Source organism: Microchirus variegatus, assembly GCF_963457635.1.
Source record: "Microchirus variegatus genome assembly, chromosome: 2".
Classification (NCBI taxonomy): Eukaryota; Metazoa; Chordata; class Actinopteri; order Pleuronectiformes; family Soleidae; genus Microchirus; species Microchirus variegatus.
In genome coordinates this window covers 41,002,994-41,147,172 of record NC_139803.1, presented here as the reverse complement: position 1 = coordinate 41,147,172, position 144,179 = coordinate 41,002,994, and the positions used below count along the sequence as shown (strand labels likewise).

The 144,179-nt window shown below is 41.5% G+C and overlaps 8 protein-coding genes across 8 annotated transcripts; 4 read left to right on the top strand and 4 right to left on the bottom strand.

The window, feature by feature from the left end:
- Window positions 1–7,277: 7,277 nt before the first annotated feature.
- Window positions 7,278–30,676, top strand: rin1b (Ras and Rab interactor 1b; the record flags this gene model as incomplete). Its single annotated transcript, XM_083910700.1, has 11 exons — window positions 7,278–7,421; window positions 13,574–13,688; window positions 13,879–13,951; window positions 16,130–16,221; window positions 17,443–17,603; window positions 17,710–17,991; window positions 19,312–19,870; window positions 24,074–24,382; window positions 24,472–24,603; window positions 25,887–26,056; window positions 30,353–30,676. 11 exons carry the CDS (start codon window positions 7,278–7,280, stop codon window positions 30,674–30,676), a joined length of 2,361 nt encoding a protein of 786 aa, XP_083766826.1.
- On the bottom strand, window positions 8,641–12,681 carry LOC310944860 (E3 SUMO-protein ligase ZBED1-like). The gene is made up of 3 exons (XM_083910703.1): window positions 11,599–12,681; window positions 9,956–10,165; window positions 8,641–9,192 (listed from the first exon to the last, which is right to left on the bottom strand). The coding sequence occupies exons 1-3, from the start codon at window positions 12,666–12,668 to the stop codon at window positions 8,757–8,759; spliced, it is 1,716 nt and encodes a 571-aa protein (XP_083766829.1). The 5' UTR covers window positions 12,669–12,681; the 3' UTR covers window positions 8,641–8,756.
- Window positions 30,677–35,240: 4,564 nt separating the features above from the next.
- On the bottom strand, window positions 35,241–40,736 carry LOC310944913 (actin-related protein 2). The gene is made up of 9 exons (XM_083910763.1): window positions 40,606–40,736; window positions 39,051–39,161; window positions 38,800–38,958; window positions 38,360–38,489; window positions 38,115–38,251; window positions 37,880–38,029; window positions 36,578–36,723; window positions 36,342–36,474; window positions 35,241–35,752 (listed from the first exon to the last, which is right to left on the bottom strand). Exons 1-9 carry the CDS (start codon window positions 40,651–40,653, stop codon window positions 35,582–35,584), a joined length of 1,185 nt encoding a protein of 394 aa, XP_083766889.1. The 5' UTR covers window positions 40,654–40,736; the 3' UTR covers window positions 35,241–35,581.
- A 3,858-nt stretch (window positions 40,737–44,594) lies between these two features.
- On the bottom strand, window positions 44,595–48,007 carry six7 (SIX homeobox 7; the record flags this gene model as incomplete). The annotated part of the gene is made up of 3 exons (XM_083902235.1): window positions 44,595–44,805; window positions 45,718–45,881; window positions 47,600–48,007. 3 exons carry the CDS (start codon window positions 48,005–48,007, stop codon window positions 44,595–44,597), a joined length of 783 nt encoding a protein of 260 aa, XP_083758361.1.
- Window positions 48,008–61,214: 13,207 nt separating this feature from the next.
- On the bottom strand, window positions 61,215–63,440 carry b4gat1 (beta-1,4-glucuronyltransferase 1; the record flags this gene model as incomplete). Its single annotated transcript, XM_083902619.1, has 2 exons — window positions 61,215–61,557; window positions 62,313–63,440. The coding sequence occupies 2 exons, from the start codon at window positions 63,438–63,440 to the stop codon at window positions 61,366–61,368; spliced, it is 1,320 nt and encodes a 439-aa protein (XP_083758745.1). The 3' UTR covers window positions 61,215–61,365.
- Window positions 63,441–66,432: 2,992 nt separating this feature from the next.
- ehbp1l1a (EH domain binding protein 1-like 1a) lies at window positions 66,433–104,698 on the top strand (the record flags this gene model as incomplete). The annotated part of the gene is made up of 29 exons (XM_083907327.1): window positions 66,433–66,462; window positions 72,071–72,336; window positions 78,367–78,424; window positions 78,541–78,636; window positions 78,893–78,946; window positions 79,063–79,241; window positions 79,338–79,474; window positions 80,833–80,901; window positions 81,078–81,323; window positions 81,478–81,648; window positions 83,267–83,479; window positions 84,813–84,956; window positions 85,846–86,055; window positions 86,182–86,241; window positions 86,330–86,429; window positions 91,811–94,665; window positions 94,753–94,810; window positions 94,998–95,204; window positions 95,509–96,006; window positions 96,388–98,481; window positions 98,653–98,812; window positions 99,468–99,634; window positions 99,724–99,772; window positions 100,430–100,985; window positions 101,101–101,135; window positions 102,235–102,446; window positions 102,544–102,617; window positions 102,703–102,820; window positions 104,474–104,698. 29 exons carry the CDS (start codon window positions 66,433–66,435, stop codon window positions 104,565–104,567), a joined length of 9,210 nt encoding a protein of 3,069 aa, XP_083763453.1. The 3' UTR covers window positions 104,568–104,698.
- A 3,217-nt stretch (window positions 104,699–107,915) lies between these two features.
- LOC310942041 (tyrosine-protein kinase receptor TYRO3) lies at window positions 107,916–119,646 on the top strand (the record flags this gene model as incomplete). Its single annotated transcript, XM_083907313.1, has 15 exons — window positions 107,916–108,018; window positions 108,178–108,239; window positions 110,012–110,630; window positions 111,996–112,157; window positions 112,882–113,214; window positions 114,073–114,280; window positions 114,385–114,476; window positions 114,558–114,671; window positions 115,494–115,574; window positions 115,643–115,735; window positions 115,986–116,107; window positions 116,854–116,963; window positions 118,467–118,626; window positions 118,725–118,861; window positions 119,271–119,646. The coding sequence occupies 15 exons, from the start codon at window positions 107,916–107,918 to the stop codon at window positions 119,644–119,646; spliced, it is 2,772 nt and encodes a 923-aa protein (XP_083763439.1).
- A 2,289-nt stretch (window positions 119,647–121,935) lies between these two features.
- On the top strand, window positions 121,936–137,660 carry rab1ba (zRAB1B, member RAS oncogene family a). Its single transcript, XM_083910590.1, has 6 exons — window positions 121,936–122,225; window positions 127,531–127,603; window positions 127,748–127,843; window positions 130,429–130,524; window positions 131,284–131,415; window positions 132,745–137,660. The coding sequence occupies exons 1-6, from the start codon at window positions 122,212–122,214 to the stop codon at window positions 132,937–132,939; spliced, it is 606 nt and encodes a 201-aa protein (XP_083766716.1). The 5' UTR covers window positions 121,936–122,211; the 3' UTR covers window positions 132,940–137,660.
- Window positions 137,661–144,179: the final 6,519 nt, after the last annotated feature.

The following is a 144,179-nucleotide window of genomic DNA, read 5'->3' as shown; positions in this document are numbered from 1 at the left end:
TAAAAAAAACAACAACAGCAAAAATATCCCTTTTTAAGATTTGCAAGAATCTTTACGCCCCCAAAATAGTTTCACCACTGTCAGCTCTTTTCCCCTGACTTTAAAACATAAAGACCTGACTCTGCTGATCCCTGAAGAGGAAAAAACGTGACTTAGGATTTACCAAAAAAAACAAAAAAACCCTCTTCCACTTCCCCGTCTGACAAACTCCCCAACTCTCTCTCTCCTGACACGTCGTGCCTCGACTGTCTCTTTGTCGACTTCTCGCTAAGTGCTCAGCGAGGAGCATCAGCAGCGTCGCAGTCTCTCGCCTTGTCCTGCTGGGTCTCCAGGCTGATGATGATGCTGATGCTGATGATGCTGGAAGGCAACTGCTTGGGGCCCCAAGCCGATAGGGGGCCCCCCGACACTCGGAGCCTTTGGGCTGTTTTTTACTGAAATGTGCAGTGAGCAGCCGCCTCCCCATCCCACTTAAACAACAATGGGCGATTTGCAATGACATCTCAGTTAGGAAACCTCCCTAAAGGGGCCCCACCTCACGTTAACCCAGGGGTGGCAAACTCATTTTCACTGAGGGCCACATCAGCATAATGGTGACCCTCAAAGGGCCAAGGTGTCATACAGAATAAATGTAACTAAATGTAACCAAATATAATAAAACTGCGATCTGGTGGCGGTGCCGTCACTTTGCGGGTAACGCAACCAGAGCCGTTTCTTGCTCTTATGCGGACTATGCGGCTGCATAGGGCCCCGCAGCCACCAGGGGGCCCCCCAAGCTGCAAGTTCAGACTCATATTTTCTTATATTTTTGAGAATAAAAAGTACCTGTCTTTATTTGCATGTATTGCATGCATTCATTATGCATATATTTGCAAAGCATGTAAGTCTTCGTTGGGTAATCAGGTAAAAATCCCATTATAATCCATTATATTTATTTAGAAGTAAGTTTAGTTATTTATTTTTTACTGTTTTTGAATCGTGGGTTAAAACTGTTTTATGTTATGCTACCTTGTTATGCTACCTTGTTATGCCACCTTGTTATGCCACCTTGTTATGCCACCTTGTTATGCTACCTTTTTATCCTACCTTGTTATGCTATCTTGTTATGCCACCTTGTTATGCCACCTTGTTATGCCACCTTGTTATGCTACCTTGTTATGCTACCTTGTTATCCTACCTTGTTATGCTACCTTGTTATGCCACCTTGTTATGCTACCTTGTTATGCTACCTTGTTATGCTACCTTGTTACCTGCTGCATCATCACAGAATATATGAAAAAGTTAGGAATCTCTACCTCGAGTTTGAAAAAAAATAAAATAGGGGCCCCCAAATAGTATCCCGCATAGGGCCCCCCAAACAGCTAGAAACGTCCCTGAACGCAACCGCCATGCATTGTGGGAAATGTAGTTTATGGTCAACAGCAACATAGACCTATTTTAACACAGATTTTTAAGACCAATCGATCACTCGCAGGGCCACATAAAATGACGTAGCGGCCCCCATCTGGGCCCCGGGGCCCTTGAGTTTGACACATGTGCGTTAACCTGTGTGAAGTTATTTTATTGTTCTATATATTTATATTGTTTTATAATGTGTGTTCTTTACAGTGTAATGTATTTTTTTTACTAAGTTTATATAGTTTTTTAAAAGCTATTTACACTATTTTTTTGTTCTTTACATTTATATTTTCACATATAAGGTTTTTCCAAGTGATTTCATTCATTTCGGGAAAAAAAAAATATTTTGAACTCGTACATTTTTCGTTGGTGTCAGATTATTTGTAACATAATGGTGATGAACACTGGTTGGAAGGAAGGAAGGGGCCCCCTGGGAATGTTTGCTTAGGGCCCCTACAGACTCTAGAATCGCCTCTGGTTACTCGTCTCCCTCTGACAGATTTCCTCACCCCAGGTTTAATTTCTTCCGTCCCGACTTCTCTCTCTTTTGTTTTCATCATTTTTATCTTTTATCTAATCTCCTTTGTTTTTCCCTCTCTGTCTTTCTTTCTTTCTCAGGGGGAATTACATAAGTCTCCATGTGCATGTGTGTGTGTGTGTGTGTGTGTGTGTGTGTTATTGCGTTATGTGTGTGGGCAGTGTTGAATTTTTATGTAAGGCGGACCTGGAAATGGCCAGCAAAACACATGGGTCCTGCTCTCTGTTATCTGTTTTTTTCTTCTTCTTCTTCTTTCTATCACTATCTTTTTTGCCGTGGATCTGAAATGGCCGTGACACTCTGCACCCACTCTGTTTATCTTCTTTTCTTTGTGTTTAATCCTCGGCTAATTTGACGAGGACAGTGATGTGTTGTTGTTGTTGTTGTTGTTGATGAAGACAGAGACACCTGAAGTGCATTCACACACCAGCTCTTTCTTAATAGAACAAATTGAAATACTTGGACATTTGGAGGATTGAATTGTTGGAGGATAAAGAAGAATGAGGTCCATGAAGGCACCACACGTGGTTCCTTCCCCCTGAAAAGAGCATATATGAGAATATACAAGAAAAACCCTAATAAAGTGAAAGGAACATTATTTTAAAACATTTCTACCAATCCTACACTCTTAGAAATAAGGGTTCCAAAAGAGTTCTTCTACAAGGGCTGAGGTTCTACCTGGAACCATTTGCTTCTGAAAAACCCTTTTCCCAAAGAAAGGGTTTTTCAAGGGTTCTTGGTAACACCAATGGTTCCAGTAAGAACCATTTTGATCCAGAGAACCCTTTAAAACCTCTTTCCTGAATAAAGGGTTTTAAAAGGGTTCTTGGTGGAACCCTCCAAAAGGGTTCCGGGAGGAACCTTTATACAAAGGTTCTACCTGGAGCCAAAAAGGGTACTCCAATGACGACAAGCCGAAGAACCTTATATGGTTCTACTTGGCACTTTTATTTCTAAGAGTGTAGAAATAAGGATTCCAAAAAGGTTCTTCTACAAGGGCTGAGGTTCTACCTGGAACCATTTGCTTCTGAAAAACCCTTTCCCCAAAGAAAGGGTTTTTCAAGGGTTCTTGGTAACACCAATGGTTCCAATCAGAACCATTTTGATCCAGAGAACCCTTTAAAACCTCTTTCCTGAATAAAGGGTTTTAAAAGGGTTCTTGGTGGAACCCTCCAAAAGGGTTCCGGGAGGAACCTTCATACAAAGGTTCTACCTGGAGCCAAAAAGGGTCCTCCAATGACGACAAGCCGAAGAACCTTATATGGTTCTACTTGGCACTTTTATTTCTAAGAGTGTAGAAATAAGGATTCCAAAAAGGTTCTTCTACAAGGGCTGAGGTTCTACCTGGAACCATTTGCTTCTGAAAAACCCTTTCCCCAAAGAAAGGGTTTTTCAAGGGTTCTTGGTAACACCAATGGTTCCAATCAGAACCATTTTGATCCAGAGAACCCTTTAAAACCTCTTTCCTGAATAAAGGGTTTTAAAAGGGTTCTTGGTGGAACCCTCCAAAAGGGTTCCGGGAGGAACCTTCATACAAAGGTTCTACCTGGAGCCAAAAAGGGTCCTCCAATGACGACAAGCCGAAGAACCTTATATGGTTCTACTTGGCACTTTTATTTCTAAGAGTGTAGAAATAAGGATTCCAAAAAGGTCCTTCTACAAGGGCTGAGGTTCTACCTGGAACCATTTGCTTCTGAAGAAAGGGTTTTTGAAGGGTTCTTGGTAACACTAATGGTTCCAGTAAGAACCATTTTGTTTCTGTTTCGGACATCCGCGGAAGTTACCGAATATATTTCTTTGCCCGGTAAAGGGTTAAAAGTGAACCAAACGCGGGAAGCGGACTATCATGCAGGGCATTGTGGGTACAGCACAACGTATACCATGGGTGCAAAATCGCCAAAAAGCGACGTTCAAACCAAAATGGCCGACTTCCTGTTGGGTTTAGACCACAGGTCATCATTGACTTTTTTGACCGTCCCGACCTGATGAACACTTGTACCAACTTTCGTTCATGTTCGTTAAACTTGGCATCACATGACGTTTTTTGTAGCTCAGTTTTTAGCGACTCCTGGAGTTTACCAACGAGTTTTGGGGGCGTACGAAATCACCCTAAAAAATTTGGAGGATTGGAGGATTCAGAAAATAACTTTTTTTTTTTCCTAAATGAGATATTTCCATGTAGAAAATCAAGGTCCATGAAGGCACCATATATGGTTCCTTCCCCCTGAAAAGAGTATATATGAGAATATTTGGATGTCAGCAGAAGTTACCGAATATAGTTCTTTGCCCGGTCAAGGGTTAAAAGTGAACCAAACGCGAGAAGCGGACTACCATGCAGGGCATTGTGGGTACAACACAACGTATACCATGGGTGAAAAATCGCCAAAAATCGGCGTTCAAACCAAAATGGCCGACTTCCTGTTGGGTTTAGACCACAGGTCATCATTGACTTTTTCGACCGTACCGACCTGATGAACACTTGTACCAACTTTCGTTCATGTTCGTTAAACTTGACCTAATGGAAGTTTTTTTCGGGCTCAGTTTTTAGCCCCTCCCATTTCCCGATTTTGGAGTTTACCAACAAGTAAAAACATGGGAAGAAGAAGCACCTTGTGAGCCCCGGAACCCGAGCTCATTGCCCTGAACTTCCATTTGCTCTGACGATACTAAAGATCACGCGTTTACGTAACAACACATTCATGGATTCTGCAGCTCGTTGTTGTGTTTGTGGGTCGACGCAGGACTCAGTCGATATGTTTTTCCCACAGTTGTTTGACAGAGTCAGCGACAGCTCTGTCCTCGTTATGTAACTCTGAGCCCCAGCATTGATTGACAGCTTCTCCCCCTCCAACACTTGTTACCATCCACTGTTAATGGTTTCACCCACTGACGCACGGATACGACTGGTTCCTCTCAGAGGAGGGGAGACTTATGTAAAAGGTGACAGCAGGTGCTAAAATATATATATTTATATACTTATATATATATATATATATATATACGTAATATATGTATGTAAGTGTGTGTGTGTGAGAAATGCGAATGACAACAATATTCATAATGCGTCCTCTCATAGAAGCAGAACAGGTTGCAGCATCTGATTTCAAATCAGCTTATGGGGTTTTTAATTTCTCATGTTTATATCTTTGTGAGGTCCAAAAAACATTTTGTCTGGATCCCACAACTTTAAAGGTTTTTTTTCAGGGTTAAGACCTGGTTTTAGGGTTAGGTTTAGAATTGGGTTTAGGTTCAGTTTAGGTCACGGGTTAGGGTTCAGCACTTAGTTGTGATGGTTTAAGTTAGGGTAAAGGGGCGGGGAATACATTATGTCAATGATGTGTCCTCACTAAGATAGAAAAACAAGTTTGGAGTTGTGTGTGTGTGTTCGCTTGTTTTTGTTGCCTCTTGAGGACCGTGCAGAAACACCCACCTTATCAGGACGTGTGTGTGTGTGTTTTTGTTGTCTCTTGAGGACCGTGCATAAACAACCATCTTGTCAGGACCATTGTGAACCTGTGTGTGTGTGTGTGTGTGCATACTGTACAAGTGTGTGTGCTTGTTTTTGTTGCCTCTTGAGGACCGTGCATAAACACCCACCTTGTCAGGACCATTGTGAACCTGTGTGTGTGTGTGTGTGTGTGTGTGTGCATACTGTACAAGTGTGTGTGTGCATACTGTACAAGTGTGTGTGTGCATACTGTACAAGTGTGTGTGAGTGCTTGTTTTTGCTGCCTCTTGAGGACCGTGCATAAACACCCACCTTGTCAGGACCATTGTGAACCTGTGTGTGTGTGCATACTCTACAAGTGTGTGTGTGTGCTTGTTTTTGTTGCCTCTTGAGGACCGTGCATAAACACCCACCTTGTCAGGACCATTGTGAACCTGTGTGTGTGTGTGCATACTCTACGTGTGTGTGTGTGTGCTTGTTTTTGTTGCCTTTTGAGGACCGTGCAAAAACACCCACCTTGGAGGACCTGTGGTCCTCATGGAGACCAAAACCTGGTCCTAAAGAGACAGAACTTCATTTGTGAGGAACAGGGTTGTGTTTAGGGTTATGTTAATCTAAATTGCACTTAGTTAAGGTTAGGTTCACTGGTTATGGCTGAGGTTAGTGATAACGCTTTGTTAAAAGAATAGTTGTGTGTGAACCTGTGTGTGTGTGTGTGTGTGTGTGTGTGTGTGTGTGTGTGTGTGTGTGTGTGTGTTCATACTGTACAAGTGTGTGTGTGTCTCCAGCCTGTCAGAGAGAGAGAGAGAGAGAGAGCGGGTGTTTCACTGAGTGGGAATGCCTGGTAGGATGTGGGCATGATAGGCCCCGGGTTTCCATGGCAACCATCTGCTGCTACGTTCGCAAGCGTTCGCCGGCGGCCCACACAGTGTGACATCCAGCAGCAAGCCAATCTGAGCGAGAGAGAGAGAGAGAGAGAGAGAGAGAGAGAGAGAGAGAGAGAGAGAGAGATTGAATGACAACATTACGAGGCCAGAAATAAAGACACAGGCACAGTTCAAACCAAATGACGCCGCTTCAAGTCCATTAAAACCTTTAATTCCTGGACGAAGTGTAAACGTCGACTCGTCACTCGACCGGAAAGGTGAACAGAGCTGCTTTTAAAGCAGGTTTGGTCATAAATAAATAAATAAATAAATAAATAAATAAATATATATATATATATATATCAGGAAAGTTGAGAGATGGCGAACACCCAAAAATAAAAGTTATTATTGCACCTTTCTCTCTCTCTCTCTCTCTCTCTCTCTTTCTCTCTCTCTCTCTCTCTGAGATCCCGTCTAAAAATAAACCATAAAGAACAAAAGGCTTAAAAGCAGCGTTTTATCATTTTTCTTCTTCCCTTGGCACGGCACAAATGTGAGGATGGTGCTAATGCAGTCACAGTCTGATGGGATTGGGTTTTTTATCTCTTATGAGATGTTCATGGTGTGTTGTTTATTCTCATCAACGTGTGTCATGTGTCACACTGACGACTCAACAAATCAATATCAAATCATAACACTGCTGTAGATTAGTCCTATTAATGTGTTGTATATTGATTTTTGCTGTGTTTTTAAATTGTGTTACAATAGAAGATTTTTTATTTTATTACATATTATACTAATGTTATTACTTTTAGAAGTAGTAGGAGTACGTTCCCGAATGGGAATGCTGAGTCAGCATAAGTTAAAAAAGACGAGGGAACAGAGTTCAGGTTATGTAACGGGAAACTAGACTGAGCTTAACTTCATTTTCTAAGTTATGTCTCAGTCGTGGAGTTGGTTAAAAGTAGACGAGTTAAAGGCGCTCTCAGTAACTTTGTGTGTGTGTGTGTGTGTGTGTGTGTTTCAGATGCAGGCGGTGGGCGGTAGCCAGCGAGGGTCTCAGCGTGGCTTCAGCGTCCTGGATCGTCTGCTGCTCACTCATCCCGTGTGGCTGCAGCTGTCGCTCAACCACGACTCGGCGTTCTACATCCTGCTCCGAGAGCCTGTCGGGGTGAGGCCTGATCAATCGATCACGCTCAATAATAATAATAATGCATAATACATATTTGGACACACAGGAAACATCAATTATTGTTGCTCGCTTAAGCTTCTTAAGTGTATATTTTAAGTTTTCGACACAAGATTGTGTCTTAAGATGTAAGAAACTGCTTTTTTTATATATAATTTAAATCAATGATAGGTTTTAATGAGCTCATATCTTGTTTTACAGCACCAGAGGCTAAGAAATAAGACAAATAACCAACACTTAAATACTAACATGAAATCTATAAAGACTATGACAACTTTTTTTTTCAGAGAATGAGATAGTTATTATTTTATGATTACTGTCATTTATATATATATATACATATATATTTATATATTTTATACATATATATATATGTTTATTTACTAATGTTCCCTGTAAGTAATGTTTTAAAATGTATTGATTACTATATTATGTGTTTTATGTCTGAATATGAGTGTTGTATATGTAGATGTGTTTATATATTTATATATATATATATATATACACATATACGTATATGTATGTGTATATATATATATATATGTATATGTATGTGTATATATATATACATATATATATACACACATATAAGTATATGTACATATATATATACACAACTATATGTATGTGTATATATACGTATATATATATATATGTATATGTATATATAAATATAAAAAAATATACTTACATAGATATATATACGTATATGTATATATATAAATATAAAAAAATATATATATACATACATACATAGATATATATACGTATATGTATATAAATATAAAAAAAATACATACATAGATATATATATACGTATATATAAATGAATATATATATTAGTGCTGTCAAACGATTAAAATATTATATATATATATATATATATATATATATATATATATATACATAATCGCGATTAATCGCGTTGATGTCACAGTGAACTCACGATTAATCGCAATCAATCGCACATTTTTATCTTTTCTAAATGTCCCTCGATTTCTTTCTGTACCATTATTTTTCCTCACTTTAATGCTCTTATCAAGATAGAAAAAAGTGGATCGGCGTTCTTTGTGTAAATGTTTTCTTTTATTGAAAACAAACAGGTCAGTACAAAATGACAAATAAGGTGCACATTTCAGGTAAACGAGGACTCGGCAACACAAAGTGAAATGATCAAGCGCAGGTTTTAGGACACGGCCTCAGGTGCCTTTAGACCATGGCTTAAAGGAGTTTGCTGTGAACATAGCAGTCAGGTCTCTTGTTTCAGAATGAATGAACAGTAACGGTTACACTTACCAATAAAAGATAAGCCTACAGCTACTTTGCTTTCAGCCAGCTGCTCAAACACACGTGCCTGTTGACATTTTCGGACGAGAGTGAACCTCGCTTCTTTTGCACGACGTGACCAGACACGGAAAACAACCTCTCTGAAGGCACCGATGTTGCCGGTGCTGCTAGGTACTTGCGTGCCAGCCGGGCCATTTCGCTGTGTGCTCCCTCGTGGGCGGACCACCACTCCTGGGGACACTGACCCATGTCGGCGAGAGGCTCTGCTTTGTAGCGCTCCAAACACTGTTCGACGCCGTCCTCCTCTTCGTCGGTCGAAGACTCGTGTGCGAGCATGAGAGTTGGCTTCTTTGTAGGAGGCTCACGCTTCGCCGGCCTCTCCCTTTCCATGTCCTGGAGCAAGGCGTGGATCAAACCCCACACCTCGGCCCTGTCGGCTTTATTCAGACACTTGAGATCCTTGAACCTTGAAATGAAAAGAAATGCAACTTTAACACAAGTACAGGCGCAGGTAGGGATGGTATCGGGTTTTCCGATACAGACATAATTCTCTATAGTTATATCAGAAATTAACGATCCTTCTGTGTGTGATTCCCTGACTTCTCTGCTAGCTGGCTGCAAAAGTGGAACGCGTTTTCCTGAACCGAGGCGCGTCTCATCAATGATGCACGACTGCGTTCAGGAAATCCATTCCACGGTTTACAGCCAGCTAGCAGGCGAACACGATTGACCAGGAGTTAACCAGGAAGTTCAGCTCCGCAAACCTGCGGCCGAGCCGACGTAATCCCAGCCGTCGCCGTTTTCAAAACGCCTGCTCGCTGAGGAGAACGGTGCCGAAAGCGGCATAAAAACAACGAAAATGGCGAAAAAATAATATTACCGGCCAAAATGCGTGTGTGTGTGTGTCCAGGGGTCTGTAAAGTCGCTGTAAACGTTGTGAAAGTCGTACATATCATACTTGCGCCTGTATAAAGGAGTTTATTAAAGCCCAATAATCAAAATGGTGATAACAATGACGATAATAATATTAAAGCAAACAGAGCATCCATAACGGAATAGTATCGGCAGCTATCTAAAGTCAGGTATAGGACAGGTATGACAACATTGTGACAATACCCCGAGCGCTACAGTGCTAAATACAATGTAAAGAACCTGACAAAACAAGCACACTGAGAGAAATACAAAAGTATAGAAACAGCGTAAGAAAGAATGAAGCGTGGCAATCTGACCTTGGGTCGAGCGCCGCAGCGATTTTCAGCCACGCGAGATCCGTCTTTTCTTTGCGAACCTCCATGTCCGCCGCAAACGTTTGTTTGAACTTGATCAGGTAGGCGGGGTCGTCCTCAATGACCTCCATCACTCGGGACAGATGGCAGAGTGCCGGCAGCACCGCTGAGCAGGACACGTACTTCTCTCCTCCTAGAAGTTCAGACACGTACCTGCAATAATGCAGAGAAGCGCTTCAGTGGGGAACGAGTAAAACCTACTGTCATTCACAAAAAGTTCTCTCTCTCTCACACACACACTCACACACCGATCTTTCCCACATGCACAATCCCCCAATCATTAACATTACAGTTCTGACACAGGTCACAGGTCACATAGAGTGGTCCTGTTGCACATATATGTTAGTTATGGAGGTCTACTTACATACATTAACTTGTTTTTATGGTCAAAAACCTCCTAGTTGCTGTAAACGAGCCGATAGAAATCCTCTTTTCTGACGCTGTTCGTCTGCCGCGATGTTTCAGAGTGAACTCTGACCCCCAGAAGACAGAGTCTTGTGATTGGCCAGTACTATTATTCAGCACATCCGCTCTCAGAAGCACAGCTCCCCCCTCTGGAACGGTGGATGCACTGCTACTCATTATCAAAACATTGTTTTAATAATGTTTAAAAATTGTTTTGTCACGACTCCCCGCCGCAGTCCCTTTGACGACCTTTGACCCGGAGTCAGAAGACACTGTCTTTCGTGAAACACCTCCACAACGGACGTTATTCTTCTTCTGTGGTTCAATGTACGCAACCGGATGTGCCCGGACTAGTGGCCCGAGCAGGAGGATCTGCTGTTCCGGAGAACCGCTGTTGCTGAACTGTTTGTTTCGAAACTTCAGGGCTTCATAAACAAGGTAATGACGCAGATACACACTAAAAAAAACAGCGTTAATAGGAGCATCCGGTTGAGTTCCGCTTTAAGAAGCCCTGAAGTTTCGAAACAAACAGTTCAGCCACTGCTGAGAACGCTGTGTTTTATTGTAATCTCGGGGCTCAGCAAGATCTCTGAAAATCCCGTAATAGTTACGTAAACAGCAGATCGTCCTGCTCCGGGCACTAGTCCGGGCACATCCGGTTGCGTACATTGAACCGCAGAAGAAGAATAACGTCCGTTGTGGAGGTGTTTCACGGGTCAAAGGTCGTCAAAGGGACTGCGGCGGGGAGTCGTGAAGAAGCTATTTTTAAACACTGTTAAAACAATGTTTTGATAATGAGGAGCAGTGCATCCACCGTTCCAGAGGGGGGAGCTGTGCTTCTGAGAGCAGATGTGTTGAATAGTACTGGCCAATCACAAGACTTTGTCTTCTGGGGGTCAGAGTTAACTCTGAAACATCGCGGCTGACGAACAGCGTCTGAAAAGAGGATTTCTATCTGCTCGTTTACAGCAACTAGGATGTTTTTCACCATAAAAACAAGTTAATGTATGTAAGTAGACCTCCATAACTCGCATATATGTGCAACAGGACCACTCTATGTGACCTTTAAACAAAGTAATGACGCAGATACACACCAAAAAAAACAGCGATAATAGGAACTTCCGGTCGAGTTCCGCTTTAACAAACAGACAGACACACGTCACAGATACACCACTAATTACCTGCAGTGCTCCAGCAGAGCCTCGAGCATCTTCAGTTCCTCCAGCTCAGCAGCGGTTGGCATGGCAACGTTGGTTGTGTGCGGGCCCAGCGCAGCTCTCAGAGGCGCAGCGTTGCGCCGAACACGCTTGATCATTTCCAGGGTGCTGTTCCATCTCGTCGGAACCTCCTGCGCGAGTGACTCTTTGTGCTGACGATGCGCCACTTGTTGCTTCTCGAGCTCCGCTTGGTTTGCCGGGCTGTGCCTAAAGTGTCCCACGACTCTCCTGCACTTTGCCAGCGCGCCGTCAAACGGGCTGTCGGTCAGAGAAACCGTGACGGCTCGGTGCACACTGTGCGCAATGCACGGCATCTGCGCAAAGGGGAGCTGCCCGGTCGCGGCGACCACATTGCGCGCACTGTCCGTTGTCAGTGAGACAACTTTGCGTCCGATGTCCCACTCGCCAGCTACTTTCATACAATGCTCTGCAGCAGCGTTGGCCAGGTGCCTCTCTTCTGTCTTCGTAACAGTCAAAGCATACGACTGGAGGTTCCACTGCGCGTCCAAGAAATGCGCCGTGACGCTGAGGTAGTTGTGGTTGCGGAGGGACGTCCAGTAATCACACGTGAGGGCGACTGTTTTCGTCTTCTCCAACTCCCGCTGCACCTTCGCCTTCTCCGCTTCGTGCAGCATTTCAACGTGGCTTGCGATGGTGGCTCTCGAGGGCAACTCGTAGGTCCAGTCGTTGGATGCGATGCGAATGATGTCAGCCAGACCCTCGTCCTCCACAACGTTAACCGGCCTAAACGCAGTGGCCACCCATTTAGCTATGGCTGCGATAAGTTTGTTCTTAGTTTTGGAAGCCATGTTTTTCTGGGGGGATTCGTCCGTTGTCGCATGGCTACGCGGAGGAGGCGGAGAGTTAGCATTAGCCGTATGCTTGGCCGTCAGGTGGTATTTAAGACTCGACGTGCTTCGATGGTAACTTAATTCACGCCCACAAAAGACACAAATGACTTTTGTCTTATCGAGCGAACCGTTTGGCAGCCGTTTAAATGAAAACTTTCCGTTCAAAATCCTTTTACCGTCCATTTTCTCTCGTTCGTTTTCGTTAGCCTCCACTCAGACGGTAACGGGTTGCGGATACATACAGCATGGCTGTTGTTTTGTTTCCGGTCTAGCTAGTAGCTACATCCGGTGTGGGTGTTGTAGTTTTTCTATCGTCACTTGTCGTTTCAATATCATGTGAAAAAACTACAGTTTGCGAGGCCCAAAAAGAGCGTTAATCTCGCGAAAAAAAATGACGCTGTTAAAAGGGGGTTTGCGTTAACGCGTTAATTAGCTGATAGCACTAATATATATATATATGTATACATATATATGTATACTTATTAATAGTAATAATAATGAGAAGAAGAATAGATACAAACAAACAATCACACACATATATACATATACAGTACAGTACACATACAGTACAGTATGTACATATATATATCCATATATATATATATGGATATATATTTATGTATATATACATATATATATATATACATATATATGTATACATGTATATATATGTATATATATATGTATATGTAAACGCACTACACTGTATGTGTACTGTACTGTATATGTATATATGTGTGTGATTGTTTGTATCTATTCTTCTTCTCATTATTATTACTATTAATAATTATTGGGAATAATATGTATTATTATGTTGAAAACCAGTGAATACAAATATTTAATGAACTAGTACTTTGAGTTGTTTTTTTTTACACATTAATATAACGTTTCCGTGTTAAAAGCAGCTTTAACACGTCGCTTTCTTTCATTATCGTTTACGTTAAAAAACACTTGTTTTTCTGCACCATCTGTGTCCGGTTTCCTGTGAAGTCGCTGTTCTTTACTCGACTCACGTTCCTGTTTTTGTTTATTGTTGTTTTATTTTACGTATGTGTGTGTTTTTTTCTTGTCGTCGTTGTCGTACGCAGACGTTTCTGGTGCGCAAATGCAGCTCCAGCCTGAGGAAGGTGCTGTGTTTGAGAGTGACGGTGGACAGAAGTGCCTCCGCTGTTCGGGAGTTCTTCATCTGCGAGGAAGACTCCAGTGAGTACAGATACTGTCGTTATCGGCCTCTGCTAACGCATCGTTTCTCCTGCAGTGCAGTGTTTACGCTGCAGAGGGGGGAAAAAGATGGCTCCTCCAAATTATTTGCAGCTGCCACACAGCCTGTTAAATGTGCAGATGTCTGCTCGCTGCCTCCACAGCTGTCAAACTCTGTCTGTTCTATTACCAGCTTTCGCCTTGGAGACTTCAGCACTCACTTTCCCTGACTTGTGTCGACTGGTGGCCTTCTACTGCATCAGCAGGTGATGTATGATATCAACTGATAAACCAGGGGCCTATGAGTATCTAGTGTGGCCAGTAGGGGGCCGGTCAAGTGAAAAATAATCACATTTTTTGGGGGGAAAAGCAACTATTCAGGAGTGATGGTTTTTGGCAGAATTTCAAAATAAAAGTGTCTGTGTTGTCACAGCTGCCGTGCCGCCATTAGGTGGCGCTATGTCCTTGGGTTAGTTTTATGTGCAGATGTTTTCTGCCCGGGTCTCTTATGTCATCTATGAAGTTTTGAGCCAATCGGTCAATGTATGGCAATGTTACAGGGCACTTCCTGTTTCGCGGCATGACATATTTGGACAAGGAAACATCAATTATTGTTGCTTTTAACAGTTTCTTAAGTGTATATATTGTCAGTGTTCGACACAAAATTGTGTCTTAAGATGTAAGAAACTGCTTTTTTAAAATATAATTTAAATCAGTAATAGCTTTTAATGGGCTCATATTTGGTTTTACAGCACCAGAGGCTAACAAATAAGGCAAATAACCAATAATCTAACTTTTTTTTGGGGAAAAGCAACTGTTCAGGAGTTGTTGTTTTTTTTTGCAGAATTTCAAAATAAAAGTGTCTGTGTCGTCACAGCTGCCGTGTCGCCATTAGGTGGCGCTATGTCCTTGGGTTAGTTTTCATGTGCAGATGTTTTCTGCCCGGGTCTCTTATGTCACCTATGAAGTTTTGAGCCAATCGGTCAATGTATGGCAAAGTTACAGGGCACTTCCTGTTTCGTGGCGAATGGTCCAAATTTGCCGTAATTCCGATGTTTGCCGTGACTGCACCGGTTTGAATCTGCTTTTCATCTTTTATGTGTTTAGTACAAATTGCCACGTTTTTAAAAATATTACGATTAAAGTTCTCCGACGAGTTTATTCATTTAAGAAATTTGCAAATCGCCACCATGGACACCAAATTCAAAATGGCCAACTTCCTGTTGAGTTGAGGCCATGGTCCCAATAGACTTTTCTGTTCCTCTTGGGCTGTGACATGTTTCCACCAAATTTCATGAAATTTGGCGCAACTTAGTTTCAGCTCTCTCCTACTTGGTCTCCCTTTTGGGGGCGCTACTGAGCCATTTTGCATCTGCGTACCAATATTCGTCCTTTTTCACCCACATTTAGTGTCTAAAAAAAGGCAATCTTTTGCAAATGAAAGTCGGGAAAAAGTCGAAAAAAATTATTATTTTTAAAATATTATATTGATAATAATTATATAAAATATGACGCAAACATATCCCGGGCTAACAATAACAACCTGGACACGGGATTTGGTGCACACAAACAGCATAGCAACATGTCCACGGATAAAAATAAAATATTACTATGTACGCTAAAGCTACGCTAACGAGGGGAATGTGAGGTTGCTGAAGTTGGAAAATCCGAGTTCCGACTACAAATGGAACACAACGTAAGGCTCTTTGTGTGTAAATAATAAATAAATGGTCCGCCTTCTCACCAAACAATCTTGTGAGGATGGAGGATGGAGGAGAATGCTAGCAGTAGCAATGGACAGGAAGTTAGCCAAAAGAAAGATGGCATCAGCTTTAATGATAAAGTTACTGTACATTTTGTTACTCATAACATAACCTCTGTCTTCCCAGTCAGAAGTTGAACTAGAACGCCCCCTACAGGTTAGCTTTATAGCTCAGAAAGTCAGCGCAACATCACAACCCCCATTAAATCAGTTATAAACACAGTACTTTTACATTTTTATCTGTAAACACAGGTTGCTACGTGGTTTGTGTGTGCGTAAAATACCAGGTAGAGCGGTTGTTGCTAACAACAGCTAGCCCACGACATGTTTGTGTCTTCTCATATTAATAGAATTCAGCATAAAAACAGTTCTTATCGTCGATGTTAGACTCTCTCTCTCTCTCTCATTTTCTCTCTCTCCGTCAAGATCCTGAAACAGATTTGGCACAAACTTTATTTTTGGCTGCACTTTTTCAGCCATGTGTTCCTTGGCTCGCTCGCTAATCCCTGACAAATGCCTGTGTTTCAGAGACGGGAACACCAGCAAACATGTCTGTGTTGTCTGAAAGAAAAGAAAAGAAAAATGATGTTTATTATCGTATTATAACTGCAATCATTTTAGCAAATATGATGAAGAGATAGCAAAAATATGACGTTTTTTTGTATTTTTGTCGTGTCTGCAGAGATGTGTTGCCTTTTCCACTGGAGCTACCAGAGGCTATTGTTAAAGCCACAACACACAGGCAGCTGGAGGCCATTTCACACATGGGACAAGGTACAGAATAACTTAAGATGGCGTCACTTTGGGCCAAGAGATATGAGATATGATTGTAAAGTTGTTAAGATTTAGGAAAAAAACATGTATAAAAACCATGTGATTTTTTTTAAATGTTAGTTTTGACCAGATTTACAGCAATATTTGTGAATTTTGTGATATTTACTTCTCTTGTGAAAATATAATTTCAATGTTTAATCTGAATAAAAAATCTAAATCTAAATGTTAAATATATAAATATTAAAGGTGCATTATGTAATAAATCTAAAGCAACAAAAGGCAATAAAATCCTCCTAATGTGTCACAGAGACTCAGGAATAATGTTCATATAACAAACTGAACTCACCAACAACAACAGTACAGACAAAATATTTGCATTAAAAAAAAATATTTTGCAGACTGCAAATCATGTTTATGTTTTGAAATCATGTTTTGGCATGTGGCGCCACCTACCGCCGTCTACCAATCATTGCAGTCAGTAGAGTCTCAGCTGCAACTGTTTTTGGCCACATTCTTACATATGGCGCCTTTAAACATAAATATAAATATAAATGTTAAATCTAAATCTAAATGTTTCGTTTGAAACGAAAATTTAGTTTGAAACGAAACATTTAGATTTAGATTTAATGTTGAGCTAATATGCAAATTCACACTGCCGGTAACCGGATGTACCAAAATAAAAGCTTGAGGAGGTCAGGCTGTGTTTATACAATCAAATAACGAGTTAAAACCATCCTAGCGTGGGAAATAAACTTGAACATACTATCGTGATAATAACTACCTAAAATAACAAAAAAACATGTTCAGAAGTGTTTTTCGCTCTGCCCGTTTTGCCAAGTATGCATCGGGTGGTGACTTGAGCGTACTCGCGAAAGCCATGTATCCCAGAATGCATTTCGTCGGAACGTCAACGATGGTTTTCATAACTTTTCTATCTCTATTAACAAAAAAAATACTTCATTTGCAGCGTACTCGTTTCGCTGCTTTCGGCGCCATCTTTTTTATGTTATGTGAAAACACGCAATGCATTCTGGGTAGCCCTTGCTCCCAAGGGGTGGTCTCGGAAAATCTCAATATTGAGGGGACGATACAGCCCTTAAACTTGGCCCTCAACTTAATTTTAAGCAAGGAATTGGAATTCACCCTTGGTCCAAGAGAATGATTCCTTTTCCTGATGAACTCTTTATCTCTTTGTCGACCTGGGGTTTTTTTTTGGACTAGACTTCTGGAGCTCCCCAAGTTCTTCAGACCTCCAAAACGGACCACTGGACCCGTTACCGTCAAGCAGCGTCCAGGCCCAGACAACGGCGCCGCCGAACCGAGGCAGACAAGGCAAAATCTGCTTCATCAACCCGCTCTTCCTGCAGCTAGAGGTTTGCAAGGTTAGTGGAGAAGGTTATGTTGTCACCCGAGGCTGTATATAAGCACTTTGCTTTTTTAAAAGAATTACAAACATTACAAGTCTGTGTGTCTCTTTCTTTTCCTCAGCCGCAACTCACAAACCACAGTGCCTCGAACAAACGGCACCGCTTCAAGCGCAGCATGCGGCTCCGGCTCTCCGAGACCTCCATGAATCTGTCCCTGGAGGGCGTCGGCTCCTTCTCGCCGCCGCCGTCGCTGGAGCAACCCGACGGCTCGGAGAGGCTGCAGAAGGCCGGCACCAACCCGCAGAGGAGAGTCCACACCGGGGCCGGAGTCCTGAGGAGAACCCCCGCCGTGTCGCCGGGTTCTGCGGAGGAAGAGGACATGATGTCCGTCTACGTGCCTGAAGTAATAGGTTTTTGTCTTTCACATCAATAACGGAGACATATTTTTTGATCACAACACTTTTGTCAAATTTTGGACGACATAGTATAGTATGATTGGACCAAAAATAGACCCACATTTTTTTTTCAAAAAAAATTCAAATTTTGGACGATGATATTTTTGTCAAATTTTTGACCAAACATTTTTTTCCGAAAAAATTCAAATTTTGGAAGACAGAATAGTATGATGTTTTTGTCAAATTTTGGACCAAAATTTTTTTTCGAAAAAAATTCAAATTTTGGAAGACAGAATAGTATGATGTTTTTGTCAAATTTTGGACCAAAATTTTTTTTCGAAAAAAATTCACATTTTGGAAGACAGAATAGTATGATGTTTTTGTCAAATTTTGGACCAAAAATTTTTTCGGAAAAAAAAATTCAAATTTTGGAAGACAGAATAGTATGATGTTTTTGTCAAATTTTGGACCAACATTTTTTTGTAATATAAAAAAAAAAATTTGGAATATAAATTTTTTTTTTCAAAAAAAATATTTTTTTGGACGACATAATTATTGTTTGATGTTTTTGTCAAATTTTGGACCAAATTTTTTTTTCCAAAAAAAAAGTAAAACTTTGGACGACATAGTATGATGTTTTTGTCAAATTTTGGACCAACATTTTTTTGTAATATAAAAAAAAAAAAAGTGTAATATAAATTTTTTTTTTCAAAAAAAATATTTTTTTGGACGACATAGTATATTATGATGTTTTTGTCAAATTTTGGACCAAATTTTTTTTTTCCCAAAAAAAGTAAAACTTTGGACGACATAGTATGACATTTTTGACAAATTTTGGACCAATTTGGACGACACTTGTCAAATTTTGTGTATACATTGGGAAATTTGACATTAATTGATATTTCTGGGAGAATTTGACATGTTTTAAGCTCCTGAAAACATGATAACACTCCCTGTTGTTGACCTGATCATCATCCCCGAACCGACCAACCAAAACAGTAGCAAACTGCGATAAAGGATGTTTTTTTTTGTAGATTTATTGTGAAAAGCAAGTAAAAAACATGCATATTTGTCACATATAGTTGGTATATATTGGACCAAGTTGTGTTTGGTAATAATTGTTAGAGGTTCTTTAAAACTTGAGTGTTTGGTGTAGTCCATCGTTTTCAATGATGCCAGAAACAATGCATGATGTATTATTGTGTAATTTCAAGTTCAAATCTGTCTAAAATACCCTAATATTCACTTGTTGGTTGGTTGAAAATTCATTTGTAAATGTGTCAGATTGTTGCCCTTCGCTAATGTCTGTCTATTTTTTGCTGCTCAAGACGTCTGCCAAGGTGGAAGATCCCGCAAAGCCGCCGTCGTCAGCCCGAGCAGACGACTCCGGCGTGGAGGTGGCGGCTCTGGCTCTGGAACGCCGTCCCGCTCCGTCCCTGGCCGAGCTGGACAGCAGCAGCTCCTTCAGCAGCATGGAGGAGGACAATGGCTCGGATTCGGATCCAGAAAGCATGGTCCAGGCCCAGATGCACGCCGACCAGCGCCCCCCGCTGGTGCGCTCCCGGGGCCGTGGCGGGATGCACCGCATGAGCGAGGCTTTCGTGTGTTTCTTTGCGCCGGACAAGCGGCTGACCCGGCTGGTGGAAGAGCTGTCCAGGGACAGGCGCTCCATCTTTGGCGGCATGGTTCAGGACTTCCTGCTGGCGCAGAGGGAGGTGCTCAAATCCATGTCTTCTTCATCCTCCTCTTCCTCTTCCTCATCTCGGGTGACCTCCGTGCAGCTTCTGCAGGGTCTGCGGCTCTTTCTGTCCCAGGCCAAGTGCTGCCTGCTGGACAGCGGAGAGCTGGAGCCTCCCATTGACACCCTGGTGCCAGAGAACGAGAAAGGTCAGTCTTCACCCAGGACTGTCAAACACTGATGAGGTATGCCTTTCTCCTCCAATCCACTAGGTGGCGGTACACCCCCTGTTAGCTTGTCAGAATTACATGGGGTTCAGTTAAGCATGCGGCCAGTTGTGAACTTAAAAATATAAAATTCTTGAAGCTGACAGAGCATAAATCTGGTTTCCTCAGCCGGAATTTTACCACGATTGTGTAGCTGTTGTCTCATTCTTCTGTGTACTGGCTTCTTCCATTATTCGTATTATAGGTATTAGCCGAGGTCTTCAAACGTGGTACTAGGAGTACTCTAGATGTGCCGCCCTCATGGCTGGGCTTAACTTTCCAGTTGTCCAATTCACCCAATAAAATCGGGGGCAATGGGTGTTGGTTACCTTATTTCGTGCGTTCTCACCGGGTTCTTCAGCTTCTTCCCAAAGTCCAAAATCATGCAAATTAGTGATCAGGTTAATCGGACACCCTAAATTGACTATAGGAGAGTGAATGGTTCCTGTTGACCTTTCCAGGGTGTGACCCAGCCTTTCGTATAGTATAGTAACTTTTTTGAAAAAAAAATTGGGGTCCAAAATTTGACAAAAACGTCATACTATACTATGTCGTCCAAGATTTGATAATCTTTTTGAAAAAGAAATTTGGGTCCAAAATTTGACAATCTTTTAGAAAAAAAATTTGGGTCCAAAATTTGACAATCTTTTAGAAAAAAAATTTGGGTCCAAAAGTTGACAAAAACGTCATACTATACTAGGTATTCCAAGATTTGACAAGTTTTTTGAAAAGAACATTTGGGTCCAAAATTTGACAAAAACGTCATACTATACTATTTGGTCCAAAATTTGACAATTTTTTTGAAAAGAAAATTTGGGTCCAAAATTTGAATTTTTTTTTTAAAAGAACATTTGGGTCCAAAATGTGACTTTTTTAAAAAAAAAAAAATTTGTGTCCAAAATTTGACAAAAACGTCATACTATACTATTTGGTCCAAAATTTGAAAAAAAATTTGAAACGAAAATTTGGGTCCAAAATTTGACAATTTAAAAAAAAAAAATTTGGGGTCCAAAATGTTAAAATTTTTTAGAAAAAAAATGTGGGTCCAAAATTTGACAAAAACGTCATACTTTACTATGTCGTCCAAAATTTGACTTATTTAAAAAAAAAAAGAAAAAAAAAAGTTCCACCCAGTGGAACGTTTGGGTATTGGTTCGGTACATGTTTTTCATGTTTCCAGTAGGAAATGTAGCAAAATAACCGGCGCCAAGTGATCGATTTTTGGCACCCTTCCGTGTAGTGGTAACCCAACGGTGGAGCTAGACCGTCTCTAGCTGGACCAGCTGGACGTCCTCCATAGTTGTTCTGTCAAGTATAAAGGTACTGAAACGTAAGCCTGATTCAGGGCTTTTACCGTTCCAAACCGTACCGTGATGGAAACACGGCATGGGATTGGCTCAAAATGAATGGATTGATTGGATGAACAGGTGCAGTTTCAGTAACGTCTCTCCTCTCTAGCGTAAATGTACCGACTATTTGAAAAGACAGAGGCCACAGGTCTGTGGAAACAGCCTTTTTCTCTCTTGAATAGTGAAAGTAGGTCTGCGTGGTGGTGCAGATGACAGAGTCCCACTCACTCTTTCATATTGTCCTGTATTTAGAAAACAGCATTAGGAAAGTCCCCGCCTTTCACATCCACTGCATTCAAAGTGGGATTTTTCTCATTATTGTAGACACGTCGTAGTGTGTTAGTGTGGATGCTTCGTACTCGGATCCTTTGACACAATCTTGTGCGTAGGTTTGTCTTCTTATTTTCCGTGTGTGTGTGTGTGTGTGTGTGTGATGAAGGATGGTTGCCTGGCATTGCAGAGGCTTCAGGGGAAGAGCAGGTTGGCCGCTGCCTTCCTTCCTTCCTTCCTTTCCTTTCCTTTCCTTTCCTTCCTCCCTTCCCGTCCGTCCTCCGTGCACTCTGATTCTGATTTATCTCGCATTGCGTCGGTGGGAGGCATTTGCATTTTTTATTTTTTTTCCTCCTCTCCCCACTCGTTTATCATAAAAAGATATCACAGTCCCACGCTCACTCGAAGAGCAGCACGATTCAGTGGAGGCTGCGACGGGGAGGGAGCGATGGATAGAAATAGGCAGGTTGAAATGTAATCACACACACAGATCTGTGATAATAAATATGGGGAAAGGAAAGAAAGAAGAAAAAAAAAGACTTTCAACAACAGCAGCTTTTTAGGAGTGGAGCGTTTTTACTGACACGGCTGTAATCGGATTACATGTAATCTGCTAGTTTGCTGAAAAGAAAAGGCGGAGGCTGGGAGTGAGCAGAGGAGAAAATGGAGGGTGTGGATGAATAATTAGGAGGGAAAGGATATTGTGGAGCGTGTACGCACACAGAATGATGGATGGACAGCGTTTGTCGGAGGATTCTTAACCACATTAGTCAGCGCTAACTGCAGGAGAATCACTCACTCTGTGTGTGTGTGTGTGTGTGTGTGTGTGTGTGTGAGTGTGAGAGAGTGTGTGCGTGTGCACGTGTGTGTTTCCACGTGTGAGAGCGCACATGCGCACTGCACACACACACACACACACACACACGAGGCTCTCACTGTTGTCAAGACAAACCAGGAGCCAGGAAACAAAAGCACCGAATTAACAGTCACATTTAATCAATTGTTTACAACACAATATACACAATAAAAGTATATGTTTATAGCAGATGGACTAATATATATGTATATATACACATATATGTATTTATATATGTATATATATACATATATGTATACATGTATACATACATATATATGTATATAATACTTGTTGTAACAGTAAATACATTTAATCAACTGTTTACAACACAATATACAAATATAAGTATATGTTTATAGCAGATGATCTAATATATGTGTATATATACATACATATATATGTATGTATATATGCACATAAATGTATATATGTATATACATACATATGTATGGTTCTAATTAGCACTTTTATACACATATATACATATATATGTGTATAAAAGTGCTAAGTAGAACCATCATATAAGATTCTTCAGCTTGTCCTCATAGGAGAACCCTTTTTGGCTCCAGGTAGAACCTTTTTTTAAAGATTTCTCCTGGAACCCTTTTGGAGGGTTCCACCAAGAACCCTTTTAAACCCTTTATTCAGGAAAGGGGTTTTAAAGGGTTCTCTGGATCAAAATGGTTCTTACTGGAACCATTAGTGTTTCCCTTGACAGAACCCTTGTAGAACCTTTTTCTTGGGGGAAAGGGTTTTTCAGAAGCATATGGTTCCAGGTAGGACACTTTTGGAACCCTTATTTCTCAGAGTGTAGGAGTACACTGGATGTGCCCGCCTCATGGCTGGGGTTCATTTTCCAGTTGTCCAATTAACCCATTTACATGGGGGGGGGGGGGGGGGGCAATGAGTGTTCGGTACCTTGTTCAGAGGAACCTCAACCCTTGTCCTTTGGGGATTCAATTTGAGCTGGCAACCCTCAGGTGTGATGGCAAGTTTCCTTTCCACTAGGCCATGGGCTGCCCAACACGGTATGACTGTAATATTAAGTCCTTATGACCACACTACTTCAATGAAATATGCGTGTCCCCCTCCCTGTGTGTTGGGTGTTGGGTACCTTGCTCAGAGGTACTCCAACCCTTGTCCTTTGGGGGATTTGGGGATTCAATTTGAGCTGGCAACCCTCAGGTGTTATGGCAAGTTTCCTTTCCACTAGGCCATGGGCTGCCCAACACGGTATGACTGTAATATTAAGTCCTTATGACCACACTACTTCAATGAAATATGCGTGTCCCCCTCCCTGTGTGTTGGGTGTTGGGTACCTTGCTCAGAGGTACTCCAACCCTTGTCCTTTGGGGGATTTGGGGATTCAATTTGAGCTGGCAACCCTCAGGTGTTATGGCAAGTTTCCTTTCCACGAGGCCATGGGCTGCCCAACACGGTATGACTGTAATATTAAGTCCATATGACCACACTACTTCAATGAAATATGAGTGTCCCCCTCCCTGTGTGTTGGTACCTTGTTCAGAGGTACCCAGACCCTTGTCCTTTGGGGGATTTGGGGATTCAATTTGAGCTGGCAACCCTCAGGTGTTATGGCAAGTTTCCTTTCCACTATGCCATGGTCTGCCCAACACGGTATGACTGTGTCCCCCTCCCTGTTGTCCCCAGACCTGGCACTGGAGCGAGCCATGTTCTCCTGCGTTCTCCGGCCTCTCAAGGCCCACCTGGAGAAGGCCCTGGTGGCGTCGCACAGCGAGGACGGCTCCAGCCAGCGCCTCACGCAGAACCTGCTCCGCCTGAAAGGGGACGCCGCCCTGGAGCGCCTGGGCGTGCGGACGGGCGTCCCGGACGGCCGCGGCGTGGAGCGCGTGAGGCAGAAGCTGGTGCTGATGCAGCGGACGCACTCGCCCATCGACAAGGTCCTGCTGCTGCTGCAGGTGTGCAAGTGCGTGCACAAGGCCATGGGCTCCTTACACGGTGAGAAACCACGCTCGTTTGAAGTTCGCTTGAAGTTTAAACTGTCTACACAACTTTATCCCCGTCTTCCTGCGGTTGTTTCTTCGCAGGACAGGAAGTGAGCTGGGACGACTTCCTGCCGTCGCTGTCCTACGTGATCGTGGAGTGTAACAGGCCTCACATCCTGATGGAGGTGGAGTACATGATGGAGCTGCTGGAGCCGTCCTGGCTCGGAGGAGAAGGTACGAACCGCGGGAACTCGTCTGTGTCTGTGAAAACTGTGCTTTTATTTTGAAATCTGTCAATGTGCTGTCAGCTGTTAAATCAATGTGAGCCCTCGCTGTGTGTGTGTGTGGGCAGAGAGGAGGGTTAGCACGTTAGCGAGGCACTGATACATCCCTTAGATTTTACTCAGTACACTGAAATACCCATGATTATAATAAGGAGTGTTATAAGTGTGTAATTGCTTTAAAATGAGAATCATTTGTTTTCTGGTGTGTGAAGGCCACCGTAGCTCAAATTAACTGTTGTGACACATGTGAGGATCTATATTTCTGTTATCAATTATTTTGATCATCGATTAATCTCATTTGAGTGTTTTTTTCTGATAATTAGAACAATCTTTTCTGATTTTTGTGAATATTTTTCATAATTCTCAGAAGTCAGAAAAAAGTTGTTATTCTGTGATTAAAGTCAGAAAAAAGTTTGAATTCTGAGATTAAAGTCAATCTTAGATTAAAGTCAGAAAAAAGTCAGAATTCAGAATTCAGAAAAAAGCCAGAATTCTGAGATTAAAGACAGAATCTTGAGATTGAAGTCATATAATCTCCTGAGATTAAAGTCAGAAGAATGTCGGAATCCTGAGATTAAAGTCAGAAAAAAGTCATAATTCTTAGATTAAAGTCAGAAGAAAGTCAGAATCCTGAGATTAAAGTCGGAAAAAGTCATAATTCTGAGATTAAAGTCATAATCCTTAGATCAAAGTCAGAAGAAACTCAGAATCCTGAGATTAAAGTCAGAAAATGTCATAAATCTGCGATTGAAGTCAGAAAAAAGTAGAATTCTGAGATTAAAGACAGAATCCTGAGTGAAGTCATAATCTCCTGAGATTAAAGTCGGAAAAAGTCATAATTCTTAGATTAAAGTCAGAAGAAAGTCAGAATCCTGAGATTAAAGTCCGAAAAAGTCATAATTCTGAGATTAAAGTCGGGAAAAAAAAGTCATAATTCTGAGATGAAAGTCAGAAAAAAGTTAGAATTATGAGGAAAAAGTGGTCTGACTTTAATCTCAGAATTCATGCTGTTATATTTATCATCATTTCCAGGTTTTATCAACACTTTCTGAGATTTTACCGACTAAACGAGTAATAATCCTCAATTTCAGTCCTATTCTTGTAATTCTCTCCAAGTCTACCTAGTTTTTCTAGGTTGTGAATCTCTTTTACTGTTCCTATTAATCCTCAGGGATTAACAGTGTCTTTCCTCTGACACTGAGTGTCTTCACGTGTGGTTTTTTTTGCTCCCAGGCGGTTACTACCTGACCAGTGTGTACGCCAGCCTGTGTTTAATCCAGAGCCTTGACAGAGACACTCCGCTGTCCGGCTGCCTGACGCCGGACGCCCAGGAGGCTCTGAAGGAGTGGAGCTGCAGGAGGAGCCGGGAAGCTCAGAGACAAAAGGAGAGTCAACAGAGTCAGGTCAGTGAGTGTGTGAGTGTGTGAGTGTGTGAGTGTGTGAGTGTGTGAGTGTGTGAGTGTGTGAGTGTGTGAGTGGCAGCGCTGAAACACAGTCATGTGTGGGTTAGAAACAGTATAGTAACGCCCGGAGTGAAGTGTGGACCGATGTGTGGACAGAAGGAACTCCTGTTTGTTATGCAGCGAAAACATGACACAGGCTAAAATCTGCTGAAAATGAATCACTTTTTTTTTTTTTTACCATTTGTTTTAATGGAACAAAGTATGAATACTTAATGTTACTGCACTTAACCCTTTAACACCTTAATTTTAACCCTAAAAGGGCCTGACAATTAAACTGCCAATGCTGTTTTAAACACTGTAGTTTACATGAACACCTGATATTTTGTGTTTACATTTGAATTTTGAACACTAAAAAACATATTTAAAATAACATTAGTTTGAGTTTTTGTCTCAATTGTCCAAAAACAGGCGTATGTTGAGATTATGTATGTTTTAAGTTACAGTAAATTACCGTAATAAACACAGAATTCACATAATAGTACTTTACTTAGTTATTTATATTTCTTGTAGAAGGAAGAGCTTTGTACTGGTGAGGACAAAGATGATTATAATTCTTAGATTAAAGTCAGAAAAAAGGTTAGAATTATGAGGAAAAAAGTCATCATTCTGAGAATAAAGTCAGAAAAAAATCAGAATTATGAGAAAAAAGTCATAATTATGAGATTAAAGTCAGAAAAAAGTCAGAATTCTGAGATTGAAGTCAGGAAAAAAAGTAAATTATGAGGAAAAAAAAGTAATAATTCTGAGATTAAAGTCAGAAAAAAGTAAGAATCCTGAGATTAAAATCAGAAAAAACTGAATTATGAGAAAAAAGTCATTATTCTGGGATTAAAGTCAGAAGAAAGTCATAATCCTGAGATTGAAGTCAGGAAAAAAAAGTAAATTATGAGAAAAAAAAGTCACAATTCTGAGATTAAAGTTAAAAAAAGCCACAATCCTGAGATTGAAGTCATAAAAGAAATCTTGAATCCTGAGATTAAAGTCATAAAAAAAGACTCCTGTGAGCTGTGACGCTAAAATCACTGATTGACTGTGTCACTGGCCTTTGGTGTGAGGGAGTGAGTGCTTTAGAAAACTTCAGTTTCCAGCCACAGAAGGAAGAACTCTTTACTGATGAGGACAAAAAAAACACAGAAATCATTTCCTTGAGACGCTGCAGACTCACAACACGTGTCCATTTTTATTAGATGCGCCTTTTTTTTCCGTTTTTTTTTTTACATGTGGCTAAAATTAGTTTTCCTCCCTTCTGTCCCCCGGCTTCTTCACAGCCTCGTCTTTATCTTTATCTTTAAACGCTTTTTCACTCACACTTTAACTGCAGTTAGTGTCGTAACACACACACACACACACACACACACACACACACACACACACACACACACACACACACACACACACACACACATGGAGTCCTGCAAATTTGAATTCATCTAAAGGTGGATTAGTGTTTTTAAAGGTAATCCTGTGATCTGAGGATTACAATGATGGACGTGCACTAATGCACACACTCATATCAGTCCCAGACACAGATTTTTTTGGGCCTAACCACCCCCCTAACCACCCCCCTCTTCACACACCCCCCCCCCCCCCCCCCCCAATGAACGGCATTGTCATCCACAAACGTCGTGGCGTTGCCTGTGGTCACGTGGTTCCCTCGCTCTGGCTTCAAATAGCCGATGTAACTCGCTCCCGGCAGCCAGATTTCTGCGTGCACCGACACAGGCGGGGATCAGTGAGCCAAGTGCTATGAAGAAGAAGAAGTGGGCGGTCAGATAACATGAGATTTACTGAGCGGCATCATCCACCCAGCGAAGCAGGCAAACACAATATGCACACGGACAGCGAGGAGCTCACTGACTCTGTAAGTCCTCGCACCTGTGGATGATCATTGATGCTGCTGTGTGTGTGTGTGCGTGTGCGTGTGTGTGTGTGTGTGTGTGTGTGTGTGTGTGTGTGTGAAGGTTTGATGTTTGTTTATTTTTGTTTTTTTTTTAAATCTGGGATAACGGTGTGTATGATTTGAACCGGGGGTTGCGAGGGCGTGCGTAGGCAGGCGCTGGACTCTGATGTTATATAATAACTTATGTACCAGAGTGGCACTTGTCAGGTTCTGTGGCTTTCATCGTGTTGTTGTTGTTGTTTTTGTTGTTGTTGTTTTTTGGAAGGAAAAAAGTTTGCAGCAGGAAACTGGATTATATTTTTGGATAAATTCTCCGATGTGGACGCACACTCTCTCCGGTGGATTCTCTGTGGAAGCTTTTTCTTCTTCTTGTCTTTTCTGCCGCAGGGTTTATTTACACGGGACGACGAGTTTAGCACATAAATAAAAGATTTAGAGGAGTATTAGTAACATACTCTGTGACACAATTGGCAGTAAAATACAGCCTTAAAGGAGGGGAAATTGAACAAATATGACTAACAAACTATGAAACTACAGTGACTGAAAGAGTGAAAAGAAGGACGTGCTGTAGAGCTGTCTATCAAACTTCCATATTTGTGTTATATCGCCTAAATATATATATATATATTTAAAACGCCGTCATTTGATGTCAATTTTCGGTCCCTTACAGCTAAATATGCAAATTTTTTAGGTTAAAAGTCAACTTTATTGTCATTACATATGGAACAAAATGCAGAAGTGCACAGCAGTGACATATACAGACAAATGTACATGTATATGTAAATATGGCCGTTTTGACATGAGATTATGTACTAGAATAAGTAGATTATGAAGTGATACGACTGTAACTACGGCAGATTTAACAGAACAGAGGTTTTAATGTGTGACGGAACACGGCACAGGCGCCGAATATGGGGTTAAAAGGGTCATAAATGTGTTAAAGTGCAGCGTTTAAAACAGATTGTGTAAAACAGGAGTATAAATAGATTGAAAAACGATGATAAGTCAAGTGAGACGATGTTATAAGATTGAGGTTTTACAGCTAAATATGAAAATTTTTTAGATTAAGATTTAACTTTTTTGTCATTACATGTGGAACAAAATGCAGAAGTGCACAGCAGTGACGTATACAGACACAAATATGGACATAGTGGCTGTTTAGATATGAGATTATATACTAGAATAAGTCGATTAGGAAGTGATACGACTGTAAATACGGCAGATTTAACAGAACAGAGGTTTTAATGTGTGACGGAACACCGCACAGGCGCCGAATATGGAGTTAAAAGGGTCATAAATGTGTTAAAGTGCAGCATTTAAAACAGATTGTGTAAAACAGGAGTATAAATAGATTGAAAAAACGATGATATGTAAAGTGAGACAATTTAACTTTATTGTCATTACATGTGGAACAAAATGCAGAAGTGCACAACAGTAACGTATACAGACACAAATATGAACATAGTGGCTGTTTAGATATGAGATTATATACTAGAATAAGTAGATTAGGAAGTGATACGACTGTAACCACGGCAGATTTAACAGAACAGAGGTTTTAATGTGTGACGGAACACCGCACAGGTGCCGAATATGGGGTTAAAAGGGTCATAAATGTGTTAAAGTGCAGCGTTTAAAAGACAAATATGAGTAGTAGTATAAATAACGTAGACAGACACAAATATGGAGCTAATGGCTGTTTAGATATGAGGTTATATACTAGAATAAGTCGATTAGGAAGTGATACGACTGTAACTACGGCAGATTTAACAGATCAGAGGTTTTAATGTGTGACGGAACACCGCACAGGTGCCGAATATGGGGTTAAAAGGGTCATAAATGTGTTAAAGTGCAGCGTTTAAAAGACAAATATGAGTAGTAGTATAAATAACGTAGACAGACACAAATATGGACATAATGGCTGTTTAGATATGAGGTTATATACTAGAATAAGTCGATTAGGAAGTGATACGACTGTAACTACGGCAGAACAAACAGGATGTGTGAAGTAAAGTAGGTTTTAATGTGTGACGGAACACCGCACAGGCGCCGAATACGGGGTTAAAAGGTCATAAATGTGTTTAAAAGACAAATATGATGCCGCTTTTATTATTTTCTTTTAAAATGAGGCTCTTGTTGAGTTTGTGTGGGAAGTCTTTGTTTCAGATTGTTGTGGTGGATGATCCGCTCTCTCTCTCTCTCTCCATCTCTCTCTCTCTCCTCCCCCTCTTTCGCCCTCACTCCATAAGCCTCTTGACCTCCGCGTTGCATGAAAACAGTGATGAACACTCTCTCCTCTCTCTCCTCCTCCTCCTCCTCCTCCTCCTCCCTCGCTCCAGCGGTGCGTTCGGATACTGTTCCAGGACGGGGAGCGCAGCGCCGTGCGGACGTTGCAGTGGAGAGCCGGCGAGAGCAGCCAGGCTCTGGCGCAGCTGTGCGCCTCCACCTTCGGCGTCTCCGACCCGCAGCAATACACTCTGTACTGGCGCAGCGGCGGCGAGATGCGGGCGCTGCCGCCGCAGGCCCAGCCCCAGGACCTGGCGGGCCACAGCGAGGGGGGCCCCTCGCTGTCCTACCTGAGGACCGACCACGACTTCAGCAAGATGCGGCGGCTCACCAGAGGTGGCGCTGTGGACCTGAGCGAGTCGGTGTGTGAGGAGTGAGTGGGAGGGGCGGGCGGGCGGGCGGAAGGGGAGGGAGGATGGTGGCTTCTTCTGGCTTCTTTCTCTCTCTTTCTCTTGTTCTGTCTCTTTCTCTACGGCAGTGTCGCGTCTCATCGTGGGTCAGGACTTTGTTGTGATAAAAAAAAATAAAAAAATACGAAAAAAACTGCAGCTACTCTCCAGACTTCGGAGCAGACCTTTGACGGTAAACTCTTTTTCCCTCGATCGGACCGGAGCGGGAAGCAGGACCAACCTGGCAACCGGTCGGCCGTGATGTCATCCAATAAAATCCCAATTCCCGTTCTGAACGCCGCGGGATTCGCGATTTGACCCGTGTAACTGGAAGTCCAAAGACACCTGCTACGAGGCTCCTATTGGACGATAGCAGCTGTCAATCGCACTGGTGTCCGCTCGTAGGTTGATCGTCTATTGTCCAAAAACATCCAATTTGGGATTGGCACCAGCGACTCCCCCGTGACCCTCATGTGGAGGATGAAGCGGTAGAAGATGGATGTCTGGACGTCCCGTTCTATTAAAGACGACGTGAAACGAGCGAATACTACCTCAGGAAAATGTTGACACGGTCGCCTCCTGGTGGCTGCTCAATGATCTACAAATCAAACGGTCTGTGGCCAATGGTTCTCAAACTGTGACAGAACTACAGACGGTCCAAAGGGCACCACTGGCCCCCCTTAGCCGCCCCCCATCAAATTCAAATCACTGATGCTAGCCTCGAAAGTCCTCCACGGGTCTGCGCCCATCTACCGAAATGCTAATCTAAAGGCTTATGTTACCCCTCGACTACTCCGTTGCTCCAAGGGTTGTGGTCTGGAGGTGCCAACACCCCGCACAAGACAATCCAGACGTGTGTGGTTCCATGCTGTTGGAATGACCTACCGAGCGCTACCGGAACATGGTCTATCTTCAAGAAGCTCTCGAAGACCAAACTCTTCCAAGAGCATCTGCTGTCCTACACTCTTATGAAATAAAAGTGCTAAGTAGAACCATATAAGGTTCTTCGGCTTCTTCAGGAACCCTTTTTGGCTCCAGGTAGAACCTTTTTATAAAGATTCCCCCTGGAACCATTTGCAGGCTTCCACCAAGAACCCTTTTCGAACCATCAAAATGGTTCTTGCTGGAACCATTAGTGTTACCAAGAACCCTTGAAAAACCCATTCTTCTGGGAAAGGGTGTTTCAGAAGCAAATGGTTCCAGGTAGAACCTCAGCCCTTGTAACAGGACCCTTTTGGAACCCTTATTTCTAAGAGTGTAGCACTTACCTTCACCCTTACCTCATCTCCTTCTGCACTCGCAACCTCTGTCAAATTTGTGGGTAGAGTCACTCAGAAAGTCCAGAATCCTTAGCTGCAAATAAGTCAATTTAGCCATTTAAGTGAAATTCAGGCAACATCTCAATCTTGTGAGCTTTGCGACGTGGCTAATACGCTAAGTTCTTGAATGTTCTTGAATGGAAGTCAACATTTTCCTGAGGGGAAATTCCGTCATTTCAGTTCTACTTCAATCAGAGCGTGATGTCAACTTTGTAAATTGACGAACAAACCACGGGTGTGATTGACAGCTGGAATCGTCCAATGGGAGGCCCGGTTGCAAATGAACGTCTTGCGATTTCCTCCCTCCCCCCCCCCGGCTTCGTCCAAATCGGAAATCCCCAAAGGCTTCAGATCGGGATGCCGTTTTTTTTTTGCATCCGGAAGTGTCCGTCCAACTTTTCTATACGAGCGCATGTGCGGACCAACATCGCAAGGGGGACTGTTGCCAAAAAGTCGTACTATGTACTACTCGGGTTGTGGCTGCCGTGTGCTTTCTATTTGTGACAAGGAAAAATGTGTAATAATAAGTGGATTTTTGGTTGTTGTTTGGCGAGACCTGGACGTATACCATGAGGGGATTACATCATTAAAAAAAACGTGAGGAGGCTCAAATCCAAAGACGAATTCCGTGAGACCAACGTTGCCTGGAAACACACAGTCGCAGGCAGTTTTGTCCACCGCGGTGATGTAACCCTTTCACCGTATAGTCCCGGGGCTCCGCGTAAAAGACTCTTTTGGATGTTTTATTACTTTGTTTTGAATGCGTAAAAAAAGTCTGCAGATTCTCGGATTGGACCAGGGGGGACGGGGGGACGGGGGGACGTCGGGACGTCATCGCAGAGACCAAACCTCAATACCAAAGGGACAAAACCGAGGGAATAATAGTGTGGCCATTTTGTGATGTTCATCACGTTTACAGTGTGGAGCTCGAAGGAAGCTTGAGAAATATTTTTAGAAAAACGCCCACTGAGGCGATTTTTTTATTTTTACTTTTCTGGAGAAGGACCACGCTCTCCTTCCTTTTGCTCGCATGTACTATGAAGCGTATTCGGCTGGTTGAGTAGGAGTAGTAGAAAAAAAAAAATTATGAAATGACAGTCAGCTCTGTTTAAAAAAAAAAAACATGTGTGAAACTCACATTTAAGGGACAGTTGAAGGTTTTTATGAAGCGAGGTTGTTGGAGACACATTTTGGACTGATAACATGGCTGCTGGGACACAAGGGACATTTTTAGCGACTTAAGATCAAATCTACACCTGCTTATGTTTACAATACACTTCTGATTATGCTCACTGCTTTTTCCCTCAATGTTAAACAGCTTTATTTCTGTCCGGAAACTGCACTTTCTACATCGCTCGCTCTCTCATACATATATAAAGTATGAGATACATAAGTGCTAAAAACAAAACAATTCAGTTAGCTTAAGCTACTGTTAGCATTAGCTTAGCTGACAGTACCTGCTGTCACTGTTACAAAGTTTTTGTTTTTAATTCATTAGCTAAGGTTGACAAATAATAAAGAACAAAAATTCTCAATTTGCTAAGCCACGGTTAGCATTAGCTTAGCTGACAGTACCTGCTGTCACCGTTACAAAGTTTTTGTTTTTAACTCATTAGCTAAGGTTGACAAATAATAAAGAACACAAATTCTCCATTTGCTAAGACACTTTTAGCATTAGCTTAGCTGACAGTACCTGCTGTCACTGTTACAAAGTTTTTGTTTTTAATTCATTAGCTAAGGTTGACAAATAATAAAGAACACAAATTCTAAAATTTGCTAAGCCACGGTTAGCATTAGCTTAGCTGACAGTACCTGCTGTCACCGTTACAAAGTTTTTGTTTTTAATTCGTTAGCTAAGGTTGACAAATAATAAAGAACACAAATTCTAAAATTTGCTAAGCCACGGTTAGCATTAGCTTAGCTGACAGTACCTGCTGTCACCGTTACAAAGTTTTTGTTTTTAATTCGTTAGCTAAGGTTGACAAATAATAAAGAACACAAATTCTCCATTTGCTAAGACACTTTTAGCATTAGCTTAGCTGACTGTACCTGCTGTCACTGTTACAAAGTTTTTGTTTTTAATTCATTAGCTAAGGTTGAAAAATGATAAAGAACACAAATTCCATTCGCTAAGCCCCTGTTAGCATTAGCTTAGCGCGTTTTGTCAGGTCGAAATTCTTGGAATTGAAGGAATTAATCCACTTCTGTCTCCATACGTAAGTTCGGATGCATCGTTATGTGATTTCCGTGATTGAAATATTTTATTCGGATTTACACAAGTGACACGAACTAACCACAGGAGGCAGCAGTGGAGCTAAAAATGCTGGTTTTGTGTATGGGGTTAGATGCAGCCATTTTATCAGTCAAAGTGATTTAAAATGTGTCCTATAATAATAACCTCCTGCACCATTTTGGACTGAATGACTTGCGAATGTATAAAAAAACCTTTCTTTCCAGTGCCAGAGTTAAAGAAAACCCCTCTGCATTTGAGTTCTTCTGCTCTTTCTCGTAACTGTACTGTACAAAAACACACCCCTGGACTCACTGATAGGACAGTCTGACAACAAGCCCCGCCCCCCTCTCCTCTCCTCCCCCCCTTCCCCCCTGGAACTTAACGGTGACCGCTCGAATGTAAATGTCATGGTCACCATCTCCCGGTGGCTCCTGCTGCAAAAACCATCACAACCCGCCGCTGCCGACTGTTTCAACAACGATCAAATTGTGTATTTTAAAAAACAACAACTTTTACCTTGTTCAATTTGTTAGATATCAAACCCCTGAGTATGGATTTTCTTTCCCCCCCCCCGACATATCTGGAGTTTTTGAACATTATTGCATGCTTTTCCCCCCCCCCCCACCCTTTCATTTCTAACGTGAATGGTTTATTCCACCCCCAAACCCTGCGAATGTGGTGTATACGTGTGCGTGACGCATGTGTTCACTGTGAGAGCTCAACAAGTTTCTTTTTCTGTGTACGGGAAAACAAAAAAAACAAAAAAAAACAACCCCAAACCCTACATTAACTGTATTTTTTTGTCAGGTAACTCAGTATCGCAATAAATAAATAAGTAATTGCAATATCTGTGCATGTGAAATGTCGTGCCTGGGCCACTAGAGGGAAGCAAACACTAACACTGCTGTCACACTTGATTCTGTTTCACCCATTCAAACATGACTCATTAGCTTTGTATTGTACAATTATTTATTTTAGAGCATCTTTGAGTTGCATTTGACATTTTATTTTGACATAACAGAGGAAAAGAAGCCACTATTTGCATTATTCTCATCATTTCCAGTATATTTTAAGGGTAAATTTGTGGGTAAATTCACTCAGAAAGTCCAGTTTCTTTGGCTGCAACGCGTCAATTTGGCCATTTAAGTCTCATCTTAAATCTTGTGAGCTTTGCACAAGGTTGAATCGAGTGTTTCAAACTGCTGGTGGTTTATTCAGCTTAAACTTTCCTTGTTTTAATTAGAAAAACATAAATTTCTGAAAATTAATATTAGCTCAAAACAGTAGTTTCTCACATTCTAGAAGCACTTGTGGACACGTGGGATGTTTTTTTTGTTTTTTTTATCTGACTCCGCCTCCCAGTTTCTGCAGAACGCCCAGGCCTTTCTCCTGATACTCCGCTCTGCTCAGCCAAAAGGAGTCCTTGTCCTTCATGATGTTGGCCAGCACAGCGCCACCTAGGAACACCATGTGTTTGCGTCTGGGAGGATCCTCGATGCGGATCTTAAACTTCTGCACAGGTGAAGAAATGATGGAAGATGTGATTAAAAAAAGAGAAATACATGCACATGAAGTCGGAGACCTCTGCTGTAAGAATTAGTGACATCTAGAGGTGAAACTGCAGATTGCAACAAATGGTGGACTCACTTCACTATTGGCCTTAAGCAGTGTTTCCCAACCCTGGTCCTCAGGGAACACTGCCCTGCCATGTTTTACATGTTGTCCTACTCCAAAAAACAGCTGATTCAGATGAAACATTACATTTTTGAAAAAAAAAAAAAAAAATCACAAAAGTAGAAACATTACATTTTTGGAAGAAATTTTTTTTTTTCAAAAATGTAATGTTTCATTTGAATCAGGTGTTTTTGGAGCAGGGCAACATGTAAAACATGGCAGGGCAGTGTTCCCTGAGGACCAGGGTTGGGAAACACTGGCCTAAAGGACGAGGATTTTTATGGCTAAAAAACACAAACAGTTGACATGGTTTTATTCCCATTTTCTGCCTGAAATACCTTCTAGATGTTACACACCAGACCTTTAAAATCCAGATTATTAATAAATAAAAGCCCTTAATCTGAATGATTATTCTGAATGTTCTTACTGAGAGTTTCTGCGTGTCTCCGTCCAGCACTCTCTCCAGGTAGAGCTGCTTGATCTCCCGCTCCAGTCTGGACGGAAGGCCTGGATACATGGTTGATCCTCCTGACAGAACAATGTGCTTATAGAAGTCCGCCCTGCAGGAGGGGAAAAAAAAAACAGACAGATGGTCGATTGTCTTTGTTTTTCCTTTGAGCTAAAACGCGTTCTTTGTAGATTGTACAGCGCGAGCTGGCAGACCTGAGGTCGATGTCTGCAGCCTGGATGGTGTTGAACAGCAGCTCGGCCACCCCCGCTCCCTCCACGTTGATGAGGTGAGGCTGGAACAGAGCTTCAGGAGCGCCGAACCTCTCCCCGCCCACGTTCACCTGGCGTCCGTCGGGGAGCTGCGCCACAGAAATAAGACGAGGTTGGAGATCCGTCAAACAATGTCGCCGTGCTAGGCTGTTCTCCATCTGAATCCCAGGTTTGAAAGTTCTACCAATGTTTGTTTGGGGTTTCTTCAGGTACTTTGCATTCCATTTGAAACTGGCTTTTACTCAATGGAATTTGCGTTAGCTGGTCAGTTACTGAGCACAAGTAGAAGTGGCCTATCTAGTCTTTGTAGATGTAATTGTCCTGACTCTCAATTTCTCCCTTTACTGTCAAGACAATGCTAACTACCTTCTCCATTAGCTTTTTTTTATTAGCTTCTTTGCCAGTTAGTTAGCTTGTTGTGGCTCTTTTACAGAACGTGTCTACTATTTTGCCTGGTACAAGCAAGTAATCTAGACGGATCTGAAGGCCCTGGTATACTTTCGCACACATGCCGCATACCCCGGACCCTGGTCTACTCGCGCGTCAGGGTCCTGTAGTATCTCAAGACAATGCTAACTCCCTTCTCCATTAGCTTCTTTGCCAGTTAGTTAGCTTGTTGTGGCTCTTTTAAAGAACGTGTCTACTACTTTTGGTACAAGCAAGCAAGCTGGATTTTTGGACGGTTCTCAAGGCCCTGGTATACTTTCGCACACATGCCGCATACCCCGGACCCTGGTATACTCGCGCCTCATGGTCCTGTAGTATTTCACTCAACCATGGGGTGGGGGTATAAGTCTGGACGCATTCCTACCAAAGAAGAAGAGAACGATGCTACAGCTCCCTTGGACACGTCTGGTCCGAGCGGCTCACAGCTGAAAGGCCCGTTGGGCACGAGAGTCGGGGTGTCGAGGGTTGCCAGGTCAAGGCACCCAACGCTCACTTTGCGCAAGGTTCCAAAATCTGCATTTCGCGTCATGCGCCCAGTGCTCGTTGGGTCCGCGCAGTCTGTGCGTGGAGGTGTACCTTGGAAGGGCCTTAAGGTTTTCACAAGTTAGCCAAAGGTTAAAATCTTGGATAGTTTCAGTTTCTTCTGTCGCCCCCTTGACGAATTCTGAGTAACTAGCGAAACTTGCCGAGGTGACTTTGCACCACCTCCTGACCTCCGCTACCCACTTTCAAGAAGCGTTTATCTCAACTGCGAGGCTCTCCAACGTTTCAGAACTGTTCTTTGGTTCTTGAACGTACCGTGAAGGACTCCATCAGGTAGGTGGTCTCCGTGGCCAGTCGCTGCTCTTGCTCGATGTTGTATCCGACGTAGCAGAGCTTCTCCTTGAGGATGCGCACAGTCTCAAAGTCAGCTGAGTGGTTGAAGGCGTAGCCTCGGAGCAGCAGCAGCTGACAATCAGAGGAAAAAAGTTGGAAAACTGCGATCAAAGCATTACCCGGTACCAAGAAGAGAAGGTTGAGGCCGCAGACTCACCTTGATGAGGTAGCGCGTGATGTCACGGCCCGCGATGTCCAGCCTGCGAGTGAGGTGGGGTAAGGAATAACCCTCGTACACCGGACAGATGTGGGTGACTCCGTCTCCGGAGTCGACGACCACACCGGTGAGCAGTCCTGTAAGACCATAAAACATTTCAAGAATCATTGTGAAACTCAAAATTCAACAAGAAGTGGTGTAGGTTTTGAAGTTGAATCCGAGGGAAGCAGCTGGTGAACGTTTACCCTGAGCGTAGAGCGTGAGAACGGCCTGGATGGCCACGTAGATGCCGTGGAACTGGTACTTTTCAAACATGACCTCCGCGATCTTTTCCCGGTTCTTGGTGGGGTTCATGGGCGGCTCGGTCAGCAGGATCTAGAAGAAAGTGGATCTGTGTGAAGGTTTTTGAGTATATTATGTTAGCTAAAGTGTGGGTCGAGGACCACTGGTGGGCCTTGGAGATATTGTAGGTGGTCCTCAGGTAGGGACATAAAAATTCTTCCATTTCCAACCAAATTAATCAGAACCATTTTGAGATCATTTGAGAGTCGTAACAAAACGTATCTGGGTGTTAGCCTCGGAACATATACTGAAATTTCAGTTCCCCCAAACCTCTGAAATTTGGAGATCATTTCTTTACTTTACAAAAACAAGCGCACGAAACATCCGTGCGACACCTTTGCACCTTGCATTCTTTGGGGTCAATGTCCAGGCGGTCAGCGCTGAAGGTGTAGTCCCACAGGTGGAGCATGTCCTCCCAGGAGCGCACCATGCCGTTCTCCATGGGGTAAGAAACCTCCAGCATGGAGCGACACTCGCTGGCCTCATCGCCCACCATCAGGTCCTGGAGAAGAAGAAGAAGAAGTTCAAACATCAGAAATAAGGAAGACAAGTGATTTTTAATGAATGTTTGTAGTATGTATTAAAAAACCTCACCTTTATCTCAATGTTGCCCACTTTGGTGCTGGATCGCAGGATTGGTCGACCCACCATGGCGGGGAAGATGTGTTCGGGGAAGTTCGCTCCAGCGAAGCCACATTTAACGAACTGTGGAGGAACATTAAAGGCGCCATATGTAAGAATGTGGCCCAAAAAACGGTTACTACATTCAAATTCAAAATACCGAGGTTCTTTTAGGTTGCGTTTTCTGACTTAACTGGCAACCCGTGGTTGCTCGGCAGCTGAGACTCTACGGACGGCAATGATTGGTAGGCGGCGGTAGGTGGCGCCACGTGAGGCCAAAACATGATTTGCAGTCTGCAAAATATTTTTTTGAATGCAAATATTTTGTCTGTACTGTTGTTGTTGGTGAGTTCAGTTTGTTATATGAACATTATTCCTGAGTCTCTGTGACATATTAGGAGGATTTTACGGCCTTTAGTTGCTTTAGACTTATTACATAATGCACCTTTAAATGATTAATCTGGACCAGTGGTTCTCAAACGTTTTCTACCACGAACCACAGACACGTAGCACACGTAAACATACCTACTCTTAAAAAGAGTATTATTATAAATAACACTGCTTCTATCAAATTCAATCATATTCCGCGAGTGACCTGTTCTAATCATTTCCATTTTTGTTAATCCATTCTGTTCCGTTTTAATCCGGCCCCTGGTTTAATCCACGTGCAGAAATCAGATTTAGGGTGAATTATTATCAGTGTTATCAGTACTAATACTTTGTTACTGTACCCAAGTACAACATTGACGTATCTGTACTCTATGATACAGTGTTTATAGATTATTAATGCAGATTATTGTGCATGCATCTTGGTGAATAACTACAGCTCCTTTAAGACTCATGACTTCACCTCACACTGCAACTGCCTCGACTTGTCTAAATGACCGCAGTCGCATTCCTTAGCCTGGAGGGAAACAATACATTCCAAACAGAGGCAAAACAAATAAAAAAAGAAAGGGTTTTTATAACTAAAATGTACATTTTAAAATGTAAAAACGCTTATATTTATGCTGTTTTTCTAAGCCGCTCCTGATTTGTGTTGACTCTGAAACGGCTCTTCCTGCTTTTCACCCAATTGTTGCTCGGTTTAAAGCCTTACGACCATGTATGGCTGTGTGTGTGTGTGTGTGTGTGTGTGTGTGTGTGTGTGTGTGTGTGTGTGTGTGTGTGTGTGTGTGTGTGTGTGTGTGTGTGTGTGTGTGTGTGTGTGTGTGTGTGTGTGTGTGTGTGTAAGAGGTGTGTAAGAGTGACAAGTCCAGACAGATGTGGAATCAGCCTCGAGTATGCACGGCACAGTTTCACACCCTGAGACTCTTTTTCTTGTTTTTTTGTTTTGTTTTTCTTAAATGAAAACACTTAAAAGTGAACACAGCTGTTACAGTTTTGCATATTGAAAAAGCAGCAGGGAAACGTTCAAAAAGAGCAAATGTAAAGTCACTTAAATGTGCAAAAGTAAAAACGTGCACGACAAGTGGATTATCTGCGATGATAATGACATGTACAGTAAGCAGATGTTTTGTTTACTCACTCCTGTGCCATTGTCACACACCACCACTTTCCTTCCCTGACTGTCCATCCTTTCACACACTGACGCCCCCAAAAAATAATAATAAAAAAAATAAAGCTGCTTCTTCTTCTTCTTCTTCTTCTTCTCCGGAGACTCTGTTCCTTCCTGTCAGAACAGGCTCCGTGCGACTAACACATCACAGTTTCAAGACCAGACTCAAGCAACAGTCAACAGCTGACAGGTATAAAAGCTTCCTGCTGCTCCTGCACAGTGTGGGGGCGGGGCCACACCGAGCGAGGCCACGCCCACTCTCTGTGGTCAGGAGACATAAAAGAGGAACTTGACATTTTCTTACACTTCTTCATTTTTGCAAGTGCAGCGACGACAAAGACTATATATGACACTGATGATGATGATGATGAAACCTGGGACATTTTTATACTTTTTATGTGCCTTATGTGGAATAAACACATGTTCATAAATCAAATTAACAACAAAAAGCATTAATGTTGACGTTAAATAAACTATAAAGGTAACTTCCGTTAGACCTTTATTCTTTTATGTTGAAAGGACATCAAAGGAACAAGGATTTTAACAAAAACATATACATCGTGTTGTATTACCGTGTCATTTTATATATTGTTCCATGCCATAAACGTCCCTAATGCGAATCAGTCGTTTTTTTCGTCCGTTAAACATCCGTAAAAAAAACTAAAACGAGAAGAAAAAACGAGAAGCAGGAGGAAAAAATAACTAAATATGCGTCACTTCCGGCCGCCATCTTTGATTGTTTGGTTGTTTAGAAATGACTTCTTCTTGTTGTTAGCGAGAACTAGCTAAAAAAAAAAAAAAAATACTAAACCGTGGAAACGTCAAAAACACGGGTAAGTGTTAAACTGTCTGTGTGGCTTGTTTGTGTGACTTATTAGTGAAATAAAAGTTTAACAAATATATATAACTGTTAGCTATTTATAGCTATTTAAAGGATTAAAGAATATTTAAACAGAGCTAAAACAAACGGTGACATAAATGCTAATGTTGCTCTGTAGAAACACCTCCAAACCACTTTTTATGTGCCTTATGTGGAATAAACACATGTTCATAAATCAATCATTTCCATGCCATAGCCTCACATAATAATTATTATGATAAATAATAATATAACTAGGACAATGAGTGGTGCCTATTTGTGACTGTACATAACAATAAGTATATATATATTATATTTTTTGTCCCAATTAATATTATTTATAAAAAATTACAAACTTGCTGCGTATTAATCGCAGTAATTTTTGGCAAATTCGAATTTTCATAGCTTTTGTTAGTATTAGTATTTCAACAACAAGCGTGTTTTTGTTCATTTTCGATTGTTGTTCAAAAAAAATAACAACAAAAAGCATTAATGTAGACGTTAAATCAACTATAAAGGTAACTTCCGTTAGACCTTTATTCTTTTATGTTGAAAGGACATCAAAGGAACAAGGATTTTAACAAAAACACATACATCGTGTTGTATTACCGTGTCATTTTAAATATTGTTCCATACCATAAACGTCCCGAATGCGAGTCGGTCGTTTTTTTTCGTCCGTAAAAAATACGTAAAAAAAACCTAAAAGGAGAAGAAAAAAGGAGAAGCAGGAGGAAAAAAATAAATAAAATGCGTCACTTCCGGCCGCCATCTTTGATTGTTTGGTTGTTTAGAAATGACTTCTACTTGTTGTTAGCGAGAACTAGCTAAAAAAAAATAAAAAATACGAAACCGTGGAAACGTCAAAAACACGGGTAAGTGTTAAACTGTCCGTGTGGCTTGTTTGTGTGACTTATTAGTGAAAAAAAAGTTTAACAAACATATATAACTGTTCGCTATTTATAGCTATTTACCCTGGGGGATATTTAAACAGAGCTAAAACAAACTGACATAAATGCTAATGTTGCTCTGTAGAAACGCCTCCAAACCACAGTTTAATAAGCTTTGTAATGTGTAATTATGAGCTACAATTATTGTTGTCAATAGAGTCAATATCTGCTGTCAAATGAGGCACCAATTTCATTTAAATGTTGAATTTTCTGTAAATTTAAGGAACAGTTTAGTAGTTTTTCTGTTAGATTTCACTACTTAATACTCCTTTTATTAAGAGTAGTAATAATAATAGATAGTGAATGGGGAATATTGTGGAGTGTGTTCAAGATACGGGTGAAAATGCTCCACCTTGTCAAAATAAAGTGCCACAAGGGGGAGCCTGTGCTTTATCCAACTATATCCTTTGCTATGTTTTTGTAACATTACACTATTTGTAAAATTAGAACATTTTTATGACATTTTTTGTGCATGTTTTTGTGATATTCCAGCATTATGTACTTTCTGTTGAATTTATAATGCTGTCTAGCTCGCTAAATAAAGCATTTATTTACTTTATTTTGAGAGCCACAAGGGGAAGCTATTGTAGCATCGCATACCTATTGTTTTTCACCAAAATATAAGGTGAAAGTGTGTTTTGGAGCCGTGTAAGAGTACTTTTCATCTCATATTTATTGTAAAAAAAAACTGAGTAAGGATCTAAAGAATACTACTAATGCCTACATAAGGGCCTCTAGTGTGAAATAAATATGTGTCTGAAATGACCTAAAGAAACAAGAGATTTTCTTCTTTAAAAATCTCCTCAGTCAGTACACAGTTGGGTAAAAATAGGTTCATTTATTTACATAAAACATTTACAAAATACTGTACATCGTTTTACGCGGAGACGCAGCAGTGCGTTATGGGAAATTATGTTTTTTGTGAGAACAATTTTCTCTAATGTGTCGTATCTAAACCGGGCCTCACTGAGGTAATAGGCACAGTTGAGTTAATACCTTTTTCTTTTCTTTTTTAGCAGCACACGTGCGTCATTAATCCCATAGTTTGTGCATTTTTTTAATGTGTTATTGTGTCGTTCAAGAGTGAAACCCTTTGGTCCTTTTGTTAAGGCAGTGAATGAAATATGCACAATCGCAGACTGATTTCTCTTCAGAAACACATTTAGGTTACAGTAAAATCCAGTGAATGACAGTTATTATTGTGCAGTTAGTGTTAGTGATGACTTCCTGTCCCGTGTCTTGTTTTATTTTAATCATTTCTTTGTTATACGGAGCAAAGAAACCAGAAAATATTCACGTTGAGGCTGGCTTTTACACTCCCGGGTGAAACTGACAACTGTCGTTTAGACAGCGACTGCGTTTTTGGGGCTTAAAAAGGCAAACAAATGAACCCACACTCCAGAGTGGAAATCTTAAAAATTCCCGTCTAAAGGGGTTGAAAAGTTGCCTTAGCTGCTACTTCGCGCTACTAGCGAGAAGTAGAAGGAAGTTTCGACGCACACGCGCATTCCTGGTGTTGTTGTATGGCAGTGCTTCACAGTGCCACCTAGCCACCTGGCATGCATACTACATCAAATTTCACACACTTTTGCGTCACCGCGTGCGTGCAGATTTCCACCCAAAGACGCTCGTCTAAACGCGAAATAAAAATTGGGAACGCAACGCCACTTTTGCGGTTTGTGTTCAGATCGTTGCCTTAAAGAAGCTGAACAATCTGAAAACTGAATGAATCGCCAACTATTTTGATAATCGATGAATCTGTGTTTAAATGTGAACATTTTCTGGCGTCTTTTGCCGCATGTAACGCATAAAACCTTAAACCGACTGACATTTTATAGACTGAAGTATGACCCTTGTATACTGTATGTTACATTAAAAAAAATTACGTAAAACAAAAATATTCATTGTCATCAGTATCAAAATTTAAAAGTGATCATTTTCATTATTACGTTATTTCTATAAATACTTTGCCTGAGACTTAAACGTTGACAGACCACGGTCGTGTGTCATTGTGCTTTTTAAATTAAGTGCATTATGTTTTTCTTCTTCTTCTTCTTCTTGTGTCCACATTCACAGACAGTTCAGGAGTCTTTAACTCGACAATCAGGAGGATTAAAAGTCTCTCCATCATCGTCGTCGTCGTCGTCGTCATCTCAGGACTCGAACTCGCTGTCGCTGCTGACTGAGATGTCCGGAGTGGAGGCTCCGGTTCCTCGGCGCTCCGGCTCCTCGCTGCTGTCGCTGGCCTCGGGGCTGCCGAGGCGGTGGAGCGAGGAGGGCAGCAGGTGAGGGTGGTGTCGGCGCTCCTGGAGGGAGCCGTTGGGCGAGGTTTCGGAGAGGAGGAGGGAGGAGTCCTGCTGCAGTCTGCACAGAGGAAGGAGAGACGGGAAAGGGGGGAGTCAGGATTGTGAGTATAGAGTCAACAACAAGCATTAATCTGACGATTATTTTCACGATTAAGCGTCAGAAAACTTTCTTTGTTTTATGGAGCAAAGGAATGAAGAAAATATTCACATTGAAGAAGCTGAAACGAGTAAAAATCTTGTTTTAATCGTGAAAAAAAAGCTTCAAACCGATACATGGATTATCAAAATAGTTGATAATCGTAGTTTTTTTTATCCTGAATTAAACTCAATATTTCACCTTTATAAAAATGTAAATTTCAAAGTTTCAAATATTGAACATTGGTCTAATCTGATCGCTTTAATCTCGACTTTTTGGGGATTTAACTGTGATTCAGTGAATTGAAGCATGTTGAATAAAGTGTGTGTGTGTGTGTGTGTGTGTATATATATATATATATGTGTATAGTATATATATATGTGTGTATATATGTATGTGTGTACATATGTATATGTATTTGTATGCATATATACTTGTATGTATATGTATGTATGTATTTTTATATATGTATATATGTGTGTGTATATGTATATATATATACATGTATGTGTATATATGTATTTGTATGCATATATACTTGAATATGTATGTATGTATTTTTTATATGTGTGTGTATATATATACATATATATGTATGTGTATATATGTATTTTTATGGATATATACTTGTTTATGTATGTATGTATTTTTATATATGTGTATATATATATATACACATATATATACATACATTTATATGTATATATATGTGTGTGTATATATATATATATATATACATGTATGTGTATATATACATGTATATGTATGTATATATATATATATATATTTGTATATCAGTTGTTGTAAAAACAGGACATAATCTTGAGATCTTACCTGTTCTTTGCAGATGCGGCGCGGTCTCTCTGGCGTCGGTTCTTGAACCAGTTCCCGACCTGCGTGGGCGTGAGTCCCGTGGCCTGGGCCAGGTGCCGCTTCCTGGACGGGTTTGGATACGGATCCTGCAGGTACCACTCTCTCAGCAAACTGCGAGTTCTCTCCTGGAGAAGAAAACGACGACAACGACGACGACAAGGGAGAACATTTAATGTTAAGTTGCGTCATCGTCGAGTCCACATTTCATTTTCTTTTAAAACCGTCCCCATTAAACCAGAATAATCTCACTGCTGTCATGCGACGCCCACTCTAATCTGGTTAGATTAGATTTATAACCAGATAATCGCATGATCCCTGTTGTGCATAAAAAAATGTAAGTCCACTAAACGGGGATCATCTTAAGGGGCTTAATATGTTTTGATTCAGTGATGGAAGTTCAGTTTGGAACAATACCGCGCTTGGCCACAAGGGGGAGCTTTTAACACATTTGGGGAGGTTTTAATCTGAGTTTTTGCTAGTTTGTCCCTCATGAATTTGAACTAATTTTAGTTCTTTTTTTGTGGAATACTGAAATTTTTCCATATAGTCTTTTTTATTTTATTTTACATATTTTTTTTAAAGGACAATATACATATATATATTTTTTTTAGCAAAATAAATAAAACATTTCAATGTCACTGTAAGTGCTATAGTTGGAGAAACCTTATTAATCCCCAAATTGGGATTAATATACACTTGATTAAATAAATACTCTATGGTGAACCACTTTTTTAAACGTATGGATAAATACCATGACCCAAAAGCCAAAATGTTAACGTAGATTTTAAATTGAATATATGTTGCGTAAATGTATTAAAATGTCATTTAATTCAAAATATATAGGGAAAATTCTGCTAATTTGTTCTAGGGACGGCCACGACTGAATCTGCTGGATTTTTCTCCCCTCCTTTTACTTAGCATCTATTGAATAACACACCGAAATGACAGTTGTGACACTGGTTATCACTGAAGCAGTAAACAATGACATTATTCTGGCATTTTTCACCCGTTTCCTGATGTTTTCGCACAGTTTTAGAGAAAACACGCTCTGGATTTTTTTGACACGTAAAGCAGTTTAGTGGCTTTGACAGCAGAAGGCCGAGGGATCATCGTCGTCTTAAGAGCTCAGGGAGCAGAGGCAGGGTTAGAAAGCGTCTTCACACTCGCACTCGCCACCGGGGACCACTTTATTAGGCACAGCTGTTCCAACTTTGCCGTTTGAGATGATTTAAGTGACTTTGTGGTTGTTGGTCTTAGTAGTATTTTCACAAACATGCTGATCTGCTGGGATTTTAGAGTCCATAGACTTTAATTACCACCCATTAGCACCAATGCATGAATGAATGAATAGTTTAAATGTGATTATTTTTGGTTTCTTTTAAGGCTTTTGGGTGTTTGTTTTTAATAATTAAAACAGGCTTTCTGCGTTTTCAGCTTCTTAAATGTGAATATTTTCTGGTGAAATCGTTAAAACTGAATCATTTGTGTTTTTAGACAAATCAACTTTCATGAGAACATTGTCATTTTAAGTACTAGGTTAATGGATGATGATAATTAGTTGGTTGCAGCCCTAGTTTCTCTACTTTAATTATCTCATTGCACTAAATGCTGCTTGTTTTAAAGGGACTATACAGTCTTGTATGTGCCTTTAGAGTTGTAGAGTTCTCCATATATTTCATATTGACATTTTCTACAGTCAGAGATGGATATTTCCCATTACTTTCTGCCATATTAATTATTGCAGCCTTCAAGTAACCAGTGAAAGTTAATTCGCAAACAAACTGCTCTGATTCTCAGCTCTAAGTCAAACACTGTATCTCCAGGCGCGCCCGTGTCTCTTTACCTTAAAGCAGTGCGTCTTCTGCTCACCGTCCCAGATGGTGCGGGGCAGCGGGAACTTCTTGCGGATGCGGTACTTCTCCACCGGGCCCAGCGGCCTCCCGCGGAGCCTCTCCGCCTCGCGGTAGTGCGCGTCCAGCCACAGGTTCTGCAGTTTGGCGTGCGACTCGCGCGTGAACCTGTGGTTCTGCAGGATTTGGTAAAGCGCGTCAAAATTCCCCCCGTGGAAAGCCACCAGCGCCCGGGCGCGCATCACGGACTCGTGTCGGTTGAGCGCCTCGCCAGCGGAGCCGGGCACGGCGGCGGGCAGCGACCAGAGGAACCGGCCGAGGCGCTCGATGTCCCCGGTCTCCTCCAGGTTTTCGCACACCCGAGCCACTTGGTCCGGCGTGAACATCGGCAGCGGGAACATCTCGGCTCGGCGTGAGGAGAAGTTCGCAGGGCGCGTGGAAAGACGATCCAAGCGTGCGTAAAAGTCCGTGCGCTCTTGGATCATCGACACTCGCAGCGTCGCTGCTGCTGCTGCTCTTATGGAACCGAGTGTTTCCTGGTATTTGGGCAAATGTTTCAGAGGAGGTGAATAAAGGAGGAGGACGCGGAGTCGAGCTGTATTTATAGCCAGATACAATTAGCATCTCTGTGGTTGTTTTGAGAAGGATTAAACATCCCGGCCATTAGCCTCTTAGTGGGGGGTTGTGTGTACAGAGGTGACTGCTGATGAGCTTGTTTGCCTTAGCCCGAGGATACATTGACTGTTAGGATAAATACAGTGAGCAAACAAGCCACTGATAGGTCCTTTTAACACAAGTCTGATCCTGCTGGACATGGAGATGGAGCCTCCGGAGGCCGATTCTCCACTAATCAACTCAGGTGTCAGACAGGAAACAGAATCTACAAAACAAGACGGAAAAATAAACGCTGTGATTCAGAGCTGTTCTTGAAGTATTTTGACAGCGACGCAGAAGTTGTACGTCCATCGTGTATCGCAATGAAAAGCTCCGTGGTGATGAAGTTCTGTCATCATTATGATCACGAATGGGGGAAAAAATTTTGATATTTCACATTTAGTGACTTGAAAATGCAGTTCTCAGGTCTGCAGTTTATATGGTGCATGCAAAGAGCGCCAAGTCCGACTCCAGTCCGACTAAGCGTATAAATGCAGGAGTAATCAGACTATGAATCGTATTATCCAGGTATGTTAGTCTGACTAAGACTAGCTTGATTTTAGTCGGACTATAATGTGTGTAGAATGACATTAAGAAAACCAAATGATTTAGTCTGACTAAAATCTGTGTGTTGTGCTTTTATTTTGAAATACTCAATCAAAATATGTGCTGTATGCTTATTAATATACGTTTTTTAAAACGGTTTGTAGCATTGCAACATTTTTCAGTAAGATAATTTGATGTTAACAAATTCTGAATAGTTTTTTGTCACGCAAGTTATTTTTTAGCAAAAAAGAAAACATTACATTGGTAAAAAAAAAAATGTTTTAATTGGATTCAAAAGTAAGTTTTAGGCAGCGGAAGTAGAAAATAAAGTCACATGTTAGAAATTTTACTTTTTATCTTTTATCTAAACAACTTTTTTGTATATTATATACCTATTTTTGGTAATATAGGTCATATTTTTCTAACAAACATGTTTTTTTTATAATTGCAATCTTATTTTTGTAACAAAAATACCATGTGTTCTAAGTTTTTGTATCATGGCAACATTTGTAACACTAGCTGTTAATGTCGTTAACGTTATATTTGTGGCTTTATTGTCAATAGTTTATCTATTTCCATTGACCTTTTTTGTGTATTTTGCTCTTTGAAAGCTTATATGAAAAGAATTAAGGCAGATCAAGCTCCACCTGAATATTTTTTAATAATTATCACAATGATACAGTGACTCGTAACGACTGTTCAGGATGCGAGGATTCGGCGTTGCACAGAGCTGCAGCGATCTGCGATCGGCTAATACCCGTATAATTAAAACGGACACGTTAGCACCTGGAGGCTAACCCGTGTGCGACCTCCAGCCTGGCCCGAGATATGACAAAAAAAGCCCCCCCCCCCCGAGACGTAGATGTGAGGCAGAGTAACTCCAGGACATGGAGTTAATGATCCGCTGCTCGCTTCAATCCCCATGATCTTAGTGGCTCATTAATCAGACTTAGGTTAATTTTCGTATTAATCAGGATCAGGAGCGTGGCTGTTAGCATCTGTTGCATTTCATTAGCACGCGGTACAAAAAAAAAAAACACACCACAGTATAAGTGAATATAATGTCTCTGTATTGAATCAATGAAGCCCTTCTGTTCCAGACATGGACTGTAGATTAAGTCACATGCAGAGTAAATATGAGGCTTTGCATAAAGGTTGCAGTCAGGTGAAGGATGATCTGGTTTTAAAATAAGGTGAAGGCTTTTTCTCAAATCCCGCTAATCTGTCTAGAATACAGATATGAGCTGCCAGACATTGAGGCCTCGTCAGTGAACATCTGGGAGTTACTGTCGGGCTCAGGGTGTCGGGCTTTTCCTTTGGAAATGTGTTGTTTGGTATTTTGGGAAACGACACATTTTAGGTGATTTTATCGTTACAAAAATGTTACTTTTTGATACTTTTCCTCCTCCAGTCCACAAGAGATGGTTTCTTCCAAAGACTCAGTTTCCCGATGCTAAAGATAATGTGGTACGACTTTATTCTCGAAATATTACGACTTTATTCTCGAAAGATTGACTTTATTCTTATAATATTACGACTTTATTCTCAAAAGATTACATTATTCTCAGAATATTTCAAATTTATTCTCAGAATATTATGACTATTCTCGAAAGATTACGACTTTATTCTCATAATGTTACGACTTTGTTCTCGATCGATTATGACTTTATTCTCTTAATGTTATGACTTTATTCTCGAAAGATCACCACTTTTTCTCGTAATATTACGACTTTATTCTCGAAAGATCACAACTTTTTCTCGTAATATTACGACTTTATTCTCGAAAGATCACAACTTTTTTCTCGTATTATTGCGACTTTATTCTCGAAAGATTACAACTTTATTCTCATAATATTACGACTTTATTCTGGAAAGGTTATGACTTTGTTCTCAAGAGATTACGACTTTATTCTCATATTACAACTGTTTTCTCATAATATTACGACTTTATTCTCGAAAGATTACGACTTTATTCTCAAATTACAACTTTTTTCTCTTAATATTACGACTTTATTCTCGAAAGATTACGACTTTATTCTCATAATATTATGAATTTATTCTCGAAGGAATACGACTTTATTCTCGAAAGATTACGACTTTATTCTCATATTACAACTCTTAATTTTTACAACTTTATTCTTTGTTTGCGATTTAATTCTCGAAAGATTATGACTTTATTCTCATAATATGACGACCTTATTCTCTAAAGATCACAACTTTATCCTATATTATCAAAACTAAAACTAAGTGCTTACAAAAAATGAAAACTAGCAAACCTGCTCTAAAAACCAATTAAAACAAACTTGAAAAAAAAAAGTAAACACTAAATTCAAACAAACTATTATAAACTCGGCCCTCACAAAAGCATAAGAACAAGTGTGTGTGTGTGTGTGTGTGTGTGTGTGTGTGTGTGTGTGTGTGTGTGTGTATTAAGTGATGGCGGTCAGTGGCGGGAAGTGTCTGAACCTTGGACGGGTTAGATTAGCTGTGAGCATGATCTTCACTGAGGTCATTTCTCCCCTTCTGTGACACTGACACACACACATACACACACACACACACACACACACACACACACACACACACACACACACACACACACACACACACACACACACACACACACACACACACACCTTCATTACCAGAAATCCTTCAGCCCAATCTGTTTAACACTTTGAGAGCAGACTGAAGCGGAATCTGATTAAGTGCTCCCAAGCCGTTACAACAGCATGAATGATAAGATGCTGATGAGATGAACAGATGATGTGTGTGTGCACGCGCTCGCGTGTGTGCGTGCGCACTTGTGTGTGTGTGTGTATCACTGACACTACCACTGCGACCGATGCACGAAAGAATCACGACCTTCAAACCATTTTGTTGTCGATAAGTTCAATTATTATCGTGATTTATTGTTATGTTTAATGTCTAATCTTAACCTACATGTCTTATATAAAGTACCTTAAAGAGATACTTGAGTAAAAGTACAAGTATCTTCTTACCGGAAAATGACTTTGGTAGAAGTTGACGTAACTTTTTTATAAATATTACTTCAGTAAAAGTCTTAAAATATATGACATTTACTTTAATTCAGTAAGTGAAAGTATAAAAAGAGTGAGACAGCTTCACCAAGACTAGAAAAGCTGTAAATACTGTAAATACAGACCATAATACCAACTCTTATTTTTACTGATTCTGGTTTTATTTTGTAGTAATGAGTAACAAAGATAGTTAGAGGAAGTGTAGTGGAGTCAATGTTGCTAGAAATATAAATAACAAAATAAAGTACAGGTATGTGACTTGTATTTCAGTACAGTAACAAAGTATTTGTACCTCATTAGGACCAGATTTTCAAATACACACACACACACACAGGTGGATGAAGCCCACTTGACATAATTAATTAGTGGCTTAAACAGAAGCTTAAAAATGACCTGTTGATTTTGCCAACAGGCAAAGTAAGTAAGGGGGGGGGGGTGCATGTATACATGCATGTGTGTGTGTGTGTGTGTGTGGAAGTCGGGGGGTGGGGTGGGGGGGGTTTGGGGGGTGTCACCACTCTGGATAAATCCACACCAAGCACAATTAACAAGCAATTGGGAGGAGAAGTAATTAGTATTATCTCCTTATCACCATCAAGTCCTATTCTCAGGAAAATGGGTTGGAAAAACATAATCACTCACACACACACACACACACACACACACACACTAATTCCCTCTAGGCAAATGTGTCGAGGCTAATTACAAGCTCATTTGCAACTGAAAAGCATGTATCCTCTCTCAGATAGCCCCCCCCCCTCCCCAACATTACCCCCCCCAACACACACACACACACACACACATTAACTTTAGCTGTTAGCTTTAGCGCTCAGCCTCACCTCGCTGATACCCACTCCACTCGCCAAACAAACGACAAACCCGGACGACTTCCCGCCATCGCTGTCACGTGATAGGAGGTATAAAAAAAAACAAAGAGGAAGATCCCTTGTTTCAATATAGACACAGGTGATATCAAGACTGTGTCTTTAGTCAATACTCAATATAAAAATCTGTAGTTTTATTCAAATGTTTACATAATCGCAATCAAATTAAAGCCAAAACTTCCAATTTATGGTTAAATAAAACCGTGTTCTACTTTACGTTTTTACGTCACGTTTTATCTCCTTTTATGTCCTTTAAAGACTTTGTTTTTGCTTGCGACGTTTTTAAACGAGCGCCACTCCTTGAAAGAGTTTAAATAAAGTCTGTATGAATGTATGTATCTATGACATAAGTCAAATGTTCAACTATTTTTAAAGCAATTATCAAATCGCAAAGGCTGCAGTTTTAATCGCAGTTTAGGTTTAATCGCAATTTTTCACAGATCCATGTACATTTTTTAATAAAATAAGCGTAAACGTACGTTGTTGAAAACAATATTTAAAGTTCTCATTGAGTCTCGTAGTTCATATTTTTTGGCAGAAATTGAATGTACGGCCTACAGGTATGTTTGCATAAGTATATAATCACTTTTAAAATATATGTATATTGTTTTCATAACCTGAGAATAAACCATTTATATATATGTTTATATTTATTTATATGTGTATTTATTTACATATATATATATATATATATATATATTTATATATATGTTTATATGTATATATATATATATACATATATACATATGTTTATATATGATAAAAAAATATTTTATATTCACACTCAAATTTTAAAACTTTTATTAGAAAAGTGAACGAAATTCAACAAATTCAGGAATAGTCGTGTCACCGTGGTCATGATGTGTGACAGGTGTGACTGGAGTTGCTGAGGAATCCCTAAGGATTTAAGGTGGGGCTTCTTCTTCTTCTTCTTACCTAATGACATAATGCTCATTAATTCCTGCTTTGGTGACTTACCTCTCCTGATCCTCTGCTCAGCACAGCCTCACCCTCTCACCCTCTCACCCTTCCCCAGGTGGGAAGCAGCATAAGTCTTATGGAGTAATAGTGATGCATTCCAGTTATAGTCGGAAGTCAGAATTTCCAAGTTGATCCTTAAATCGGTCTTTGAGCCGCCTCACAAACACGGTTACATCTACTGTTATTTTTTTAAATTCCTGTCTTGTTTTGCTTCACAGTAAATATGTCGTCACGTTCTCGTAATTTTTATCCGTAAAAGTCCGCAAAGTCACCTCCTCAACTCGGCGGTGACTTTGCGTCCAGTTCGTACCGCCGACTTCCGATGTCAACGGACCTCGGCGTTAGCTGCGAACTACATCGGAAACCGCCTTCTTCTAACGAGCTGAACGGGGGATATATCGCCCCCTAGCGTAGCGGAGGCGGACACGTCCGCAAAGCTTTGAGCCGCCTCACAAACTCGTACAAACACGGTTACGTTTACTGTTATTTTTAAAATTCCTGTCTTGTTTTTCTTCACAGTAAATCTGTCGTACAAATATGTCGCCACGTTCTCGTAATTTTTATCCGTAAAAGTCCGCAAAGTCACCTCACCTCAACTCGGCGGTGACTTTGCGTCCAGTTCTTACCGCGGACTTCCGATGTCAACGGACCTCGGCGTTAGCTGCGAGCTACAATCGGAAACTGCCTTCTTCTAACGAGCTGAACGGGGGATATATCGCCCCCTAGCGTAGCGGAGGCGGACACGTCCGCAAAGCTTTGAGCCGCCTCACAAACTCGTACAAACACGGTTACGTTTACTGTTATTTTTAAAATTCCTGTCTTGTTTTGCTTCACAGTAAATCTGTCGTACAAATACGTCGTCACGTTCTCGTAATTTTTATCTGTAAAAGTCCGCAAAGTCACCTCCTCAACTCGGCGGTGACTTTGCGTCCAGTTCGTACCGCCGACTTCCGATGTCAACGGACCTCGGCGTTAGCTGCGAGCTACATCGGAAACTGCCTTCTTCTAACGAGCTGAACGGGGGATATATCGCCCCCTAGCGTAGCGGAGGCAGACACGTACGCAAAGCTTTGAGCGCCTCACAAACTCGTACAAACACGGTTACGTTTACTGTTATTTTTAAAAATTCCCGTCTTGTTTTGCTTCACAGTAAATCTGTCGTACAAATACGTCGTCACGTTCTCGTCATTTTTATCCGTAAAAGTCCGCAAAGTCACCTCACCTCAACTCGGCGGTGACTTTGCGTCCAGTTCTTACCGCCGACTTCCGATGTCAACAGACCTCGGCGTTAGCTGCGAGCTACATCGCAAACCGCCTTCTTCTCACGAGCTGAACGGTGCGGGGTAATATATCGCCCCCTAGCGTAGCGGAGGCGGACACGCCCGCAAAGCACCCCTCAGACGAACGGGTGTAGTCATGCTACAACGCTAACGGAGTGAAAACAAACATGGCCACCTTCACTTGTGGCTTATATTGATTTTGTTTAAAGTCGTCCTCTGATAGCGGGGGCCGGCGGCTCGACTAAAGTTTAATCTGTCATATAAATCCCGCTTAATCTCCTCTGTCACAACTGCTTTAATAAGTGCATTAACTTGACTGTTCAGCCAAGATTAATAAGAGAACTTATTCAACATTTATCACCACTAACATGGGATAGTTTATTTCATTTTATTCAGTCACTGCAATGAAACCAGGTACTCTTTTTTTGTGTGTTTAAGACGTTGTTGTGCAAACACTGGCGTCGTCGTCATATGTTACTGATGAATGAGCCTTGTATTAGTGCATCGATCCAGGCAGAATTAAGTCACTGTGGCCACGGGCAGCCCACTGTAAACATATGTCTACGGGGCTTTAAGTTAAGTATTCATTTTTTTAATTTCACTTTTGTTGTATAATTGTAATTATGTGTTGATTATTTCTTAAGTGATTAAAAAAATGAGCCAGGAAACCAGAAAATATTCCCATTTAGGAGGCAAGAAAATCAAAAGTGCTTACTTTAATTATTTAAAAAAACAACAACACTCAAACCGATTATCAAGATAGTTGAAAATCAATATAGTAATTGATTATACGTCCATTAATCCCTTAAATGTTGCAGTCTTAGTTTGGCCATTGATGTAAATATAATGGAAATTCAGGGGGGGGGGCTTAATGTGAAATTAGAGATAATACATAATCTATAATGAATATCGAATTGCAATTATTTTGACAGGAATTGCGATAGTATTCACGATGTCAGAGCAAAGTTTCACACCATTTTTCGAATTTTCTAAAAATGATTACTGTGTGATATTTTGTGCAGATCGACACAACAATAATTAATCTAAAATGACATTTTGGCTTGAAAACATCTGAAAATTGCGGTAGGCTATGTTGCAATTTCGCTAAAATTTTGATTAATTGTTCAGCCCAGATGAAAATCCCAATATTTGCCCAATATATCCAAATATTTGCCAAGATAAATGTGTAAAATCATTCATGGTGGCGCGACTCCACGTGTTGTGGTTTGGTGTTTACGTGACAGCAGGAGTGGGGAGGCTAAGAGGCGTTAGCGCCGCCGTGAGAAGGATTACTCTTATCCGATAGTCCTCCTTTTCTTTTACCTCGTCGGTGTCACGTCTCATTACTTCTGTCCTCGGCGCCTGCATCGTCTGGTACGTGATACGTTTAAAATGCAGGTCGCCGGCGGAACCGCGCGGCGTAGAGGCAACGGTGATACGGGGCGGCGTGCGCGTGCCCTTTGCCTCGAGTGTAAGCGGACGGGTAAACATCTCCCAAAGCTGGCATTGATGGCAGCTAAGCCTTCACTTGTTTAAGTGAAACGCACGCGTCCATCTCGTGGACAGAGAGACGGAGACAATCCGTGTTTTTTGTGGTTGTTTTTAACAAATTAGACAACGGCCAAGGCTTAAAAAGGCACGATTCTGGATTCTGAAAGAACTGTTCTTTCAATTTAAATTGCCACCAAATTTAAATTACCACCAAATTTGTAATCTGGATTGGATCAAGATGAAAATTAGTATGATGGTAGAGTGTCTAATCCTACATACATATACCAAATTTTGTTCAAATCCAGTGAGCTTTTCTTTATCAGCGATAGGATTTCTTGAAAATTTGCCGATTTCTGTGACGTCATTATAGGGTAGATTCTAAGTAAAAATAGTAAAAATTGAATGAGAACATACTTGGGTGATCACGTAGCCGTCACAAAAAACTGTAGACAGATGAAACCCACGCTGATGAAAGCATAACCTTCTTGGCGGAAGTAAGGAAACACTCACAAGATGGAGAAAGTAAAAACGAAGATTTATTCGGAAGATTGGATAGCAATTCATAAAATCCTATGGATCGGGTTAGGGTTGAATCAAGAGAAACTGTGATAGTATGTAAATTAAAAACAGCTATAAGGCTGTGACACCATTATGGGCCTCCCAAAACTGGTTCCATGTTGATAAGAGGCCTCCTAAACCTGGTCTTGTGTGAACGGACCCTAGAGCTTCCATTTCTAAACGTCTCTGATGTATTTTTTTTATCAGAAGTTATCAGACCTCCTGTCAACAGTATGTTTTCCCCCCCTCTCAAAAAAACAGATTCCCCCCAAGACCCTTTGGTAAACCAATTATTTATTCAATAAATCTAAATATCTGGAAAGGCTTTGGCCTCGGGCCTTGTTAATCCTTCCAGTCAAGTGGCTCATTAGAGGAAACCAGTGATGTTAAGCTGAGTGGCAACAACATCCTCTAAAGGTTCTTTTCTCCTCAAACGGCTGTTCAACATGCTACAGTGGACAAACAACCCCACTCATTTGTGGCCACGTCTCATTTTGCGGAATTCCTCGCATCAGCACGGGTCACCGACTCCTTCATCTCTCACCCGTCCGCTGACCCACACTGAGGCGGCCTACAACGTCTGTACGCTGACCCCGTGCTCTTCTTCCTCCTCCTCTCCGAAGAACCCCCCCCCCCCCTTCAGCAGCCTGCTCATCTCGCCCTCCAGCTGGTTCCCTCCACTGTCCCAGAAGCCACCACCGAGCTCTCCTGGCCTTAGCAGGGCGGCTAATCTAGATGGCGGGAGGCCTACCTCCTGCTAGCATACACAAGAGAGGGGAAACCCTAATTGCTTGTGTCGTAAAGCTCTCTGACCCAGATAAGCCGTCACTCCCCAAAGCTGTGGAGATAAACCCCACTTTACCTCACCAAACCTGCCTCTCCTGAGCCATACAAGCTGCCCCCCCCCCCCCCCCCCCCCAACATTTCTGCACCTTCTGCTACATCATTAACACCCAGAGCAGGAGTAAGAAAATGAGCCTCTTAGAAGGGAAACAAACTTTGTATAATGTTAGCTTCTCAAGCAAGCACATTTTGTTTAACGAGGGTTGCCAGGTCGTGGCTCGGATGACTGTCCTTGGCGTCTACTTCTTCTGTTGCCGATATTGTTATTTTCCTGCTTGTTGAGCGGGGCTTAAACTCCACCTATCAGTGCACTCGCATGTGCCGTCCACGCCCAGGTAGTTTCATGAGGTACGTCACACGTGATTGACGGCTGGTATCGTCCAGTAGGAGTCTATAGGTGCAGGCGACGTGTTTGAACCGCCAGTTGCAAAACGTCGACGTGGCACCAGAAGACAAATTGTCGTGAATCTCAAGGCTTCAGGGCGGGAATTCAGATTCTTATCGGTGACATCGCGACTGGTCGACGCTCTGGTCCGATCAGGGAAAGAGTTTACCGTTAAAGGTCTGCCCTGGGTCCGAGTCTGTCCACTTTTTGAAGACGTCAACATCGCACCAGCCGAATCACGATTCTGAAGGCTGGAAAATGGAAGTTCAGATTCTTATGGTTGATGTAACCATTGGTTGCCAAGTATTTATTGTACTAATTGAAAGTAGTTTTGAAGTTTCATTGTTGATCCCTCCATGATTTCCTTTGAGCTGTTATGGTAGTGCATTTGGGATTGAATTTCATTCCATAGTGGCGTTAAACAAGTCTTTAAATGTCTTAAATTTGATTTGGAGGTTATAGTGACCGTATCCTGGTAGAAGATATCGCCCAAAATTTGATGAAATTACCCTGAAAATGATCCAAAAACGCCTTCAAATCATTAATTTTTGTCCCTGTTGTTGACAAAGAATAACATATAATGCTATATTAATGAGACAAAGCCAGGAATGTGGCCGAAAAAATTGCAATTTTACCCACTGTTTTTACCTCATTATCGTCCACCACTATCTCCATAGCGATGGGGGTCAACATTTGCCATTTGATCAACACAAGACGCAGCGATGGTAAAATGTCAAACCGTGTCAGCCTGAGACGAAAAGACACTTGCGATGGCCCTGTAAGTCCACATTAATTCCGATCTTAATTACTAAATAGGAGCTTTTAATTGGATGCCGGGTCTGACTCGGCCTGTAATCAGCCATCACATGCTACCGGAGCCGCGATGCCTCTAAATCCCCCCCATCTTAAGCCATGTTACACCACAGGTTCATGTCAGCCGTGTCAAGCGCTCAGTGAACGATACTCCCACTGATATCTCGTCTTGTCGTAATTTACCTCCGACTAAATGACCCAGAATTTTGAAAATGTACAATCTAGGACCTAAAAGACTCAATCGGATTAGAAAACATTTAAAACGTGTCTTGTTTTTACCATTTGGCTTCTTTGTGACCTATTCAAACGATACTTCTAGAAACACCATTGACAAATCCCAGTGGTGAAGTTAACGGATTAGATTTGTGTATTTCCTGGTGGCCAAACACCAGCACTGCACCTTGTATAATAATGTTTAAATTCAAAGTAGAAAAAACAGGTACAGGCTTAAGAAAAGTTTTAATATAAATTCCAACAAAAACAAATCAGGCATTAATATCTTGTCAACACAAATAAATACAAAAAACTGCATTTTTCAACGACGCACCACTTCACATCAAAGTTATTTGTCACTCATAAAAACGATGTCCGTGATATTCTAAAACAAAACAAATCTTTAAACGTTGTGTACCATTGTGTCATTGTGCTGCACAGTCGCACAACTGCATGCTACACGTGTTCCTGCTCGGTGTGAGTGTCGGTTAAAGGAAAACGTCACAATAAATATCAATAAACACGACACGCAAAGAAAGAGAACTCCAAAAATGGTCTATTAAATAACAATTTAACTCTTAAAAAGTGACATTATCCTCTTAAACTGTTGTTAAATACTGATTTAAGTGGTTGTGGGTTACAGGTAGTGTGTATCTGCCTATACCGTAACAGATGGCGTAGATGTTTGGCTAAATTCATTGCAACTTAATTATGTGCATATTATTTTAAACAAATATACATAAATCACAATTAAAATGTTCGGAAAATTGGCAAATTTGACCCAAAAAACGATCACCTGTGGTCCATCTGCGACCCAGTGTTTGTAAATCACTGCTCTATATCATTAAAAAGGTGAACTACAGTAGTTTTTCACAGTGTTGGCGTAACAGACAGCTAGTGTTGTTTATTTTTATGTACATTTGCTCAGTGCTTTATTCCGTCCTTGTATCGTGTGATTAAACCACCTCACAGGAGTTTGCGGGCGCTAACGGCGGTCTGAAAACTTCTTAAATGTGCCCGATGGCGACCGCAGAGCGAGTTCACCTTGTAAGAAACACACAGATGATGCGTCACTTCAGTCCCTGTGGTCCCACGCTCACTGCAGGCTTGTTTGTAGAAACGGCAGAGCAAGCACTCGCCACACACTCTGGTGCCTTGCTGCCATCTGGTGGCAGGAGTACATCACACGCAGAATCCAAAGAGTCATGAACTGCTCTCAAACCATGTTGTTTGAGAAAGTGTGCAGAAAGGACTTTACGTTAAAAAAATGCCCCCACAAAAATCTTCCCGCACTTTTTTTTTTCCGTAAAAATTAACATCCGAGTGAGCCGATGTGACAAAAAGTGGATGTTACGCACTTTCTTCAGCTTTCTTCTGTATTTTATCATTTCCAAACATTTTTATATCAGTATTACACAAAGAAAAGTTGTAATAAATCATATTTGCGTACAAAGCTAGCTCAGATTCGGTCTTTGGAGCCAGACATTGATTTTTTTCTTACTTTCAAAGCTTACTTTCAAAGCTATTAGCTATTAGCTGACCTTTAAGGAAAAAGGACAAGAAATCAATGGATTATTCCTTAAATGATGATTGAATAGATATGTATCCATTTATGCTTCATATGGTAAATTCAGGAGTCTAAGGCCCAAAGTTCCCGACTCTAAAATGTAAGTCATAAAGATAAAAACACTTGGATTTTAAAAATGTATTTGATTTTAAAAAATATCAAAACTGTTTTTTTTCTTCCCTTTCAGCTACAATTAGCAGTATGTGGTCAGAAACCCCTGGAGAATGTTTCCCCCTTCTGCTCATTTTCAGAAGTACTTGAAATGAGCTCAAGATTTGGCTCAGCTTTAGCTCCCTGCTGTGCCGTCATCACTCCAGATCATAGAAAATCGAGGATGGTTTTTTTGGGGCAGGGCAGAGCCTGGCAGGGAAAACGAATCCGGTAAAAACAAGACAGGAAACGGAGCACGTCGTCCATCATTTCTGCTGTGATCTGTAGAGACTGATGCTGGCAAGGACACAGAGTCCTCATTTGTGTTGTTTTTGTTTTCTTTTTGTTCTTTTTCAGCATCTTCTTGCGGAGGATGGGTATTTGGTTTTCAGGCCCTCTTTGAAGCTGCGGAACAGAACGCGGTTGCGTTTGTTCTCCTCGTCTTTCCTGGCGTGGAACTCCCCTTGGATCTTGAAGCCCCGGTGCACCAAGAAGGCTGCGCTCAGCACCGAGAACCTGTATCCTGCCACGTGGAGCTCGCAGGCCTGGAGGGAGGAGGGAGGAAGGAAGGAAGGAAAAGTGAGAGGAGACTTGACAGGAAGTGGGGAAAGAGGAGGACGTAAAGGAAAGGTGATAGCATGAAGCAATGATGGGAAGTATCAAAGGCTAAAATGTACAAGAGAATCTTAATTTATATTAAAGATGGCCGGTTGTGCTTGTCTTTTTTTGTGTCAAAGCTAATACATCGTACACCCACCACTGTCTTACTGATGCTTGTAGCCTTGTTGCTACAGTGTTTTTATGTATAAAGTACAGTGTAATGTACTTAAAGGACTAGATTAGAGCTAGCTAGCTAGCTAGCTAACATTCACGGCCGTTATTTAAGGTCTGTGGAAATGGAAAACCTTTAAATTAGCTTCCACTTCATAAATCTAACTCTAACCCTACTGCAGAAATATGGCTGGAAGATGGCAGCCTCCAGGAAGCAAGACCTTTGCCTAAAACATCATCATTTCAAGTATACACTTAAAAACAATACAATTAGTGCTGTGCAAAAGGTGAACGCACGTTAACGCATGACACGTTTCCGTGACGACTGACCGGAAAAAGACCAGGTTACCAGGTAGCTCCGTTAGCTGTTTTTAAAGGTTAGCGCTACTTTAGAGACTCATTTTAACAATCGGGAGTCATGTAAACATGACGTCACGCGCATCTTTTTCCGGTCAGTCGTCATGGAAACGTGTCCTGCGTTATTGTTGACAGCGCTTAATAAAATCCTAGATATTTAAATAGTGCCGACCTGGCTGATGCGATTGAAGCCATACTGCTTGAAGGTCTCGTCATAGAGCGGTACAGTGCGGGGCCCGATGTAGAAGGGTTCCCATGGATCCACCCAGGCGAGCGTGTAGGCGACCTCCAGGGCGCTTGTTCCTCGAACGTGGCTGTTGACCCACTGCGAGTAGTTGGTGGGAGCCTGGCAGCGAGGGCACAGCTCTTCGTAGAACGGCCGCACCTCGCCCACCTGGTAGAGCTGAACCAGCTCTGGCTTGGTGGCGGGCGTCTTCCTGGCGTGGCGGATCTCGAAGGCGGGCAACACGAAGACCTCGTCGCTCGCCGGCTCTCGGCTCAGGGTCATCGCTTGGAATTGCTGGTGCAGGTCGGCGTTCGGCATCATGTCGATGTCGATGACCAGGACGAAGGAGGACGAGGTGCCTCCTCGGGCAACGTTACGGAGGAGGTTGTTGGGGTAGGAGATGTTTCCGCCGATGGCGTAGTTCTTGTGTTTGTCCCTGTAGGTCTCCAGTCTGGAGTAGACCGAAGCGCAGTCCTCTAACCCCACGAAATGCTCGCGGTCCTGCTCGGGGAAGCTGGCCATCTCTCCGGAGAGGCACACCAGGTGGAAGTCCACCAGGGCCTGGATCTGGGGGCAGAAGAAGCTGAGAGCGTACGCCAGGGCCGTGGCAAACTTGACATCGTCCCCATGAGCGAATATGGCCACCGAGAGCGGGTTGTGCCACCTCTCCAGAAGAGACTCCAGGTGGTGCAGGTTGTTGATGGTGGTGTGCGTGGCCAAAGCCAGGACATTGGTCTTGCTGGACGCTGCTGCCGCTGCTGCTGCTGCTGCTTCAGGCTTCAGGTTGGTGGTGAAATCGCTTTTGATCAAGTTCTTGTACACGCGGTACTGACCGCTGTTGTCAAAGATGCCACCGGAGGACAGCGAGTACCGGAGGCGCTCCTTGCGCGCGTTTTTATCCGGGTACGCATTCTTCCTGCCCCCGGAGCCGCCGAAGAGCTCGGAGTAGCGGTACCGCTGCTGCTTCCCGTGGAACCTGGACAGGAAGGAGAGGTAGATGAGCTGCAGGAGCGCCACTATCAGCAGAGCACTGAGCACCACTTTGAACACGGAGCACTTCTTGGAGAGATGCATCCCAGTCCAGTTTCACTGTGGTCCGGAGCGAAAACACACCAAAAACAAGCCGCTCTCTCTCTCTCTTCTCCGCCTTACATCGTCACCACAATGCTAGCTGCTAGGCTGCTAACGCGACGACACGATGACGCCGCAGATTCTCACCCAGCTGTCGTGACGGTGGTGGGGGATTAAAAAGCACGAAAAGACGAGCAGTGTGTGAGCGATGTTCGTGTCACACACAACACAGTGGTTTTAATGCTCTGCTCCGCTGCTGCTGCTGCGACAGCGGCGCATGTCGATGTGCTGTAAACCGTAATGTTTGAAGTAGACGTGAATTTGCTTTCTGGAGAGGTGCTATGTAGCTAGGTGCTACTACAAAAGGAAATGTGATAGCATGTATGTTTCACAGGACGAGGTGGCCGAGTGGTTAAGGCGATGGACTGCTAATCCATTGTGCTCTGCACGCGTGGGTTCGAATCCCATCCTCGTCGAACGTTTTCACTTTTTAATTTTTCTTAAGATTTACATAAAGATATTAACAGTCACCGCTGTGTACATATTTTCTATATTTTATATTTTTTATTTTAATGAATGATACCATATTTCGCCACACGGTGGCGCACATGAATGTAATGGCACAGTTACAGCGGTTACTGAAATCTGTTCGATTAAACTAAACTGAGAGGAACACAAAGTAATATTGTTTTAATTAGCATTAAGGTGACATTACACAGTGGTTAGACCTTGAATGCAACTCGTTTTACTGACCTTTGAAAACAAAGCCGGAGAAACCTTTTTGTCACGGCGTACGGTGTTCGTCGGTTGGCAGGTATAAAGAAGTCCTAACGCTGAGTCAGAATTCTGAGAATTAAGTCAAAATTCTGAGATTAAAGTCAGAATTCTGAGAATAAAGTCAGAATTCTGAGATTAAAGTCAGAAATTCTGAGAATAGTCAGAATTCTGAGATTAAAGTCAGAATTCTGAGAATAAAGTCAAAATTCTGAGATTAAAGTCAGAAATTCTGAGAATAAAGTCAGAATTCTGAGATTAAAGTCAGAATTCTGAGATTAAAGTCAGAATTCTGAGAATAAAGTCAAAATTCTGAGATTAAAGTCAGAAATTCTGAGAATAAAGTCAAAATTCTGAGATTAAAGTCAGAATTCTGAGATTAAAGTCAGAAATTCTGAGAATAAAGTCAGAATTCTGACTTTAATCTCAGAATTCTGACTTTATTCTCAGAATTTTGACTTATTACAAAAATAATTTTTTATTATAAAAAATTGAATTCTGACTTTTAATCTCAGATTAAAGTCAGAATCCTGAGAATAAAGTCAGAACTCAATTTTTTTGTTCTCCGTGGCCCTAATCCTCTACCGTAGTTTTCCGCAGTTTAAAAAATGCATTTCTCGGCCGAAAATAGAAAGTCGTGTTACAGCGCTAACGTGTAATTTAGCCTCCGCGAAAAGGCACCGCTGGGATTCGAACCCAGGATCTCCTGTTTACTAGACAGGCGCTTTAACCATCTAAGCCACGGCGCCGGTTGGTTGTGTGGGCTCCATATTACCGCCTATGTATGTGCACACGTCGCACATGACGTGGATGCGAGAAAAGAAAAGCGATATATTAGATTAAAAACTATAGTGCAGTATATAGTATAAATGCGTTGTTTAACCGACAATGCAAAGAAAGAAAACCACCTCACAGCATGTGCTGCATAATAAGACTGACCACAGGGAGTCAGCAGTAACTCTGTAACTGACACATCACAAACCATCTCAATCCATCAGTAGCTCTTTTGTTATTTTTTGCTTTATTATAAAACTGATAACATTGTGCGTAAATGTCAAAGTAAAAGCCTGTGTTTCACGGTATGTGTTTTGTGCTGATAAGAAGGGTGTGTAACTGAAACACCCACTGTTTGTTCAAGGCCTGTGTGTTGTGTGCACTGTGGACAAATTCATTTCAACTTTAATTAATGTCATTATTTACTCAGAATACATGACAGTAAGAAGACGCAGCTTTGAAAACCAATTTTGTTGTTTATTTTAAAGTGATTATGTACTTGTACAGACATAAATATGGCTAGCATATTCAAATTCTGCCAATATGTCGTCCTAAATGTTACATTCTGGACCTTTAAGTCATTACGTTAGCCACTGTACAGTTTGGTTTGCTGTGAACTGTGAGCTATTTCACTTCTGCTGAAGGGTAATTCTCAGTTTCCCATGCTAAGAAATGAAACTGGAACAGTTTGTTAGAGAAGCAGGACTTTTGAATACTGGGACGAATTGACGTGAAACTAAGTTTCTGCAGTCGCAAGGTAGATATGGTTGAATATGACTTTGCGGTCTTTTGTTGTCCCCCCCCCCGTGTGTCCAGTCAGATGTGTCAGTCCAGTCACTGACGGTCATGGCTGCCTTGTGGCGGCCGGTCATCGGACACTCGAGCCTCGTCATAAAGGGGTCGAATACCAGGGCCAACTGTTGTCCTCACCCTTACACTGACTCATAGCTTTGCTTTACCACATCAGCCAGGTCACGTGATCGGCATTAGTCGATTCAACGGACGTGAACCGCCTTATTTTTAGTCGATGGACCTTAAATCTGCATTTTTAGGCCCCGTCCCAATATCTCCCCTAACCCTATATTTGCGCGTTCTCGTGTAGGGGGGAGCAAGGGGGAAATGCAATTTTCCCCTTATATTCAACCCTCAAAATGTAGTGAGCTCTGATTCGGGCTTAAAACTAAGTGGAAGATGAAATTAACCCATGATGCTTTGCGAATTCAGCGAGCCGGCTGATATTTTTCAACAAAGATGGCGGCCACATCTGCCGAGGAACTATTTTCGTTGTAATTGTGAATCGAAATTGTGTTGGAATATGTTGGTTTGATATATATATCCAAAGGACCGTTGAGCTTTGAACACTAATGTCAGAAAATAACTGACCATTTATGAAAGCAGCTAGCTAACTAGCTAGCTAGCGGCTATTTGCCGAGTGCTTCGAGAGAGTATGCCCGTCGAGTATCTTCTGGACATCTGGGTAGTTTTGTCAGTGTTTTGGATTTGTGTACCGGCGTTCAACTTGAACACGAATACCCTGGACTTGTTAGATTTCAATCACATTCGTGATACAGCGTTTACGAGGACGGAGAAAAACCGGCGTTGACGTTGAAAAACAAACATAGCCAGCGCAACGGGCAACGCAACAGATGGATCCGCCGGCATTTTTCCTGAATGAAAATAGTAGCACGCTCCACCGGTAGAATTGTCAACATGTGACGTAGGTTAGCACGTTCGTTACGTTCACCACGCTAATTTGCATATAGTGGTGTCCCAATACCACTTCCCTCAACGAAGGGAATTTGCGGTGGAAACCAAGTGGAAATTTTAAGGGGGAGGTATTGGGACAGAGCCTCAGGGATTGAATCAGAGCGATCGCTCCCGATCCAGCATTCGTTGACTCATGTAGTCTGTCCTCGGGGTGGATGAGCGAGCGCCTCCTCGGCTGACGCCATCCGATTAGCTAGTAGTAGCCGCGCGAGTAGAGCTGTGATTCACGTTAGCTCCTCTTGTCTGTCTTTCTCGCACAGACACATTGTCATCAGATGACACACCTGTGCAGTCAGACTCGTGACGTCAGTGTGTATTTAAATAAAGGGCAGGGAAGCCAGGTCTGATGTTATGTGGTCACAGCAGAGGCATCCGAGACGCATTTTATTGCCAGGTGTGAACACACGTACTTTATACATGTCTGAACAGGGCCTTAAATTCAAATAATATACATCTGATCCTGTTTTTAGTCAGGATAAGTTACAGTATATGTACTAGTATGTACTCTTAGCATATGTCATTGTGGGTTGTATGCAAAAGGTCATACATGTGACTCTATTGGAGACTGTTGTGTCACGGTTGCAGGGCCTGCACGATGTTGTTCTGTGACCTTATTAATATTGTTGCGTATGCTGCTCGCTGCCTCTACGTCTGTGATCGACAGCCCACAGGTGTTTGGCTAAGCCAAGGCTATATTTACAAAGGTCACAGATGATACCAGCAGAGCTCCGGTTACTTCCCAGTGGTTAATCTTCAGTGCATGTTCCTCCGTACGCACAGTTTTTATATCAGGTGTTAACAAATGTGGCACAGTTACACACTCTCGTCCGGTCCCGTAGACCACACATTACCGGGATGGGTGCGGACCAAGTGGCGACCGGTTGTGATGTCACCCAGAAGAATCTGAATTTCAGTTTTAAATCCTTGAGATTCTAATGCCATGTGGTGTTCCACAAGGCTCAATTCTGGGCCCGGTTGAAAAATTGAAAAAATAGTGATTGAGACCATTAAATCCTTGGAAAAACTGTCTTTTTTGCCATCAGGAGTCGCCCCCTGGTGGCAGTTGACATCAACCAGCAAACTGGGAAGAGTGTGTTGACTCTCGCTCCACATCCTGGAAGATTCTTTGGTCATTGGTGACTGCATCGTTACCAGAATTAGTCGGGATGGATTATTGAAAACGAGGAAGACACCGTGCATATAGTCAATTGGGTCATGATGGTTTTTACGTCTTCAAAAACAGTCGTTTCCCATATTTAACATCTGGGAAACGTGTAGTGACACCACTCATTTGACCAGATGTACTCCCTGGTGTGTTTCCTTTAATGCACTTCAACGTCCCCCATCACTGTCTATCAGCAATGCTCGCTGGGAAACAGCTGCATCTGGGCGGGGGCAAAAATAAAACTAAAGACTGAAGGCAGAACAGAACTGAGGGGCGTCTCCACATCTGGGTTGCTGTTTTTTTTGTATGTTAGTGTTTTGCCGAAATGCCGTCACGGTGAGGCGATGTTTATCTGGAGCGCTATTCTGGGGAATTGCATTTCCTGATCCCCGTGGTTCAGTGACAGCTCTTATTTTGAAAAAATGGACAGATTGTAGTCGTACTGAGCTTTCAAGGTGATGGAGTGGCTGGGGTAGTTTTTGTCGCGGTGGCAAATTTAACAACTCACTTCCCGCTTGAGGGCCACCCACGAGTTGGTGTGCATCCTGTTTTGGAGACCAGGGTATTGTGATGGTCAATGAGGGTACGTTCAGGCCAAAATACACGGCCCATATTGACCGTCACCCTCTTTACAGGCTACTTCCTCCTTTGCTTCACAGCATTTTCCCCATACTTTATACTTAAGGCTGAAAGTGTGGCTTCTTTCAGTGCGGTAAACATGGTGAAGGTGATAGTAGTAGTTAACCACCATAGTAATGTCATGTGGTGTCCCACAAGGCTCAATATTGGGCCCAGTGGCAGTAAATATGTGTGTGTACACTCTTAGAAATAAGGGTTCCAAAAGGGTCCTTCTACAAGGGCTGAGGTTCTACCTGGAACCATTTGCTTCCAGAAGAAAGGGTTTTTCAAGGGTTCTTGGTAACACTAATTGTTCCATTAAGAACCATTTTGATCGAGAGAACCCTTTAAAACCCCTTTCCCGAATAAAGGGTTTTAAAAGGGTTCTTGGTGGAACCCTTCAAAAGGGTTTCTTTTTATAAAGGGTCCACCTGGAGCCAAAAAAGGTTTCTCCTTTGAGGACAAGCCGTAGAACTTTATATGGTTCTACTTAGCACTTTTATTTCTAAGAGTGCATATGCTACATTATACTTCATCAACATTTAGATGTAAGAAATGTTACATAGAGCTTATTTTTAGTATCATTTTTATTTAGATTATGTTTTTATGTGTTTTTGAAGTCAGCAAATGTTGTTGTACACACTTAGAAATAAGGGTTCCAAAAGGGTTCTTCTACAAGGGCTGAGGTTCTACCTGGAACCAGTTGCTTCTGAAAAACCGTTTCCCGAAGAAAGGGTTTTTCAAGGGTTCTTGGTAACACTAATGGTTCCAGTAAGAACCATTTTGATCCAGAGAACCCTTTAAAACCCCTTTCCTGAATAAAGGTTCTACCTGGAGCCAAAAATGGTTCTCCTATGAGGACAAGCCTAAGAACCTTATATGGTTCTACTTAGCACTTTTATATATGCTTCATCATACTTTTTTTTCTTACATTTAGAATTTTAAATAGAACAAATTTTTAGTATTAGCTTAGTATTTTTTAGTTTAGGTTCTCCTATGAGGACAAGCTGAAGAACCTTATATGGTTCTACTTAGCACTTTTATTTCTGTAGATCTGTTCAAAGTGACTACAATACACTTTAATTTGTCATTTCCTGCAGTTAAATGTTGCAAAAGTTTACAACTTTACAAATGACATCCCCATCTACATTAGCAGTTAAATACCAATGTAACTGTTTAGATATCAACTCAATCAAGTGCTACATTTCAAAAGACTTAAAACCCCACGTCGACTGTTTGAAATCTCTGCTCGATGAAATTCTTCCCAGTTTTATTGTGAAGTGGCTAATGCTGCTGTGGATCTAACCCTAACCCTATTGTTTGCTCCTGCAGGGAGTGTCGTGTTGGTCCACATTCATGCAGCGGAGCCAGTGTCCTATACCAGTGCAGCTGTGCATGCAGGGGGAAGAATGATCATTCAAACCCTCTGACGATATCTCAGCCGTCTGTAAGTACGTCAAGTCCAAAAACAAAAGTCCTATTTCGGCCCAGACCGATGTAAACACTCCTCCCATGATGCATTGGGAAAGATAAGAGCGCATTCAGAGATTGACCCAGTTCTCAGGACTTTGTAAGAAAAGATTTACAGCGTTTTTTTTGACGTCACATTCAAAGCAGACATCTTTTTCCTAAGTATAAATTAAAGTTTGTGTCCCTCTATAAACCGCTTACTTTCTTTATACCAAACTCCATAGAGAAAATGGGTGTTTTTAGCTCGCACAGACACAGGAGCTGCTGGTCGACTGATGCCTGTTCAGGTAAATCTGTGTGGCTGAGATTGATTTGAATAAAGAAGTTCATAAACAGGAGTGAACAAAATGACATATTTGAACTTACTGACAGACACGGTAGTCGATCAACTGCTGCTGTGTGCTGTGATGCAAAATCGACGATTTTCTCAATGGACTTTGGTGCAGGCGAGTGAGGATTTTACAAAGAGTGACACAAACTTTAGTTTCTGGTTAGAAAAGGCTGTTTCAAATTGAGATAAAGCAGAAAACATATTCTTAAGACATTGTAGATTGGCACACTGATGATTTTCTTATATTTAGTGGCTCAAATGTGTTTTTTTTGCGTGTTATCCTGCGACAAGCACAGTGTGCCAGCGCTGACTATGTGTCAGTAACTCATCCAGCCACACTTAAATTAAAGAAAAGCTGAACTATCACTTTAACGCGCTCGACAGAAACTACTTTACGATACAAATAACACACACGTACGTACGTATGTATGGACGGACTAGTCAAAACATGCTGTATTAACAGCTCCCGGGGGCTTTAGTCTGTGTCTGGATTTATTAGAAACATACACTTTACGTGTTTTGGAAACACAATAATGATGCAGTGAGATCTCCAAATCAATGTTTATCATTGTGTGTGTGTGTGTGTGTGTGTGTGTGTGTGTGTGTGTGTGTTGCCAGCTGCTCCATGTGTCACTGACAGATTATAATTAGACTCAGGGCTGAACTGGTAAAAGTCCCTCGAGCTGAGCCCGGAGGAGACACATGACAGAGGGGGGGAAGTTTCCCTCACTGCCTCCTCTCCGCTCACTCCTCCATAATATTCATAATATTCATAATATTCATAATATTCCTCTGCATACTCAGTAAATCACTGCCTGGCTCTGGTCTGTGCAGATCTGCGTCATCTGCAAGAAACTGGGAGAAAAACATCATAATCTTGAATCTATACGCAGGAAAACAAAGTAAAACTGGGAGTAAATCCAGGAAATGTTTGCTTCCATTAAACCAAGCTCAATCATTTTCTCAATAAATTAGAAACACACAAAAAACAATATAATTTATTCAGAAAAACAGCTGACTCATAGAATTAAAGAAAATGCACGTACGGAAGAGTCAGAATTATTTTGAAGAAAAAATTAGCATATGACAAACAGACTAGAAATTTATTTTTCTGAATTCAGTCAGAATTATTTATATTTCTATATTATTTTTAGTTCTATATTATTGAATTCAGTCAGAATTATTTTGAAGAATTACTTTTTTTTAAAGAAATGTATTTTTCTGAAGAAAAACAGATTTTTTGTCATTTTTAAAAAGAAAAATTATTTATTTTTTAGAGAAATAAAATTTCCCTAAAATGTGTTGGGGTTTTATAAGAAGAAGAAAAAAATCAAAAAAACTTAATTTAAAAAATGGAATTTTTCATAAACTAAAGCAGAATTTAATGCCGAAAATATCTTGTTGATTCCGTAAAATGTACTATTGTTGTTTTTATTTTCAAAAAACGTCTCGTTAATTCAGAAAAGTGACATTGTTAAAAAATTAAAAAATAAAAATAATTAAAAAAAAATCATAAATTAAATAGTTAATTTAAAAAACTAATTTTTTTGATCATGTCATGTCCGTGGCTCCGTAAAAAGTGCCTTGATATTTGTCTGTTTTTTAAATTTAATGATAGGAAAAAAAAAGTCTGCGTTCACGGACTTTTATTTTGAAAGCCCCGGTCAGTGCTGTTGTGTTGACTTCCGGTTAGCTTGACTCAGCTCCGCTCTGTGAGGCGTGTGTTTGTTTTAGTCGAACTGTCAGTGGAGGAGCAGCCGGAGGAGAGGAGCCGGACAGAGGAGCCGGACAGCGGCGGGAGTCACACCGGCACTTTACACCGGCTCACACGCACTCACTCACGCCGCCGGAGAGGAGCTGTCAGCGGGGCAGCTGGAATACTCTGCCTCCGCCGTCATGACTTCAGTGTGGAAGCGGCTCCAGAGAGTCGGAAAGAAGGCGGCGAAGTTCCAGTTCGCTGCCTCTTTTAAGGAGCTCGTCATTGAGACCACGAATAAATGGTGAGTCTCCGCAATTTCACTCACTTTTCTGGACTCAATGAACACATTGTCGTGTTTATTTCCGGGTTTAAATGTACATATTAACCGTATGGTGAAGCTGCCTACACTGATGCTAAACTAGTAAATATACACACGTTACTTTTTTGTTGTTGTGTTGTTTTTTTTAGCGTAGTCATGTACGTAAAAACAACAAAATGGCCTCATGGGGACGATTATAACGTACATTATACATATAGTATATTATTAGTACTTTATTTTTGTTATTATTATTATTACCGTATTAAGTGAAGAGAAGGGCGGAGGAAAACGCCCTGCGCTGTTTTTAAAAAGTTAAATGTTAATGAGTTTAATGACGTCAGTGCTTCCTGTTTATTAACGCAAATGCGATACTGTAAAAAACGATTAAATACTAGTATCGCGTTTCTTGTACTCATACTGATACTTTTTATTATTTTTATTTTATTTTTAAAAAAGCAGCTTTTCTACTTAAATAGTTCTACATTTTGTGATTTTTCCATAAATAATCACGTCTAATCACGTTTTATAAATAAAAAATATAAATATTTTCATTAGAGTCATGTTTGTGTGACTATATTTAGCTGCACTTGACATTTGCAATTTGAAATCTGCTTTAAAAAAAAGATGTGTAAAGATTTGTAGAGATTAGGACTGAAACAATTGTGTTTTTAAGGAATTTAAGTGTTCATTCTGATTTTCCAGCTTCTAAAATGTGAATATTTTCTGGTTTCTTTTCTCCATATAAACAAGGAAATCATTAAAACTCATTTTTTGTTTTTGTTTTAATATCAAAATAACTATCAAATAACTAGCTCCTCTTTCATGCTTTCACTTCTGAGTCATGCGACAGGACGACAACAACACACAAGAGTGCACACACGTTGTTTTTGGTTTGGTTGGTTATTGTTTTGACCTCCGACCTTTTAATTCACACTCGTATCGCGGTGTTCCTGGTTGTTGTTGCTGTTGTTGTTGGTTCCTGGTTGTTATCTCCGCCTCTGATATGAAATGGTTGTTAGGATGTAGTGAGGCATCCTGTTTACATGTGACCATGCTGTGTGGAAGAGTGTGATAATGCTGGGGAAACAGTGATGGAGGAGGAGGATGTGGTCGTCGTCCTTGTAACATCAGCACCACCAGCAGTAGCCGGGTTTGAGTGAGGAATGATGTTTCTGACTCTTCTGCACCAAAGTCCATAGAGAAAATCAGCGTTTTTAGCTGGTCTACTGCTGTGTGTTTTTATCATTTGTGTCACTTACATAAATCCAAATGAAGGATTTCAAACAGCAAAGTGACAAAACAACACATTTGAATGAACGTATGGAGGCAGCAGTGGATTCAAAAGTCCTGTTTGCTGTGAAGTAAAATAGCTGATTTTCTCTATGGGATTTGGTGCAGGGGGAGCGCAAAGTTTAATTTACCAGTTAGAAAATGCGGTCAAAAAACTGCAAACTTGGTTTATTTGGTTTGTCATATTCAAATTCAAGACACGTTTTTCTTTGGTTGATAATGATTTTTAGAAAATTTTCAGTTCGACAGATATCTCGCGATATGTCATACGTTATTGCGTATCGTATTGTGAGGCACTGTGTGATTAAGAAAAGGAAGTTTACACACTTTTAACTTTTCACCTTAACGTTTTGTTTTCTTCAGTACTTGGACAGATATTGAGATATCTCGCTATATATCGGTTATCACAGAATTGCTGTATCGCGATATTATTGGTATCGGTATTGCGTATCGTATCGCTAGGCACCCTGTGATTCCCTGGCTGAAGAAAAGAACGTTTACACGATTTTAACTTTTCAGGTTAACGTTTTGTTTTCTTCAGTTCGACAGATATCGAGATATCTTGCAATATATCGGTTATCGCAGAGTTGCTGTATCGCGATGTTATTGGTATCGATATTGCGTATCGTATTGCGAGGCACCCTGTGATTCCCTGGCTGAAGAAAAGGAATTTTACACACTTTCACCTTTTCAGGTTAACGTTGTGTTTTCTTCAGTTCAACAGATATAGTAATATATCGATTATCGCAGAATCGCGATATTATTGGTATCGTTATTGCGTATCGTATTGCGAGGCACCCTGCGATTCCCTGGCTGAAGAAAAGGATGTTTACACACTTTTCACGTTAACGCTGTGTTTTCTTCAGTTCGACAGATATCGCGATAACTCACAATATATCGATTATCGCGATATTATTGGTATCGTTTTTGCGTATCGTATTGCGAGGCACCCTGTGATTCCCTGCACCCTTTTACGTTAACGTTTTCTTTTCAGCTATCAAGATATCTCGCAATATATTGGTTATCACAGAATTGTCTTATCGCGATGTTAATCGGTATCGTGGACCGCGTATTGCGTATCGTATCGCGAGGCGCCCTGTGATCCCCACGGTCCAAAATTGAACCCAAGCAGCAAATAATTGAAAGCTTACGAACTTCTAATTCAAATGTACGAAGCTGTCTGAATTGAAGCTAAATGACACAGTAACAATCTGTAGCATCAGGTCCAGCCCTGTGAACACACACTGTTGCTCAGTGACTGACTCACATGAACAGGCGTCTCTGCCTTTCTCTTTCTCTCTCTGAGTAATTATTTTCCGAGTAAATAGAGCTGAAATCACAGCACGTCCTTTGACTAACGCGCGTGTCCAGACATATACGAACCCTCAAGTCAGTGTTAGCGTGAATAACAAGAGTCATCATGAAGTGCATAATAATAGTCTTTATTCAGAATAAAGAAGTCCACTGTGTATTAGTGTTAAAGAGTATAATACAACTCACTCACTCTTGTCTATTATTATGGCGGAGCTTTAACGCAGGCCTGCGACAATTAAGATTAATCGCTTAAACTATTTTAGGCTATTTTTAAACATAAACTTACAGTATTGTACTTATAATAACATTGTATATGGAAATGTAAAAGCATCCCCAAAGAATGAGTGAATGAGATACATTTATGAGAGACAAAAAAATATGTGTATAATAATAATGATGATGATCATGATGATAATTTGGACACATACGTCAACGTTTTATCGCAGAAACCCGGCCGACTAAATTCAGCATCTGCCCCCCAGTGGTTTTCAGGAGTATGACGACGTTATTCCTGACCTGCAGGATTCAGACAACCTTCAACCTTCTGATAAACTTTCTCTTGTCCTACTCCATGGAACTCTCTTACATTATCGCTTCCTGCCAAAGATGGCGTCGCGTTCGTTCTGCAGCATTAGCGGTACGAAAAGGTCACTAGAAGTCAACCAAAAGCTTTGTTTTGATGTCCTTTATACCGTCTGTCCCAAAGAAACCAGAGAAGAATTGAAACGCGATGGTTTGCGCACAAAATATTAGTATTTTTTCACAATTTCCTGACATTTAATTGAGATTTACATTATGGTCGTGAGGTTGCGTGTGAATCGCTGTCGTCAGCAGCAGGGGTTGAGGTCATGGTACAGGTTAGTACCTGAAATGCCCACTCATGCCGCTCTGTGTGTGTGTGCTGTTCCTCTGTCAGCTTCAGTCTTGGCATGCTTACACTTCCTTTAATTCCATTATCATTACTCACGCGGCAGCAGTGAGCATGTGTTTTCAATCTTTCCAGCCCTGGCTTGTTTAGTGGCCCGAACTCTCCCCCGTCACTCTGTTTATACACTTCTGCAGACGCATTATACACAGTGGCCAGTTTTGTGTATAAATGGATGTGTATCTTCTATCTGTACGGATAAAATAACAAAAGAGTGAGATGATTTTCAAGAGATTTTTTTAATGATATTTGCGCTGAGATGTTCCAGTGTGTGTGTGTGATTCAAAGTTGGACCTCAGCTAATTATTTCCAAATCAAAATCCCGATTTGTTTCAATGCCGTTAGCGAATTCGATTCACATCCTTGCCATAGAGCGTAGATTAGTTAATATTTTTAAATAGTAACATGGCTTAATGCTCCAGTACTTAATAATAATACATATTTCTATACATAATTATGTTTTCTTACACCAAATTTACATTTACATTGGCTTTATGCCGCACGGTGCCTCAAGACTACCGTCATAACATTCGCGTCCATATTGATTCACATTGATACAGTCCAAAAACATGTGCATCTATTTTGATAATCGATTAATCTGTTTGAAGTTTTTTTCATGATTAAAACAACATTTTTGAGAATATTTTCTTTGTTTCTTTGCTCCACTTAACAAAGAAATCAATAAAACTGAAACATTTTGATTTGTGGACAAAACGAGACATTCGAGAACATCGTCATTTCCAGGTTTTAACAAACACTGATCATCGTTTTTTAACCTTTTATTGCCCAAACGCTTAAGTTGCAGCTCTGATTGCTGTACATAATTATGTTTTATTACACAGAATTTACATTTGGCTTTATTTGGCTTCGTTAATGTCTCAAGACTACCGTCACAGCATTTGCGTCCATATTGATAGAGTCCAAAAACATGTGCATTTGTTGTGTTTACCCACAATGCCCTGCGTTGTAGTCTTTCCACGCAAACGGACTAGGGTTCGATTAAGAAGGAGCTGGTGTGAATTGCACCCTAATGGTGAGAATGTATTGCAACTAATGTCTTTCTTCCTTATTTGCTTAAGCTCTTGTCATGAAACATGTGTTCTGGGCTGGTTTGTACATTCAGGCTGACGTAGAAACATTAGCATTAGCAAGTCGGTGGCCTCTGTAAAGTATTAAATAATAGCTGTAGTTTTAATATATAATATTAAAACTACAGCTAGTTTCTGCCAATGAATCGTCTTTAACTTTAATTTGGCAAGAACTCGCGCTCCTTGGTAACCCTACAGGTGACATCACACACAGTTCACTTGCGTTTTCACCGAGCAATGACAAGAATGTGCAAAATGTGGATCAGCTGGCCCTGGTCTCCGCAAACTGATTATCCAAAGTCACATAGCAAAAAAAACAAAAAACAACAACAACATGCAGGAAACACTGAACAAGTGAAACTCATTTCCCTTCAAACTGCTGAAAACAAATCACTTTACAGATCTTTACAGAAGCAGAGAATGTCACACGTATAATGTGTCTAAAGACCTCGGGGGGCTGAAAACTCGTTTGTAGGTCAGTCTGTTGCAACAACATTGGGAACATGTCCGTGATAAATAGTGCAGCAGGTGTAGGACTTGCTATTAAGACCCGTGTTAAAGAAAGATCACAGAGTCACAGTCGGCTATTTCTGTTCTCTGTGACCCTCACTTCTGTCGCCACACAAACGTCCTCATTGATTCACGCGCTGGTCGTGAAAAGGTTAGCGCGATACAAATGTTCCCGTCAGTCTGTTATTATTGATCGTTATTTAGAAATTACCGGTCTAAGGGATATGTGATGCATCTCAAAGTGTCTTAAGAGGAAAAGATCTGACTCAAAACTGTAAACATTCATTTTTCAGGATCAACATACAGTATTACAGCCTAGAAGTGCAAAACTGCTAATCTTCTCAAAAATTCATATCTTGTTCAGAGCTTTTATTCTGGAAAAAATATGAACATATTTAAATAGATTCTGATGCTAAAATTGATAGTTAACTTATTGGTTTAAAAAGCAAAAATAAAAACACTGCAATGGAGTCAGTTTTGGGGAGTAAATGTCCGTAAAATAACTAGCTTACATGTGTTAGGCTCTAAGAAGAAGTCGTTTTAAGGCTCTTTGCCTGATGAAGATATGATGTTTTGGCCCAAATATTCAATTGCTTACAAGAAAAATTGGCCCTTGACCACATTAACTTGCTGATCCCTGATTTAAACAACTCATTTAAAGAGAGACTGACCAATCAATCTGATCAATAATGACCACCATAACATTATCTCTGTGGGCTCATGGAGTTATTGATCAAACACGGACCAGAACATGTATTCGCAATGGAGCTGAAGTTATTCTCTCTTCACCCTGGGTTTTAAGTGCAAAAGCAGCTAATGATGCTAATGACGGAGTAGGACGGATAAAAATCAACTGTTCAACGGCTTCATCTGCTGTGATTTCAGGCAACCGGACAAACTGAGAGTGGTGTGGATCAGGAGGAGCCGACGTCACAGCACAAAGGTAATAGAATAGATAGATGTGTTCCTAAGGGTAGAAAAGGCTAAAAAGACGACAGTTGAGTGATTCTAGAAGACTACTACTACGATCGATCTTCATCTTCTTGTCTCTTCTTTCAGCTCCACAGTTGGCAACCAGGGATTAAGAATCCTTACAGAGGCCTGGTGCTCTGGCAGGTTCCAGAGAGTTTGGACATCACTGTCACACTCTTCAAGGTAGGAATTATAGAGGGGGTTTTTGGACGATGTTCCAGGACAGGGCATTTTCAACCCAATATCTGTTAGGATTATGAGGAAAATTGGATTGGAAGTTAAAAGAAAATACGCCAAAGTCAACTTTTCAAATTTTGGAAGGCCATAATAAAGTGTATTGTCCAATCACCCAATCCTTACACCTTATTTTAATCATAATTGGGTCATTTATCTGGATTAAGAACATTACGGCTAAGGAGTCAGTCTTGTTCTTCAACAGGAACCCACAGCCGAGGAGTTTGAGGACAAAGAATGGACGTTTGTCATAGAAAACGTGAGTCTGACGCCGTCTCCTTCGCTGTGGTTTGGTTTGATGCTTATTATTTTTATATATCTGGCAGTACTCAGGACGAGAGTGTACTCAAATCATACGTTTGCGTCACCTGTCAGGAGACAAAGGGCCGCAGGAAGGTGCTGGCGTCAGCTGACATCAACATGAAGAAGTACGCCAGCGCCACGCCGGGGCAGTACGACGTCGTCCTGAAGCTGAAACCGCAGTCTGTGAAAGTGGTGGACGCCACGCTGAAACTCAGCCTGTCCTGCATCTTTCTCAAAGAGGGCAAGGCCACGTAAGTCCTCAACCGAGCAGCCGATCATCTACAGTACAAAAAAAAAGGTTTCTCACACACAGACACGTGATAAATAAATCTGTTCGTCTTCTTCAGGGACGAGGACATGCAGAGTCTGGCCAGTCTGATGAGCATGAAGCAGAGCGACATCGGCAACCTGGACGACTTCATCGACAGCGACGACGAAGCGGGGGAAGAGCGACGAGCCAGCCACGGACCTGCTCATCTTGCCGGTAAAGGACAAAGCACATGCGGGGATTATTGAGCCTTCGCTAGCAGTGGGCGATGAAATAATCATCATTAATAAAACATCCGTACACTATATTATCGCAGTGTTTAATGGCGTGATACGATAGCTGAAACTGAAGCTGAAGTACTCGATTATTAATCGATTATAGTATAACAAAAACGTCATACTATACTGTGCCGTCCGAAATTTGACAAAAACGTCATACGTATGTCGTCCAAAATTTGACACTTTTTAAAAAAAATATTTTTGCTCCAAAATTTGACAAAAACGTCATACGAAACTATGTCGTCAAAAAATCTGACAATTTATTTGAAAAAAAAAAATGTTGGTCCAAAATTTTATAAAAATGTCATACTATACTATGTCGTCCAAAATTTGACAAATATGTCATACTATACTATGACATCCAGAATTTGACAATATTTTTGAAAAAATATATTGGTCCAAAATTTAACAAAAACGTCATACGAAACTATGCCGTCCAAAATCTGACAATTTATTTGAAAAAAAATGTTTTGGTCCAAAATTTTATAAAAATGTCATACCATACTATGCCATCCGAAATTTTTAAAACATTTTGAAAAAAAAAAATTTCGTCCAAAATTTGAAAAAAACGTCATACGTTGTATATATATGAAAACGTTATATGTTGTCCAAAATGTGAAAAAAAAATTGAAAAAAATGTTGGTCCAAAATTTGATAAGAACGTCATGTCGTAAATTAATCAACTATTTTGATAATCGGTTTGAAGCTCCATATGACAAAGAAATCATTTAAACTGAATCATTTTGGTTTGTGGCCATAACAAGACGTTCGAGAACATAATTATTTCCAGGTTTCCAACGTTTTCTGACATTTTATGGACCAAACGATTACTCCATTAATAGATTACGAAAATAATCATTCGTTTCAGCTCTATGTGATACTGTACGGTATTGTGACTATTTGAATCTCCAGGGTGGTTTAGTGTTGTAATTAAGCCTCCAACCACTAGTTGGCAGTAGGCTGTCAGCCTTTTGACACCACAAAAAGTGTATTTTTTTATTTTGAGTTAAAAAACCAATGAATCACCTTATTCATAGTGGTATTTTCATGTCTGCAGTTTCACGCAGGCACGTGACACTTTTTCGTGAGTTTATTTGCTAATGCAGCGTGCGTTATTCTCCAGTTTGACGACTAAAAAGTGTAAATAATTCATCTTTAATGTAGGTGAGGAAGTCCCTTTTCACCTTTTTTACAAGCTTTTGCTTCCTCTTTGCGTTTCTGTTTGCTTCTGATTGAAGTCACTTCCTCTTTCTTTTAATCGCTCTGTTCCCCTTTTTTTTTTACTTTGTGCAACAGCTTCTGCTCTTTCCACCACACGAGTGCACGACCTGGCGTGGAGGCCTGCAGTTGAATCAGGCTCCACAGGTATCTGTTTTCCTCTCTCTTTCCTCCCTTCCTTTCTGCTCAGGTTCTGGCGTCGCTGAGCCTTTTTCCATATTTAACATGATGTAAATATGATGGTTGGTGTGGTTTGTGCTGTTCCGAGCGCTAAACGCGACTCATTTCTCTTTCGCTCGTCTCGTGTCATTCCTGTCACTCAGAGATGGCTTGGAAAGCGTCCTCCGGCATTTCCTCCTCCACCATCTCGGCCCCATTTCATCCTCTTCCTCCTCTGCCTGAACCCCCGCATCCCACCGCTCCACCATCCTCTTTATCGCGAGCCCACGCTCGACCGCCGAGCGCTAACCAGCAGCCTCGGCCCTCCCCCTACGCCTACTCATTACCGGCCTTTACACGTGCTCACCCTCCGGCGCTTCCAAAAATCTTCCAGCCCGGTGTCGGATCAGGTATCGCTGCACAGATAACCCTCGTCCCATGTGGTGTGGTGTCCTGTCTCTTTTTTGGGATGAGATTATGTTAGCATCGATGAGTTATTTTCTCTTCACGTTCACTTATTTTCTGTGGCTTTCTGTTCTCTGCGTCCACCTCTGCTTCGGTCAGCTTCTCGTAGGCCCCACAGCTTCCACAGCGACTCCTGTCCAGCTGACGGCTTTGAGATGAAGGTCCTCTCTACTTTCGCCCCACCTGAAGCTCCCTCTGTTTCTTCCCAACCCACATCTCCTTCTGATCCTCCTCTCCACCCTCCCTCGTTCTCTCACACCTCACAAACAGGTACTGCGCTGTACAAAGATCCAAAACATAGTCATGCTGATTGTCTGTTTTCCTTTAGACTATGGGGACTGTTAAGTCCTCAAGAAAACATGGAAAAAACTAATGCTGGACGCGTTAAAAGACGCGCGTGACGTCTTGTTTACGTGACTCCCGATTGTTAAAATGAGTCTCTAAAGTAACGCTAAACTTTAAAAACAGAGGCACACAAACGCAGTACACAGGTACGCTAGTTATTTGTAGTGCTGCTCTTTTCCACTGTAGGCGCGCTAACGGCGCTAAACGAGCTAATGCAGCTAACGGAGCTAACTGGTAAACGGTGCCTGTCGCGGCACGTTAACATGACGTCACGCTAGTATTTTACCGGTCAGTCGTCATGGGAATGCATAATGCGTTGACGTGCGCTAAACGTGCGTTAACGTAGTGCCCAACACTATTAAAAACATTAAATTTCACTCTGCCTAAGAGAATGAGATGAAGAAATGACATCCCATATTAAAACTTCAGTGTAATTCTGTCCCGTATTTAACTCAGAAACCGTATCCTCTAGCTTTTCTGGGGCAAACAGCTCTAAGGCAGTTTTTCCCACTTCTCATCTTGCGAATACCGAACACTTTTTTTGGATTAGCCTTTCTTTTTGGTTTGTCAGGTGTTCCTTTATGATTACTGTTACTTCTGTTTGACAGCGAAAGGCTTCAAATTACCAGTTAGAAAGCTTGCAAAACCAGTTTAGTTCAGGAAACTACTTCTGTTGTTTACGCTTATCACTACCGTTCAAAAGTTTGGGGTCACTTAGAAATGTCATTATTTTTGGTAAACTACTATTCTAGCTGCAAGCGTCTGGTTTTTAATGTAATATGTACATAGGTGTATAGAGGCCCATTTCCAGTGTTCTAATGGTACATTGTGTTTGCTAATCGCGCTAGAAGGCTATTGGATGATTAGAAAAAAAAATTGTTTGTGCTTTGACGAAAGGGCAAAATGATTATTTTGAATAAAAATCATTATTTATCATCTTGTCAATGTCTTTACTATAATTTATATTCCTTTTGCAACTCTTTTGATGAATAAAAGTATGACTTTTAATGGAAAACACGACAAAAAGTTGTATAGGTGACCCCAAACTTTTGAACGCTAGTGTATATACTGTGTGTGTAGGGTTTTGATGCAGTATTAGCGTTGGAATGCTTTTTACCCCACTGTTTTTATTGCTATCTTAGGGCTCGTACACCCGAGAACAAGTGAGGCAGAATCCGCAAAGGTCTTGCATGGCTTTCGCGTTCTATCCACGCAAGAATTCTGGTCCTAGAGTGAGAAAATCAAACTTAGGCTGCGTTCCATTTACATCAGAAGTTGACTATTTCCACTTGGACGCTAAAGTATCTTGGGCTAGCGACAGAAGTGGAATTGACAGTTAAAGTATCAGGTGTTTGCATGAGTGGCAGCCATCTTGGAATCCCTTGTCAGGGTTGGAAGTTCCCCACAACTTGGAAATTCCAACTTCAAACTACAAATGGCAGACGTATACTACAGCACTTAGAGTTATTTGAAAAGAAAAAGATCAAATGAAGACATTGTTGTCTGATTTCTTTGCTGCTGTTTCCCGTCTTCCTTCTCTCAGCGCAACCTAGTATGTGGCGAGCACAGAGCGTTCCTTCCGTTTCTTCCGTCTTCTCCACCTCCTCCTCCTCCTCATCTGTTCCTCCCAGCTCCTTCCCTGCTGTATCTGCACCACCTCCTGCTCCCAGACAGCCCCAAATATGCCCCACCTCTCTGGGGGACCCCGGCTCTGCCCTCACCATACCTACCAGTCTGCCAACTGCCCCAGAGACAGGTACAGGGAGGGAAGATAGGCCTGGGTCATACTCTCTGCTTGTTCATACATGGGTGTCCTCTATTTTATGGGCCGTAAACTGTCACAAACTCTACTTTTTAGAATAAAGAGACAGTGAAGAAAACAGTTAACCATGGACACCTACTTGATGGCATGCAAGGAGGTCTGTTGGTCCAATGTTGGCACGATACCACCACTGTTAGCGTTAGCTTAAACAACTTAGCTGTTAAGAAGACATTTGTGCAGACGGTTTTACCAACTCACGTTAACGCGTTTACGGGATCGTTTTTGGGTTTTAAAACATTGTCCAGTTGTTTTGGCCAGTATTGGACCGATTCTGAGATAGCTCATTGCTAGCTACCGTACCTAAACGCGCACAATAGGAAACAACTCTTTTTTAGCAATGTATCTGATGCATTTCTTCTGATATCTCTTGAATTTCTTCAAGAAATTGTACAGTTACACTACCGTTCAAAAGTTTGGAGTCACCTATACAATTTTTTTGTTTTTACCCCTTAAAAGTCACACTTTTATTCATCAAAAGAGTTGCAAAATCATTATAAAATATAGTCAAGACATTGACAAGATTAGAAATAATGATTTTTATTCAAAATATTCATTTTGCCCTTTCGTCAAAGTACCAGCAAAACTGTTTTCAGCTGCGCTAACGTCCATGCACAAGGGTTTTCTAATCATTTAATAGCCTTCTAACGCGATTAGTTGTTTACCACATTAACAATGTATAGAGTGTATTTCTGATTCATTTAATGTTATATTCATTGAAAATAAGGACTTCTAAGTGACCCCAAACTTTTGAACGGTAGTGTACTTGATGGCATACAAGGAGGTCTGCTCGTCCAATGTTTAGCACGACACAACCACCGCTAGCGTTAGCTTCAACAACTTAGCTGTTAAGAAGACATTTGTGCAGACGGTTTAACCAACTAGCGCTAACTCGCTGCTTTACGCGCTAGATCTGTACGGGAGGTGGAGGTGTCGGCCACCCGTTTCAGATTTAAACAATTGTCCAGTTGTTTTGGCTAGTATTGGACCGATCGTTCGTTGGCTCTTTCCTAGCTGCTTTCGTACCTAGCGGAAGCAACTCCTTTGCGCGATGTATCTGATGCAGTATCTTCCGATATCTCTTGAATTTCTTATCCACACACCCCCAAAAGTTGTAGTACGTTGTCTGCCAAGCAAAGTAACAGACACAGAAAGCTGAGAGTATGACCCAGCCCTCGCCGTGCAGGCCCCTGTTCTCTTTCACAAACCTCTTCCTCTGTCCCTGCCCCATGTTTGTTGTCTTGTTTCTTCCTTCCTTCTCTTTTTCCAGCGCCGTGGCAGAGCGAATGGAGGCCTCCTAAATCTCAGGCCCCTCTAGCGCAGGCAAAGTTCTCTCCAGAGTTCCTGCACCTCTCGGGCCGCGGCCGCGGCGATTCTGCAGTGGAGCAGAAAAAGCAGAGAATAGAGACGCCATGTAATGCTGCTTTACCTATCACCTAACTCACGCCTGACACTCTGCTCTTATATAAGCCACTGCTTCTTCTTCTTCTACTCTGACATCTGTGATCACTCTCATGGGCTTCACCCATTCAAATGTACACATCATTCAAACTCTGCCATTTAACCACCAAACTTGACCGGCTGTTTTCTAATCCACGGCCGCCGCCAATTGCTTCAATACTTTACATACACTACCGTTTAAAAGTTTTTAGAAATGTCATAATTTTTCAAGGAAAAGCACTTTTTCAATGAATATAATATTAAATGACTCAGAAATTCTATACATTGTTAATGTGGAAAACGACTATTCTTGCTGCAAATGGAATTTGTATGGAGGCCCATCTCCAGTGTTCTAATGGTATAATGTGTTTGCTAATCGCGTTAGAAGGCTATTGGATGATTAGAAAACCCTCGTGCAATGACGTTAGCACAGCTGAAAACAGTTTTGCTGGGTCTTTGACAAACGAACCGTCATTATTTCTAATCTTGTCAATGCCTTTGACTATATTTTCTATTCATTTTGCAACTCTTTTGATGAATAAAAGGGTGACTTTTAATGGTAAACACAACAGAACATTGGTATAGGTGAGCCACAAACCTTTGAACGGTGGTGTAAACAAACGTCCCTCGTCGTCTATGCTGCAAAACTAAGTCAACAAACAAAAGAAACTGCACTTGTCTCTGTTTGTGTGTGTGTTTGTTTTTGACTTGAAGCCGCAGCAGCGCTTACATATTTATGACATTTATTTGAGTACTAACCGAACGTCTTGCAGTCTGAGAACTTGTCCACTGAAAAGTTCTTCTCTATTCTTTCTGTCCCGTCCTCCTTCGTATCCACCTCCTACCTTTTTCCTCCGTGCCAGCGTCGTCCTCTCAGACTGTGGAACAGAAACCTGGAGGAGGAGGGTTTGGATTTGTCCCCTCCTGGAGACCTCAGGTCACGTCTATAGTAGAACCTACACCTCCTCCAAAGCCTTCCTCTGCTCTCTTTCTCTCTGGGTCTCCTCCTCCTCTCCCTCATCTTCCTCACGCACCCCAGACTGCAATAGTCTACCCCAGTGTCCAAGATCCAGGTACAAGATGAGAAAACATCAAGTTCCTGCCTCTCTCCATACATCCAGTGTGCAATGACTCCCCCTGCTGGTTGTTTGCATTCAAAAACGGGTTGTTAATGTTCCATATTTTCTCTTTCCTTCCAGAATTCAAACGACAGTTGAGCACGCTGAGTGAAGAGGACAACCAGTCTACAACGCCTACAAGTAAGCAAATTTAAGTCGATTAAAATAAACTAGTGATGATACGAACATACATTAATATTGTGTTGTTGTTGTTGTTGTTGTTGTTCAGCCCCTGATCCAAGATCGCCATCAAGGCCAGAACCGTCCAGGACTTCAGAGAGAAAAAGAGACGTGTCTTTTGGATTCGAGGTCATTAAGACATCGGCAGGGTGAGTACATATGATGGTGGTGTGGTCGGCATGGCACAAGAAACTGAATTTGTTGTGTCAAAATGAGTTTCAAAACCATTTGAGAGATGGATGCATGGATTGTCTTTGCTGAAAAAGTAAGAAAATTAACAGATTAACTCATTTAAATGACCTTTAAAACAAAATAAAAACATCACTCCTTCACAAAGGCATTTCATTGTTAGGTTTTTGAGCAGGAAACAGGCGTTTGCAGCCATCTTGAAAACCTTTCCAAAGGTGTTTTCTGTCTTCAGCTCACAAACAAACTGCCTGGTTTTTTTTGGCTTGAAAAAGCTTTGTGGAATGATGGAAATGACCTTTGTATAATACAGGACTGCACTCAGGGCTCTTATGCACCAATCCCATGAAGCGAGATCCCATTGTCCTCCATTAAGCAGCTTCCCCTTGCTTTTAACTTTATGGTGTTTCACGGCTGCTTATTTGGCTACGAATAAAACGGTACGGTATTTTTTAAAGTCCTAAAAGTTAAAAGCTGCTTTGCCAAAACCTGGTTGTCACTTACGACCAAAGTAAGTGTCTGGTTTGAGTATGCTGCAGTATGTTTTTGACATTGCTGGCTTGTTTGTGATTATGGCCTGGGTTTTACTGCACTCGTTCCTGCGGTGGAGAGACTTTCCTTACATCGTTATGTCTGTTTGCCCCTCAGACCTAAGAGTATGGCGTCACTTCTGACCTCTAGTCCCAGATCCCCCGTAGCCCCAGAGCCAAGTAGTTTTGTGACGATGGATCAGACAGACTCGAGGATGACAAGGGCGTTCCCCAAAGTCCAGCCAACGGTTGCCCCGAACAACTCTGGATCTAAGCAAAGCGTTGACTTTCGTGATCCAGCTGCCGCTTCCGTTATGGATTCAGTTCTGGTTCCACCAAGTAGTCACTTTTCCGAGATGTCCATTCAGTTAGGGAACCCGGTAGCCCAATCTGAACCTGTTCAGGAATCTTTGTCGCATTTACCTCAAACTGCTTCACCGTCTGACCTAAGACCAATCTCGAGGGTAGGAGCGTTCTACAAAAAAGAAGCCGTAGCTGTGGATTTGGGGTAAGTGTGGCATGATGCTATCAATTCTGTCTTCCTGTGAAAACCTCGCTTCTGACACCAGTTTTTGGTGTATTCTCAGCAACACCGATACTACCATCTCTCCAATGGCGATGAACTCAATGCCTGGAGCTCGGTCTGGAGAACAGTCCATTTCAGCAATCTCACAGGGGGAGAAACCGCAAAGTGTCAGCGCTGCTCTTTCAGTACCATGTGTGGATGAGAAAATCTCATGCAAAATAGCTTCCGCAGACAAAGTCACACCAGGACTGAGCTCTCATGTGGAATTTCCTTCTGAGCAGCAGACCTCAACAAATGATTTATCAAATCAGAGAGAAGAGTCGGGTGTAAATTTAACTAATAGCCTTGTAGCCCATAGTTTGGAGTCAGGACATCTGCAAGAGACACAGTCAAGAGATGGACGAGGTGCTCAGGAGGTTGTGTTAACAAACCCTGCACTCTTTATAGATGAAAAGTCTGTGTACATATCTACGGTTGAACTTGGTCCACTGTTTCTAAGAGAGGGTTCTGTGTCTCATTCACCATCCACTGAACAGCCAGCTGAAGGTAGAGAACCATGTATGACTGAGATCGTGTCCAGTTGTTCACAATATTCCAAGATTCCCGGAATGACGACGTTACGTCAGTCACAAGTTACAGCTTGGCCTGACGATAGCAGGTTACTTTTCCAGAGGTTATCCAGCAAGAGGTTGCAATTACTGCTGTATTTGGATTATTTGAACCCCGTTTGTGGGGAGAGTGTTGGAATGGCTAAAATGGTGGACATGACGCCATCGTGCTCAAAGTCTGCCAGTATCCCTGGATTCCCGTCGACTCTGAAACAGGAACCAAACATGGCTCAGCTTTTACCCGCATGCCCTAAAGTGTGCAGTGTTCCAGGTTTGGCTTCAGTTAGACCAGTTGTTGGGTATGAAAAGAATGTTTGGGATAGAGGTTCTCTGTGGACAAAACAGTTACAGATAAAAGAGCCATTTGTCTCCTGTGTCCAGGAACAAGAGATCTGTGACACGGATATGATAAAGGTCATGGTGGCCATGTTGCCAACATGTTCTAGAAGAGCCACTGTACCCGGCTTTCCATCTGTGCCTTTGCAAAAGGCTCCAAGTATGGTCGATAGCCTCCCGACATGCCCCAAACAGACAATGATTGCAGGCATGCCCTTTAGACAAGGAAATGTGGAATATGATGGTCGTTGGAATAGCTTTAGGGAATTAATATCAGAAAGACCAATGAGAAGTAATCCCGTTTTGGCTCAGGAAAAGTCATTTGAGGACATAAGCCACATGAAGTACATGATAAATATGTTACCATCTTGTCCCAGGAAGGCAATGATTCCAGGTTTTCCCTGTGTACCACACAAAGAAGCAAGTGTTCCATTTGCACCAAGGCAAGATCCTGGTTTACACTCTAAAGAGCCCACAATACCACCTACATTTCCCATCCTTTTATACACGTGCCCTAAACTTTCCCAAACCCCCGGTATGCCGTCTCGAGATCAAATCAAATCAAATTCTCAGAACCAAGATTGGCATGTGTTGAGGAGGTTAATTAATAAGAGACCACAGAAGAGCATAGAGCATTGTATTGTTCAGTGGCTACCAAAGGATACGGAGACCATTAAAGATGGTAGAATGGTGCATTTGGTCATGTGTTGCCCACAAAAAGCCAGTGTTTACGGCTTACCTTCTGCTCCACGACAAGAGCCTTGTATGGTCAATATATTGCCCTCATGCCCCAGACGTAGCCCAGTCCCTGGTTTGCCTTCAAAGACTGCACACAACTTTGTTTTCTCTAGTTGCAAGGATTGGTTTTCTTTAAAAAGTTCCGGGTGGGAGAGTCTGATCAGAAATAGTGAAGTGCAGATTCTAAATGCAGCTTCAGGGTTTGATAAGAACACTGCTCAAAGAATGAGTAGAATGCTCCCCTCTTGCCCTATGAAGGTTTGCATTCCAGGGTTTCCCTGTGCTCTGACTCAGACTTTCAGTGCTCTGGATATGATGAAATTGCAGCTTCCAAAGGAGTCTAGGATTCCTGGAATGCCGTCATCTTTTGCTGATGATTCAAGTTTAGATGGTAGAATCGGGTTAGAGTGGTCAGTGGAAGGAAAGTGGCTCTTCCATCCAAGGAAGAAGTGTGCTTTCAAGTTCTATTCTGAGGTGTTCAGTCGAGATGTTGAGTGTGACACATCCATGGTCTCCATGTTGCCCTCCTGCCCATGGACAGCTCGTTCACCTGGCTTTCCATCAGTGCAATGTCAGATGTTGGCCGACATGGCAAGTGAGAGAATCCTGCTTCCTACGTGTCCAAGACATTCTAGAGTTTGTGGAATGCCATCTAGATTCCACAGCGAGTCTGATGCAGTAAAATGGAGTATAGATCAAAGACCAATGTGGGAAAAGACAATGATAAACCTGGGAGGTTTAGCAATATCTGACCATATGATGGATTTTGTAGAGCAAGGAGTGGTTAGGATAATGGTATCCATGTTGCCACCCTGTCCCAAACACTCTAATATTCCTGGAATTCCATCTAAATTAGGAGAGAGGCCCGTTGAAGTTTTAACGAAAGAGGCTCCTTGCATGTTAAGATCATTTCCCACGTTCCCAAAGTACAGTAGAGTTCCAGGACTACCTGCTCAGAGTATAAGTAAAGAATTTGATTGCTGGTGTGTGGACACAGATGCCTTTTGGAAAACCCCATTTGATAGACAATATGAAGTAACTTACCAAGACTGTACAGTTAGGGAAATTCTATCTAAGGACAGAGAAGTAATGCTGACCATGCTGCCGTCGTGTCCACAACACGCCATGAGTCCTGGTTTTCCATCTGCTGCACAAACCCAAGCTGTTGTTGCCGCTGTAGAGAAAACACAAACTTCAACACAAATGACTCCTTGTTGCCCGACAAAGTCGAGCATCGTTGGTTTCCCCTCGAGAGCTGCGGTTGTTGTTTCTGATTCTAAAGTAAAGAGCGAGCCCGTTGTGACGATGAAGCAGCAAAGATGCAGTCAATACCAGTGTCCTCACAAAGACAGAATGAAAGCTGTCCTGTCCCCTGAGCCGTCGTCTCCACCACCATCTGACATGAACTGGCTTCCAAATATGGTGAATATTGTGCCGTCTTGCCCAAAGGAAGCGTCCGTTTTTGGGCTACCATCAACACATCAGCAATCCTCTGGATTACTGATGCTGTACGAGGAGGCCATTCCACCCCGATTAGATCTCGCTACCATGAAAACACCACAGGACGTTTGCCCACCTTTGGATATGCATGAAGATGGACTGGGCTTTCTGAGTGATGACAGTCATGTAACCATACTAGAAAAAGGGTGAGTGGGTTGGAAAAAATAGGAGATGGAATTTTGTCTTTGGTGTCAGCACGTTCCTTTTTAAAAAAAAAAAACAATCATTTTCTGTTTCCAGAAACTTGCATTGCAGAATGTGGCACTCTGTTCCTGACACTCCACTGTTTTTGAGTGTAACACAGAGGTGGGTGGCCTTGGTTTGCACAGTGATGCAGTGACGTGATGTGGTCTGACTTGAGCGCCACCTGGCTTGACTTTTAATGCCCAAAAAACAACCCTGCATCTGTTTTGCGTGTGAGGTTGTGAGTTGTGAAACAGTCGCCGAGCTTGCACGGATGTGCCCTTGTTGTCGCTTGTCAAAGAATAATTGATTAAATAATTCTAATGAAACAGAGGCTGCTGAACCTCTTTCATTATTATGTAGGGGGAGTCATTTCCAGTCACTATTACCTTCTGAACCAATGGCATTTTCAGTAAAGTTGAAAGTTGGCTTATGTTCATGTTAGATTGATTTATGTGTAATTAAGCATTGTGGGGTTTTTAAAATCATAATGACCTCTTGCGGTATGCTTAAGTTTAAAATATCCAAAGTCAAGTTTTCGTGCTAGATTTAAGAAACATTTGATTGTTGTTAAGGTAATACCATATGAATTTTATTTAGAGCTTTGTGTTGATGTGATGTGAAGGACTTGATATAAAGTTGTTGTTTTTAACCCAGTATTAACGCTGGCTTTACATGACTGACTGGCTTATAGTAGTAATTGATTCTGGCTTAGAAAATGGTGTGGCATGATTTTGTTTGCTTACACGAGTGCAGCTTTTAGGTATAGTGCATGAGACTTAAATATCTGTTTGATATATTGTGCATTTGTTGAACTTGGAGAGTTGTGCATTGATGGCGTTCTCACCAATTGATTCAGATATATCTGGAAAATACAGTGAACTACAACTACGACCATAACTTTGTATTTACCTTCTTTTTAGACATCCAAATGTGGCTTCACTGCAGCCGTCATACCCAGATGTTGCAGATGCAGCCCAGCCACCTCCCCAGATCCAAATAAATAATGTTGAGCAAAAGTTAGAAAAACATCTTACAAGCACAACTTTATTATGTGAGGAGCTGCCACAGGGGGTGACAGAAGCAAACAAGAATGCAACAGAAGAAGAAATATTGGGAGAAATGGTCAGTAACATTCCATTGTTCCCTGGTGTTGCCAGGATATTGGACAGTGATAATGAAATGAAGACAGAGACTGGGATCGTAGATCCATTCCCAGTATTCCAATCTGTGAGTGACATTTGTGAATCCCCGGCTACTGCGGACAGTGAGTCTACAAGGAATAAGAAAATAGAAATTCCAACCGATGAATGTGCTCTTGGATTAAAAGGACAGGAGGAGCCAGGAGAACAAATGGCTGATGAAAAATCCCACCTCCCACCGTTTGACATTAGGACTGAAGTTAAGAACAACCAATCCCCTTTCACTGAAACCTGTCCCAATATGACCAACATTGCTGGCATGCCATCTAAACTGCTCGTCAAAGAAACATGTTGGTTAATTAATCATGAGCCAATCTGGCAGGAAGAATCAAAAGTTAAGAAAGTATTTACATATTTTGCATCGGACGAGGATGAAAAGAACAAGAAAGAAATGGTTTTACTGGTACCATCGTGTCCCACAGAGACCAGAAATCCTGGATTCCCTTCTTTATCACAACACAGTTTAGGCTTCCATGGACTAAGCATGGTAAACATGTGTCCTAGTTGTCCATGTGTGTCCAGTATACCTGGCTTGCCATCTGTCAGTGAAGCCAATAACAGATCATGGGTATCCCAAGAGGAACCTCTTTTTAGTACAAAATTAAAGCACTGTTCCATACCATGCCCACAAACTACGATAGTATTAAATATATCAGATATGATAAGCCTAGCAAGCTCTTCTCCAAAAACCTCCAGTGTTGAGGGTTTTCCATCATTGATGAATCATCAGTTTGACAAGAGCTGGGATGCAGAATACAAACAAGTTGGACCCATGGTTGAAGATGGACCTCACAATGAAGAAATGAAGACCATGCCAACTTTAGCCCCAAATTTGCCAAAAGAGACGAGTATTAATTCTTATCCATCTGTTCTGGACCCTCTAGAACCTCTGCTTCCATCTTGCCCAGTTATAAGTAATGACATGAATATGGTCAGTCTTTCATGCTCCTGCTCAAAAGTGTCACAAATACCAGGAATCCCGGCATTGCATTGTTCAAAAGAGTGGACAGTGAGCAAGGAGCCATTGTTTGAGCCTGGAACTAAAGAAAAGTATGTGTCCTTGACTGGCCAATGTGAACTAGACAAGAGAGCAATAAAAACTATGGTCTCCCTTTTGCCGTCCTGTGCAAAAGCACCGCGAACGCCAGGGTTCCCCTCTCATCCAAATCCTCAAAGCGTATATTTTCTTGGAGATATTATTAGCCTTTCTTCGCTGTGCTCTCAAGTGTCCAGAATACCTGGATTCCCATCACTTGTTGGAGATATTAGTGTACAATGGGTTGCAGAAGACGAGTCATTGTTGGAGAGGCCACCAACAAAGGGAGTCATATTTGACACATCAAACCAAAGTATCAAGAGTGGTATGGTTTCTCTTGTACCGACGTGCCCTAAAGTGTCAAGTATTCCTGGTTTCCCAAATCCAAAAATGGTGTTTTATGGCCTAAATATGGTCAACCTCCTTCCTTTGTGTCCTCCATCTTCTACCATATCTGGATTTTCATCTGTTGAAGGCAACGAGGAAAAAGAATGGGTCACTGAACTGGATTCATTCATCTACAGACCTCAAAAGAAAGTTATATATAACGTTAACAGCTCACCAATAAACACAGACAACCCACACAACATGCTAGCCATGGTTCCTTCTTGCCCAGGAGCATCAAAGATACCAGGCTTTCCATCTTACCCTCGATACAACATGCTGAGTCTTCTACCCATTTGTCCCAAAGTATGCTCTCTCCCAGGATTTGCATCCCATGAACTGACCTCTAAATTTCAATGGCTTTTTGATAGACCAATTTTATGGAGTTTGCTTCCAAAGGAGACACGTTTTGGAGTACACAGTCCATATCAGGCTGGAGAGACAGTGAAGACAATGTTTGCCTTGGCGCCATCTTGCCCAGAGGTGTCCAGAACCCCTGGATTCCCCTCTGCACCTCAAACCAAACCCCGCATTGAACACAATATGATCAGATTTTTGCCTTGCTGCGCCAGTGTTTCAAGTCTCAAAGGATTCGCGTCTATGACGACAACCCAAAGCACTGAGTGGCTGACTGTAGCGACACCTATTTTGGAAGAACCTCAGAAGAAGAGGGCAGATATAAGCGCTGACCACTACCATCTCAGTTGCCATGACATGAAAAGCATGCTGACGTTAGTGACGTCCTGCCCAAAAGAAGCCAGACTCGATGGCTTTCCTTCTGCTCGAGTTGCAAACAGGCCACCAAACATGGTCAGTTTATACACATCTGCCCCGTGTGTCTCGCGTGTCCCAGGTTTTCCATCGGCAAGGACGCTCAGCGCTGAACATATAAAAGTACAAACCGAGACAACGCGGAGGAAGTTGTTTGATCGGCAGCAGCGGAGTGAAAAGATTGTTCTGCTTGGAGAATTCCCAGCGCCGCATGAACAAGAGGAAATTAAATCAATGGTAGAAATGGCTCCATCGTGTCCACATTTGACTCAAAGTCCTGGTTTCCCCAGCATTGTGCAATTCAATCCAACAAAGAAAGAACCAGAATTGCCAGCTCAGCCATGTTGTAGTGACTCTGCTGTCGGAAACCCCAGCACTGAACTCGGTAAGATTTGTAGTGTAACGATAAACGCCCACATTATCTTTCTTTGACATTTCTTTGACATTTGTATTTTGTTTGTTTTTATGGCAGTGGAAAATTTGGAAAAAGGTGTTGCAAAGCAAAGCATAGACCCCTCTGTAGGCCATAGGTAAGTTCAAGAGCCTGGTGTTCTGGTCGTGTTTGCTGTGGACTGTGTGGACTAGTAAACGTTAGCTTCATTAACTTCATTACAGAAGTGCATGGTCAGTTTTGGTATCTCTGAAGTGTGTGTTTTGGTACATTTCTTATTGTGTATGAGGATCACGCCTTGAAGTCTTTTATATTTGGGCCCCCAGTGAATCGCTGTTAGGCAGAATAGCAGCAGAGGAGACCCAAACAGTGAAGAAACCACTGGACACACCAGAGCCAGTAGGAGTCTTGGGTTGGGAAGTATTGGAGGCAGAGGGAACAGTAAAAGAGAAACGGGGAGAACCTTCTTTGTCAGCAAAGGAGGAAGAGACGTCAGGATTAGTAAAGACTATTGTTGGTGCTTTCCATAAAGGGTAAGTGTCACACTGGTCTGCAACTGATGGTGCATGTAACACGGTGTGCATCAACCATTACTAAACATCCAGATCAAAGAGATCAGGCTCATAAATATTTATATTAAAATCAGTTTGTTTGGTTTTGGGAGTGGACTTTACAAAACATCCAAGTTTTGCATCGTCAATTGGTTTGAATTCATATAGTTTGAAATACCCAAGCAATTTTGATTTACAATCTCCAAACCTTGGTGGTTTCTTACAGTACCTACATGTATACGTTGATTGAAAGAATTATTTTTATTCCACTATCCATTTCTCACAGTTATGAAACAGTAGTATCCATACTGGGGCCGTCTAGCTCTACTTTAATCGAAGAGGATCGCCAGCCCAAGGACATCTCGTATCTGGACCTGAAGGACAAGATCCCTTCAGACGAGTTTATTCTACATTTTGCAGACAGTTCTACTCCCATACATAAGACGGAGGAAGACATTGACACCGACTCTGACATCAACTATCCAGCAAGTGTTGAGCCTTACATGTGGAACTTGGTATCCGATCAATCAACATCGACCGACAGCGAGGATGGGTATTTAGAATGTGCTGGCATGAAGAAATGGCCCCCGTTGACGGAGGCAGATATTACTGAAATATCAAAAGAAGACGGTGAGCGTCTAGAGGGACGAGAAGCATCTCTTTCGAGGGAGAGTTCGCTCACCAAGTTCACGGACTCTGAAAGTTTGTTAGCGAGGTACGAGACGGCGGGAGAATGCGATGAGATTAGAACAGTGTCGTCGTCTTCTTCACAGATGAATAGAGGGTGAGTGTTGGTGGACGGTGAGCTGCCCAAACGTTTGGTTGCATGGTGTGAGGATGTACACATCCTGCATTGTTCACTGTAACACTGCCGATGAGAGCTTACTACTCAAGAAATTGTCATGTCAAGTCTCCGTTGTAGCTGTATGGATTGGCGTTGTGATTTGGAATGGTAATATTAAATGTTTTGTAAATAGAGGTGTCTTTGTCTTTTGTCCTGTATGTGCTGCTGTGTCATGTTATTGACCGTACGCTTTTACATGTACAGTAAGGAAAGCAGAACTTTGAAAAAAGCAGATTTGTAATGGGCTGAAGACATGCATGGTACAACTGTATTCAAGTCCAGGTCCGTGGATTCTAAACATTTTCCTCTCTTTTCCTTAAGCCTTGAAGACGAAATGTCTGACCTGTGCCCTACGTCAAATGCGTCACTTGCAGGTGAAAAAGAACGTAAAGAGGTTCTCTCAGCCAAACCTTCTGGAGCGCAAGCTGACCCTGGTGTCACTCAACGAGGAAGACAGCCAAAGAGAAAAGTTCCAGAACCGCTGCACAAAGGAGCTACTAAAGACAAAGACACTGTTCCAAAACGGCCACTTCGAAGGAAGGATAGTTTAACACCAGATCGCAAACAAAAACGCAATGATTTGTCTAAAGCTGTTCAGTATTTAAGGAAAGATTCTGATGAGCTTATTCCCGCCCAACTAACCACTGGCCTTGTTCCGTCTCACGACATAAACAAAGGAGACATTAGCATCACTCCAGCTGTGCCCCAGAGTGATCGAGTCCAAGAAGGTGTTGACGCTCCCGCGACATCCGCAACTGACCACGATCGGAAAGGGACAGCTGAATGTGTGCCAGTGTCCGTGAATGTTGCTCCTCCTCCTCGTGGTAAAAAAAGAGATAGTAGTTTGCCACCTGAACCGCCACCGAAAACACAAAGGAGAAAAGACCATGTCACCAGAGAAAGAACTGATCAACAGCAAGATTTTAAACCACAAGTTGGTCCCATGTTGAATACGTCTGATCCAAGCACTGTGTCAAAACATGTTGAGCCTTCACAGAACGTCGATAAACCATGTCAGACAACCGCTGAAATGATCCGTTCACAACCTGAGGAGAGCAAAGACAGAACCGTGGAAAAACCCTCTCAAGAAACAGATTTACTTGGGAGTGCATCTCTACAGACGGGAACAGAAGTCATGGGCGTTGACGCAGTCACATCAAAACCAGAACCAGAGAAACCTTCTGCACAACAAATTTCTCCCGTCTCAATCATCAAGAAGATACGTCTCACCAAACCTCGCAAGAAAGTTCCACCAAGCAAGCATTTTAACATTTTCAGTAACAGGGAAACAATGACCAAAGATTTAGAAGTTACAAGCAAGGAGATTACAAGACCAGTCCTGGGTGACAGTGATGTAATGGGTCATGCTGAAAAGTACAAGACAGATCATCATACTATCAACAAAACATCATCACCAGAGATAGAGGCAGAAAGAGACAAACAAACATCTCAACCTATCCCAAGGCCTCGTTCGAGGAAGCCCCTCAGTGGTTCCTTCCCGGATGACTTCACGGCGACAGAGAGAACATCTCAAGTTTCACATGGGGCGGAAGAATTGGACCCTCCTCTTCCTCTTCTGGTTCATCCGCCTTCCACATCTACAGAGGAAGTGACTGTCGTGAGGATGAGGAGAAGCAAATTGAGTACTGAAAGTAGCGTCAAGTTAGAGGATGCGGATATTTCGGAGAAGACCGTGGGAAACTCGAGCTTGCCTGTACCAAAACCGAGAATAAAGAAACGTCTCAGTGGTTCCTTCCCAGACGACGTGACAATTCCTGGCTCGAATCATTTGATTGGTCTTGAGACAGTCCAACAGAACGAGCAGACAAGCTTGCCTCTTCCAGTACCTCGGACCAAGAAACGTCTCAGTCAAACGTATTCCGATAGCACTCCACCTCCACCTGTAGAGAATGAAATCCCCCTGGAATCATCTGAGACATGCCCAGATGAGGCAATTGAAACTAGCAAAGAAACGAATGAGTTGTCAACATCGTCAGATCTAAATGTCATCTCAGAGGGAGGTTTCATCGCAACCCAAGGTGAAAAGGATGTCGCATCCGATGTGGAGCAGGCAGTGCTAGCAGCGATGCAAGAAGAGTTCCCTCAGTCCGATTCTCTAGGAGATACCGAGAAGCCACAGGATGAAACCTTTGAAGGCTGGACTTTTACAGATAAACCCGTAGGTCCAACCTCAACAGAGAAGGTTGAGAAGGTATCTGAGCAGGAGGACATGGAAAAAGTCCTGCAAACAGAGGTCGATAATTGTCTCGCTTCCACCGCGGCGACGTCTCAGGACGACTGGCTGCACGTGGAGGACGCTAAAGACAGTGAACCAAGGAAGGAAACGAGGGATGAAGACTTGGACTTTTGCTTTGTGTCTGTAGATGTAGCTGCTGGTTATGTAGAAGATGACGGGTAAGTTCAGAGGATGATTGACTTTTTGCATTTGCCTCATCCCCATATACCCATTTCACAATATTCAATACCGTTTCAATAAGTGTTAACAGTCGTCAGACCTGTGTTTGGTTGGAAACAGCATTAGTTTATTATTTCTTTCCTCTGTTTCTCTTTGTTTTTCAATCAAAGGGAGAGAACGGAGGATTCTTCTGGTCAGCCTGTACCTGTGACCCGCGGCAAGAAGCGATTGAGCGGCGAAGACGGCAAGTCTCAAGTTTCTGACCTCCACCAAACAAGTGCACCAACAACGCCCCAAAAAAGACCTGCAGACGGTGCTGCCTCTTCGGACGTACGTCACACCTTGTCAACACCATATTTATTAGCAATGTGTTCAGTGACTATGCTCAGAATGAAGGAGCTAGCAACCTGCGAGGAGCTTCTTAGCCTCTTTTAGCTTCTTGTCTCGTTATTGTGAAATAATCAGCCTATTTTCCAGTCACCAGCTATTTTCAGAACAGCTCTGATTTCTTCCCCTACTAACCGGTGAGCCAGTATGTTGCTCACAATCAGTATGTGTCCAATGCTGGCCATAATCCTTAAATAGGATGTCAGAAATCTCTTTATTGGAATTAGACTCAGGCTTTTGGTAGATAGTCTGAGTTTTGCAATATTGGTTTTGTACCAGACACAAAATGGTGGCATTGATCGACCCATACTAACTACTTTGCGACATGCAGCTTTTAAGAGGATGGTGAGCTGGGGGCCGTACCTATGTTCCCTGGGTCCTATGTTCCCCGCTTTGTATGTGACCGGGGAACATAGGACCCAGGGAACATAGGTACGACCCCGTCAGCTGTTGTGATAACAGTATGAACATGGTCAACGAAAACAGTCATATCTAGTTCTACCACCACCATTTCTAATTCTTTGCAACACATGAGTAAATACCATATATTTGTGCATGAAGCAGATTTAGAAAATACTTGCGATGTTTCTCGTTGTAGAGCGTATTGAGCAGTCCCCGCTTGGTGACGTCCAGCAAGTCTCTCCTGGAATGGTGTCAAGAGGTCACACAGGGTCACAAGGGGCTGAAGATCACCAACTTCAGCACCTCGTGGAGAAATGGCTTGGCCTTTTGCGCCATATTAAACCACTTCCACCCGGAAACGATGTAAGAAACACTTTTGCACACTGTTGTCACTGCATACACGTGTTTGTTATGCGGTTACTTATATTTTTGTCCCTCCTCCTTTTGTATAGTAATTATGAAATGTTGGACCCGTACGACATCAAGCACAACAACAGAAAGGTGAGTGATGACGTTAAATTACTAACAAAGCATATCTTAAAGGTGCATTATGTAATAAATCTAAAGCAACTGGCCATAAAAATCCTCCTAATATGTCACAGAGACTCAGGAATAATGTTCATATAACAAACTGAACTCACCAACAACAACAGTACAGACAAAATATTTGCATTAAAAAAAATATTTTGCAGACTGCAAATCATGTTTCATGTTTTGGCGTCATGTGGCGCCACCTACCGCCGTCTACCAATCATTGCTTTCAGTAGAGTCTCAGCTGCCGAGCAACCACGGGTTGCCAGTTACGTCAGAAAACGAAACCTAAAATACTTTGAATTTGAATGTAGTAACCATTTTTGGCCACATTCTTACATATGGCACCTTTAATGTAGGGGCAACTTATAGGTGGACCCGTCCAGATCCATTGCCAGAAGGCATTTGTGTTTTAATTGGTGCAGCTTTTACAGCCATTACGGTACTATAGGTTCACCAAATGGCGATGTACCTCGTCAGAGAAGTTCATGAAGTTCTCAACCTCAGCTTGAGGACATCTGGACCTCTTATGATTTGAATTGACTACCCCGTACATACCAAAATGTTGTGTTTGTTGATAACCGCCAATAAAATCCAATCATTGATCCATTTTTGTCCACATTCCAGGCGTTCGATGGCTTTGCCGAACTCGGCATTTCCAGGCTGATAGAACCTTCCGACATGGTCATGCTAACAGTGCCCGATCGCCTCATCGTCATGACCTACCTCAACCAGATCCGCACTCATTTCACCGGACAGGAGCTCAGTGTGCTCCAATTAGAGAAGGACAGCAGCGAGTCCAGCTACGCAGTCGCGGGGGAGCGCGACACCCAGGACGACCCGGAGGCCGCGGTCCGCTACTGCGCCCAGAGGCTACAGGAGGAGGGCATCAGCCTGGAAACAAACGGCGCGGCGGGAACCGCGGAGGACGGCGGTAAAACGGGCAAGGACGTGGTTCCGCCGCCGAGAACGAAGCGGTCCCAGGTCGCGGCGGCAGGTGGTGGGACTCAGTCTCCCGTGGCGCCGCCAAGGACGGGTTTCCTCTCCAAGTCGAGTTTCTCTCACATCAGAGACGCCGATCTGGTGAAGAAGAGGAGGTCGCAGCGGAGAAGCGGCTCGTTGGAAGAAGGCGCGGCGTCAGGACAAGACGACGGCGAAATCGGCCGGAGGAAGTCAGAAACAGGCAAGTTGTCCTTTATTATGTGGGGTTCTGTTTTCAACTTACCATGAATAGACATAAACGAAAATTCTTACACACTTAAATTGACTGTTTTTTTGTCCAAACTGTACTTGAACAGAGGCAGCGGTGGAGGAGGGAAGACCACCAGGACAGGTCGGTTGTGTTGGGCTTTATTCTGCCTCATTTCAAAAAATCTCTTGATTAACCTCTTCTTCACGGTTGACGTCAGACGCGGCGACAAAAGCGTCATAAAACCATGTCTAACTTTAACAAACACAGACATGCTGCATACCCACAGAAAGGTCAGAAACTCGGCTAAAAGCTCCTATAAAACCATTCTTATGTTCATGAAACACAGTTAAAACACAGACGGATCAAACCAGCATGTGCGAAAAAAACACGTTACAGTGCACACATTGAAAAGCGGCACCGGAGCGTCGGCGTGATTATGTAATCAAAAAAAAACACGTGTCGACCGGACAGCGGAAAACCCACAGATTCCAGCGGTACCATTTCTATCACTCTACGACCAAGATTCACGGATCCGGCCCCAAAATAAGAGCAAAACAACAACTGACTTTCAAGAATTACAAGCGGAAAAGTTGTCTTACCTTTGCTGATTATCAAAACAAGTTATTTCCACCGGAACAAAACCGCTTCTCATGAAGAACTACACTTCCCAGCATGCTTTTGGGACTATTCCCTGTCTGATTGATCATTACAGAGCGACATTAGATCGTTCTGATTAGAGAAGGGTGAATGTCCGCACAAATGCGTCATATGCATTTATGTCCTTTTGACTCACTAATGAAGTGATTCACACGCATTTGGAGACCGGGGTCAGATTCTACCGGTTTAGAGGTTTAAAACGAGCTGTCAATCACCCTAATTGACCAAGGTAAGCCAGAGCTATGGCGCTAACTGAAGACGCTGCAGAGTCGCAGAGTTGTTATTACGCACCGCACAGGGAGCATCCATTTACAGCGCGTTATCATATATATATATTTTTTTTTTCAAAACAAGTTCTTTTTAGATCTGTAGTGACATAAATAAAATTAAATGGGTTTTTAATAATTTGGTACCTAAGAAATCTCAAATGGCACAGATGGTGCCAAAAGTGAGGACGCCTAGACATCTCTTTACTAAAACCTCTGTAATTTCACTCTGCTTCATTTCAGCGGCATCAGACTTTGCACAGCTCATGTCCAAATGTTAAAATAAACAAAGGTTATGTCGCGTTGTTTGTGTCCAGGACGCCAGCCAGTACGTTCTCAATCAGATGGAAGCGCTGGAAGCAGAGCAGAATCACATCGACACCAGAGCCGGCGTGGTCGAGAGGAAACTCCGACAACTGCTGGAGACGGGAAGCGACAAGGTGGAGGAGGAGAGGCTGATTCAGGAGTGGTTTGTGCTCGTCAACAAGAAGAACGCTTTAATCCGGAGGCAGGACCATCTGCAGCTGCTGTAAGACACACACACACACAGACACACTGTACAGGTGTGCGCTTTTATTTTGAAAATATTCAGACGAATCCTTCGATGAATGTCTTGTGATCGACAGACTGGACGAACAAGACCTGGAGAGACGGTTTGAGTTGTTGAACGAGGAGCTGAGGGACATCATGGCGATGGAAGGTACGGCTGATATGACGTAGCGCGGGTATGACGTAGACTTCACCGTCTTCACCGTTGTCTTCATCGTTGTCTTCTGTCCTCGCAGAGGAGTGGCAGAAAAGTCAGGCGCACAAACGCCGCGAGCAGCTGCTGCTGCAGGAGCTGGTGTCGCTGGTCAACCAGAGGGACGAGCTGGTCCAGAACATGGACGCCAAAGAGAGAGGGTGAGACCAAATACGATTTGAAGAGCCTTTCATTTTCATCTTCTTCTTGTTCTCCGCAAAGGACGACTTTTGTTTGTGGGCTTGTTTTGTTCTGTCTTTTTGCCTAAAAATGCAGAATTTCATACTTTTTTTCTGCAATTTATAATCCATTATTGTAGATTTTGCAATGTCCGCCATGTTAAGTCTGAATCTTGCTAAGGGTAGGGTTAGGGTTATTCCCCGTAATTTAGCCTTTTTGTGTTTTTTTTTGGTTTTGTTCTGTCTTTTTGCCTAAAAATGCAGAATTTTGTAGTTATTTTCTGCTATTTATAATCCATTATTGTTGAATTTGCAATGTCCGCCTTGTTAAGTCTGAATCTTGATTAGGGTTAAGGGCTAGGGTTAGGGTTATTCCCCGTCATTTAGCCTTTTTGTGGGTTTTTTTTTTTGTTTAGTTCTGTCTTTTTGCCTAAGAATGCAGAATTTCACACCATTTTTCCTGCTATTTATAATCCTTTATTGTTTAATTTGCAATGTCCGCCATGTTAAGTCTGAATCTTGTTTAGGGTTAGGCTTAGGGTTAGGCTAAGGTAAGGGTTTTTCCCCGTAATTTTGCCTTTTTGTGGGGTTTTTTGTTTTGTTTTGTTCTGTTTTTTTGCCTTACAATGCAGAATTTAATCCGTAGTCCGGATTAAATTCCGTTTTGTCGCGTCTGAATCTTGTCACCACATCCCAATCCACACAACCACCGGACACCTTGGATTATTATTCTTTGATTTTTAGACTCGGATGAGGTTAAGATGAGGGCTAGATACTAGTTAGGTTCAGATTAGGACTCAGATTAGGTTCAGTTTAGGGTCAGATAATGATTAGGTTAAGTTTTTGAGCTCAGATGAGGTTAAGGTTAGGGCCAGATAATAGTTAGGGTATTAGATTAGAATTGAAATAAGGTCAGGTTTAGAGGTTAGGGTTAGGGATCGGGTTTTTCCCCGTTAATTTTGCCTTTTTGTGGGGTTGTTTTTGTCTTGTTGATCCCAGGAAGAGTAGCTAGTGCGGCGTAGCAGCTAATGAGGATCCTAACAAAGAAAGAAAGTCTATTTATAATCCATTATTGTTGAATTTGCAATGTCCTTCTTGTTAAGTCTGGATCTTGCTAAGGGTTAGGGTTAGTGTTTTCCCCCGTAATTTAGCCTTTTTGTGTTTTTTTGTTTGTTTTGTTCTGTCTTTTTTGCATAAAAATGCAGAATTTCATACTTTTTCCCTGCTATTTATAATCCATTATTGTTGAATTTGCAATGTCCTTCTTGTCACGTCTGAATCTTGCTTAGGGTAGGGGTTAGGTTTAGGGTTTTTCCCCTGTAATTTCGTCTTTTTGTGGGTTAGCTGGTGTGGAGTAGCAGCTAATGAGGATCCTAACAGAAAGAAAGTCATGAAACTTTGCCTAAAAATGCAGAATTTCATACTTTTTTTTCTGCTATGTATAATCCATTATTGTTGAATTTGCATTGTCCTCCTTGTCACGTCTGAATCTTGCTTACGTTTTATTCCTTAAACTCTCCTGTGAAGGAACCTCTTGTGAACTCAGCGTTTTTCCAGAGTCCATAAAATGCGGTTTAAACCCAGATTACATCGTCTTTTCCCCCCGAGTCCTGACTTTCCCTCTCGCTCCCTCAGAGCTCTGGAGGAGGACGAGCGTCTGGAGCGAGGCCTGGAGCAGCGCCGCAGGAAGTACGCCAAGCAGCAGAAGGAGAAGTGCGTGATGCAGTGATGGACGACGACGACGAAAGCCAGAAAAGACAACAAGACAAAAAAAGGTCAAGGAAAAAAAGACGTTGGGTCGCCTCAACGACCTTCAGCGGTGAGAGGACAGTGAGGACGAGACCGTCGTCCACACAGTGACAGACACAGATGATCCAGAACAGGAGTGTGAGCTTCAGGCTCAGAGTCCACGAGCCGTTTTGTCTTTTTTTGAGCTTCTTAAAATGTTCCATTTTTATGACGACAGGTCAGCGTACGACGAGGTTTACAGAAGTCGTACAGGACGTAGGACGTGTTTTTTAGCGACTCACTCGACCGGTATGACCGTTCTTAAAGAGACTTCAGAGTGCAGGTTTTTGTCGTAGTACACTCTTAGGGCCAATTCCAATTCCTATTTCAACCCTCAAGCTCAACCCTTTAATCTTAACTTTGCCCTCAAAACCAAGTGTTGAGGGTTATTTTGTCACTTAGAAATGGGACACCCCTTAAATGCAGATACGTCTTCAGACTGTAGGGGGCAGAATAACGCGAAAGCAGCTGCGTCCAGTCTGTCAACTCCAAAAAAGAAGTAGAAGAAGAAGAACGCATTTACGTCAGGATTATTTATTACGATCCGTTTGTCAGTCAAGTTATTAGGTTGTCAGTTAGTCAGTAATCCATAATATGGGCTTAAACTAAGATAATACAATGGTTTTCATCATTTTTATATCTCTATTAACAAAGAAAATACTTCATTTGTATCGCACTCGTTTCACTGCTTTCGGCGCCATCTTTGTTATGTGAAAACACGCAATGCATTCTGGGTAGCCCTTGCTCCCAAGGGTGGTCTCGGAAAACCTCAATATTGAGGGCGATACAGCCCTTAAACTTGGCCCTCAACTCAACCTTTATATAAAGGTTCCACCTGGAACCCTTTTGGAGGGTTCCACCAAGAACCCTTTTGAAACCCTTTATTCAGCGAAGGGGTTTTAAAGGGTTCTCTGGATCTAAAATAGTTCTTACTGGAACCATTCCTTCAGGAAAGGGTTTTTCAGAAGCAGGTGGTTCCAGGTAGAACCTCAGCCCTTGTAGAAGAACCACTCTTTTTCTACGAGCGTAGTACGAGTTACCGACGCGGGAAACATGGCATATCTTAAGAACATCTTCGGAAACTTAATCTCAACCACTGGACGACCACTTTTAACCGAGTGGAACCTGACGTTCTTGACGCTCGCTCTCCTGCACCAAAGTCCATAGAGAAAATCAGTGATTTTACCTGACAGTTCACAGGAGTTTTTGCTCCACTTTTGCCTCCATCACTAACTTAAAATGTGAACTCATTTGTGAAGAATTAACGCAGTGACGCAAACTCAAAACAAAAACAGCCGTAGATCAGCAGCTCCTGTTTCCCCCCGTCAGCTAAAAATGATGATTTTCTCTATGGGATTTGGTGCAGAAGAGTTAGTGTTGGAAAACTTTCGTTAAGTGGCTAAAATCAACAGCAGCCATGTTTTCAGTCAGTGTCTAAACACAGAAAATATGAACGATGTTAATGCAAAAATGTATCCAGGGTTATGCAGCGCCCTCCTGTGGCTGAAATGAGTACTACACCTCCTGTCCTTTATACTAGGATGGTAAGGTAAAATAACTAAATCACTGTTTTGACTGTTAAAAAACTATCCTTTAAGGGTTTAAATGCAACACTGTGAGATTTGCTTTATTGTAAATGAAAACCAAAACTAGGTTGTTGGTTTTTTTTGTTGTTTTGTTTTTTTAATTGTGCATTTGCCGCTTTGTGTTTATTTTGTTTTGTTTTTATTTTTTTTTAAGTAGAAACAAACATTTTCGTCAGCGGAGATGAGAAAAGTGCCAACGAGGGAAAGTAAAAAAAAGATAAATAAATCACATGTTTATTTATTAGGTTAATTTAACGTTTTATCAGCTACGAAAAGCCACAAAATCACTCTTGACTGTATTTAAACCAGTTTTAAATCCTTTATTATTATTATTATTATTATTGTTATTACTGCATTTACAGGAACATTCGATAAAATTCGATAAAAATAAACACGGAATCCTGTCATTATTATGACAAAAGTTACATCTGCTAAAAGAGAAAAACCCCTGTGAGTTTATTTCAGTACAAACAAAGTAAAAATCAGCGGTTGTTGTTTTTTTTGTGTGTGTTTGTGTGTAAAAGTTTGCAGTTTTCTTGTTACATTTGCACTATTTGTAAACTCAAACTACAAATACAGACAGTTTTGAATGCCTTTAAAGCTGCGTGTCGTGCACTTTTTCACCAAAAAAAACGAAACTTCCTTCAACAGAAACGGACTCTTAACTCTCACTTGGTTAGAAAAGGAAAGTGTGAAGGGATTAGAGTTAAAGGTCAAAGGTCAAAGGTCAAAGAGAAACTGACTGACGAGTCCTCAGTGTGTTTTTAGTCACAGATCCCTTTTTATTTGTTTTAAAGGAACTAAAAAAGAGCAGAGAAGCAACTATGCATGAGGAATGATGAGGAATAAATGTGTTAAAATATTATTATTACTGAGGGTGAAAGTAAATAAATGAGTGTCGTATAAAAATATCTTGTTCTTAATGAATTAACTGCCATTTTATTTTAACTTTTTTGGGGGGTTTTTTACACCAAAATTTGCAACTCAATCCCTTTTTATTGCACTTTGCAGTCTCACCACTAGATGTCACTATATTTTTTTTTTTACACAGTTGGCTTTTACTTCTCAAAGCTGCCTCTGGATCTCGCTGTAAATAGATTCCTCTTTTTTTTTCTTTTTTTTTTTTTCGCCAAAAAAAATGCCAAATGTCAACATTTCTAATAAAAGCAAAGAGGAAGCGAGAGAGCGTTGCCCAATTCTGGACTGAAAAAGGTTTCCTTGCAGGATGAGATTATTCACTTTATCGCAACAACAAGTCTTCCGATGTAGTCTGAGAGTAAAAAAAAAAAAACCCCCCCAGCTATTTTTTATTTATTTTCTGTAAACATTAGAACTCTTTCCCTAATGCACACATGAGCAACATAAGGCTCCGGGGCCAGGTCCGGCCCGCAAACGCAGTTTTATCCGGGCCCCCCGTCGACGTCCTCACACAGGTCAATAACTGACTTTTATTTTGAAATATTATGGCCAGGCGTCCATGAGGCATGAAAGGAAAAAAAGAGACCAAACGTCTCGGTGCGTGGACGTGGTCGAGGAGGACGAGGAGGAGGAGGAGGTTTCGCCGCGTCGGCGTTTCCCGTGCGTCACCGTGCTGCGATGATGAGTCGAGCGTTTAAAAAAAAAAAAAAAAAAAAAAACCACACAAACAGACGAGGACGCTTTGAGAGTTGAGTGACAGGTCATTAGAAGACAGAGAGTGAGACATGTCTGTGTTTGACGGACGAGTTCTGCTGTGGACGCTGTGGACGCTGTGGACGCTGTGGACGTGGGACGCTCGCTGTGACGCTCAACATGGAGTTGAAGAGGGTGAGTGTCGACCGGAGTCGATGCGACGGTGAACGTGAATGTGTTTGCAGTGTCAGAAACGACTTTTTTAAACTCTGAAACGACTGTTTAAAAAGTCAGTAAAATCAGTAACTTCAGGATTTTAACTGTGTCCACTTTCTCTTTTCTCCTCTGACTCAGTGGAGATTTTCCGCTTTGACCGTCAATCTGCTGTGAAGTGGACGTCTGAGCCAAGTTCACAGGTGACTTTGGTTCATTTTAGTGACACATCTATCTATCTATCTATCTATCTATCTATCTATCTATCTATCTATCTATCTATCTATCTATCTATCTATCTATCTATCTATCTATCTATCTATTCTTTATCTAAGCGTTTTGAACATTTTATTTTGTAACTCAACTCAACTCAACTTTGTTTATAGAGCGCTTTAGGCAGCTATAGCTGGTACAAAGTGCTTAACAGTACAGTAAATAAAACATGGCACATAGGAGACAAAATAAAAACAATAAAACTATAAAACAGTAACAACGTTTAAATAATAAAAAACAATAAAACTATAAAACAATAAAAATGTTCAAACAATAAAACACTAAAACAAGAGCAGAGTCTCATGCTGAGTTGAACGCAGAAGAATAAAAATGTGTTTTAAGATGAGTTTTAAAAATGGACAGTGAGGGGGGCCTGTCTAATATGAAGCGGGAGGGCGTTCCAAAGTTTGGGTTAGGGTTAGGGTTAGGGTTAGGGTTAGCTAACCCTGCGCGTGCACTCAAAACGTTTTGAACATTTTATTTTGAAAACCGGATGTCGCTAACCCTGCGTGCTCGCTAAAATCGTTTTGAACATTTTATTTTAAAAACCGGATGTTGCTAACCCAGCGTTCACGCTGAAATCGTTTTGAACATTTTATTTTGAAAACCGGATGTCGCTGACCCCGCATGTGCGATCAAAACATTTTGAACATTTTATTTTGAAAACCGGATGTCGCTAACCCTGCGTGCTCGCTAAAATCGTTTTGAACATTTTATTTTAAAAACCGGATGTTGCTAACCCAGCGTTCACGCTGAAATCGTTTTGAACGTTTTATTTTGAAAACCGGATGTCGCTTACCCTGCGCGTGCACTCAAAACGTTTTGAACGTTTTATTTTGAAAACCGGATGTCGCTGACCCCGCATGTGCGATCAAAACGTTTTGAACATTTTATTTTGAAAACCGGATGTCGCTAACCCTGCGTGCTCGCTAAAATCGTTTTGAACATTTTATTTTAAAAACCGGATGTTGCTAACCCAGCGGTCACGCTGAAATCGTTTTGAACGTTTTATTTTGAAAACCGGATGTCGCTGACCCCGCATGTGCGATCAAAACGTTTTGAACATTTTATTTTGAAAACTGGATGTCGCTGACCCTGCGTGCTCGCTAAAATCGTTTTGAACATTTTATTTTAAAAACCGGACGTTGCTAACCCAGCGTTCACGCTGAAATCGTTTTGAACGTTTTATTTTGAAAACCGGATGTCGCTAACCCTGCGCGTGCACTCAAAACGTTTTGAACGTTTTATTTTGAAAACTGGATGTCGCTGATCCCGCATGAGCGATCAAAACGTTTTGAACATTTTATTTTGAAAACCGGATGTCGCTAACCCTGCGTGCTCGCTTAAATCGTTTTGAACATTTTATTTTGAAAACCGGATGTCGCTAACCCCGCATGCACGCTCACAACGCTTCGAACGTTATATTTCGAAAACTGGATGTCGCTAACCCCATCGTTTTTGCGCTCAAAATGTTTTGAACGTTTTATTTCGAAAACCAGATGTCGCTAACCCTGCGCGTGCGCTCAAATTGCTTTGAACGTTTTATTTACAAAAACAGGATGTCGCTAACATCTAGCTAGCTAGACATATAGCTAGCTATTTTTGACCTAGATATCTAAGTTATTTATTTATAAGAAATATATGTCTTATTGTTATTATTATCATGTGACTTTCCACAAACTGTTTATTTCCTGTCCTGCAGTGGAATGAGTTGAAGCTGAGACTGGACACAGACAGTCCGGTGCCCGTGCTCCAGGCTTGTGGACGAAGAATAACGAGAACGGCTCTGAGTCCGTGGATCGAGCGCAAAGACGCTCGCAACATCCTGGTGGACGTTACTTTTGCCCAGGAGGCGGAGCCCTCGGGTCAGCGGAGCCCTCTGGGAGTTCACCTCTTTGACCTGGACGCGCCGCTTACGAGGTTCCACAGAAGCTGGACGAGTCTGGAGCTCCACCATCCAGAGCCGTTTCCTGACTCAGTTCCGCAGCAACAAATGTCGAGATATTTCAAGCAGAGCCGGAGTCTGAGTCTGGGCTCGGTCTCACACAAAGGTTTGCAGCTCGCCTTCTCCTACTCGGGCACATGCGTGTTCATATCGTCCGTCAGACTGTACTACAGGACGTGTCCGGACACCGTGGTCCACCTGGCCTCGTTTGGACGGTCGGCGGCCGGCTCTGGCCTGATGACCGGTTCCTGCGTGGTCGGGGCGGTGGAGGTTTCCCCGCCGGTCAGCGAGTGCAACCTGGAGGGAGCGTGGGAGCCGGTGGAGGGCGGATGTTCCTGTGAGCCTGGGCATCGAGTCAGGGACGACACCTGTCAAGGTATGGAGATCACAGAAAGGTCGGGAACCCGGGGTCTTCCGAGAGTTAATGTTGGATCTTTGGAATTCTTTGGGGCCAATTCCTATCTTCACCCTCAAGCTCAACCCTTAATCTTAACTTTGCCCTCAAAACCAAGTGTTGAGGGTTATTTTGTCACTTAGAAATGGGACACCCCTTAAATGCAGACACGTCTTCATACTGTAGGGGGCAGAATAACGCCAAAGCTACGTCCAGTCTGTCAACTCCAAAAAAGAAGAAGAAGAACACATTTACGTCAGGATTATTTATTACGATCGGTTTGTCGGTCAACTTATTAGGTTGTCAGTTAGTTTCGAAAACCGGATGTCGCTAACCCCGCGTGTGCGCTCAAAACGTTTTGAACGTTTTATTTTGAAAACCAGATGTTGCTAACCCCGCGTGTGTGCTCAAAAAGTTTTGAATGTTTTATTTTGAAAACCGGATGTCGCTAACCCCCGCGTGTGCGCTCTAATATGATATCTATCTATTGTATTTATCTATATATCTGTCTTGTAAGCATTTTGAACATTTTATTTTGAAAACCGGATGTCGCTAACCCCGCGTGTGCGCTCTAATATGATATCTATCTATTGTATTTATCTATATATCTGTCTTGTAAGCATTTTGAACATTTTATTTTGAAAACCGGATGTCGCTTACCCCGCATGCGCGCTAAAATAGTTTTAAGGTTTTATTTTGAAAACCGGATGTCGCTAACCGCCGCGTGTGCGCTCAAATCGCTATGAACGTTTTATTTAGAAAACAGGATGTCGCTAACCCCGCATGCTCGCTATTGTCAAGATAAGATTGTTTTCTCGTTTTAACGAGAAGCTATCACGTTATTTTGAGATACGATGTTTTTGACGTTATAACGAGAAATAAGTTAACGTGATAGTTTCTCGTTGTAACATAATACTGAGCAGCAATACGCTTCCGTAAAATGTTTACGTCACGATTATTTATTCCATTTGTCAAAATCTCAATATTGAGGGCGATACAGCCCTTAAACTTGGCCCTCAACTTTATTTTTCTGAGAATCGGGACAGCACTTTTGCATTAGCATTAGCATTAGCATTTTTGAGATTGAGGGTTAAGCAAGGAATTGGAATTCACCCTTTCATTCACTCACCCACACATCAGTCTAATGCTCATGTGTTCACACCTTTCTTAGGAAGCCACAGCCCAGGCCTTTCACATCCTCTTTTCCCATGATCCTCTTCTGTCTCTTGTCTATTTTCTGCCACAGCTGAGAAACACTTTTGTAAACATTGCACAAACATCACCGGTGTCACTGCGAGTCAATGACACCATGATTTTTTACTTCTTTTTTTTGTTCTGTTCCACCAGCGTGCGGGATGGGCTACTTCAAACCGACGACGGCCAATGACAGCGCGGGTTGCCAGGTTTGCCCGGCCAACACCAGGACGCACAGGGAAGGATCAGAGCGGTGTGAATGTGTGCCGGGGTTCAGCCGCCTGCCGACTGAACCTGCTGACGTCGGCTGCACCAGTAAGACGCTACACGACAACTCAATTGACATTAAAGCAGTTCAGAGAGAAAGGGCGCCTCCTGTTGGTTGTTCTGCGTCCTTTCAGTGCAAAGGACCCAATTGTGATTGGGGTTGCAAAGTGGCAGAAACTTTCAATGGGATTGGGAACTTGAATTCAGGAATTTTGAACTATTCAAAATTAGGGGACTATGGGAATTTAGGGGTATATATTATATATATATATATATATATATATATATATATATATATTTTTTTTTTTTTTTACAGACAAAAGTTGAAATAAAACTTTTTCTTTAAATTGACAAAGGTTGAAATATAACTTTGAAAAAATTGACAAAAGTTGAAATACAACTTTTTTTTTAAATTGTCAAAAGTTGAAATATAACTCTTTTTATTAAATGACAAAAGTTGAAATAAAACTTTTTTAAAAATTGACAAAAGTTGAAATACAACTTGACAAAAGTTGTGTATCAGGCTTGTGCAGAGCTCGATGATGAGGGTTATCTGAATCAGGTGTTTTTGGAGCAGGGTAACATGTAAAACATGGCAGGTCAGTGTTTCCCTGAGGACCAGGGTTGGGAAACACTGCCGTAGACTTCCATTCAAACTGAGTTCTGTTTGCAACCAGTGGAGTCGCCCCCTTGTGGCTAACTGCTACTTCCATCAAGCTTTCTACCTGTATACCTGCGTATTTTGACTGATTTGTTGACACGTTCTCTGCAGAGCCGCCCTCGGCCCCCGTGAACCTGACGGCGCGTCATCACAACGACTCTGCGCTGCTCGTGTCGTGGGATCCTCCTCTCGACCGCGGAGGCAGACGGGAACTGGCGTATCGCGTGAAGTGCGAGGAGGCGGCGGGCGCCGGCAGTCGGTGGCAGCCGTGCGGGGACCGTGTCGATTTCCTGCCAGACTCGTCGGCGCTGACCAACACGTCGGTCAGCATCGTGGGAGTAAACCCGCACCGTGACTACAGGCTGTCTGTGCAAGCCTGGAATGATATATCCAGCCTGCAGGGGGCGCAGCAAGCTTCTACTGCCACTTTAACCATTCATAGATGTACGTACAATTTAGCTACTTCATAATAATAATAATAATGATATTGTAAGTAGATTTGATGACATCCGGGTTTTCCGTAGACAAGAACTCACGGATGAATTGTTTGTTGATGAGATAAAGATGTGCATCATCGGTATAGCGGTGAACGTGTTAGCATTAGTTATTTTATTACACACAAGCTAGGTGCGGGAGCAGTGGTTAGCACTTGTCTACACCCAGGGAGAAATAAGGGATTGGGTGTCTTGCTCAGGTGTGCCCTAGTCCTTGCCTCATCCCGGGATTGAACCAGCAACCTTAAGGTTAATTCCTTCTCCTCTCAGTATAGAATAGAAACTGTGTAGGCAGATATTTAGCATATGAGCATGTACCGTCGATGGTGAAAAGGTGAGGGGGCCGAGCATAGAGCCCTGGGGTACACCTTGGTTGACTGGGGATGGGATGGAGCTATGGCTTCTATAGGTTTTCTTCTGAAGAGCTATGGGTGGAACCAAATTATTTTTCATGGGTGTTTGAGGTCATTGGTGAGAGCAAAAAAAAACATGCTCTGGTAAGTTCTGAAGAGTTTGTAGAGCTCATGAGGTCGAACATACCCTTACTTAGTTTTGAGGGCAACTGCCAACTGGGCAAATTTGGAGATGGACTGGTAGTGGTTTTAATGTCCTTTAGGTGGCGCCCTCCTCCGTTTGGTATGACCTGTAGGATAGGGTGGCTGTAGATGTTGAGATATATTCAAGTAGCAGCACATACAAATCATGTGATGCAATACTACCAGCACAGGCATTAGACAATCAAATCAGGATTACGTGTTTACACTCAAACAGTACGATTTTTAAAGTGAATTTCTCTGTTTCCTAACAGGGAAACGTCCCGTTGCGGTGGTCACTGTTGGTCCGGGGTTAAACATCTCAGGAACCAGGAACCAGGAACCATCAGCAGCTCCTCTGAACCACCACGACAAACGCTCCTTCCTGTGGCTGACAGTTGGAGTTTTGTGTGGCAGCCTTGTGCTCACGGCTGTCATCTCCATCGTGGCCTGCGCCCGGCGTGGAAAACACAGCAGACTGAGGTAAAAGCTCTCTTCAACCTTCAATCTGCTTCTTTTGACCTCAAAAAGCACCTCATTAATTCCAGGAATAAGATTCTAAAATGAAAATTGTCGTCGTGTCGCAGCTCAGACGAAGACCTGGAGCTATTGCCGGTGTCTGCGGAATGTTCCTACAGACGTCCACAGGTGGTGGAGGCTCCAGCTCAGCAGACCAGTGGTAAGGCTCAATATTTCATCCATTCATTCATTCATTCATTCATACCTGACCTTTAGAAATCCATTTGCGTGTACGTTTCAGGGGTGGAGGAGGCGGCCCACGTGTTGGAGGGCCTTGGTGGAAGCCTGCTGGCCAGTCTGAGGGAGGTTCTGGTGGAGAGGAACAAGCTGACCCTGGGGAAGGAGCTCGGCAAAGGTCGGTGTCCAGTTCCTTCTCATCGCAAGGGGTTAAAGGTCACATAGAGTGGTCCTGTTGCACATATATGTCAGTAATGGAGGTCTACTTACATACATTAACTTGTTTTTATGGTCAAAAACCTCCTAGTTGCTGAAAATGAGGCGATAGAAATCTCTCCTTACTGACAATGTCCTCAGCCACAATATTTTAGACATAAATCTCACCCCCAGAAGACAGAGACTGTGTTGTGATTGGCCAGCCAGCGTAGAGCCTTCCCAACTGTCTTGTGATTGGCCAGTACCCGGAAGTGACATATTCAGCACACCCCGCTCTCAGAAGCGCAGCACCCCCCTCTGGAACGGTGGATGCACTGCTCCTCATTATCAAAACATTGTTTTAACAGTGTTTAAAAATAGCTTCTTCACGACTCCCCGCCGCAGTCCCTTTTATGACTTAGACCCGGAGTTATTCTTCTTCTGCGGTTCAATGTACGCAACCGGATGTGCCCGGACTAGTGCCCGGAGCAGAGCGATCTGCTGTTCAGGAGAACCGGTGTTTACGTAACCGGACCGGGTTTTTTCAGAGATCTCACTGAGCCCCGAGATTACAATAAAACACAGCGTTCTCAGAAGTGGCTGAACTGTTTGTTTCGAACCTTCAGGGCTTCGTAAACAAGGTAATGACGCAGATACACACTAAAAAACAGCGTTAATTGGAAGTTCCGGTCTAGGTCCGCCTTAAGATCACAAAGATCCTTATTACGTATTACGAGAGGTCGGACTTTTAACATCACCAACATTTTGTCTTGTGATAACTGAGTCTTCTTACCTTGTTCCACAGGACAGTTTGGTTTGGTCTATGAAGGCATTTATTCGCCACAGGAAGGTGAAGACGTGAAGGTGGCCGTGAAGACCATGAAAGGTTTGTTATCCACTTTGTTATCCGACCTATAATCCACCGTCCTCGTCTTACCGTTGTCTCTGTCTCAGTGGGAATCCACTGTCAGGAGGATCTGCACGAGGTCCTGAAAGAGGCCGAGATCATGAGGAACTTTGACCACGAAAATGTGCTCAGGCTAATCGGTAAGCTAACGTTTATTGTCTCTTTAACAACCCTTTTTTTGTTCACTTGGATTCGTTGTCGCATATTTTGCAGCGCTAAAGTCATCTCGGACTTTTGCAGTTACACATGTTAACCACTAGATGGCACAGCGTTCCATAGTCTTAAAAGGGTATTAGTGATGGAAAGTTGTGGCGTGGAAACTTAAATAAGGGAGAATTTTCTTGTTATTTTTGTGAACTACATTAGCCTGTAACTGTGTTTGTCCCGCAGGAGTGAGTTTACAGAGAGAGCAGGACTGCCCCCTGCTGGTTCCTCTTGTATTGCTCCCCTACATGAAACACGGAGACCTGCGACGATTCCTCATCGCGACGCGCTACGGTGACATTCCTATGGTGAGACACAGTCACTGCATGCATGTACTGTGTATATATGTATATGTATATGTATATGTATATGTATATATATATCAAGTAAAAGGAAGACCATGTCTAATTTTCAATTACATCAATATGTTGATGGTTTGTCATTGTTTTGAAATAAATGATTGATATTAAACGTCATTATTGTAAAATATAGTCATTATTTTTGACATATTAAGTCATTGTTTTGAGATTTTAAGTTGTTATTCAGAGATATTAAGTCATGTTGAGGATTATGTCTCATTATTTTACATATTAAGACATTATTTTTTAAGATATTAAGCCATTTTTAGTATTATGAGTCATTATTATGACATGTTAAGTCATTGTTTTGATATTTTAAGTCATTATTTTGAGTTTAATGTCATTTTATAAGGTTTTAATTTGTTACTCAGAGATATTAAGTCTCTTTTAGTGTTATGTCTCATTACAATGACATTGATTAAGTCATTATTTTGAGTTTAAAATTTCATTTTTTGAGATTTTAAGTTGTGAGTCAGAGATATGAAGTATTTTTTTAAATATTATGAGTCATTATTTTGACATAATGAGTAATTATTTTGAGGTCAAAATGTCATTTTTGGAGATTTTAAGTTCGGAGATAGAGATTGAGAGATATTTTAGTGATTTTACTATTCACAGTTATTATTATTTATCACATATACTGATATACTTTGATGACGTATATATCATTTTAAAGTCTCCGTCCTCTCCTGCAGTTTGTGCCTCATCAGAGTCTCCTGCGCTTCATGATGGACATCTCAGCAGGGATGAACTATCTCAGCTCTCGGGGCTTCCTGCACAGAGACCTGGCTGCACGCAACTGCATGTGAGTGACCACCAGAGGGCGACATTGAGCGGGAGACAGCACAGACAGAGGGGGGAGGAGGGGGAGGGGGGAGGGGGGAGAAGAAGTGTGTGTGTGGGGGGGGGGGGGGGGGGGGGACATGAGACCAAGGCGTCCTTGTTCACATGTGACTGTGTCTCTGTGTCCTCGGATATTGGTATTCAGTATTCACCCATGACTTTTATTCTGTAAGGAAGTGTGTGTGTGTGTGTGTGTGTGTGTGTGTGTGTGTGTGTGTGTGTGTGTGTGTGTGTGTGTGTGTGTGTGTGTCGAGGGTTAGTTGGATGAATGGATGAATATATAGAGGAGTGGATGGATGTATATATATATAGAGAGAGGGGTGTATGGATAGATGAATATGTAGAGAGAGATGAATGGATGAATATATATATATAGAGGGAGGTGTGTATGGATGAATGGATGGCTGAATATGTAGAGAGGGGTGGATGGATGAATGGATGAATATATATAAAGAGAGAGGGGTGGATGAATAAATGGATGGATGAATATATAGAGGAGTGGACGGATTAATGAATGGATGGATGACTATAGAGGAGTGGATGGACGAATATATATATATAGAGAGAGAGTGGGCGAATGAATGAATATATAGAGGGGTGGATAGATGAATGGATATAGAGAGATGGGTGTATGGATGGATGGATGAATATAGAGGGGTGGATGGATGGATGGATGAATATATATATAGAGGGAGGTGTGTATTGATGGATGAATATGTAGAGAGGGGTGGATGGATGAATGGATGGATGAATATATAGAGGAGTGGACGGATGAATATATAGAGGAGTGAATGGATGAATATATAGAGGAGTGGACGGATGAATATATAGAGGAGTGAATGGATGAATATATAGAGGAGTGGACGGATGAATATATAGAGGAATGGATGGATGAATGAATGGATGGATGAATATATAGAGAGGGAGGTGTGTATGGATGGATGAATATATAAAGAGGGAGGTGTGTATGGATGGATGAATATATAAAGAAGGAGGTGTGTATGGATGGATGAATATATAGAGAGGGAGGTGTGTATGGATGGATGAATATATAGAGAGGGAGGTGTGTATGGATGGATGAATATATAGAGAGGGAGGTGTGTATGGATGGATGAATATATAGAGAGGGAGGTGTGTATGGATGGATGAATATATAGAGAGGGATGAATTGATGAATAATATTTATAGAGAGGGGGTGTATAGATGAATGGATGAAATATACTGTATATAGAGAGAGGGTTGGATGGATGAATTAATGAATATATATATATATATATATATATATAGAGAGAGAGAGTTGTTGTATGGATGGATGAATTTATAGAGAGAGACTGGGGAGGGTTGTATCAATGAATGAATGGGTGAATATATGGGGGGTTGTATGGATGTATACACACACACACACACAGATATATAGATGGGCGTGAATATGAATGACATGATCACATGACTGTTTCCTCCTCAGGTTGGGCGACGACCTCCGAGTGTACGTGGCTGACTTTGGTTTGTCAAAGAAAATCTACAGCAGCGATTATTATCGTCAGAAAGTCACCGTCCGCGTCCCGGTGAAGTGGATGTCCATGGAGAGTCTGTCTGAGTCCGTGTACACCACCAAGAGTGACGTGGTGAGTTCACGCGCACACACAGTGTCACAAACTACACTACACTGTCATAAATTGACTTACTGGTGAACGAGTGAATGTAAACGCCTCGCTCCTCTCAGTGGTCGTTCGGCGTCACCATGTGGGAGATCGTGTCCCGGGGCAGGACTCCTTACCCTGGAGTGAGTAACCACGAGCTGCTGGACGTGCTGCTGTCAGGACACAGGCTCAAAGCTCCAGAAGAGTGTGACCACAAACTGTGAGAGGCTTTAATCGACCGGGCAGAGCTTTATCTCCCTGTCGGACATCGTTTTCTGACTGGAAACTCAACTGTCTGCACCAAATCCCATTGAGAAAATCACCATTTTTACGTCACGGCGCACAGGTGCCTCCTTTTGTGAGTTCAGACGTGTTATACTGTGACACGGTTTGTGAAATCCTTGGTGTCGGATTCACCGAAGTGACTCAAACTTAGCAAACGAAGCAGAAAGTCTTGTGTCGTAGCGCGTTTAAAAAATGCTGCTTTTCTCTATGGAATCCGGCGCAGGACGGTGAAACGTGATTTTCCAGTCCACAAAGACTGTCTAACAGGGGAGATAAAGCAGCAGCAAAACATATTTATCTACACCATGTTCACATCCTAACTCTTCCTATATCTCCTGCCACAGTTATGAGGCCATGCAGAGCTGCTGGGAGAAGGAGCCCGACCGGAGGCCTGGCTTCGCAGAACTGGGCGAGACACTGAAAGGTCTTCTGTCAGAGCTGCCGGTCCTGGAGGCCAGCCAGGAGGCCAGATACATCAACCAGGGCCTGGAGGCTGCCGCTGCTGCTGCTGCTGCCTCCTCCTCATCCTCCTCTCTGGAGCCACAGGCCGACTCTGGAGGACGATGTGAAAACGTCTACCTGTCGTCACCTGTGGCTGCAGCAGCAACAGCAGCAGCAGCAACAGCCAGAGACGATGGTGTGGAGGAAGAGGACGGATACTTAAAATATACTCACTCACTAATGCTGGCGACAGTCACTGAAGAAAAAGATGAATTTTGATGTTTTTTTTAAAGAATATTTTTTGTCACTCTTGCTTGCTGCTGGACAGCCTTTTGTATGTATGGAATGAGCAATTTGAAAATGTTTGCACTAATGTTCATTTATTTACTCATCTACTTTGATTTCAATCCCTGTCGTTCTGTCTTTTATAGATAATAAAATCATATCTTATTTCATATAATAATTTCAAAATCAATTTCAGACCAAATTTCTGTTGTTTTTCTGTCTTTATGGTTTGTTTGGGGAGGACTAGTCAGAAAATTAGCATTGTTTGATATTTGTTATGTTGTGTAATGGGCCAGTACGCTTTAATGCAGTTAAAAAACAACAACATTCAAACAGACATAAGTGGGTATTAATGTTGTTTATTTTTTTTATATATATATTTTTATAAATTAATTTTTAAATACAAAACATGTACCCATCTATTCATTTCAGCTCGTTTTAATACGACTTTCATAATAAACTACAAATCCCAGCATTGATGTGTGTTTCCTTTCATTGGAAGATGCGTTCAACGTCAATTGTCGTGCTCGTTTTTTCCCCACTAGTTGTGTGACATTTGAGTTTTCGGAGCGTGTCACGCTGTCTTTAAAACTTCAAAATGAGATCTAATGCGCAAAAAGATCACAAAACAAATGTTTTCATGATCTTATTCTCAAAATGAAACCAAAAACAACATGAATTCAGCCCGGTGATATTGCGTAGTGTCGTTTCTCCGTCGACATGGGTTCGTCCCTAAACGCACCGTGTGGCGCAACCGGAAGTAGAATTGTGAAATCGCTTAACCGACATTTAAGTAGAACACTCGTGATTTAACGTCAGCGCTAATTCAGCGAAAATCAACGGTTTACATTCGGTTTAACTCTCACGATTATAAAGTAACGTGATTTACGTTTTCACGAGAGGGGAATCCGGTTTATGCTCCGTGTTGACGTCTAGCCGGAACCTTTTTTTGTATAACTTTATTGAAACGAATTTAAATGTACAAACACTAAAATAAAATAATAAATATGACAAATAGATAAAGGTAAATAATTCTTAAACAATGAGAAATATACCTTTAATATATATATATATATATTAAAGGTAGAGGTAAATGGGTTTGTTACTCTTAGGGCGGTATTTTCTTTTCTTTTCTGAGAGGAAATCACCTTGAAAACCTATGAAACTGGGGGATTTTTATTGATCTCACACCAGGGGAAATGTACTTGTTGCGGTGTAAAGTTCAGAAAAGGGAATAAGAAAATAAGATTATAGAACATAAACAAATACCAATTTATTTGTAATTTAAACAGACATTGTTATAAATTAAATAGCAGCATTCTGTACATAAATCGATCGAAAAGGTGCAAAACAAGACAAATAAACTTATCTCCAGACAAAATGTTACTCTGACTTCATATATCTATTAATATATATAGAGTTTGCGATGTGATGTACTTCATTAAAACCCTGAACTGTATATCAAAACAAACACTTTTACTTTGAAATGTAAAATTATATCTTGATATTTCATCATGATATTGCAAGTTAAAAAAAAAAAAAATAGTCAGGATGATATTGCACACCGCTTCAAAGTATTATTATTAATGTTTATTTGATATGGACAGAGCAATTACATTGGACAAACCAGATGCATTTTAAGTGTTTTAGCACAGGTGCTAATTCGCAACACTAGTCCATAGGCGGCTTTTAAGGAAATAAAGGAATTAAAATATCAAGAAGGAAAAAGTAAAAGACAGAAAAAGATAGGAAAAACAACAACACATCAAAGTAAAAGTGTTTGTTTTGATATACAATTCACAAAATAAGACCATGATAATGAGGCAAAATTAACAAAACCAGAATTAAAAAAGTAAAATATATAATGTTGACGGTTGTAGCTAAAACCCTAGAATTTGATATTTAATTGTTGTTGCAGTTTTTATTATAACTTTGACTGGGGGGGGGCCGCATGTGGCCCGCGGGCCTCGGGTTTGGCAGCAGCAATTTTTTCTTTTATTAAATTTATTTTAAAAAGTGCCTTTTTTTTTTTTTCTATATCACATTTCTATGACATTTGACCACATACACACAATATGTTCACGTCTTCATTAAAGCGCTGCCTTTCATGTTCGAAGTACGCGGCGCGATTCCCAGTACGTGTAATATTGACATTTTAGCGTAAACGTCCACGATGAATCGCTTTTCCCTGAGCGTGCCTCTGTAGTGCCACGTCACCCCACGTCACTACCGCACCTGCGCGGCCATCTTGAGCCCCCTCGTAAGCAAACGGCCACAGAGAAGCGGCGGAGAAAAGCCAGTGAAATACACCAAGCTAACCGGACCAAACTGGGACATGTTCGCTGGAAATCGAGCATTTTGACAAACTGTGAAGGTCGAATACAGCGGAGCGAGCAGGAAACGGCGACACAGACGGTTCCACGGTCATCTTAAGTGCCTCGGATACCCGGACATTCACGTCTTTTCTCGTGTGTTTTTTTTTTTTTGCCGGAGTAGGAAGGAAGAGTCGAGTCACCGACAGTCGGAGAAAAAAAACACACACACAACCGGAGTGAAACCATGAATCCCGAATAGTGAGTGTTTTTTTCCCCTTTACATCCGAACATCGAAACGTCGCGACGCCATTTCCGATGTGTCGTGGACGTAAACGTATTTAAAATGTTTGTGGTTAATGGCGTAACCCTGTCCGAGCAGTGTTAGCTTAAAATGCTCTGTCGTTATTGGCAAACATTAGCTAGCTACATAGCTAGCTTAGCTGGCCGTGAAACAGGGCGCGGACAGCTTCTTCTTTAATGTGTCACTCTCGCGGACGTGTTTTTCACGAGACGTCAGCTGATTGCTCGCTCGTGCCTCGGTGTGTCGGCGCTGACAAGCGATCTTTTCACCGCATCGACGAACGAACGAACGAACGAACGAACGAACGATCCTCCGTATATATACAAATGTGTGTGTGGGGAACCGGAAAAAGCGTCCACGACACAGTTTTAACTCTAAATATATCGAAAATGGGAACGTTTAGTTTCGCTCGAACAATACGAGAACATCAAGTAGTCGAGTGACATATGTGAGATGGTTGACCTATAACCTCGATATAGAGGCCAGCCGAATTAATCGCGTATCGTTATTCTAAAAAACACTAATATTAAGTTTATTGTGTACAAGTTAGATATTAGATGTAATAGGAAATTGTAAATATTTAATGTGTGTGACTTGAAAATGCTGTTCATCTGGCCTACATGAAGTTCTAGTGTGTTATATTTAAGTGCCACAAGGGGGAGCCTTTCAGTCATCTTGCCAAAGCTCCGCCCCCAAAACATAAGGGTTTTTTTTGCTTTTTTTTTTTTAAAAACATCACATTTTCACACTTTGTTATGTTAGTGTTATGTAACGCCAGTAAATCTGTCCCTCAGTATCTGTAAACGTTGGGAAAATGCTAATCACCAGCTGTTTGCTCGCGCGAGTCTAACTTTTTAGCTCCAAATATATCGAAAATGGGAACGTTTAGCTTCACTCGAACAATACGTGAACGCCAAGTAGTCGAGTGACATATGTGAGATGGTTGACCTATAAACTCGATATGGAGGCACATTCTCGATTTTAACATCGAATTTATCGCCTATCGTTATTCTAAAAAACACAAATATTAAGTTGATTGTGTGCAAATTCGATAATAGACATAATAGGAATTGTAAATATGTAATGCGAGTGTGTTCTAGTGTCCACAAGGGGGAGCCTTCTAGTCGGTTATCTTGCCGAAGCTCCGCCCACAAAACATGCATGTTTTTTTTTGCTTCTTTATCTAACCAACAACAAATTTTCTTCTGACTTCAGTAAATCTGTTCAAAACACCCGTTCGCTCGTGTTGACCCTCTGAACTCTAAATATTGAAATGGAAACGTTTAGCTTTGCTCGAACAATCAGAGAGTGACGTACGCGAGATGGTTGACCTATAACCTAGATATACAGGCAAGCCTGTTTTTACAGTCACATATTCTCGATTTTTAAAAACAATAATTTTTTTTTGCTAATGTAATGTTTTACATAACTTCAGTAAACCTGTTCCTCTTTGTCTGCGAATGTTCAGAAAATGCTAAACATCAGCTACATGCTCACTTGTCATTCGATTACTAAATCATTTTCTCAACTATTTTTGTTCATTTATTGATAGGTTTGAGTGTTTTTTCCCCCCAATAATTTAAACAAGCTTTCTGAATGTTCTGCTTCTTAAATGTGAACATTTTCTGGTTTCTTTGCTTCATATAACAAAGAAATAATTAAAACAGAAAACCCATCAACACCAATCAACATTTTTTAACGTTTTCTGGTAATTTTCTTACCAAACAAATAGCCTAATTTTATTGCCTATATTTCATATGAGTGACTTGTAAATGCTGTTCATCTGACCAACATGGAGTTTTAGTGTTTTCTTTTGAAGGGGGCCTTCCAGTCATTCTTGTCTTGCCGAAAGCTCCGCCCCCAAAATTTCAGAATTTGTGTGCGGGGGTTTGAGCTAACGTCGCTAAATCTGCACCTATTTATCTGTGAATTATCTGTAAAACAAACTTAACTAAGGTGTTACGTATGTTTTTACTTTATGAACCAAATGAAGACGGAGTATGGACAGAAGACTCCACCCATTTGCGATAAAGCAACTATTAATTTCTGACAAAGTTTTTACAATTATTGAGATACTATTGTGATAATATTGCAATATTTTGGTCAGTATAGTTGTGAATTTTATTACTTACTCATACCTATACCAGACACAGTGAATCCACCAACATGTAGCGTGTTAGCTTTAGCTTTACTCATGAACACAGAGTGGACTATTTTGCATGATTTACAGATTAAGCTAACACTAAGTGTGTTCAGCTGCGGTCGGTGCTGTATTGAAATGTGGTCACTGGCCATTTTTTTTAAAAGACTGAATACCTAAATCAGCTTCAGTGTAAACATCCGCTTCCATGTCTGAATTAGCTCGTCTCCGCTGAGGTCAGATGATACGGCCGGTTAGCATATGTTTGACGGCTGAAGTTAAAGGACACCCACCCGTCTGTCACTGAATCCCTCTGTCGGTGGTGAGCGAGTGTCCTGCTGTAACCGACCACCGAGGCCTTTCTTCTCGATCCACATTTTAACCCTGTCTGACCAGCTTTCGCTAACAACCCCACACCCTTGGCAGATAATCTTTGTTTACCTGTATGTTTACACACGCTGTATGAGCTTCTCTCTGGTTAAATAGGACTTATTACATGCCCCGCCTCTCTGCACTGTATCATCGTAGACATTGTGATTACAGTGGATCTGAGGCGTTTATCCACCGGGGTCCTGTACTGCTGTTTTATGAAGGTGGAACTAATAGATTTACATGTAATGTGCTCATCCTTTAATAGACCAGTTTAGTAGTTAGTAAGCACACAGATTGGCCTTTGTTCGTCTCTAACAGATCATGTGATGAAGGATGTTAATTAAGATCTTACATCTACAGCTTTAGTTGTTTTAGCAGTGTTGTTGTGATGATGATGATGATGATTTTTACCTTCATAATCCGTTCATCTGTGCACTATTTTGACTTTATGTAATAGAAAACTTCTCCAAACTCTAGAATTAGTCAGTGAGTAATGTAGTAGTCGATTATTAACCTGTTAGCCAGTCAAAGTAGCTAAGGATTTATGACCTAGTTGCATTCATTAACCATACTCGACAACTGTTTTGATAATCGACTCATCATTTTTTGAGTCTTTTTCAACAATGAATCCAAGCGTTCTGATTTGTCATCTACTTTCCTGCTCCGTATAACAAAGAAATTGTTAATTATTTAATCGTTTTGGTTTGTGGACAAAAGTAGACGTTCGAGAACATCATCATTTACGGACACCGTTAACCGAGAAAGTCCTACCTATTGAATAATAATGTTTCACAACAACGTGGTACAGATTTAAGTAATTTTATTGTTTCTGTACGTCCTGTGGTTCCTCATCCATCGGCACAAAACTTAAAAGTTCTTGAAAAGCGTAACATTTGAGATCTCTATTGAAAAAGGCTATCTGTGATCGCTAGCGCCTGTCGTTTACAGCCACTGAAGCTGCTCTTTGTACGACCTGTCGTCTGATCAGACCCTCAGTTTGCGCCATGTTGAAATGAGAACTGGGCTGATTGCAACACTGCCTCCTCCTCCTTCCAGCGTTAGTGACATAATGTCAGGTGATCGAGTGTCTGCTTGTGATCCACGTCGTCGAGTCTCAGTTTCCTTTGACACAAGAATAGCGACGGAGCGTTGGCTAATTCTCCGCAGCCTCCTGTGCTGTGTCGGACATTCCTGTGAGGTTGTTTTCCTTTCAGTGAGTGGATCTTGTGGGCGAGTGGGAGAGGTTTCCTTCTGTTTCTTTTGAGAAAGAACCTGTAGTAACAAGCAACATAAGTCAAAGTTTGATTGTGAAAGCACCGCAGAGCTGCACAGAAGCGTTTATTTGTCTTTATTTGACACGGCTAATATTGTACAAAACGTGCAGAAATGACCGTTTTGTGCTTGTCGTCAGGTGTTAGCTCCAAAATGAGACAAAAGCCTGAAAGCCAGCTCTCATTCCAGGGCCAGATTAACCTGCTGGAGCCGCCTTAGGGCACAAATCAGCTGCTTACCCTCCCATTGTTTGTTATACCGGAATTATATGAGGCACCAGAAATTGCCGTGTGATAATTAGCATCGCCGTAATTAGCCTCCCGCTCTTGGGCATAGTCTATGATATGATATGATGATGTCATGGTGTTTTTTTTTAATTTCATTTTCATTTTCATTTTGTGTGAAAATGTTGATTATTATAGTTGTAGAAACATAAAAAGCACAAAAACGATAAGCACGGTGCCGTTAAACCAGTGCTGCTCTCTGTCGACCATGTGCTCTGCATCACATGTTTATCCACTTAAACTGTGCAACGTCACTGAAGTGACTTACATGAGCAGTTGGGCCTTTCATTTTCCTTCTATATATTATTCTCCGGCTGCAACTAAGGATTCATTTCGTCGTCTGTTAATCTCGTTTGATCAGTTTTCCGCCCGACCTCAAAATGATCGCGGTTCAAACCAAAACGAATCATTTTTTAAGCATTTCTTTGCTCTGTGAAAATATTCACACTTAAGAAGCAGAAAAAATCAGGAAACTTGTTTTAATTATTCAACCAAACATATCGGGCTTAATATTTAATATCTTTTTTTTTTTTTTTTTTAAACAGTCTGCTGCTGTGCTACCGCAAATGTAACCCTATCTTTTTGACCCACATGCAATGTCACCAAAACATGCGCTGTCTGTTGTTTTGTGAAGTGTTAAAACAGGGCAGAGCTAACCGCGTTAGCTAACCGCTAACTAATTAATTAATACGTTGAATTTGTGTTGTTATTTAAGAGTTCTCTGTAAGCTTTTCTCTCACAATGGGACACTTGTGTTCTCTTTCCAAAACAATATAGTATAGAGAATAGAGTTTCACTCGGTATCTGCCGTGTTTTTCCACACACAACATCTCCATCTGTGTTCCTGCCCTCTTTAAGGTGTTTTTATTCTTAACAAATCCCACAAAATACAGTATTTTCTACAAATATTGAGTCTGTTTTTAAGCCACAGAGCAGCGTTGTTGTCGTCCATAACTATAGAAAAAGCCCTGACTGCACTGCTCTTCACACACACACACACACTGTTTATTTTGACTAAACCCTAACTCGCACACACTCACTAATTAGACTGGCATAGTTGACTGTGAAACATGTGTATTGTTTAGGTTTGAGCATGGTTTGTGTTGTGGAAGACACACACACACACACACACACACACCGAGTGAGTGACTTTTTAAAATGTTGACCTTTCCTGTTCTTGTTTTTCCTTCCCAGTGACTATCTGTTCAAGCTCCTCCTCATCGGAGACTCTGGAGTAGGGAAGTCGTGTCTTCTGCTGCGCTTTGCAGTGAGTCGTCACACACACTCTCACACACACACACACACACACACACACACACACACACGTTCCACTTACTGCTCGTGGTTTGTGTTTTTTTTTTTACCTCGTCCTGATCCCGTTCCTTTTCCTCCCTCGCTCGTCTCCTCACAGGATGACACCTACACAGAGAGCTACATCAGCACCATCGGTGTGGACTTTAAGATCCGCACCATCGAGCTGGACGGCAAAACCATCAAACTGCAGATTGTAAGTATATAAACACCCACAAATACCTACTAAATTGTCGTTAAAGTCACTTTTTTCCACAGTTATTTGATCTAGAAGTTGATAAATTCTCTTAAAAATCAGGGCAGTCAGTGACTGATAATTGATGCTTTAACTTTTAGAGCTGAACAATTAATCAAATCACAGGAGGCACAGTGTTTGTTAAAGCCAACGTGTCAAAATATCATTTTAGATGAATTGTTGTCTGGATTTTGTTCTACAGACTGAAGGGAACATCTTTGTTTCTCACTGATCTGCATAAATGTCACACCATAATTGTTTTTAAACATGTTTTTATAATGAAAATGAGAAAAATGACCGTTCGCTCTGATGTCGAGAATCATATCCTGTCAAAATAATCACAATGACATATTTATTCCTAAAAGCCCTAATATTGAGCCGCCTCTTTATTTCTCCTCCATCTATTAAAATATAACCGTCAAATTATGATAAATAAAAGGAAAAAAACTAAAACAAAATGATGTATAAACTAAATATTAAATACAGGAAACTTAAACTCTTCATGACGAAGTCAAATTTAAAAACAAAGGGGAAATATTAACCAGATTACTTCTAATCTTCTAATTTGGACACTAACGTTTTGACAGATTCCTAATTGCTACATTTGACCGTTATTACAAGTTTTGTCAAGGTCATGAAAAGCATTCAAATTATGATGATTTGAATTTTTGTTGTCCGAAAAAACCATTTATTTTCTCATTCCAAGAGTAGAATGTTTGTACGAGTGAATTCCTGCAGCACTTTTTGGATTTTTTTTACATGATGATCATGATTATGTTTTGGCACATATTTTATCTTTACATTCAATCAATTCATTATTTGCAGCAGCCTTGATACGCCTCTACAGTTTTACGGTTGCGTCTTTTCCAACAACTTGAGATACTACTACTTAAGATAATAACTTAATTCTTTTATGGCTGCCAGGATGCGTTGAATACGTAAATAAATAAAATAAATAAAGACAGAATCTAATCACAAACGACAGCTTTAACGTACACGGCGCCAAGTTTTGTGTCGTCCCGTGGTTACCACTTGATTTCCCCTTCGTGTATAATGTAAATGCCATGTCGGAACAAACGGCACAACCAAACCTGACCTGGAGTACATTTTCAGTCTCGCGCAGGTCGGGCTGGTTCTCTTTGGATCTGACACCAAACACAAACGCATTCACACTAATCTGTAATTGGATCCAGTTTAAGTTCAGAGACGGCTTTTGACATTATTGTTTGTTAAGCTGCTGTTTTATTCACCTGTGGTTTCCTGTTCTTTTATCATCATACCAAACACACCTGGTGTTCTTTTTTAGTATTATTTAATCCATTGGTTCTCAAAGTGCGGCCCGGGGGCCAATGACGGCCTGCAGAAACATTTCTGGCGGCCCCGCAATGAATTACAGTTGATAGTTTTAATCCAGTAGGTACTAAGCTTGTTAAATGTTTATTGGACATTACTGGATACAGACCAATAAGTGTAAACAAAAATGAGTATTTACCTGGTTTCTATATGGTGAATTTTAGTGTATTATTGGGTTATAAGCTGGTAATAAGCAGGTAGCTACAGCCCCCAATTACTAGCTATTTACCCAGTAAATATATGGTAACAGAAATGTGTTACTTGGTATTAACCTGTAATTAGAAGGTAAGAACAATGGCCAAAATACTGGGGAATTACCCAGTAAATTATAAAGCGTTATTGTATTAATGCTTAAATTACATTATATTAACGTTTATATTACTTAACGCTAAAGTGTAGAACTGCAATCTGGTCATTAAAATTATTTAATGGATTTATTTCTGTTTTTTTTCCTTTGGCGGCCCTCAGTCCAATGTTGGGTTCCTAAATTGGCCCTCAGGTATCAAAACTTTGAGAACCCCTGATTTAATCTAATAAACCTGTGACCTCTTTCAAAAAGGACCAAGAATATCCTTAAAAGTTTGTACGACAAACAGTCGTACAAACACTACTAAAGTGCAGAAACCTTTCCACAAATGTAGGAACCGTTTTAGGAGCGTTTCAACTTCAGGGACAAAGGTCTAAATTAAGTTCTGGGTATTTTCCCTTAACCCTGACAATTTATCCTCGTTTTGTCTCATCTCGATCCTCAAGAAAGATGGAGCTCCACAGCAATGAAACATTGATTTTGAATATATTAACCTCACAGATGAGTCCATGTGATTCACTGGACCAGACGTCAGGAAAAGTGACTCATAAATTCCGATTCAAATTTTTACAAAAACGCTTCACTCGGCACTTTTTATGAGCAGAAGAACTCATTGAGATTAAAACTCTCCACGCTAACACAGACAGCCGTGCATATCACAGTCACATTATCAGCACATTTCGCAACAAAATCAATATGAAGAGCAATCGGGCAAAGCATTGTTCTGCCTCCTTTGAAAGATCCTTCAGTTTAATCTAATTTAGTGTGTTTCACTCCACACAGGGAGCCACGTATTACCGCACTGTGGCTCAGCGAGGAATGTTTTTATCAGTTCAGTGGGTTTAAAACCGTCTAACCGCTTCCTCTCTCTCTCTCTCTCTTTCAGTGGGACACTGCAGGTCAGGAGAGGTTTCGCACCATCACCTCCAGTTACTACCGCGGAGCCCACGGCATCATAGTCGTATACGATGTGACGGATCAGGTGAGACGGGCAACAACGAACGGTTCAAATTGATGTTTTAGACCCCAGCTAGCATTTAGCATGCCCCATAGCATTCGCAGGCAAATGTGAGCAAACACCATAACAGCAAGCACGTGAGACTCAGCAGATCAGATGTCGTCACATGTCCGTCATCGGTCAGTCGGGTCACGTGACGGTCTTTCAAAATAGATCGGATTGGGTGGTTTGTTATTAGTCACCGTGGGGGAGCGACAATTACAGCAAACATGCAAATACCCACAAACATGAGGGTGCTTTCAATAGAAGAGCTGAGGGTCACAGCAGGTGACTTTAATGTCATGTAAATGAGCTTCGTTTGACTTTATAAAATATTCACTACTGGTATTGTGTGGATCAGTGCATTGGACATCAAAGAAAAAAGGCAAAACAAAACATCTGATATGATCTAAAAACTAAATATCGCATTATTGCGTCAACGAGCCCAGGCTATTAAGAGAAGTCCAATATTGGCTACATTTGCAGCTAGAATAGTCGTTTACCACATTAACAATGTATAGAGTGTATTTATGATTCATTTATTGTTATATTCAATGAAAAAAAGAGCTTTTCCTTAAAAAATAAGGACATTACTAAGTGAGCCCAAACCTTTGAACTGTAGCGTATTCAAGGCTGTGGTGTTATTTAAGAGGTGAAGCGATGTTCACGTCTTTGCTGTTTGTTGTTGTTGCCGTTGTCTCCGCCCCCCGCTCACGTCCGCCCCCTCGTGTTCCCGCCGTGCAGGAGTCCTATAACAACGTCAAGCAGTGGCTCCAGGAAATCGACCGCTACGCCAGCGAAAATGTCAACAAGCTCCTGGTGGGCAACAAGTGTGACCTGACCACCAAGAAAGTGGTGGACTACACAACAGCGAAGGTATGTGTGTGTGTAGGTGTGTCTGTGTGTGTGTGGAAATGGGAAAATTATCACTTTTTGACCATTTTAGACAAGTTTGGAGATTGGAATGTGGAGAATAGAAGATGCTTTGATATAATTGACTGTTGTCTTTAAGCAGTGTAGTTATTTTGCTGGGGTTTTTGAACTGTCGTCCACTCAGAGTGTAGTTTGGACAATAACGGGCTGGTCAAGTAAAGAAAAAAGTTCAAATTTTATGAGAATTTACATCAAAATAATCATCTTTTATGATGATATTTCACATAATTTCAAAATAAGTGTTTGTTTTTATATGGAATGATGAATATTTCACAATATAAACATGTTTATGATGCAGAATGAATCCATTAATGAACAAAACCATACAGAATAACTCATAACTTGTTATTACTGTACATGAAAAGTGTAGAGCTGCCACTAACGATTATTTTCTCGATGAATCGTTTGGTCCATAAAATGTCAGAAAATGTTATGAAACGTTGATCAGTGTTTGTCAAACCTGGAAATGACGACGTTCTTGAACGTCTTGTTTTGTCCACAAACCAAAGTGATTCAGTTGGAATGATTTATTCCTTTTGTGGAGCAAAGAAACAAAGAAAATGTTCACATTTAAGAAGCTAAAACAATCAGAAATCTTGTTTTAATCATGAAATATCTTCAAACCGATTATCAAAATAGTTGACTATTAATTTGGTTTTTCAGCTCTGATAAAATGTGAATGTTCTGTCTCTTAAGAACTAAACCAACACTTACATTTGAAAAAGAGATTGTGGTTCAAAATACAAACGGAGTCCGGACAAAGTAGTCTTCCGGTTACAAAACAAACCAGAAATTCACAGATTCAACCTTTAACCAGGCTCTGATTAAACTAGTGGTGGGCACGTTAACGGACGTTTCCATGACGACTGACCGGTCGCGTGACATCGGATTTTCTATCGGATCGGACTCCGGATTGTTAAAACTAGTCTCTAAAGTAACGCTAAACTTTAAAAACATACGCAGTAGACCGGAACGCTGGTTAGTTGTAGGGCTGCTCTTTTCGTTTAATGAACAGACCGCTCCAGTTCCACTGTAGTCGTCATGGAAATGGCTTTATGCGTTAGTGCCCACCTCCAGATTAAACAAAACTCATTTTATCCAGAATGGGAGCATAATTTCCATCACATTCCATCGAAAAAGTTGGAAAAATAAGAATAGAATTGACGATTAGAGTCGCCCCCTGGTGGCTAACTGCTACGTTCCTGAGGCGTCACTCGTCACTGAAGTGTTTAAACCCCCATCTCCTCCCTCTCTCTCCTCTTCTCCTTGCAGGAGTTTGCCGACTCTTTGGCCATCCCCTTCCTGGAGACGAGTGCCAAGAACGCCACTAACGTAGAGCAGGCTTTCATGACCATGGCCGCGGAGATCAAGAAGCGCATGGGCCCCGGCGCCACCGCCGGCAGCGACAAACCCAACCTAAAAATCGAGAGCACTCCCGTCAGGCAGTCCGGAGGGGGCTGCTGTTAAAGGACCCCTCACCCTACCACCACCACCATCAACACCTTCCACCTCCACCATCTCCACACTGACATCTACCTTTCTTCTCCTTCTGTGTCACCCTCCTTTCCCCCTCAACCACCAACAACGCCGCCATCTTCATCTCCACCATTCCGCCATGACACCCTGTAACCCAGCTCTCTGACACCCCCCCCCCCCCACCCCCGCTCTGTGCCCGGTCGGCTGATGGAGGACTTGGACTGTTGATGTGCGTTTGTAGATCAGGAGGAGAGGAATTGTGAGGGTTAATTTAAACTGCTCATCGAAAGAAGAAGACGAGCGGTGAGTGAAGGGAGTGAGGGGAGAAAACGACATAAACCAGACACTGAGGCAACGTCAACTTTTCTGCCAGAAAACAGAGACGGTAGAAGATTGATATTGATTCAGAGTGGAGCGAAGGCAGAGGAAGATATTCAGATACCACACACACACACTTGCACACACACACACACACTCACGTGGCATAGTGGGGCGGGGTGAAGAAGTTCAAGCCTTTTGGTCAAACTCGGGTTTTCCCTCAGACTGTGTCTATTTTTGCTGAGTATCTTAAAAAAGACCCCGACCCATACTTTCCTCGTCCACGAGTCCGTAAAGAAGTCCATCTGTCCACATCCGCGATAGTCATGTGTTTAAAAAATAAATAAATAAAATGTGACTGCGCAGACGTGTCGACTGCGCGTGGCTCCACTAAGGTCGGACATTTCTGTGGAATAGGAATCGTAGAATAGACGTAGAAGATCAGTTTATGCACGTGTGAAACTCCACATCATCGGGAAAACCCTCGTCATTTTTTATCATGTATAGAAACTGTTAGCATGAACGCTTTTCAACGCCCGACTCTCCGCGGACTCGGAGCGCGGAAAGTACGCAGAGGCCTTTTTTTATTCACACCCCGGCTCCCCCTAGTGTCCACTTTCAACCCCCCGAACTTTTTAAGCTTATCAATCGACGTCAACCCCCCCCACACACACACACACGCGCGCGCCCCCTACTGTACAGAAAGTGCGAGTTTTTGACGACAGGACCTCGGCGTGGACTCGAACCCCGACGACAAACCAGCTGTACAGGCTTTAGCTAGCTGTAGCCTCTCGTTCCGCTCGTCCTCTGACTGATCTCACTATTCAGCAGGAAGTTAAGTCTTATTTCCCCTCAACTAAGAATTCTTTCTATGAAGCAGATTTGTTTTCTCCGTCGTTCTTTTTCTTGTGTATAGAAACTGTTAGCATGAACGCTTTTCACCGCGCGGACTCGGAGCGTGGAAAGTACGCAGAGGCCTTTTTTTTATTCACGCCCCGGCTCCCCCTAGTGTCCACTTTCAACCCCCGAACTTTTTAAGCTCATCAATCGACTTCAACCCCGCACGCACACACAAACACGCATGTGCGCCCCCTCCAGGAGCAGCGGCGCGCGACGCTCTGTACAGAAAGTGCGAGTTTTTTGACGACGGGACCTTGACGCGGAACCGAACCCGACGACAAACCAGCTGTACAGACTTTAGCTAGCTGTAGCCTCGCGTTCAGCTCGTCCTCTGACTGATCTCACTATTCGGCAGGAACTTGCGTCTTATTTCGCCTGAACTAAGAATTCTTTCTATGAAGCAGATTTGTTTTCTTAGTTGTTTTTTTTTTCTCTCTCAAACTGGAACCACAGCTTCCTCGTACGCGTCGATCCGTCGACTTGATATGCAACGACGCCGCCGCTACGACTGAAAACCACGTACGCGTAAAAAAAGTCGCAGAATCGCTGTTTAAAAATCGGCCGCTATCGCAATAACTTAGACGATTAAACATTGACCTTTAGTCCTGAGTGAAAGTTGAAGGAGCCGATTTATGGTTTTAAAACTATTTATATACAGAAAAAAAAGTCACACGTCTGAGGTAAAAAAAAAAAACATTTAATAGCAGTTAATGTGTTGTGTCTCAGTGTGTGTTCATTAAATCAATATATTTTAGGGCTGCGATCAGTATAATCCTAATTAATCTGCTTTTCAAATGTCTTGTTTTGTCCACGAATGATCATTTTCAGACATTGCAGCCCTAACAACATATTGGACCTTTGTAATATTGCCCTCACACCATGATTGACAGATACCAATAAAATAAAAAAAAACACACCTTCAGGACTGTAACAGGACTTCTTTTAGACTTTTATTTTGTAAAGCGTAACGAGGCTTTTAGCGCTTTAATCGCTACAAGGAAAAAAAAAAACGGTAAAACGAGACGAAGAAGTGTAACAGGAGGATTTTTATGTCGTTAAACCTTTGGCTTTTCCTTCTTCTTTAGTCAATAAAAAACATCACGCGTAAGAAAGAAAGAAATGTGACAAAGTCCTGTAACGTTTAGCTCAGCGACCTCCTGCAACGACACTAATATTTACAGTCAGAGAGCGTTGAACACACGTGACGTGTATTCATACAAACGGTTATGTGTGTGTGTGTGTGTGTGAGAAAAGGGGGCGGGGCTCTGAGTTTAGACGTTCTGTCAAATGAAAACAATGGGCCGATATCCTGCATTGATCTTATAATTACTGTTTTATCATTGTTGTAATTTTATTTTTAAAGTCTTGTGTGTGTTTTTTTTTTGCTTGTTTTTTTTTTTGGATTAGAGGGTGGGAGGGGCGTGAGCTTCCTTTCCGTTCTGCTTCCTCATTAGTCGCTCCACTTTGTGCCTCTTGTGTAGATTTTTTTTTTTTTTTTTTTTAATGATTTATTAATTAATGAGTCTTTTTACACAAATTTTTGATCATAATGAGGTCAACGTTTTTACACCTGCTCTGTTCTGCACACACTCACGGTCGAGTCAGAGAGCGCGTTTGCACACCGGGATAAAGCTGTTGCTTTTTCATGAAGTTTAAACCCCGCCTTCTTTCCCCAATCCCGCAGTAATCCCCCCCCCCCCCCCTGATGCTGTACAGTGATCTCACCAACACTACACAAAAATAGACAGAATTTGTTGTCATGTCCGTAGATCGTACAAAACAAACGGACGTCGTCTTTCGGTTAGCAAACAAACCAGAAATTCTGATTAAGCAAAACTAATTTTCCTCAGAATTGGAACATTATTTACTCATTTGTATCCCATTCAATCGAAAAAGTTGGCAAAATAAGAATGAAATTTACGGTTAGCGTCGCCCCCTGGTGTCACTCTTCAAACCAGACAAATATGTCAATTTCTTCGTCTCCGATTGTGTCTCAACTCGAGGCTCCGCCTTCTTCAGAGGCTACATTTTTTTTGTTTTTTTTCGTGGAAGGTTGCGTATCCCAAGGATTAGAGGCGGGGCTTCAATTCAGACACATGGGACACTTGCGAGACTCCAAACAATCCGATTTTTCTAAAGTCAGACTTCTTCACCGCAAAGTCCTTGGCGAAAACCAACCTTTGACCAAAAGGTCACCTGCGACGAGCGACTTAAACGTTCTGAAGATGACGCTAGCTCGCACTTTTTGCGTCAAAATTAACAAAAAAAATCAATGAATCGCAGGACGATCCTGGAACGTCTCTTCCGGAACTTACCTCTCGCCCTGTTTCGCTCGGCTCTCGTTGCGTAACCCAGCTTTAAAGGATTTTTGACGTAACTACGTCAGAATTGTTTATTTGTGCGGGAAAAAGTAAAACCAGTTGCGCAAGGAAACGTCGAGATGGAAGTTCTGGAAGTAGACGATAAATGACGTTTAAGAAACCACCAGTAAACCACGACCGCCAACGGTTGCCGTAGTAACGCAGGAATCCGAGGCAGGTATGAGGCTGTTGGTGTGTGTGTGTGTGTGTGTGTGTGGTATTCCATGGAAACAGAAGGAATGTGAGGGAAAAGCCTCCGGAAAAACCTGATCTGACGAACTCTTGCTTTTTAACCCTGTTTCAAACAAACAAACAAAAAAAAGAACTGGAAAACATGGTGGCGTTGTTGTTCTTGTTATTATTATTATTATTATTATTATTATTATGATGATGACAATTATAGATGCTTTTAAGTAATAAATATACTGTTCTAGAGTGGAGTTTGGCTCTTGTTGTTGTAAATGTGTGGTTTGGTCGTTCACAGGAGGCTGTAGTTGTAGGTTCAGGGACTGACTGGTCTGGGGTTTCCCGCCTGACCGGATATGAACTCCCGACTCTGCTCTTCCGGCCGACCGCGTTGTCGCTGCACCTCGACAAATTCCTTAAGCTCCTCCTCCTCCTCCTTAAGCTCCTCCTCCCCCGCGCTTGGCTGCTCTGGCTCAGGTACAGCGCTAGCTAGCTTGAGTCGCAATTTCAACAACGCTTGACCCCCGCTTTTTTTTTTTGTGTGTTCAGTCCGACCGCTAGGGGGCGCGTCGGCGAGGCGAGTGGGGCGTGTGTGATTGGAACGCGGAATTTTGGCGCAAAATACTAAAAAAATAAATAAAAAAAAAAGAATCGTAGAATTTGTTTTAATAGCGAAAAATAATGGTTGTGTGTGTTAACATTCCTCAGATTTTTTTGGACACTTGTTGGAATCCACACCTGTCTCACTTGAGTCGATGCAGAACAAGCAGGTCTCTCTCTCTGTCTCACACACACACACACATATATATATAAATATATATATAAATATAAACATATACAGAATAATTAGAGCTTCAGTGACTGAGTTCCTTTGTTTTTTGTTTTTCTTCCCGACGTCTTGATATTCTACTGATTTTTCACGTGTCCATTGAAGTCTTTTCTGTGTCGTGTGAGGGTCACATGGTTGGGTGGGTGGGGTTATGTGTAGGGGGCGGGGCCAAGGGCGGGGGGGGGCGGGACCGAGGCTTTTGCTTATGAATGTGATTCTGATTAAACGATGCTTGACTGTTCTGTTTTTTTTTCTCTCCCCTCTTTATTTCTTTCGGTTTTTCTCTTTTTGTTTTCTTTTGTATTCTATTCTTCGGGGTTTGTTTGTTTGTTTGTTTGTTTGTCATTTGCACACTTGTTCAACGCTGTTCAATGGCTTCATAAAGGCACTCACTTCTAGGTGTTTGTTAATAAAAAAAAAGGACTGGGCAGGAGCTCACCTGTCACTCACCTTCTGTCCTCTTGTTGATTGGCTCCCTCGCTCCCCTATATTTTATATACGTATATATATATATATATATACTGTATGTATATTTATATACGTGTATATATATATATGTATACTGAATTAATTGGATCACTCTGGATGCAAACATGGCTAACGGCTAACCGCCGTCGCTAAAGGAGAGTAATAATACGCTGTAAATACACTCTTAAAATAAAAATATCTACTGTATTACATGCTCAAAATACATTTATGGGTTTTTAATGTTAAATTAAGGATATTTCTGTGCGTTAAAATATGGCTATAACACAAATACAAAGCTTACACTTAAAGAAGTGTTATTAAGTGACTTTAAAAACAGTTTTGTGGATTCTATGTATTTTTAATATTATTAATATAAATGTATTCTAAATATAGTTTTAATATATTTCCTGGATACCAGGAAACCAGGAAGTCATCACAAATTCCTTTATAATATGTATGTATATATACACATATATATATATGTGTATATGTGTATATATGTATATGTGTATATATACGATATATATATATATATGTATGTATATATACATGTATGTATATATGTGTATATGTATGTATATATACACATATATGTGTATGTCTATATACACATATATGTATGTATATATGTGTTTGTGTGTGTATGTACAGACATATACATATATACAATCATACATATATATGTATATATATATATATGTATATATACATATATATATGTATATACATATGACGATACCTAAATACCCAAAATCTTGCCGTTTAATTTCACTGTTAAATTATCTGTTGTGACAGGAAACTGTTGGTTTGTGTCTCCCACACCAAAGTCTGTCTCTTCGGCTTTTGAAAAACTTCGTTCAGATTAAAACTCGGCGACTCAAGATGACCACACGAGGAAGCAGTGGGTCAGCAGCTCCTGTGTCCCCGTGAGCTAAATAACACTGGTTTTCTCTATGGAGTTTGGTTTGAAGTAGTAGATTTTATTAGTGGCTAAACCCTTTAAGAAGGAGAGCTGTGTGTGTGTGTGTGTGTGTGTGTGTGTGTGTGTGTGTGTGTGTGTGTGTGTGTGTGTGTGTGTGTGTGTGTGTGTGTGTGTGTGTGTGTGTGTGTGTGTTCTTGTACTTGTGGCATACTGAGGACCAGTGAGGGTTTTTAACCAACAAAGTGAGGTCATTTTTACAGAGTGAGGACATTTTGGCCGGTCCTCACTTTGTTTTCATTGAAATCACTTCCCTAGGTTGCTTTTTTGGACCAAAATGTTTTTGGTCAAATTTGGGACCAAATTTTTTTTTGTCAAATTTTGGACCAACATTTTTTTTTTGTCAAATTGTGGACCAACATTTTTTTTGTCAAATTGTGGACCAACATTTTTTTTGTCAAATTTTGGACCATTTTTTTTTTTTGTCAAAGATTTGTTAAAATTTTGGTCGACATAGTATGATGTTTTTGTCAAATTTTGGACCAAAATGTTTTTGGTCAAATTTTGGACCAACATTTCTTTTGTCAAATTTTGGACCAAATTTTTTTTTGTCAAATCTTGGACCATTTTCTTTTAGTCAAATTTGGGACCAACATTTTTTTTGTCAAATTTTGGACCAAATTTTTTTTTTGTCAAATTGTGGACCAACATTTTTTTTGTCAAATTTTGGACCATTTTTTTTTTTTGTCAAAGATTTGTTAAAATTTTGGTCGACATAGTATGATGTTTTTGTCAAATTTTGGACCAAAATCTTTTGGTCAAATTTTGGACCAAAATCTTTTGGTCAAATTTTGGACCAAAATCTTTTGGTCAAATTTTGGACCAAAATCTTTTGGTCAAATTTTGGACCAAAATCTTTTGGTCAAATTTTGGACCAAAATCTTTTGGTCAAATTTAAAAAAAAAAAAAATTGGGGTCGACATTTTTTTGTTAAATTTTCCAGCCCTTTTTGCTCTGGGGCTCTACCTGCAGACATGTTATGGTACTGCAACCAGTAGTTCTTTATAGATGTCATTCATGAAGTAGATATTTGTAATTGTGTTGATTTATAAAGTGGAAATGCTGGTCCTCACTTTGTCAGCAACGCAGTCCTCAGTATGCAGCAAGTACAAGAATGTGTGTGTGTGTGTGTGTGTGTGTGTGTGTGTGTGTGTGTGTGTGTGTGTGTGTGTGTGTGTGTGTGTGTGTGTGTGTGTGTGTGACTGTAAGAATGCTCGGTCAGCACATTTTCACAGAGCAGTGAGCTGCAGAGGAAACACTGAGAGAGGTCATTACAGCAGATCAGGACAGAATAAGACCTTTAATTAACTCTGTCTTTAATTACACTTTCTTCCTCCAGTAGAAACACAACGTGATGCAGTGTCAACATGTGTTTACGTTATATTAAGACATTATTGTCTCATTTTGGACGCTTTAATGTACTTTATCCTAGTATATCACTCCTCACTGCACTAAGATGTGTCTGCTATGCTAGGCCGTTTCAGTGAGGTGTGTAAAATTACATTTCTGTCTCATTTGGACGCCTCACTTTAAATGTTTGTCTTATTTTGGACACTTTGAAAATGACATTTGTCTCACTTTAAAATGTCTTTTTTGTCTAATTTTGGACACCATACATTAAAATGGCATTTGTCTCATTTTGGACACCATACATTAAAATGGCATTTTTGTCTCATTTTGGACACCATACTTTAAAATGGCATTTTTGTCTCATTTTGGACACCGTACATTAAAATGGCATTTTTGTCTCATTTTGGACACCGTACATTAAAATAGCATTTTTGTCTCATTTTGGACACCATACATTAAAATGGCATTTTTGTCTCATTTTGGACACCGTACATTAAAATAGCATTTTTGTCTCATTTTGGACACCATACATTAAAATGTCATTTTTGTCACATTGGTAAAGACGTAATAATGTGTATTTAATCTGTTGTCAGGGATTATATAACGTTATTTTTCTCTATAAATCAGAAGTCGTCATTCACCCTTCGTCATCATCATCATCATCATTATCAGTATTGACCCACATGGTCTTTTATTTCCCATGAATGGACACAAAGTGAAGACTCTTGACTGTGAGTCAACTGTGTTTCCACTAATGCGACTCAGCACAAACGTCCATCAGACACTTCCTGTTCCTGTCTGGGAAACATGCGTCACTATGAAATGTGCACAGAGGGAAAAAAAAGAAGAAGAAGAACAGAAAGAAAAGTCCTAAAGACGCATATTTCTCTGTGTAAGATTCATTTTGCGTCATAAATACATGTTTATTGTAAGCCCTGTCGACACAAAGGCTTTTATTTTGAAATGTCAAACTCTTATTTCTCACCCTTTGACTGAACACATTCCTTTTTTGACCTCTTGACCCGTTTTCAATCATCTGTAACACCACATTTAAAGTGTGTAATCTCGTAATTCTGACTGTAATCTCTAATCCTCTCACGTGAGATTGTAAATATTTTAACGTGGAACGTCGTAGAGAAAAAAATCTTAGACGTAAACGTGAATACGAACATGAAACGTATGTGTGAGGAGGACGCACTCTGTCCGTGTCCTCTCCACAGGAAGTGGACGCAGTTTCCTTTTTCCTGTGACACACACACACACACACTGAGCAGATAATGTCCAGGTCGTCCTTTTTGTCTCATTTGGACACCTTAATACACTACAGTACTAATACTACTACAGTACTTTACTACTGTACTACATATAAAAAATGAATTTTTGTCTCAATTTGGACCCTTTCTTATACTTTTTTGTGTCATTTCGTGTCATTTTTCATTTTGTTTACCATAAAATTAGCCTAAAATAAAATTGGACACATTAGTACTCTGTGTACTTGTACTATACTAAGAGGTACTACATTTATTTAGTATACTATGTCGTTTAGGGGACGTTTTGGACACCTGACCAAAAATAATAACACTTTTGTCTCATTGTGGACTCCTGATGATAAACACTGTCATTTTGTCTCGTTTTAAAGGTATTACTATATACTTTATATACTACAGTATATACACGTTGGACGTTTTTTCTTTACTATGATATTTTTGTCTCATTTTGGACTCCTTTCTACCTCGTTTTGGGGATTTTTTTTGTTTTTTTAAATATATGATATATAATCAGGGGCGCAGCTGCTTGGGGCCCCCGAGCTGATAGGGGGCCCCACACTGAAATGTGCCCCCCCCCCCCCCCCCCCCCGCATCATTCTGCAAGTTGGAAAATGAAGAGGATTATTTACAGTGTAATGCATATCTTTTTTACTCAGTTTATATATGTTTTTTTTCAGTTATTTACAGTATTTTATTGTTCTATATATTTATATTGTCACATACTTTTTATTTACTTTATTTCATTCATTTAAAAAAATAAAACATTTTGAACTCATACATTTTTCATTGGTGTCAGATTATATATAACATAATGGTGATGAACACTGGTTGGAAGGAAGGGCCCCCTGGGAGTTTTTGCTTAGGGCCTCTACAGACTCTAGAATCGCCTCTGCCTGTCCCTGTGTCTCTGTCCCAGAATCGCAGGTGACCTTGAGTTATTTTTAGCGCATCAAACCTGAGGCTGTGGAGTCTCTCTGCAGCTTCACCACTGCGTATTTATTATCACTGCGTGTGCAGAAACAGTGACTTCGTATTTCCGCCACACGATGGCACTGTGGCCATTCGAGTACATTCGGTCATCCCTTTGAGCCGCACATACAGCGGCGATAACAACGCGAGACAAAACGGGAGGTGGGAGGATAAAACAAACCAGGAAGTGGAGACAGACTCACCTGCTGCTTCTTCAAACAGGTAAAAAACGTAATTTCTGTGCAAAAACAATGATATAAATGTTCACTAAAGTAGCAGAGTGGATTTAAAACGACCTCTGTGGTGATTTAAAGGTACAGTGTGTCAAAATTGAGGTGAAATTATTGTCATTTGGAAGAAATTGAAGATAAAATAATTATTCTTAATGTGTACAATTTACCCACTGAGCCTGGTCAGCTCTCCAGAGGCCGCCATTTTGGACTAGCATGTTTTTACAGTAGCCCACAATGGACAAACTAGACACATTTGATTTTTGATGCTAACTGAATGCTACATAGGTTTTAACATGAACGTTTCGCAAAAGGTGTTGCTAAATGTTACACACTTTACATTTATTATTTATTTATACACATTTCCCTGTAAAATAAACCATATTTAGGACTTGTTAATGAATTTTTCTGACAATAAGCGTGTTCAAATGTGACAATGTTCATATTCTAGCCTTTTTATGTTTTAAAATGTAGATGTTTTTGTTAAACACAAATGCCTTTTGTGTTTAACAAGTAGAATTACACTTTTTTTTCTCATGGGTTGTCATTATACGGTGTGACCCTTTACCGATTTACGTAAACAAGTTGCGTAGACTGCGTTTTATCCTTTTTTTTCTGTGGTGTCCTGGACTTTAGCGCCACCTACTGCTTTTGTAATTCATTTCTAGGGGTGGGGCTCGCCAGAGACACCACAATACTATATTATCGCCATATAGCGATATATTGAGTATTTGCAAAAACAAATATTGCGATAAACTCACACAACAGCTCTATTGAGCGTGCGCAAATGGCACCATCTTGTGGACAGAATTTTTTTTTTATGCTAATCCACAAAAAGTTTTTTTTAATGTTTACTTACCGATATATCGCCATGCAAAATATTGCAATATTTCACTGTCGGAGGGGTTAGCCTAGCTACTACAACACTGAGGCTAAGCCAACGAATAACGACGGAAGACGTTTTCATTTCAACACAGTTTATTTACATCTCCTCCTTACACCTCATAGTCCGTGTGAAGCCTTGGCGTCTGCTGTCGGTTCAAAACATCAACAGTCCTTTCGCTGCACTCGCCGTCGTCGTCATCTCATCCTTGTGAATGTTCAGATGTGCGTTCAGTCTTTGTTCTGTCTTGATCCTGTCCTGCTCAGAGGGCTGTACTACGAAGCCTGTTGGCTCGACAAATCCTGAAGCCTCACTTCAGAGATAACTAGCATCTCAACGGTGGTTCTCGACGTGCTTTTGTCAAATCCAGGATTTATTCCCCCCCTCCAGGCTCTGTGCTCAAAGGGTTTTTTGACTCTATAGAGCTCCGGACGTCATGTGACTCAGGAAAAAAGGGACATTATTCCAGATCTGCAGCGTTACAGACATCG

Bases quoted from the DNA above. Each gene is read 5' to 3' on its own strand.
- LOC310944860 (XM_083910703.1), bottom strand. From the start codon at position 12,668: ATGGACGGTAAAAGGATTTTGAACGGAAAGTTTTCATTTAAACGGCTG. The intron at 10,166-11,598 runs GTAATTAGTGGT...GCATTATTGCAG, and splicing joins GCTCTGCTGGAGCACTGCAG to GTACGTGTCTGAACTTCTAG. The intron at 9,193-9,955 runs GTCAGATTGCCA...TTTCATTTCAAG, and splicing joins GCTGCGGCGCTCGACCCAAG to GTTCAAGGATCTCAAGTGTC.
- rab1ba (XM_083910590.1), top strand. The intron at 127,604-127,747 runs GTGAGTCGTCAC...GTCTCCTCACAG, and splicing joins GTCTTCTGCTGCGCTTTGCA to GATGACACCTACACAGAGAG. The intron at 131,416-132,744 runs GTATGTGTGTGT...TTCTCCTTGCAG, and splicing joins TGGACTACACAACAGCGAAG to GAGTTTGCCGACTCTTTGGC.
- LOC310944913 (XM_083910763.1), bottom strand. From the start codon at position 40,653: ATGGACAGTCAGGGAAGGAAAGTGGTGGTGTGTGACAATGGCACAGGA. The intron at 39,162-40,605 runs GTGAGTAAACAA...GTTCCTCCACAG, and splicing joins TGTGTGACAATGGCACAGGA to TTCGTTAAATGTGGCTTCGC. The intron at 38,030-38,114 runs GTGAGTCTGCGG...TCTGATTGTCAG, and splicing joins TCACGCGCTACCTCATCAAG to CTGCTGCTGCTCCGAGGCTA.